Source organism: Bufo gargarizans, chromosome 3, assembly GCF_014858855.1.
Source record: "Bufo gargarizans isolate SCDJY-AF-19 chromosome 3, ASM1485885v1, whole genome shotgun sequence".
In the NCBI taxonomy this organism is placed as follows: Eukaryota; Metazoa; Chordata; class Amphibia; order Anura; family Bufonidae; genus Bufo; species Bufo gargarizans.
Window position 1 is genome coordinate 362,113,989 of NC_058082.1, and position 144,179 is coordinate 362,258,167.

The 144,179-nt window shown below is 43.3% G+C and overlaps 1 protein-coding gene across 1 annotated transcript; it reads right to left on the minus strand.

The window, feature by feature from the left end:
• Nucleotides 1–25,655: 25,655 nt before the first annotated feature.
• FOXO6 (forkhead box O6) lies at nt 25,656–105,757 on the minus strand. The gene is made up of 2 exons (XM_044288290.1): nt 103,851–105,757; nt 25,656–30,357 (listed from the first exon to the last, which is right to left on the minus strand). The coding sequence occupies exons 1-2, from the start codon at nt 104,157–104,159 to the stop codon at nt 28,975–28,977; spliced, it is 1,692 nt and encodes a 563-aa protein (XP_044144225.1). The 5' UTR covers nt 104,160–105,757; the 3' UTR covers nt 25,656–28,974.
• Nucleotides 105,758–144,179: the final 38,422 nt, after the last annotated feature.

The window sequence follows — 144,179 nt, forward strand, 5'->3', positions numbered from 1 at the left end:
GCACATTTTACTGGCACATGATTGGGGCACTTCTTACTGGCACATTATTGGTGGGCACTATAGGTGCATCTACTGAGGCTACAAAGAAGGGGTATTTTATATGGGGGGCTCTGTACAGCAGCATTTTATACTGGGACACATTATGGTGGGTACTATGGGGAAGGGGGGAGAGGAGTACTATGGGATTATCTACAGGGGGCACTAAGAAGGGGTATTTTATACTTGCAAATTAAGAGGGACTCTGAGGGCATCTACTGGGGCACTATATATGGGGCATTTTATACTGGTACATTATGGGGAGCACTAGGAGAAAGGGGGAGAGGAGCACTATGGGGCATTTACTGGGGGCACTATATAGAGGTATTTTATACTGGCACATTATGGGGGCACTATGGGGACATTAGCTCAACTGGGGGCATTACAAGGAGTTATTTTTTGCACTGTCTATTATAAGGAGAATTTTTACTACTGGGGGGCTGCATTATGGTGGGCTTTATTACTCCCCCATGGTATGAGCCCCCTAGTAGGAGCACCAGCCTCTCTCTGCTCTGCTATCCCTCTGCCCCTTCTCCAAATCCTTATTATGAAATTTTTCTCATTAGGATAAAACACATCAGCTCCACCGAGCCCCCGGCCAAAGTGTTTGAAGTGGTGTCCGAGATCCCCAAGGGCCAAGCCAAGTAATTGTAAGTTTTCATGTGAAATATGTTTGTTATACACATTTAGCATACACTGTGCCACACAATATACAGTATACCTCTACACTGTGTAGTCTTGTGGCGGAGGACTGAAAACAATCTGGAAGCCTCCCGAGACCAGGCTCTGGATCCGCCACTGGTCCCCCCATTCCAGTTATTACTTTAGTTGCCCTCCTCTGAACCCTCTCCAGCTCTGCTATGTCTGCCTTGTTCACAGGAGCCCAGAACTGTACACAGTACTCCATGTGTGGTCTGACTAATGATTTGTAAAGTGGCAGGACTATGTTCTCATCACGGGCATCTATGCCCCTTTTGATGCAACCCATTATCTTATTGGCCGCGGCAGCTGCCTGACATGGGTTTTTACAGCTTAGTTTGCATTTCACAAAAATTCCTAGGTCCCTTTCCATGTCAGTGTTACCCAGTGTTTTACCATTTAGTATGTACAGGTGATTTGCATTATTCCCCACGTCACGGTCTCTCAGCATGGCAAGGGTCCTACCACTACGCTAACTATGGTGTGAACACGGTCTGAAGGTGATGAAATCCAGCTCACAGCCAAGCTTCCACACAACCGCATAGCAGGACAACAAATGCAATGTGAATAAAGCAAGACTGTAAGCCACACCCATATCAGACCGTGTGATGGAGGCTACCAGGTGCAAAAGAATGTTTAAATGCCAGATGAAGGCACATTCAATACATATAAAACAAAATCACATGCATGATGGGCTCCGATATGTTCCTGACAGGAATATATTGGCAAAAGTCTCAGCTTTTAATATCTGCTTGTATGACTAGCTAGTATAGCAGTTCCCCCATATTTGCCACTATATTTCTGCGATTTTGGGCTCTTGTTACTGGCACATTAGGGGGTTCTTGTTACTGGCACATTAGAAGGGCTCTTGTTACTGGCACATTAGAAGGGCTCATGTTACTGGCACATTAGGGGTGCCTCTTGTTACTAGCACATTATGGGGGCTCTTGTTACTGGCACATTAGGGGTTCTCTTGTTACTGGCACATTAGGGGGGGCTCATGTTACTGGCACATTAGGGGGGCTCTTGTTACTGGCACATGATGGGGGGCTCTTGTTACTGGCATGTGATTGTGGGCTCTTATTACTGGCACATGAATGGGGGGCTCTTGTTAATGGCACATGATTGGGGAGCTCTTGTTAATGGCACATTAGGGAAGCCTCTTGTTACTGGCACATTAGGGGAGCTTCTTGTTACTGGTACATTAGGGGGGCTCTTGCTACTGGCACATTAGGGGTTATCTTGTTACTGGCACATTAGGGGGGCTCTTGTTACTGGCATATTAGAAGGGCTCTTGTTACTGGCAGATTAGAGAGGCTCGTGTTACTGGCACGTTAGGGGAGCCTCTTGTTACTGGCACATTAGGGGTTCTCTTGTTACTGGCATATTAGGGGGGCTCTTGTTACTGGCACATTAGGGGGGCCTCTTGTTACTGGCACATTTGGGGTTCTCTTGTTACTGGCACATAAAAGGGGCTCTTGTTACTGGCACATTAGGGGGGCATCTTGTTACTGGCCCTTTAGGGGTTCTCTTGTTACTGGCACATTAGGGGGGCTCTTGTTACTGGCACATTAGGGCTTCTCTTGTTACTGGCACATTAGGGGGCTCTTGTTACTGGTACATTAGGGGGGCCTCTTGTTACTGGCACATTAGGGGTTCTCGTGTTACTGGCACATTAGGGTTTCTCTTGTTACTGGCACATTAGGGCCTCTCTTGTTACTGGCACATTAGGGGGGCTCTTGTTACTGGTACATTAGGGGGGCCTCTTGTTACTGGCACATTAGGGGTCCTCGTGTTACTGGCACATTAGGGGGGCTCTTGTTACTGGCACAGTAGGGGGGCTCTTGTTACTGGCACATTAGGGGGGCTCTTGTTACTAGCACATTAGAAGGGCTCTTGTTACTGGCACATTAGGGGGCTCTTGTTACTGGCACATTTGAAGGGCTCTTGTTACTGGCACTTTAGAGGGGCTCTTGTTACTGGCACATTAGGGGTGCCTCTTGTTACTGGCACATTAGGGGGGCTCTTGTTACTGGCACATTAGGGGGGATCTTGTAACTGGCACATTAGAAGGCTCTTGTTACTGGCACATGATTGTGGGCCTCTTGTTACTGGCACATGATGGGAGCCTCTTGTTACTGGCACATTATGGGGGCTCTTGTTACTGGCACATTAGGGGTTCTCTTGTTACTAGCACATTAGGGGGGCTCTTGTTACTGGCACATTAGAAGGGCTCTTGTTACTGGCAAATTAGGGGGGCTCTTGTTACTGGCACATGATTGGGGGGCTCTTGTTACTGGCACATGATTGGGGGCTCTTGTTACTGGCACATGATTGGGGGCTCTTGTTACTAGCACATGTTTTGGGGGCTCTTGTTACTGGCACATGATTGGGGGGGCTCTTGTTACTGACACATGATTGGGGGAGCTCTTGTTACTGGCACATGATTGGGGGTTCTTGTTACTGGCACATTAGGGGGTCTCTTGTTACTGGCACATTAGAGGGGCTCTTGTTACTGGCAAATTAGGGGGCCTCTTGTTACTGGCAAATTAGGGGGCCTCTTGTTACTGGCACATTAGGGGGGCTTCTTGTTACTGGTACATTAGGGGGGCTCTTGCTACTGGCACATTAGGGGTTATCTTGTTACTGGCACATTAGGGGGGCTCTTGTTACTGGCATATTAGAAGGGCTCTTGTTACTGGCAGATTAGAGAGGCTCGTGTTACTGGCACGTTAGGGGAGCCTCTTGTTACTGGCACATTAGGGGTTCTCTTGTTACTGGCATATTAGGGGGGCTCTTGTTACTGGCACATTAGGGGGGCCTCTTGTTACTGGCACATTAGGGCTTCTCTTGTTACTGGCACATTAGGGGGCTCTTGTTACTGGTACATTAGGGGGCCTCTTGTTACTGGCACATTAGGGGTTCTCGTGTTACTGGCACATTAGGGTTTCTCTTGTTACTGGCACATTAGGGCTTCTCTTGTTACAGGCACATTAGGGGGGCTCTTGTTACTGGTACATTAGGGGGGCCTCTTGTTACTGGCACATTAGGGGTCCTCGTGTTACTGGCACATTAGGGGGGCTCTTGTTACTGGCACATTAGGGGGGCTCTTGTTACTGGCACATTAGGGGGGCTCTTGGTACTGGCACATTAGAAGGGCTCTTGTTACTGGCACATTAGGGGGCTCTTGTTACTGGCACATTTGAAGGGCTCTTGTTACTGGCACTTTAGAGGGGCTCTTGTTACTGGCACATTAGGGGTGCCTCTTGTTACTGGCACATTAGGGGGGCTCTTGTTACTGGCACATTAGGGGGGATCTTGTAACTGGCACATTAGAAGGGCTTTTGTTACTGGCACATGATTGTGGGCCTCTTGTTACTGGCACATGATGGGAGCCTCTTGTTACTGGCACATTATGGGGGCTCTTGTTACTGGCACATTAGGGGTTCTCTTGTTACTGGCACATTAGGGGGGCTCTTGTTACTGGCACATTAGAAGGGCTCTTGTTACTGGCAAATTAGGGGGGCTCTTGTTACTGGCACATGATTGGGGGGCTCTTGTTACTGGCACATGATTGGGGGGCTCTTGTTACTAGCACATGTTTTGGGGGCTTTTGTTACTGGCACATGATTGGGGGGGCTCTTGTTACTGACACATGATTGGGGGAGCTCTTGTTACTGGCACATGATTGGGGGGTTCTTGTTACTGGCACATTAGGGGGTCTCTTGTTACTGGCACATTAGAGGGGCTCTTGTTACTGGCAAATTAGGGGGCCTCTTGTTACTGGCAAATTAGGGGGCCTCTTGTTACTGGCACATTAGGGGGCCTCTTGTTACTGGCACATTAGGGGGCCTATTGTTACTGGCACATTAGGGGGGCCTCTTGTTACTGGCACATTAGGGGGGGCTCTTGTTACTGTAACATTGGGGGGACCTCTTGCTACTGGCACATTAGGGGGGTTCTTGTTACTGGCACATTAGGGGGCTCTTGTTACTGGCACATGATTGGGGGCTCTTGTTACTGGCACATTAGGGGTTCTCTTGTTACTGGCACATTAGGGGGGCTCTTGTACTGGCACATTAGGGGTTCTCTTGTTACTGGCACATTAGGGGGGCTCTTGTTACTGGCACATTAGAAAGGCTTTTGTTACTGGCACATTAGGGGGGCTCTTGTTACTGGCACATTAGGGGGGCTCTTGTTACTGGCGCATTGGGGGGGCTCTTGGTACTGGCACATGATGGGGGCTCTTGTTACTGGCACGTGATGGGGGGGCTCTTGTTACTGGCACGTGATGGGGGGCTCTTGTTACTGGCACGTGATTGGGGGGCTCTTGTTACTGGCACATGATGGGGGCTCTTGTTACTGGCATGTGATTGGGGACTCTTTTTACTGGCACATGATTGGAGGGCTCTTGTTACTGGCACATGATTGGAGGGCTCTTGTTACTGGCACATTTGTGGGGCTCTTGTTACTGGCACATTGGGGGGGATCTTGTTATTGGCACATAATGGGGGCTCTTGTTACTGGCACGTGATGGGAGCACTTATTACTGGCACGTGATGGGGTGCTCTTGTTACTGGCACATGATTGGGGGGAATCTCTGGAGGCACATTTTACTGGCACATGATTGGGTCACTTCTTACTGGCACATTATTGGTGGGCACTATAGGTGCATCTACTGAGGCTGCAAAGAAGGGGGTTTTTATATGGGGGGCTCTGTACAGTAGCATTTTATACTGGGACACATTATGGTGCGTACTATGGGGAAGGGGAGAGAAGTACTATGGGATCATCTACGGGGGGCACTAAGAAGGGCTATTTTATACTTGCAAATTATGAGGGACACGGAGGGCATCTACTGGGGCACTATATATGGGGCATTTTATACTGGTACATTATGGGGGGCACTAGGAGAAAGGGGGAGAGGAGCACTATTGGGCATTTACTGGGGGCACTATATAGGGGTATTCTATACTGGCACATTATGGGGGCACTATGGGGACATTAGCTCAACTGGGAGCATTACAAGGAGTTATTTTTTGCACTGTCTATTATAAGGAGAATTATTACTACTGGGGGCTGCATTATGGTGGGCTTTATTACTCCCCCATGGTATGAGCCCCTAGTAGCAGCACCAGCCTCTCCCTGCTCTGCTATCCCTCTGCCCCTTCTCCAAATCCTTATTATGAAATCTTTCTCATTAGGATAAAACACATCAGCTCCACCGAGCCCCCGGCCAAAGTGTTTGAAGTGGTGTCCGAGATCCCCAAGGGCCAAGCCAAGTAATTGTAAGTTTTCATGTGAAATATGTTTGTTATACACATTTAGCATACACTGTACCACACAATATACAGTATACCGCTACACTGTGTAGTCTTGTGGCGGCGGACTGAAAAAAATCTGGAAGCCTCCCAAGACCAGGCTCTGGATCCGCCACTGGTCCCCCCATTCCAGTTATTACTTTAGTTGCCCTCCTCTGAACACTCTCCAGCTCTTCTATGTCTGCCTTGTTCACAGGAGCCCAGAACTGTACACAGTACTCCATGTGTGGTCTGACTAGTGATTTGTAAAGTGGCAGGACTATGTTCTCATCACGGGCATCTATGCCCCTTTTGATGCAACCCATTATCTTATTGGCCTAGGCAGCAGCTGCCTGACATGGGTTTTTACAGCTTAGTTTGCTTTTCACAAAAATTCCTAGGTCCTTTTCCATGTCAGTGTTACCCAGTGTTTTACCATTTAGTATGTACAGGTGATTTGCATTATTCCTTCCTTACATAACCTTACATTTGTCAGTGTTAAACCTCATCTGCCACTTCTCTGCCAAAGCCTCCAATCTATCCAGATCCCTTCTGTAGCAGCATACTGTCCTCTTCTGTGTTAATTACTTTACACAGGTTAGTGTCATCTGCAAAAATTGATATTTTACTGTGCGAGCCTTCTACAAGATTAATTAATATTAAATATAATAAATATAATTAATAAATATATTGAAGAGAATAGGGCCCAATACTGACCCCTGAGGTACTCCACTAGCGACAGTGACCCAATCTGAGTGTGTACCGTTAATCACCACCCTCTGTTTTCTATCACTCAGCCAGTTACTTACCCACATACAGACATTTTCTCCCAGACCAAGCAGTCTCATTTTATATACTAACCTTGTATGTGGTACAGTGTCAAATGCTTTGGAGAAGTCCATATATATCCATCAATTGATTCGCCGCTGTCAAGTCTAGAACTTACCTCCTTATAGAAACTGATTAAATTAGTTTGACATGACCGATCCCTCATTAGGCCATGCTGATATGGTGTTATTTGCTTATTTTCATTGAGGTACTCCAAGATAGCATCTCTTAGAAAACCTTCAAACAGTTTACCCACAACAGATGTTAAACTTACCGGCTTATAGTTTCCGGGCTCTTTTTTTGGACCCTTTTTGAATATTGGCACCACTGGAGAATCCCTGTCAGTAAATATTCCTAAAATCCTTAAATATTAGAAATAAGGGTCTGGCAATTACATTACTTAATAGTGTCTTAGGATCTGGTCCTGGTCTATTATAATCTGAAAACGCTGCTGTACTTCTTCCTGAGTCAGACAGGGCACTTTTATTGGGGAATTAACTTTTACATTCTGCATTTCATATGACAGTTAATTTTCCTCAGTGAATATAGTGGAGAAAAAAATATTTAATAGCTTTGCTTTCTCCTCATCGCTCTCTGCAACTCCACCCTCATCACTGTGTAGAAGACCGACACCTTCAGATTTATACTTTCTACTATTTATATAACTGAAGAACATTTTAGGGTTAGTTTTGCTCTCTTTGGCAATTAATCTCTCGGTCTCTAGTTTGGCTGCTTTTTTTTGATTTTTACATATTTAATTTTTTTTCTTATAGTTTTTCAGTGCTTCCTCGCCCCCTCCTGTTTTAGTGATTTAAATGCTTTTTTTGTCATTTATTGTTTTCTTTACAGTACTATTTATCCACATTGGTTTCTTCGTGTTCCTTAACATTTTACTCCCATAGGGTATATACCTCTCACAATTGAAGTTTGGTATTTTTGTTCCTCCCTGAAGAAACACTCTTTTGAATGATAATTGGAAGGTTATTACTTTATGGTCACTATTTCCCAGGTGTCTCCCAACCTGTACATCTGTTGTTCTGTCAGGTCTATTGGTTGATACTAAGTCCAGAATGGCCATCCCTCTAGTCGGGTCCTGAACCAGTTGGGAAAGGTAATTGTCTTTGGTTATTGCCAAGAACCTGTTTTCTTTATGTGATATATCTGATTGAGACTATTGGTGGAAACAGTCCCACTGATATTTCAAGGTTAACAAAACTCTGAGTGGCCCACAATATAAGAATTGTGGGGAAATATCCTTATTTAAAAATTAGCTTTTATACGATATACATTAAAATATACACCTAAGGATGTATCACAAAACAAAACATGTAATCAAGGGGTTCTATGGTGTCGACCCCACTGCTGGCAGAAAAGAAAAGGTACTCGTTTACACTAATGCACCTGTGAGTGCACTAAAGTGTTACCCAGCTAACACACACAAACGACAATGTATTGAGGTTCAATGGTAGGTACCCCACTTCTGGTTGAACAAGAATAAATGTTACTGCTGCGCCACTATGGACGCAAGCAGTCTTACCTTACCCACCAGGTAACAAGGATCAGCGCAGCAATGGACCAGGCCTGATGGAGGGGAGTGTAGACAGGAGATGTAGTCATGAAAATATCAGTTCTGTGCCCTATAACACCCTATATTCTTGGTAGGAGTGGGGGCCTATTTTCATGCTACCTGTCTATACAGAGCACTCGCCCTAAGAAGGGCGACCCCGTCCGGATGCCTGTCCCTAGTTCGGACCTGAACCCTATAATACAAAGCAAAACAAAAAATAGATACTGTAGTGACTACAAGCCTCCCGACGTGGCACGTTTCTGTCGTGTCGACTCCTCAGGGGGATTTAGAACAAGTAGAGACAAAAAAGCAAAAAACCGGGCTATGACCACAGGTAACAGGTGAGTATACACTGCGGTTATGCGGTTAAATGAAATACTAGACTAACACAATATTGATAGAGGTCAAAGTCTAGGGGCAGGCATCCGTGGTGCTGGATCGCCATGCTGCAGAGAAATAGATGCTTCTCCGCTTCTTAGTGTGCGAGGATATGGTGGTCCTCAGTACGGTGGTGTCCCTATCATTAAGGGGGTTCCTCAACCTATACCAGCCACCCTGACACATACCTTAGTGGGATTTAAATACATCCCCAGCGCGCCTCTTCTTGTGAGACCGCCCTGTCAGCACCTGCGTCGGCGTGTGACGTCACGCGCATGCGCCACGACGCACAACACGCCGCTGCCTATGCCACATGATTACGGCGGCCAATCAGATCCGGAGGCGGAACGGGATGGCGGTTACCTAGGAGAGTATGTCAACAGGAAGTAACCTCACAGTACGTCCCCTGATGGAGGCGTCCGTGACAGCGCTGCGATATAAAGTCGCAACAAAGTAAGACCGATATTTCTTGCACAATACCAGTGACATGAATACAACACAGAGAACTGGACACGAAACAAAGCATTTTATAAGTATTTTGGAGTGGAAAAACGTCTCATATATTAGCATATTATCCAAGGGGAGAAAATGCCATCAATGATGTAGGCACAGACTCCAGTGGAGGAGAATATAGATTGCCATCACCACTGTGGGAATAATCATTATTGTTGGAAAGAATATTCCACACATTTATATAAAGCACCCAAAATCCAGCCTTTCATTTAGGCCTAAGGGTGCAGATGTTTTGAGTTGGAAAATCCATCGAGATTCCTGTTGCAGCAGGCACCTGTCCCAGTTGCCCCCTCTCACAGGCGGTTTGACCAGGTCAAAACCCAAAAATTTCAAGGAGGCTTTACCATTGTGTACAGTATGTACATGTTTCGAGATTGGGGTATCTCGTTTATGAGCGATATCCCCCAAATGCTCCCCTATCCGCCTCCTGAATTCACGTATTGTTTTACCAACATATTCAATCCCACATTCACACCGGATCCGATAGATGACCCCTCTAGATTTGCAATTAATGAAATGTGGGATTGAATATGTTTTGTTGGTGACATTGCTCACAAACGTCTTGGTAATGTCCCTATCATTAAGGGGGTATAGGTTGAGGAACCCCCTTAATGATAGGGACACCACCGTACTGAGGACCACCATATCCTCGCACACTAAGAAGCGGAGAAGCATCTATTTCTCTGCAGCATGGCGATCCAGCACCACGGATGCCTGCCCCTAGACTTTGACCTCTATCAATATTGTGTTAGTCTAGTATTTCATTTAACCGCATAACCGCAGTGTATACTCACCTGTTACCTGTGGTCATAGCCCGGTTTTTTGCTTTTTTGTCTCTACTTGTTCTAAATCCCCCTGAGGAGTCGACACGACAGAAACGTGCCACGTCGGGAGGCTTGTAGTCACTACAGTATCTATTTTTTGTTTTGCTTTGTATTATAGGGTTCAGGTCCGAACTAGGGACAGGCATCCGGACGGGGTCGCCCTTCTTAGGGCGAGTGCTCTGTATAGACAGGTAGCATGAAAATAGGCCCCCACTCCTACCAAGAATATAGGGTGTTATAGGGCACAGAACTGATATTTTCATGACTACATCTCCTGTCTACACTCCCCTCCATCAGGCCTGGTCCATTGCTGCGCTGATCCTTGTTACCTGGTGGGTAAGGTAAGACTGCTTGCGTCCATAGTGGCGCAGCAGTAACATTTATTCTTGTTCAACCAGAAGTGGGGTACCTACCATTGAACCTCAATACATTGTCGTTTGTGTGTGTTAGCTGGGTAACACTTTAGTGCACTCACAGGTGCATTAGTGTAAACGAGTACCTTTTATTTTCTGCCAGCAGTGGGGTCGACACCATAGAACCCCTTGATTACATGTTTTGTTTTGTGATACATCCTTAGGTGTATATTTTAATGTATATCGTATAAAAGCTAATTTTTAAATAAGGATATTTCCCCACAATTCTTATATTGTGGGCCACTCAGAACTTTATGTGATATACAAGTTTCAGCTTCCCAGTCTATATCTGGGTAGTTGAATTACCCCATAATAACCGCCTCATTAAGATTTGCCGCCTCGTCTATCTCATTTAGTAGTAGATTTTCTGTGGACTATGGTATATTAGGTGGTTTATAATAAACTCCTATTAGTAATTTATTATTGTTTTTGCCTCCATGTATTTCTACCCACAGGGACTCCACATGTTAATTTCCCTCACTTATATCTTCTCGGAATGTGGGCTTTAGACAGGACTTTTCATAAAGGCAGACCCCTCCCCCTCTACGGTTTTGGTGATCCTTTCTAAATAGACTGTAACCCTGTACATTAACTGCCCAGTCATTGCTATCGTCCAGCCATGTCTCAGTTATTCCCACTATGTCATAGTCCTCCTCATATATGACTAATTCCAGTTCCCTAGTTTTATTAGTCAGGCTTCTGGCATTAGTATACATACATTTAAGAGGTTTATGTATATTTTTTACCCTACATTCCTCCTCCAGTCCCATTACCTTGCCCCCGGTCTCTATCTGCACTATCTTCCCATTCTATAACGTAATTACCCTACCCCCCAGTCCCTAAATTAAACACTCCAACCTTCTAGTGATCTTCTCCCCCAACACAGCTGCCCCTTCCCCATTGAGATGCATCCCATCCCTACGATAGAGCCTGTAGCCAAGAGAGAAGGTGGCACAGTTCTTCAGGAACCCAAAACCCTCCTTCCTACACCAGTTCTTGAGCCACTTGTCAACCTCCCTAATCTCCTGCTACCTTTCTTGTGTGGCTCGTGGTATCGGTAGTATTTCAGAAAATACTACCTTTGAGGTCCTTGCCCTAAGCTTTTGACCTAAAGCCCTAAAGTCATTTTTAAGGATGCTCCACCTGCCTCTAACTTTGTCATTGGTTGAGTCAACAGAACCAGGGATTCCAAACCAGTCTCCCAAGCTGGTATTTGCCCGGCCTTAAGCTGTTTATCTTCTTCAATATGACGAGTGCAGGTACATTTTGGCCAGGAAACTGTACATGCACTTCAGCCACTTTTACCCTGCAAAACACACCCTCCTTGAACTGCAAAGGCAGAATACTGTTGCCCAACATAGCCTCATATGCAACGTTCCCACACATTTGAACTCCACCCTCCACATGTTGGACTGACTATATGATGCGGGCGGACAGGAGTACTCCCCTGTATAACTTTGATGTTAGTCAGTGGCAGCTCATGCGCGACACCTGCCATTTGCTCAGGCCCTTTAAGTTTTTATTTGTCAGTCGCCAGGACTATAGGATGAACGATGGCTTTCCACTCCTTCATGTCCTGAGGCAGATGCTGATCAATCTTGCTGGTCAGGGGACAGGAGACGTGGCATCTACATATCGCGGCCACTGGAGCCCTGTGGGCGCTGGACTGGTGGAGGAGGACGCGGAGAAGGACATTCACGCACAAGTCATTATCACCATTCAGCAGAGGGATGACTACTGGCTCTCATCCAAGTTAGACCCTTGCTACAGGTCCAAAATGGAGGCCTTTTTTCCACCTGCTGAGACGAAGGAACCAGAAATCCTATGTAGTCAGTTGGCCACTGCCTATGTGCGCCATCGCCCTTCCTCACAAAGGTCTGACTGGGGGGCCAGAAGCAGCACCAGCTCTATCAGCAACAACTTAAGCCTAGAGTCTCTACTGAAGAAACCACCCAGCAGCAGGACTTGGAGCAGAACCAGAACCAGCAAGTGGTGGCATAATTGGACTTCATCCTGCCACCCCTGATCCAAGATCCCCTGGACTACTGGGCAGCCAAACTTGATTTATGGCCGCAACTGGCCAAGCTTGCCCTGGCCAAGCTTTCCTACCCTGCCAGTAGTGTGGTATCAGAGCGGGTGTTTAGTGCAGCGGGGGCATAGTTACCCCAAAGAGAACTCGCCTTTCCACCAAAAATGTTGAGAGACTTTCCTTTGTAAAGTGAATCAGGCGTAAATCAGCCAGGATTTCCACACGCCAGTGCCTGATGCATCAGACTAGATCATTCTGGGTGCCACACCAAAACATTGTGAAAAAAAGCCTATTTCTTCTGACCACCTGCTTCAGCCACTATTCTGATGCTGCCACCCGCATGCTGCCACACACCTGCTGCCATCTTCTCCTACTGCAACTATATTTGTGCTGTCACCACTCTGTGACTGGGCCAATATGTTGACGCCTCATGCAGTTGCCACCCTCATCACTCTGTGACAGGGCCACTATATGACAGGGCCACTATGTTGACTCCTCTCACTGTTGCCACCCTCACCACTCTGTGACGGGGCCACTAGTGTGCCTTGTTGGACTTGTTGACATCACCATTTATTCACCCATTAGAACGGGAAAATGAAAAACACAACAGATCCGGTCTTTGGAGTATCCATAAGGCCTCTATCACACGGTCACTATTTTGCATCAGGATTTGCTCATGATTTGGAAGCCAAAAGCTGGAGTGGGTACAAAACTCAGAAGACATGCAAATATTCCAATCACCTGTCATCTCTGTTTTGGATCCACTGTTGTTGTTGTTGTTTTTTTTGTGGCCTCAGCAATATTGATCTTGGCCAAATGCTGTGAAGGAGGATGCTCAAAAGACAGGATCCATTTTTTGGGGTTGTTCGTGTGACGGATCAAAAGAAAAATAAACAGTGACGCCAACACAAACTTACTGCTTACACCCTCTCCACTGTGTCATGGGCCCACTACTTACAGTCAGGTCCATAAATATTGGGACGTCAACACAATTGTAGCATTTTTGGCTCTATACACCACCACAATGGATTTGAAATGAAACGAACATGATGTGCTTTAACTGCAGACTGTCAGCTTTTATTTGAGGGTATTTACATCCAAATCAGGTAAACGGTGTAGGAATTATAACAGTTTGCATATGTGCCTCCCACTTGTTAAGGAACCAAAAGTAATGGGACAATTGGCCTCTCAGCTGTTCCATGGCCAGGTGTGTGTTATTCCCTCATTATCCCAATTACAATGAGCAGATAAAAGGTCCAGAGTTCATTTCAGGTGTGCTATTTGCATTTGGAATCTGTTGCTGTCAACTCTCAAGATGAGATCTAAAGAGCTGTCAGTATAAGCGAAGCAAGTCATCATTAGGCTGAAAAAAAAAAACATCAGAGAGATAGCAAAAACATTAGGCATGGCCAAAACAACTGTTTGGAAAATTCAAAAAAAAAAACGGAACGCACCGGTGAGCTCAGCAACACCAAAAGACCCGGAAGACCACGGAAATCAACTGTGGTGGATGACCGAAGAATTCTTTCCCTGGTAAAGAAATCACCCTTCACAACAGTTGGCCAGATCAATAACACTCTCCAGGAGGTAGGTGTATGTGTGTCAAAGTCAACAATCAAGAGAAGACTTCACCAGTGAATACAGAGGGTTCACCCCAAGATGTAAACCATTGGGGAGCCTCAAACACAGGAAGGCCAGATTAGAGTTTGCCAAACGACATCCTATGGACAGATAAGACCAAGATCAACTTGTACCAGAGTGATGGAAAGAGAAGAGTATGGAGAAGGAAAGGAACTGTTAATGATCCTAAGCATACCACCTCATCAGTGAAGCATGGCAGTGGTAATGTCATGGCGTGGACATGTATGGCTGCCAATGGAACTGGTTCTCTTGTATTTATTGATGATGTGACTGCTGACAAAAGCAGCAGGATGAATTCTGAAGTGTTTTGGGCAATATTATCTGCTCATATTCAGCCAAATGCTTCAGAACTCATTGGACGGCGCTTCACAGTGCAGATGGACAATGACCCAAAGCATACTGTAAAAGCAACCAAAGAGTTTTTTAAGGGAAAGAAGTGGAATGTTATGCAATGGCCAAGTCAATCACCTGACCTGAATCTGATTAAGCATGCATTTCACTTGCTGAAGACAAAAGGGAAAATGCCCCAAGAACAAGCAGGAACTGAATACAGTTGCCATAGAGGCCTGGCAGAGCATCACCAGGGATGAAACCCAGCGTCTGTGATGTCTATGCGTTCCAGACTTCAGGATGTAATTGACTGCAAAGGATTTGCAACCAAGTATTAAAAAGTGAAAGTTTGATTTATGATTATTATTCTCTCCCATTACTTTTGGTTCTTTAACAAATGGGAGGCACATATGCAAACTGTTGTAATTCCTACACTGTTCACCTGATTTGGATGTAAATACCCTCAAATTAAAGCTGACAGTCTGCAGTTAAAGCATATCTTGTTAGTTTCATCATTTCAACTCTATTGTGGTGGTGTATAGGGCCAATAATGTTAGAATTGTGTAGATATCCCTATATTTATGGACCTGGCTGTATATCAGCATGTAACAGGTAGAAAATCTATGTGAAATCAGCAGACGGTGTAAAAGGAGAGCACTCTTTCACTCTATAGTAAAATCTTGGGCCCCTGCATGGTTAAGTCCTTTATATCTGATGCTAACATTGACCTGTAAGACTGAGTTCACACTTCAGTTATTTGGTCAGTTTTGGGCCTGTAACTGACCAAATAAATGAAGTGTGAACCGATTCTAAGAGTGAAGTCTGTCACCTGCCTGTCATACTGATGCACAGTAACTGTTTCACTACCACAGAGGACTACCTATGCATGTTTCTGCAATGCACAGTAATATACACCAATATACAGGCTCCCTGGAGCCGGGAAATAGCTGGATCAAATCAAAGTTTTTGGGAGAATTCAGCAAAGCGTTTGAATAGAATTTTAGAAAAATTTTCTCATTTCTAATTATAAGAACTCAGGAGTAGTTATGAGCAGCATAGGCAATATTTGTTTTTCGTGATATTTCGCAAAATTTTGTGCCTAATATTCGCCATAAATTAGCAAATTCTAGAATTCGTGATCTCCAGTCATTATTTTCTTGATTGCAAATATCGGCAATGTAATATGCGCGTATTCCGAGCGCAATACAGGCGTGGTTTACTTTTGCAACATTTTTCAAGCGTCTAGAAGGTTCCTGAGACTGGAGAAAATGGTTGGCAGCAACTTTCATGACTGTAAGGAAGAACTCCTGATCACTGTGAGTAATTTTACATTACAGCGCTGTTTTCACTAATCCCTATCACAGCACAGTAATTCCTATCACACTACCTAACATCCTACACTGGAACCATCAGCTACAGTATATCACTATCTAACCTACACTGACTATCTCCCAATAACTATCTGTAATATATATATATATATACACTCGCCTAAAGAATTACTAGGAACACCTGTTCTATTTCTCATTAATGCGATTATCTAGTCAACCAATCACATGGCAGTTGCTTCAATGCATGTAGGGTTGTGGTCCTGGTCAAGACAATCTCCTGAACTCCAAACTGAATGTCAGAATGGGAAAGAAAGATGATTTAAGCAATTTTGAGCGTGGAATGGTTGTTGGTGCCAGACGGGCTGGTCTGAGTATTTCCCAATCTGCTCAGTTACTGGGATTTTCACACACAACCATTTCTAGGGTTTATAAAGAATGGTGTGAAAAGGGAAAAACATCCAGTATGCGGCAGTCCTGTGGGCGAAAATGCCTTGTTGATGCTAGAGGTCAGAGGAGAATGGGCCGACTGATTCAAGCTGATAGAAGAGCAACGTTGACTGAAATAACCACTCGTTACAACCGAGGTATGCAGCAAAGCATTTGTGAAGCCACAACACGCACAACCTTGAGGCAGATGGGCTACAACAGTAGAAGACCCCACCGGGTACCACTCATCTCCACTACAAATAGGAAAAAGAGGCTACAATTTGCACAAGCTCACCAAAATTGGACTGTTGAAGACTGGTAAAATGTTGCCTGGTCTGATGAGTCTCGATTTCTGTTGAGACATTCAAATGGTAGAGTCCGAATTTGGCGTAAACAGAATGAGAACATGTATCCATCATGCCTCGTTACCACTGTGCAGGCTGCTGGTGGTGGTGTAATGGTGTGGGGGATGTTTTCTGGGCACACTTTAGACCCCTTAGTGCCAATTGGCCATCGTTTAAATGCCACGGGCTACCTGAGCATTGTTTCTGACCATGTCCATCCCTTCATGACCACCATGTACCCTTCCTCTGATGGTTACTTCCAGCAGGATAATGCACCATGTCACAAAGCTCGAATCATTTCAAATTGGTTTCTTGAACATGACAATGAGTTCACTGTACTAAAATGGCCCCCACAGTCACCAGATCTCAACCCAATAGAGCATCTTTGGGATGTGGTGGAACGGGAGCTTCGTGCCCTGGATGTGCATCCCTCAAATCTCCATCAACTGCAAGATGCTATCCTATCAATATGGGCCAACATTTCTAAAGAATGCTATCAGCACCTTGTTGAATCAATGCCAAGTAGAATTAAGGCAGTTCTGAAGGCAAAAGGGGGTCCAACACCGTATTAGTATGGTGTTCCTAATAATTCTTTAGGTGAGTGTATATGAGCTAACTAACTATCTAATGTAATTGAATAAGGATCCAGATGACTCAGCAAAGCACAGAGCACATCAATGACACTGCTCTCTCTCTCTCTCTCTCTCAGAACTGCAAAAAACTGCAGAAAATGGCTGCTGGGGAGGTTCTTATATAGTAAGGGGTAGGCAACTTTCCTATTGGTTGCTAGGGATGTTGCTAAGCTCATACAAAGATATTGCAGCCTTCTCATTGGCCCACAAGCAAGAAGCAGGAGGGTACTGATGAAAAAAATCTAGAATATTTGCGATTACGAATATATAGCACTATATTCTAGATCTTTGCGAATTCTCGAAGTGCCAATATTCGCGATAAAAATTTGCAATTAGAATAATCGCGATCAACACTACTCAGGAGGCATTTTTGCACTGGAAAATATTATAAGGGAGGATTTTTTGGGGATTAGCGGTCATTATAACGGGGTACTTTTGCACTGGCACGCATTAGGGGGCAGTGTTCAGAAGGTGGGAGGATGATGGAAAAGTAGGAAACTAAAATGTTTGTCAGACTCTGCAGAGACAAGAGATGGCTAAAAAAATCATCATGAAAGTCTGGTCTGAATGGAGAAGATGAAGAAAGAGAACATCTACATCAGAGGAGACATCACTGGATGTAAAAGGTATGTGGCACTGTATTACCCTGTATATTTTGTCACCCTGTATGTAGTGTTTTTCAAGTATGTCTTTAACAGTAGGACTGGAGGAAACGGGTTAGGTTGAGAATTTGGCATAGTAGAGAAGGAGGGTGGGATTGCAGTTTCAATGTTCGCCCCAGGCATCAGAAAAGCTAGGTTCACCTCTGTCCCCTACCGCAAAGAGGGTAGGGGGGCCCAAATTAAACTCTTGCACCAGGGCCCATGAACCTTTAGCTATACCCCTGATTAGAGATAGATAAATAGAAGAAATTCCACGGCACATCCAAAGAGTAAAATAAATGAAGTGACTTTATTCACCAGGCATGCAATGTTTTGATCCGCTTCCTAGGATCTTTCTCAAGCAATGGCAAAGTAACATTGTGCTGTGTGCATATTTATACAGGTTCATATAATCAATAAATCAATAATCAAATCAATCCAGTAATTAATCAATTGTGCAAAAATACAATAAATATTGCCTAAAACATAATGTTTATAATCATTTGCAATAACCATTATTCATGATATAATAAAGTGACAATAGTGCAATGATTCAACTTGCTTAAAAAATCAATATGAACATACATTTATATAACATATAGTAATTCTCATGATTAAAATCCAATTCATGTGTGCTGTGATAATCAAATACCTTATTGCAGGTGTGTGGTTAAAAGCAAATGTGATCCGCGTGGATGTCGGCGTATTCGTTTTCTTACTGCGCATGTCAAAGGACCTGTATAAGACTTCAGGTCACATGATCACACACTCCGTCACGTGATCGGGACTCCAATGCCACGTGATGTCCTCTTTATTATCGCTATTTACTACTGATCCATCACGTTATGATATTGAGATTGTGTGCTCGTATTGTCGAGCATCGTCTCTCTACTAATGTTTTCGACATGACATTAGGCGGCAGTCCCGCAATGTTACTTATCTACCTCCCTATATGGGACTTGAACTAATATCTAGAATATTGTATGCCTATCATATATACTAAATTGACCCCCCTGCTATTCCCGATCATTACAGACATTATATTGTTTTTTTTTGCTGTCTCTGACTATTTTAATTATTTTGAATACTCTGGATCCTGAACTTTAACCTGATTGGACTATGGACTCAGTCGGATGTTGCGCCTCCCAGTGGGATGTATGGATTAGGTTGATGGTTTTTAATGTGTCGCTTGCAGTTAACGCCTCTGAGCTGGTGGAACGCAGCACACATCATATTATGCGGTCTCGCGATAATAAAGAGGACATCACTTGACATGGGAGCTCCGATCACGTGACCAAGTGTGTGATCATGTGACCTGAAGTCTTATACAGGTCCTTTGGCATGCGCAGTAAGAAAATAAATACGCCGACATCCACGGGGACCACATCCCCCCTCTCCCTTGGATCCCCCTTTCTTTCCCAGATTGCTTTTAACCACACACCTGCAATAAGGTATTTGATTATCACAGCACACATGAATTGGATTTTAATCATGAGAATTACTATATGTTATATGAATGTATGTTCATATTGATGATTTTTTAAGCAAGTTGAATCATTGCACTATTGTCACTTTATTATATCATGAATAATGGTTATTGCAAATCACTATATACATTATGTTTTAGGCGATATTTATTGTATTTTTGCACAATTGATTAATTACTGGATTGATTTGATTATTGATTATATGAACCTGTATAAATATGCACACAGCACAATGTTACTTTGCCATTGCTTGAGAAAGATCCCAGGAAGCGGATCGAAACGTTGCATGCCTAGTGAATAAAGTAACTTCATTTATTTTACTCTTTGGATGTGCCGTGGAATTTCTTCCATTTATTCATTTGGAGCAGGATTGTCTCCTCAGCCACTGGCACTCTATCTATATGCAAGAAAGTGCAGTGCTGCCCAACTCAATTTTTTTTCTAGATAGATAGATGTGCATTGTACAGCCACTTTATTACAGACGTCCATGTAGTAGCTGATAGCTGATCTTGGGGTATTTTCACAGGATCCAATGAGTGGGAAGTTTTCATTTTACATAAAATGCCACAAACTATATATGAACACTATACAAATATACATAAAGTAAAATGTGCATAAAATACAATACAGTCTCGGTCCCTCTATAAGCTGTTGGTGGGGAGCTCACGCACCACTGCTAATTAAATACATTTCACAGCAGTGTTAGGAGTAATAGATAAAGTGTCTTATTAGTACAGACTTACCCGTAGTGCTGTTCTTAATTAATTTGCCATTAGATCGATATGGCCATATATGTATCCAAATGTGGCCGTTGTAGAGTTTTCAATTTGTCACTTATTGAGTCCTTAGGACACACGATAGTAATCAAGTAAGTTTGCAGTCACCGTTTGATATGTTTGGCAGGCAGTACAGTTGCTGTATGTAATATTCAACTGTGATGTCAGTTGCTTGGCGCTTCTTTTAATGGTGGCTTATACATACGTGACTTTGCCTCGGTTTCTCACGTCTTGTAGAGCGCTTGTTACCTCACTGATACGTGCGCTAGTGCTGGCACTTGTCTCTGGCGCATGCAGGTTGGTGTCTTCACAACGCTATCTTTATTCTTTGGCTACCGGATTATATCCTAGTATAGAAATTTATGGTCCTAGATGAGCTTCACAATTCCACAAGAGCTTCACATTGAAAAATAATGTGAACCCTGCAGAGATAAAACTGCATGCAATCTAATGTGACAGGACCCAACATTTGCAATGTGGAAATGTGAGGCCCCTGCTGGATACATTTTCATGTCCTTGAGTCACAGCTCTTAATAGTTCATCCATTGATAGCAGGCTTTGGTTCTAAGGTATTGAATGTGGTCATACTTTATTGTATGCTGAAATGTTCTAGGCATTATATAGCCTTCCACACAAATAAAGAGTATATGTGCACCTGATTTTATCACTGGGATGATCTATTATAGAATGTCTGATAAAGTTTACCTACAGCTACTACCATGTGGTTTTACATGTATGTTAGACATATAGATTTAAACTGAGGGGGTCATTTATTATACTAAAATCTGCCTATATTAGACATATTTCAGGTGCAGATGGCGGTGCAACGGTTAGTTATGGCGCAATCTGCAACTTCTCCCTGCTCATGCCAGGCCTAAAAAAGTGGGCGTGGCATGGGCACAGAAAGGCTGGTAGGCCCGACTCATTCATCATTTTCTATACCTGTTTTAGGTGTACAAAATGGTCTAAATGTAAGCCAGCTAGAAAGCTGGCTTACATTTAGAAGCTGTGCTGGATGTGCCAAAGTTATGTACAGGCCAGTACCTCTTCATAACTTCGACGATCCACCGCCAGTGCAGGGGCTTTATTAAGACCGGCGTCTAAAATGCCAGTTTTAATAAATGACCCCCTGAGTCTTTATAACTGTAATGCATGGGGATGGGTATTACAAGGAATGGTGAATGCTTTTTTTCCCCGTTTAGGATCCTTATATTTCTTGCTTTATGACGGGTACATAATGGGTCCCTAGCACATATTTCGAATAGTCTTTTAAATACAGCATGTACTTTATTGAAATACCTATTCTTAATAGGGTTGCCAGCGTTATTAAAAAAAAGGTGTCGGGGGGGGGGACACACCCTATTTTTATTAGTAGTAGTGATGTACATTCACCTGTATGTGTTGATGTCGCTACAAATGAAATTATGTGAATGCATGGACAATTTGTTTAAAGCCAAGCTTTCCATATACTTAAACATGCAAAGTCACCTAAATTAAGACATACAATATTTAAAACAATTTTATTCCTGAAAATATTCTGTACAGTCAGTATACACAGGTTTATGTTACATCTGGAGAGTCACACACTACAACAACACACTCAAAAACATTACAATCGCTTTACACTGCAGTGAGGAGGACAAGGGGGGATCCATATGGGCAAGGTGAAGCAATGTATAGTGTTACTGAGCATGGGTACACTGCATGGTGAACTGATATCTGGATACTCATAACCAATATACAATGCAGCAGTTGTTCATGATCAGAGTCTAGATATTCAGCATAATTATATAAGGAGGAGTGATCATTTACAGAAGACATTATTGTAACTGTGAGATACTACATGGCATTTCCAGGTGCAGTAAGGCACTTTCGGAGTTAGCCTTGTAGGTTCCCCCCTTCCCTAATAGACACAAATCTCATAATCCACCTTCCTTTTGTTCCAGAGGAAGGCATTGGTACCCATGGCCTTTTTAGCTTATGCCCCTCTTACAGTATTTTAGCCTACACTATGCTGCATGGCACATAAATGCACCATTGCCATAATGACAATACCTCAATTATTATTACAGAGGTCATAAAAATTAACAGTCCTAAAAATCTGAACTTAAAATGTTCTGTTCATACAAAACAAAAACAGCAAGATACAAATAAAATAAAATTATTCCTAATATATTTTCTGTATGTACATGGATTTGTATATATTAAATTCTGTATATCAAATAAAATGCAACAAAAACATAAAAATAAAAAGTAACATGTAAACAGCCACAATATTTAGAAATAGGATCACATTTGTATTAACCAAGAGTTGGATACAATAGTTTCCATTGGACAGGAGGACCTTTTTAATAAGTATGACTGGAAGCAGTTTAACCATTGATGTACTGTATATATCTTATTGAATTTTGCTTACCATAGGAATTCAGCATAGATGGCAAAACGTTAAAGGCTAGACCATATACCATATCTGTGTCAAAGCTTACATTAAGAACAGAGAGGAGAAGGCCATGGCAATGCAGTCTCATTAAGCATACACATAGAAAAGCATGAGAACAGGACACGTACCAAGAGAAGTTTGACTATATTCAACCAAGGAAGTAAGAACACCTAATTGACCAGAATTGGGCAAATCAATCACAAATACAATTATTAACCCCTTCACATCAATTTTAATGTTCTCTGATTCCGTATGCATGGTTTGCTGACGTGTGTGTACTTTCATCGTTTCAGCATTAAATTCTCATGGATTTATTTGAATTAGATTTTTTTTCTTATTAGTACAATTCGCAATTTAAATTCGGAAAGTGTTCCATTTCTTGTGTTGCACCTTGGGGGTGGGGGATTGAACCCAGCAGTTCCTTAATATGTGTCCAGGAAAATAACACTAATAATATCACTAACAAATATATTAACAATTTATATCTTGAAATATATTTAAAATAAATATTGTTTTAATTGTGTAACTCTCTGGGAGTTGCTGTGAAAGTCTAGAATTAAGGTACACTGTCCAACCCTTTACTCTTCACAGGTAGGAAGGAATTTCAAGAGATACGGGTTGTTAGATTGTCTGCTCCGATCCTGTAATAAAACGATCCTAGCTTATATTAGTAGATTTATGTACTACATGTGCGAAGTGATCAGATACTGCTGCCTTGTAGGAACAGAACTTTAAAGTGCATGGCATGTAAGGTATGGCATTTCATTTACATTGCAATAGTTTGCCTAATTTATAAAGACAAGTTAGTGAAAGTAGTGCTGTTTCCCAATGAGTACAGATCCTCCTGTGAACTGGAACTAAAAAGATTTCCATAGATAAAATCATTTTCTTTGGACCAACATTTCTTAAGATTCCTTAGAGAAACCTCTGACTTTCTATAAAAAAACGTTGAAAAGAGCACACTATGTACTTTATAATTTAATTTTGGCTCAGTGGATGCGATAGATGCAAATTACAGCTGTGTGAAACCAAGGGTAAATAACAGCTACGTGGTGGTATTTTAGTCCTTTTGAAAACAGTGGCAGATTCACTAATCCTGCAGGCAGTGTAAACTTAGGCAGTCTAAGTCCACATTCACACAACCGTATTTTTGGTCTGCATGTGATCCGCTTTTTTGTGCAGGTAGGATGCGGACCCCATTATCGTCTTGGGTCTGAAAAAATGTGGACAGCACACCGTGTGCTGTCCGCATCCGTATGTCCATTCTGCAGCCCCACAAAAAAGAGAGAGCATGACCTATTCTTGTCCGTTTTGCAGACAAGGATAGGCACTGTTACAGTGGATCCACAAAAAAAATAAAAAATGATGCAAAACAGACGTCACACAGACGTCATCTGTATTTTTTGTGGACCATAAAATACATACAGTTGTGTGAATGCACCCTAAAGGTGTGCAAGATTTATCACAGTTGCTCAGGCTGGATGATAAATTTGGTACATGGCTGAAAACCTTTGTCTAATTTTATACCAACTATTGGTTGGCTTATTATGTGCCAAAATTTTGGTATTCCCTTCCCACTAAGGCACACCTTCTTGTCAAGTTAGGCACAGTGGATTTTTCTGAGACTAGAAGCGACAAACATAATTTTGTTCTAGAAAAACCCACAGCAGCAGAATGTGTGATTTTGGCCTAAAAAGATAATTAAACTCAATTCATATAATTTTTTTTGCATACAGTCGACAGTATATGTCTGGAACCGAAATATGTATGATATACAGGTGTCTACAGACTTCAGTGTGACAGACATATACTGAAAGTTTCTCTCTTGGCCTACTACAGGTGAAACTCGAAAAATTTGAATATTGTGCAAAAGTTAATTTATTTCAGTAATGCAACTCAAAAGGAATTGCATTAATACAACTTAAAATTAGAATATTGTGAAAAGGTTCAATATTCTAGGCTCAAAGTGTCACACTCTAGTCAGCTAATGAATCCATACCCCCTGAGCAAAGGGTACCTCAAAATTGTGACTTTGGGGTTTCATAAGTTATAAATTCACCTTTTATGTTGCATTATTGAAATAAATGAACTTTGCACGTTAGTCTAATTTTTCAAGTTTCACCTGTATAAGGCTGAGTTCACACGGGCGAGATTTCCGCGCGGGTGCAATGCGTGAGGTGAACGCATTGCACCCGCACTAAATCCGGACCCATTCATTTCTATGGGGCTGTGCACATGAGCGGTGATTTTCATGCATCACTTGTGCGTTGCGGGAAAATCGCAGCAAGCTCTATATTGTGCGTTTTACACACAACGCAGGCCCCATAGACGTGAATGGGGCTGCGTGAAAATCGCAAGCAAGTGCAGATGCGGTGCGATTTTCACGCACGGCTGCTAGGAGACGATCGGGATGGGGACCCAATCTTTATTATTTTCCCTTATAACATGGTTATAAGGGAAAATAATAGCATTCTGAATACAGAATGCCTACTAAAATAGGGCTGGAGGGGGTAAAAAGAAAATTAACATTTTTTAACTCCGGCATCTCTTCTGTCTTCATCTGTGAGGTAAAGGACCTGTGATGACGTCACTGCACTCATCACATGGTCCATCGCATGATCCATCTCCATGGTTATGGACCATGTGATGAGTGCAGTGACGTCATCAAAGGTCCTATTCCTCAAAGAAGAAGACATAAGAGATGCCGGCTGCACGAACAAGTGGATTAAGGCGAGTTAAATTTGTTTTACTTTTTTTTTTAACCCCTCCAGCCCTATTTTAGTAAGTTTTCTGTATTCCGAATGCTATTATTTTCCCTTATAACCATGTTATAAGGGAAAATAATAATGATCGGGTCTGGGTACCACATTCATTTTTTTATCAAGCGCGTGCAAAACACATTGTACCCGCGCGATAAAAACTGAACAACGGAACGCAATCGCAGTCAAAACTGACTGCAATTGGGTACCTACTCACGCGGGTTTGCCGCAATACACCCAGGACGCATCCTGAACAAATCCATCACGGCCATGTGAACCCAGCCTAAGGATGCCAGTTTTTGACTCTACAGAAAATGTGTGCTACGAGATTTAAAAAGTACAGGACACCACAAAATAGTATGGTGGAGGTTTATCAAGACTGCTGTTTCCATACGCAAGCCTTAATCCCCTGTGCAGCAGAGTGAGATGCGCCTACGATAATTTTTTAAGAGGCAGATGCTTCTTAATAAATTAGACAAATTTGCCAGAAAATCTAATCTACCCCAGCTTATTTATTACCAAGCCCAGTTTCCAACATGTTATAGCACTTCTGGCATGTAACAAAGTCTCTGCCTAACTTTTAGCACTACAAAAGTGGCGTTTTACTCCTATATATGTCAGATGTGTCCAGTGTATGGGAATACATTAGCACGGTATGTTTGGATCTATCTGAAAAGACAGATCTGTCAAAAATGCAAAGGTTTGGACACTTTTTGTTCATTTGTTTCAAATGATTACTGTTGGGTTGGCAGGAAGAAGCTTGATATATTCAGAAGGCAAAGGGTACGTTTAAAAGTGTTTCAACCTAAATTTTTATATTTAAAGGGAATCTGTCACCAGTTTTATGGTGCTCAAAGGGTAGCTGACATTAGTGACAGATCCCTTTAGCAAAATGTGGGGTCACTTTCTTTAATTGTCCCAGCCGTGTTACTAAACCCTTATATTGAACAGGTCCAGAGCATGCTGATGAGTCCTGAATATTCATGAGCTCCTGGCTGTCTCCGTCAGGTGCTCATGAATATGGGGACTCAATGACATGCTCTGAAACTGTTAGAACCTAGCAGCATTAAATTGGTGACAGATTCCCTTTATAAATGGTGTAGAAAAGTAGAACATGTTGCAGGGAGATCATAATGTCGAACTCTTATTAATTTATTCCCAATACTTAATCACAAAATGCCTTGTTACCCTTTATACATATGTGGCATGAGTTTTAACTGCATCACCAAACGTGATCTTGGCATAAAAAAAAAAAAAAAACATTTTTTGTGCCATTTTATGTATGTGCAGAATCTTCAACATTTTGTACATTGTCACTGGGTGTTTTTGTAAAGCTACGTCATGGAGCTTCTCACCTACAGCTTTGTCAAGAGCATATAAAACATGTCCCTTATGTTTTTGTACTTTCTTGGGGGTTAACCTTTGGCACAATTCTTAATCAAAAATTATCTGCTATGATATATGAAGGATATCAGTATGCCCAACGTGTCATGGAAAATGACCATCTGTAATCCACCTGGTGACTATGAGCAATGTGGGTTTATTTATACTAGATTTCATAAATCTCCTCATCTGTATACTTGTAAATCTATTTTAGATGAGTATATAAAATAGCTATAATAACCATTACAATAGATGTAGCACCATAACAGAAATTTATGTGCAACTTTATTCAATGAAAATGCCCTTTTACTGCTATTCTGAAGGTGGACGCTCCCATCAATCTCGATTGTGCTTTGTGGAAGAAAAAAGTGCTAGTTTCAGTAACTGTCCTCTTTTAGTATAAGGAAAGAAGATGCTGTTAATAAATACCAATTCATATATAACAAATCATGTAGTGCTATTAAGGTCAGTGATTCTTAATGTCATATGTTCACCTTGCAATTTTTCCTCTTAACAGTTGTCATTCATTATTTTCATACAGAAAAAGGGGTTATGGTATTAGGCTGGTTCCAAAGGCTGTAATGTTATGGCCGCAGTACTCAGAACTTCCATGAGGTTCTTCTAAACTGACTATGATCACCATAAGGTTCTATGGATCTAGGTTGAATTTAGTTGAGCCATGGGAGGTCTGGACAGTGTGGTTGCAATACGGATGTTACACTTGGTCACATTATGGCTGAAACTGTACTATTGGTCAGAATTTTCATAAAATAAATGTACTATGAAACTGACCAACCACTGTTTGGTTTTGTATCTGTCATTTGTTTTTAATTTATCATGTCAATTATCCTGAGTTTGTCTTTATGGTATTTTTTTTAAATACATTTCCACTGTATGAATATACCCTTAAAACACAAATTCATACAGATCGGTATAGGGTAGACCTATTAAGAACATTGTTATGTACTTGATAACCCCTGCCCTAGGATTCCTTAAATCCAGTCCTCAAGGAACCCAAACAGATCATGTTTTAAAACAGACTCTATAAAGTGAACACCTTAGCAATTACTCATCTAATAACCCTAATTTTTAAAAAGTGCAATATTAAGGAAATCCTCAAAACCTGACTTGCTGAGTTTCTGTGAGTACTGGAATTAAGAAATGCTGTTCCAGATACTTTATGATTGGTTTTAAGCTAGTGTTCTGGCAAATGACACAGAATCAGGTCACACACATAAAGATTTTCTGCCATAAAACTGTGGACACAGCAATAATTCATGAGTTTTTAGATAGTGGTATATAAACACTGAGTAGCTGTCATATGATAAAGTAATCCAAGCTTTTATCACCAACCCTCGGTCCTGTATAATGCTCTTTGGCAGATGCCCATCTTTACTATTTTCCCATAAATGCACCCACTTTTTCTGTCTCTGATGACATTTGAATTCATCACACCACCAGACGTTGGCTATACACATAGATGGAACACACTTCACATGAGAATTGTTGTAGTTCATATGCTTGCACAGAATCTTTCTATGTTTTGTTACCTCCTTTTTGAGACTTGAGAATGAAGAATAGTATATAAAATCAGATAGCATGTAATAGTACCATACAGAAGTAGTCTAGTGCTCAGAATGGCTTACAAACTTTAGAGGGACCCAGATAATGTCAATCTCATTCAATATGTAACGAGATACAACTCAATGTTATTTAATGACGTGTCTTATACAAAGTGATATACTGGAATTTAAACTCTGCTATTCTGACATTACAAAATAAATACACTGTAATGAATACGCTGAACATAGTGCACAGGAACTGAGATTTGTTTCCTCGGGAAAAGAAACACTTCACAATTTATCATCCATTAGGTTGGACCTTTGCAGTGGGAACAAACGTCTCAAATTCACTTCCGAAAAACGTCAAAACAAAGACAACTTTTTCACAAACTTTTAGTTTTGTGGGAGATAGCATTTTGGAACAAAATGCAATTGGAATTATTGTCAAAATGTGATTTAAACCATAATTTTGTCCCACAAAACAGTTCTAAAAACCTAACCATTTATTAGAAAGGCCCAATTAAACCAATATAATATATCAACCAAACATTTTTACTTATGTCAGATAAATATCTGTCTGATTGCCATGAAGGAAATGCCTCTAACCTAACATTGCAAACTGGTTTCACTGCAACCTAACCTTGTACCCAGCTCTGATTTGCAGGCTGTGCTGTGGCAGCCATATTAAACCCTCCTTGCGGTGGCAGAGCAGAGTCAAAGTTGAAGTCCATCTCATCATTGTCCATGAAATCGTTGAGAATGATGGATTCCACATCACATTCTAAAGTACCATTGAACATATCTAAGTCTAAGTCTGTTGGGAATCTGTCCTGATTGTACACTTGAGGATGATGATGATGGTGGTGGTGGTGATGGTGATATGTGCCTTGGTATGGCCCTTCCAGCAGGCTTCCATGTCCACCTTGACTACTGAAGTAAGGGTGATGTGGAACAGATGACAAGCCACAGGATTCAGAATTTATCAGTCCACTTGAGCTAGCTAAGGCACTGTTGTTAACAGAGCAGTGATGGTTGAGCGTGGGTGGGTGGTACAGGTTGTGGCTTTTTATTAGACTAGCAGAGTAGGGCACTTGTCCTGAGTCACAATTGTTTAGCATGCCTGTGTTCTGCCTATGGTTGCGCTGTGGCACTAGCATAGTGGATAAACCTGGTTCACTTTGCACAACTCCTTCTTTATGTCCATAGGACATGGCAGTGAGAAGATCCTGGAGGGATGAATTCCTGTATGTACTGCCTGGAGAGAAAGCAGCTTGTTTGTTCTCTTGGATTGTCTGCATGGGTAACCGTCTCATCATTCCCATAGCTGGTTGACTATAAACAGTGCCACAAAAAGCATTAGAGTTGTTGCCTAAAGTTGGGCACTTTGTTGTAAATGAGAATCCAGGGTTGCGTTGACGTAGAGCAGCAGCAGCATTCACACTATAACCATCCTGGAGCTCATCCAGTAAATTATCTGAAAGTCCCTCACCCATACTTATAGTACCACTTAGTTCTGTAAGCCGTGGCATTTCAACTGAACAGCGGGCATTAGGAGATAGGGCACTAGATGGGCTGGGGTACATGAGAGGGGAGGAAGGTGTCACATCATCATCATCCAGATCGTCTGGCTCATCATTTCCCAAAATCGGTGAGAGTCTTCCACTCATATTCGCTGCCACAGGGTTGGCTCTACTGTGAAATTCAGCCCAAACATCAAAGTCATCACTGGTGTGGGAAGATGGACTTTCAGACCACTTTGCTTGTTGAGAAGAAGGACTACCTTCTACAGTTGGCTCTGGTGCAGTCTGTACCTGCTGTTGCTGCTTCTTCTTCCCAGCTTTGCTCTTTATCCTTAAAAATTTTCCACTTGTGCTGTCCATAGAGGCCGCTCTCCTTCGTGGAGTCTTCCCAGTCTTTCCACCTTCGGGGTTTAGCATCCACCAAGAACTCTTTCCTGTTCCTTCATTTTGAACACGGATAAAACGTGTATGTAGAGAAAGATTATGTCTGATGGAATTCTAAAAGTAAAAAAAAAAAAAAAAAAGGTTTGAGAAAAGTGGGAACGTGTACCAACTTTACAATTTACCCATCAATGACCAGTGATCCCAATCCATTATCTGACCAACATAAAAATTGAACACTTTACTCTAGCCAAATAATATAATGAAATAACCTACACAAAAATAATCATTTGAGGTAAATTAAGTTGAAAATGGCAATACTCAAGTTCAATCTGCTCCTAAGAATATGGCATAGATAATTAACTACAAGATGCAGGTAATAACAGCATGAATAAAGGGAGGTATGTTCAAGCAGTAATTCCCTGGGGATAGTTTTATAAAACCGTCATACATATTGCATCTAAATGTCTATAATATACTGTTCTCTTTGCTGACAAAAAAGTATAACTAGTAGACGTGGATAAACGTGTAGGGAACGCCAGGGGTAATGTGAAAGGTATGCTGTGGCTGACATCCAGTTGGAAAAGACATTCAGGAGGAGTACTGTGAACTATTGCCCATCGGTCAGCTGCTTTCAGCCAATCAGCAATGCTGTTCTCTTCATTACTAATTGGCTGACAGCAGATGATCGCCACGATTCTATTTACAATGCCCCTACTAAATATCCTTTTCAGAAGGCTACCTGACACAATATACGGCCTACAGTGTAAAGATTTTGGAAGCTGCTGTGCATAAAAATCTTTGAAGTGGACACAGCCCAAAATCTGCACTGGGACTCCTTTATTGTCAGAGTCATATACTGCATAAATATATACCAAAAGTACACACTTTTTAGCATAAGGGCAAATATCAGTTCAAGTCTATGGGCATAATGATGTGCCGCAGGTCAGGAGATGTTTGCAGTCTATATAATAAACCTTCACGCCAAACACTGTGTGAACTTAAGATGGTCATAGGCTATAGATGACCATCAGCTGAACCTGCTGATTTCTGTGGGACCAGCCTGCCATCTAATGTTTATGGAGGTTCTGACTCTCTCTAGATGGCTGATGCCAGGGAAAAGAAGTGTTGAGCATGCTGGATTTCAAGTCTTCTCAAGGGAGGTAAGCCGTTGCCAGAGGAGTCTGGCAGCGGCTTATCACCTCTCTCAATAGAGAAAACAGCCAACTGTTCACATTTATCAGAGAAATATGGAGGAACAAGTGTTCGGCCAGCAGCTACAGGTGTATGGCAACCTATAGGCTATCGTATGCCTATCTGTATTGACTAGGGTATTTTACACACAGGCAATGAACCAGTGACCTGTATTTGTACCTAAAAACTACAGAACAGTGGGACATCAGATGGACATGTATCTATATAACCTATGTAAACCATATGTTTACATAGGTTCAATTAACCTGTAAATTATGTTATGACGCAGAGGTACACTTTAACACGGCATGTCTTTTATCATCTTTGGAGCAAAATTTGCAGATGGTGATCCAGACATAATTAGTCGCTAATGAGCTTTATTTGTGTTATATTATCAGGATTGGCGTCTTACACTAGGACATTGTGCGTAAGCACAGAATCTGTCTTATGACTAATTTATATTAAACATCTATGAATTTGAACGTCATGCTTCAGAAATTAATATTATTTAAAAGATGCAAACATTTGAAGTCTTTAAAGGAGTTTTCCGTCTTTGCTATATTGATGACCATTCTCAGGCGGTCATACAAGCGCTGCCTTCTCTGTTTACCTGCTAGCCATTGACATTGCAGCTGCGAGCAGTGCAATTACAGGTCAGCTGCTCCATTTAGCCTGTTTGCCATGCAGCGGCGGGACCCCTGGCCCATCTCCATTACAGTCAACTGGGCTGGGCCCAACTTCCAGCAGCACGCTAGTGTAAAAGTCGCCGAAACAGGGTATCTCAGCCATTCATGGATAATATCAGAATACCCATAGTATACGGTGGCCAGAGATGACCGGGGTTATGGAAACAGTCAAGCTGTTTCAATAGTGCCCATATACGTGTATGGAAGTTACAGAAACAGCATAGCACAGCACAGCCAGATCAACCAGTTTCGTATGCCATTGCATACAACAGGATTCTGATCTCAGCTATGAATGACTGAGATTGGAATCCCCCCTTTTAAAAGGGGTTGTCCAGGATTTTGACACTGATAGTCTACCCTCAGGCTTAGATTGGCAGGGGTGTGACACCCTGCACCCCTGCCAATCAACTTGACTTCACTTCAGTTGAGCAGGGCTACAGTTACGAGTTCCATCCACTAGACAATGGGCAAAGCTGTGTAGTTCAGGTGCTGAATTCCAGTGCGGGAGCTATAATGAAACTGTTGATAGGTGGGGTAGCCCATCAATATCAAAATTCTGGACAACCCCTTTAAGTTTATAATGCAAGGCTCACAGTAGTGGATACAGTGCTCACTGTAGTGCCCGAAGTGTTCACCTAAAAAAAGTAGCATAATACAGTAGTTCCACTTTGACTCCTGTCCATGATTTGCCTCTGGTATTAAGGTTCTGAGCTACTGCCTATAGACAAGAGCCACCGGCCTTTTCATACTACATTTCTGTATAAAACCTTGTTTTTTGTTTTTAGGAGACATTGAGGATTTTTTAAAGACCTGTGAGATATGTTTTAAATATGTGTTTTTTTTACTGAATGGGTCAGGACTCATCTTAGGTTAATTTTCATATGTATCAAATCGTTTTTTTTACACAATAAAAGCACACAGAGCTATGGGGACTGGATATTGCGGATGTGTAAGCGGCCATCTAGCAACCCATATCCTCAGCTCTATACACAAAATCCCGGTGACAGGTTCCCTTTAAGTCAATGTACACATAGGCATATGGTAGGGCATACTTTCATAGAACCTCAGCTGCTTGTATATAAAGGTGAAACCAAATGATAACATCTCCAGGTTTCATGGTGACACATCAACAGGTCATTTTTCACTTTGCCGGAACTTAGTTCATTTTACTCCAATACAAGCCATTAATGCAGGTTTGTGACTGCTGCCATTCCACGGGGGCTAAAGGAAGTAGTGTACTTCACTTCAGGTCCACAAACCTGGCAAAATGATAACCTATAATAACATCATCCTTTCTACATTTAGTCTTTTCAGATGCTTTTCCTCCCTGCTCTGTTCTTCTCAGGGTACTTCCCATCCCCCACGTCCACATGCCCAGTGTGTCTTTTGTATAGAGCAGCAAAGACATTAGAGGGCCTCTAATACAGACTGTATTTTACAGGCAATTTCGTAATGAGTAACTAGAAATACTAAATGTTCTGCAGCAATCTCTGAATGAAATATTACCAGACTATTAAAAAGATGGAAAGAAAATGGTTTGCTCTTCAACATAATAATCATTTATAATGCAGGTGCCTGTGATGAGTAAATTCACTTCTAAAAAGCAACATGCAACATAGAGGTGCTTTCACACACAGCAGATTTTGTGGCAAAAATTTCTGCTGCTGAAAATCGGTTTTACGCATCTAAATTAATTGTTTTGGTGGCAAACACATGGAATTATGCAATGGAACTAATTGTCACAGAAATTTCTGACACCCCAAGGTCTAATTCACATACTGTAATTTTGTTGTTTTTCCTGCAAACTTTTGGCATCGAGGATCACATTGAGCTGCATTTACAACAATAACTACAAGTTGTGGACTATCACAAGAGTGTATTTAAACACTACAAGGGGCGTACATAGATCTCTTCAGGCTTCCTTGTTAAACTAAGTATCAGTCAGTTTCCTAGTGAGCATGCATCAAACATTCCTAGGGAGAGTTACATTGGGAGAGTCACTTGTAGAAAAGGATTTGAGGGAACTTGTAGATCATAGGCTAAATACCAGCATTCAATGTCAATCAGACACTTTTAAGCCAGGCAAGATAGTGTAATGTATTGAAAGAGCCATGGACTCACAGAGAGGGACATAATATTACCCCTACACAAAGCTTTAGTACGTTCTTATCTGGAATATGCAGTTCAGTTCTGGGCACTAGGACAATATGAAAAGGATGCCCTGGAACTGGAAAAAGTTAAAAGAAGAGTGACCAAACTGATAAGTGAAATCTTAGCTTAAAAGAATTAAAATTTAGTCTTGAAAAGAGGTGTCTAAGGGAGGACGGGATTCACTTATATAAATATAAAATAGCCTGCACAAAAATACACTGAAAAGCTGTTCCATGTAAAATTCCCACAAAAGATAAGTGGGCACTGCCTCCGTCTGGAGAAGAAAAAGTTCCTTCTTTAGAGACGACAAGGCTTCTCGTAAGAACTGTGATTCTGTGGAATACTGTACCTCAGGAAGTGGTAACGGCAGGAACAGTGGAGGGTTTAAAAAAAGGCTTAGATGAATTCTTAGAATTAAACAACATTACTGCTTATAAAAGTGGGTAGGATTCTAGCTTCTCACTTCCCTTCCCCTAATTCTCATCTCTTAGCTGAACTTGATGGCCTTATGTCTTTTTTCAACCATAATATGTACTGTAACTATGATGCACTGAGACTCGCCTGCCCCTCGGTCCCTGAAAATTTGATAAAGTTGCATGGTCTGTCTGGAAGGTATGCTACTGCACACTACAACAATCTTAGCTACTATAAATGGCAATATGTAAAACCACATATCGGTCTTCACATTAACATTTATGCATTATGCATACATGCATTCTTGAGGTAGGTCAACATTTTCTTACCTACAGACCTCTTGTGAGATTTCTTAACTCGGAAACGTAATTATTAAATCAAACCAGGAGCTGAATGAGCTACATAGCAGGCGTTTGACAGTCACCAGTTTCCGCGGTCTGAGACAACTCAGATCACAGACATTTGATCCCTAAGATGCAGTGGTAAACTGCAGCCCGCTCCCTGTGACCAAGCAACCCCTCCGGAAACAAGATCATGGAAGCCATTCGGTTCCCAAAAATTTAAGTGAGATTAAAAAGTTATACATACCCAAAAAGGAATCAATGAAAACTACAGACTGCCCCGCAAAAAATAGCAATCTGACATCTTCTCTATTGATTCACATATGTCAGAATAATATATCACTATATAATATTTAATTATAAACTCATTCCCTTCCCCCAGTTCTCAGAATAGGGAATGGTTTCGGTTTGATTTATAATTTATATTTATCCTACATTTATTTTAAATACTGAATTACTTTACAATTCATGCATACTAGTATTACAGACAGGGCTGTTACAACACTGGGCATGGGTGCCACCTTACTCACCCTCCCATCCTGCCCAGACACACTGTCCTTCCTCTTCCTCACCCACAGCAGACCCAGCTGCTGGAATCTAATTCTTATCCCTGCAGTCCATAGCCTGCGCTTCTCTGTCAAGCCTGTTCTTTGCACCCGTAGGGCACATGCACTTCCTGGCTCTCAAAGGTCCAGCGTGTGCATGCCCTAATTCTTCCCCAGCCTATAGCTGGCTGTTTCAGGGTATATATGGCACTTTCCCCAGAAGGAGGGTGCCTGAACTTTAGGTTGTCTAGCTCACTAGTTCCAAATGAAGCTGCGCTGTTCGTGTTTAAGTGCCCGTGTACTGACCTCTGCTACATGACCCTAACCCTGCCTGTTTACCATACTGACCCTTCCCTGTCTACCCTGACCTCAGGATATTTTCACGGATTTGCATGAACTTTGCATGCCCAGACCTCTGCCTGTTTCCCTACATGTATTGCTTGTTCTCTCAGTGCCACGGACCAGTGACTCTGATCCCCATGGGTCAGCAGCCAACTACACAGGGACTATTCCAGGAGGTAGCGGCCTGGTGGCTTCCCTACAGTTAAGTCCAGATCCCTGTAGAGGAGTAAAGGCTGAAAACCAAGAGACTGCCAGGATACTCCCCTTTGGACTAGCCCAAAGTCAAATCAATTGGTTGGCACGGTGGTTCTACACCCACTGTCTGTAACAAGAGCTATGATTGTTTTCACAGAATATTTCACCTATGAAACTGGTTGACCTGTTGCATGTAAGCTTGGTAGCTGAAGGCATCTGTGTTGGTCCATGTTCATATGTGCCCACACTGCTGAATAAAATTGTTTTAATATATGTAAATGAACCTCTAGGAGCAACAGAGGCATTGCCATTACACCTAGAGCCTCCACTTTCTCTACAACTGTTGCGGCCTTTGCACTTTTATTGACAGGACCAGGCAGTAAAAACATAATCATGCCACAGAGACCATAGTTTTCTACAGGCACAATTAGGTTTTGGCACCTTCTATTACGTTCCATATTTTGGAGATATTCTTATCTACAAATGCTTCATCTAGATTGCTACAAGGAGATAACATAGCACTGCATGGAGCCACATACAGCTCACATAGTGTTTATTTCCTTTTTCATGGAAAAACATGATATTCACACTGAAAGACCAGTCTATCTACTGTGAATACTGTGTCTATAATGAGCCTCTGCTCCACATCCAGTGACTTATGAAGAGCAGACCCTACAGTTATTTAGCGAGTGTGCATCTAGATATAGCATGTATTAGCATTTTTCGAATTAAAGATAACTCTAAAATACCCTATTAGGGACTAGAGAGGAGTTCTCCTGTTCAACATACTCAGTTAAAAATGTTTCAATCACTAAGGAGGAACGAAAATTTCTGTGCATCATGCAGTCTATTGATTTCAATAGGCACCATGTAATGTTTCATTCTCCTTGCTTCTGGTTTCCCCCTATATTATAGTTGATTACTAGGAGTCTTATTATCAGGGCTTTCTACGATCATTTATGGGGAAGGGGGGAGAACCCTTCTTACAAAAACTTTTCACCCGAAGTGCGCCTATAGTTAAAAAGTCTCCTTTCAAAAATGTGAGTTTTTTTTAATTCTTGCTGTACTGATCATAAACATTCTTTATGAAGGTGTGTGACTATGAAACGGACAAAAATAAAAATGTAAGTGAACAACTCGATGCAGGTTTACATTTGAAAATTTGGCCACTTTTCTATTGAAACAATCTGAAGACATTTCGGCCCAAGTTATTCTTTCATTCAAAGAATTAAGTGTTCTCAGCAAGAACATTTAAGAAAATTAAATAAAATGAGCCAACGTGAAATCTAAAGGAGTCTCTAGGCGCACAATGAGCAAATGACCTCCATACTTTCATACCATATATTACTGCCAACCAACCTCCCGATCAAAAGAATACTGCAACAAAGGCAAAAGTTAAGCTAAAAATGGAAAGTTCCAAAGGAAAGAACAGATTTGTAAAGGATTCTATATGTGGCTTATATTCCTTTCACTGCAAGATACCTCGAATTCTGTGATCATGCCTCAACAAAACGTATGTCATGAGTGAAACAGGTCTTCAATTTGAAGGACACTTGTAACCAAGGCCAATGCGCAAGAACATAATGAGCAAAAAAATAGTCCTTCTAAGCAGTGGGAATATGTAGAATGGTTTGATGAATAATCTTTACTCCTTTGCCAATTCTTGGGTGGTTTTCTTATTGAAGGAGGCACATAAAGACTGGTTTACAGCTATAGGCTATAAAATGTCTTAAATTCTTAGGATTTTTATATTGATTGCCTATCCTCAGGTTAGGCCATCAGTATCTGATTGAATGGTGTCCGTTATCCCACCCCCCTATGATCAGCTGTTCTGAAGCATCTCCAGCACTGGATGTAATCAATGGAACTGCACAACTCTGTTCATTGGGTAGTGGACGGAGCTGGTTACTGCAGCACTGTTGCCCTCATTTCAATGGGAGCAGCACTGCTTTAACCAGCTCCAACAACTACACAAGGGACTGATGTGCATTTCTGTCACAGGAACTACAAGCAAACAGTTAATAGGTTGGGGTGCGGAATGTCGCACCTCCATCAATCAGATATTGATGGTCTATCCTGAAGATAGGCGATCAAGATAAAATTGCTGGACAACCCCTTTAAAAAAGTCAAGGACATTATGCAATTCAAGCATAATGCTAGGGCTACATGGCAACAATGCTGGGGTCACGGTCATGGAAAGATGAGAGTTGCACTGCAACCTCAATCACTTCTAGGATGCTGTGAAGCTGCACTGCTATACAACAATATTTAGTCATGCCCCGCTTGTCACGCCCAAAATTACTATGTAGCCCCAGCCTAATTCTTCAGGATGTTTCAAGATAAATTTAAACCTTACATGCTCTCCATCTAAACATCTACATATAATTCAAATATTGCATGAGAGTCTTATTGAGCAGCGTTCAATATTCTGTTATAAACAATTCTAATCTTATTCAAGATAGGCCATCCCCCATATGAAGCAACACAGCCTTGATGCAAATGCGGTTCTATGATATAGTTCATACCCCAAGGTGATAGTGAGGAGAGTTTGGATGATTTGAGGTGTGCTCATAAGGAGTCTCAGCCACAAACATGGACATATGGTATAATGCAACGGTAAGATAGCGGACTTGTAGAACTCAAACTAATTGCTATGTGCTAGACTCAGCCTTGTATACTGATGACGAGCAGCTAACAGCTAATAATGAACATTTAATGTAGAGTATTTCTACACAGTGAAGATGAGAATTTTCTCTCTCCCACTATGCCTCCTCCTCCCTCCAAAGCACAGCGTTGCGTGTTTGGTCTGTTTGGGTCACTGAATGTCACCGCCTCACCCCACGCTGTCTGAATGCACCGGCTGAGCACGTCATTTTCTGTGCCCGAAAGTCATGGCATAAAACGAAATAAAGGGATAAAAGAGAGACAAAGAACTGGATAAGGATATAAAACAAAAATTCAAAAAAATAAATAAATAAAAGTCTATTAAACATTCAGTCATAGATGGACGTTCTTTTCAGAGGAGACATCTTCCTATTGTTAACAACAATATATTTCTCTGACACATCTTACTCTTTCATCCTGGCTCATGTGAGGGTTGGCGATAGCTCTCCAGGACAAAAAAATATACATTACATAAATTAGCATCTAGCATCTTTACCGAGGCTCAGTGTAAATACAAACATTAGAATTAGAATATGGAAGCATGTATCTTATAGCAGAAAGTCATCTTTAGAGTACCTGTTGGTTACAATACAACTGGTAGTTTAGCTTTTTCTTCCAATATGAAATATAAAAGCACCAATTTACTATCACAATTTGTGGCTGGAATAAAGGGCAAGTAGGCAGAATTTTGACTCTGAAATGTAACCATGGAAACATATAAAGAAGTGAATGATAAAAGGTTTTGGTTTTAATCGGAAATACGTTTGTGTGCATGAGCCCTTAGGCTGGGGCTACATGGCAATCTTGGTGGCAGCACCTGTTGCACGACTAAAGACCACTGTGTAGCAGAACCTGCATTAAGCTAAATGAGGTTGAATTCAGTGTAAAAAATACAGCAGCATTGGATTTTTTGGGCAGTTCTGGGGTTGTGGTCATAACAATCCAATTCTATAGCTGCATTGCTACATAGTGATTTGTGGTTGTGTGATGAGTGTCATCGCCAAGATAACTGCATAGCTGGAGCCTAAAATTAAATGAGTTAGGGTACATTCACACAACGGTAAAAAACAACTGTGTGACACCCATTTTTTAACAACCATTAAGGTCTTTATTCACATAACAGCCATCCAAATATAGGACATGTCCTATTTTGGGCTATTTTCATGGCCAGATGGACCCCAATAGGCCATTTTTAAAGGCTGTTTAAACAGAAGTGCATCCATCTGACAGCTATTAAAAACAGGTACACTAGGACCTGTGCTGAAGGACCTTTTAGTGGTGTGGGTATAGGTGGCAACAGGACCTGACACTCCCATTGTCGTGACATCAAATGATCATCAGGACGACACTGAGTATACTGCGGTGAGGTGAGTATTTTTTTTTTAATTTGTCAGTACTAACTGGAGAGGGGGAAGCACTATATATACTGTAATGGGGGTCCATTACATATTCTGGGGAAACACCGGTGGGGGGGCGTTATATACAGAATGCATTGTGATGGTGGCACTATAATGGGGTATAATATATACTGAGTGTACTGTATGAGTTGGGGGTAAAAAAAAAACAAAAAAAACAAAGAAATTCATCAGTTTGTAACTGTTAGATAGCCAAGAAATGAATGCACACATGGATTTAAAATGGCCATAAAAAACTGACAGTTTATCCATTTTTAATGTCCATTTTCTTTCCACTGTCATGTGACTGTACCCTTAGACCATGTTTAGGGTGCATTCACTCGACCGTAGTTTTAGTCCGCATCCGATACTATTTTTTTATGGATAGGATGTGGACCTATTCATTTCAATGGGTGTGGAAAAAATGTGTCCATTTCGTAGCCACGCAAAAAAGATAGAACATGTCCTATTCTTGTCTGTTTCGCGGACAAGGATAGGCATTGTTACAATTAATCCGCAAAAAACAGATGCAACACGGACGTCAAATGGATGTCATTCGCATTTTTTGTGGATCTGCAAAATACATACGGTCATATAAATGTGGGGAATAAGTGTTTACCCATTAAAAAAAAGGTACTACATAGCAAATCCAGAACTACATATTTGATTACCCATTAAAAAAGGTACTACATAGCAAATCCAGAACTACATATTTGATTACCCATTAAAAAAGGTACTACATAGCAAATCCAGAACGACATATTTGATTACCCATTAAAAAAGGTACTACATAGCAAATCCAGAACGACATATTTGATTACCCATTAAAAAAGGTACTACATAGCAAATCCAGATCTACATATTTAAGGAACCCAATAACCTCTGCCTTCTCTGCATATCAGACTTCCATGGGAAAGCGAGGCCCAATAGTATTGTCACAACTGCAGGTTATTAGTCTGCTTCTGACAGTAGGACCCTTTGTTGTTCGGCCTTCCTGCCATATTTCATTTGCTGATTTGGACTTGCTACTGTTGCTATAAGTGTGTTTCAACTCTGTTTGGCTGCTTGACAGCTCCAGATCGTCAGCTTCCTCTCTAGATCCCCCATCCATGATTCTGATAGTTGCACCAGTGCCACTTGCCCTTGCAGCTCCAGACCTGCTCATGGCACAGAGTTGCTGTATATTGTATTGCCATTATCAGAGTTAGATATGACACTTGTCTGAGTAGTCACTGAGACTGTGGAATATGATGGACATGGAATACGTGTTGTAGTTCAGTCAGCATTACATTGGCTATGTCTAGTAATGTCTTGTAGACTTCAGAAAAGTGGTCAAACATCTCATATGGCAAGGGATTTTGTATTGTCTGAGATGTAAGAGTATAGAAAGAATTTAAAGGGGTTCTGCAGTTTTTTAAACTGATTAACTAAAAAACAACAACTGCAGAACCCCTTTAAGAAACACAAATCCAAGTGTACGGAAGATGCTTAATTTACCATTGTCCCTAGAGAATGCTGGTGACATTAGGAAGAATAAAGCTGGACCTATGAAAACAAGCTGTGGCTTGCTGGGCCATGGGCGTAGCAGGAGAATCTCCTCCCAGCCATTCTCTTGGGATCAACATTCTTCTTCAAGTAGATATAGTGGAATGTAAACAGCTTGTCCAACACATATACCTGGTAATTTAAATGCCATCTATTAAATAATATATTCTTTTTTAGAAAGTATTTGTCAAGTAGTGATAAACTAACTTTACTCCACTCCAAAGTCATTAGGGCAGATTTACTATTCCTAATATACAGACCGTGCAAAGTGGTCTAAAGATGTGCCAGATTTATCAATGTGGATGCTGCTCGGTGCATCTTTAGACACTGTTGTGTGTAACTTTGCAACACCTGTTGGTGGTTGTGGTACAACTGTAGCGTATTTCGGCACACCTTAAGCCATGCTCTACGTGCCACATATTTAACATAATCTCATAAAATGGACCATAGTCATCTAATAATTATGGCTGACCTTGCCATTAGTCAATGACCCACGTGGCAGAAAGCTGTAATCCTACTGCACCTGAATACTATAGTAAAAGATGTGAAGTAATCCAAAATACGTGACCAGAAGTGACGTGACGTCTGGCTACATGTACAGGAGCTTACAGGCTGAGGACCAGAAGATAACTGGACTATTTTTTTTTCACTAAAGACAGTTAAAAAAGGATGAAAGGCTGGACAGCCCGTTTAAGCTTTCTAGGACTGCTTATATGGGAAAACTACATTTTAATATGAAGTCCATAGGAAGATATCAGGGAAGAGGAGGACTGTCCCTTGGCATCTGTCATTAGGGGGAAACAATAAATGGACAGGCCAGGTTTCTTATTTTTTATATATTTTTCATTAGGTTTTTTCAACATCCAAAACCAGGTAAAGATAACATACCACCCTCCCCCTATCCCCCTTCCCGATCTCTGATAGTATGCGCACAGTAGTCCATAGTAACATAGTTTATAAGGCCAAAAAAAGACATTTGTCCATCCAGTTCCGCCTGTTATCCTGCAAGTTGATCCATGATAAATAAAAAGTCCTCATTCGCCGATCTTCCTAGTCCATGATATGCTCCATGACTTCTTTTAAAATCTCGGTGTTTGTAGCAACCTAACTCAGCTACCCTCACTACCTCCCAGACAGGCCAAGTTTCAATTTGCCTGGACCTATTGCTGTCAATGTATCACATTTATAACATCAGGTAAAATCACTGTCAGGAGAAAGACCTTTCAGATGACAATAGTCTCATGTCTGTGGCCAGCCTTACTATTTGGCCACTATATCTCTTTTAAAATAAAGCACAAGGCACTTGAATACTGGTATGAAGGTATACTTTCTTTCTTGCTTCCATTGTTTAAAGAGCATCTGTCGTCAGATTTGTACCTATGACACTGGCTGACCTGTTCCATGTGCACTTGGCAGCTGAAGGCATCTGTGTTGGTCTCATGTTCATATGTGTCCGCACTGCTGAGAAAAATTTAGTTTTAATGTATGTGAATGAGCCTCTATGACAGTGGGGGCGAGCCGTTACTACTAGAATGTCAGCTCTCTCTGCAACTACCGCGCTCTCTGCATGTTGATTGACAAGGCCAGGCAGTGAATACGTCATTCGGCCTGGCCCTGTCATAGTGCAGGGGTGCGGCAGTTGCAGAGAGAGTAGAGCTTTTAGGTGTAACCGTTGCTCCTAGAGGCTCATTTGCATATATTTTTCTCAGCAATGCGGGCACATATGTTCATTAGACCAACACGGATGTCTTCAGCTGCCAAGCGCACCTGCAACAGGTCAGGCAGTTTCATACTGTAGGCACAAATCTGCTGACAGGTGCCCTTTAAATGTCTTTAGTACTGTTGTGCCTTTATATACCCGACAGTACAGACATAGCTCGACAATCATCAGATTACTTTCAGACCAACTGCTGTGTGCTGACTCAAAAGCTCTTATGAACAGAAACCTTCAGTAGGTGATAAAGACTTCCCAGAAAAAGGTGTCAAGACAGCTTTGTATGTGGCAGACAATAGATACGTAAATACGTAAAAATAGAGAAGCCAAGCTTGAATAGATGCGGGGAGTTAGACATCTATTGTCTGCCACATACAATGCTGTCTTGACACCATTTTCTGGGAAGTCTTTATCACCTACTGACTCCAATTAGGATAATGGAATCAACACCTTTGACCCCATGCTGGGTATAATGACCTCTGACCCCATGCTGGGTATAATTACCAGATGTGGATTCAGTTACATATTTATTCCAAGAGAATTCTTGTACAGTCACTCAGAATTGAGAAAGCTCGTTAGAAGAGAGAGTGAAACGTTTTCAAGAAATCTACAGTAAGTCCAGTAGCCTTGATTTATTCTTTACAGATATAGAGAAGTAAGGGCCCCATAGCAAGGATCAAACCAGGTCCACTCCCACTGGACAGAAGGGTTTCTGCCTAAACCCTTTTCAATCACCCTTGGGCCATTTTTTCCACTGCTTCATTTGCTAAAACTTGTTCCTTTAGAGGGTAGAGTCCTGACCAAGTTTCCCAACTATGACTGGGCCCCCTCTTGCCCTGGGCCCCATAGCAGTTGCCTGGTCTGCTGCTATGGTAGTCATGCCCTTGCTCACACCATCTTTAGGATTAGTAAATCTGACCCAATGTTTCTCTTCATTTGTTGTGTCTCAACCAGATATTTGGGGACTGTAGTCAAGGAGCTCATATCTGTTTAGTCAGACTATAGTATTTGGAAGCAACTGAGAGTGTAAAGGGTTACCTTTGTCACACCTATAGTTTAAATGAATTATACAAAAAAAATGTCAATAGAAATATATGCCATTTTCTGGGGAAAACCTGCCTTAGGCTATTTTCCCACTTGGGGCAGAGGAATCCGGCAGGCAGTTCCATCGTCGAAACTGCCTGCCGGATCCGCCGATCTGGATGTGACTGAAAGCCTTTGTGAGATGCATCCAGATGCGGATCCGTCTCACAAATGCATTGCGAGAACGGATCCGTCTCTCCGCTTGTCATGCGGACAGACGGATCTGTCTTGTATGTAGGACCGATCCGGCATTCTGAATGCCAGATCCGGCCCTAATACAATCATATGGGGAAAAATACCGGATCAGGCAAGTCTTCAGTTTTTTTCGCCGGAGATAAAACCGTAGCATGCTACGGTTTTATCTTTTGCCTGATCAGTCAAAATTACTGAACTGAAGACATCCTTATGCCGGAAAAGAAAAACACTAGTGTGAAAGTACCCTTAACATATGTAAAGTATAGGCCCAAACCTAAGTCACAACTTTTTCCTAAACACATACAGTCATGTGAAAAAATTAGGACACCCTTTGAAAGCATGTGGTTTTTTGTAACATTTTTAATAAAAGGTTATTTCATCTCCGTTTCAACAATACAGAGAGATTAAAGTAATCCGACTAAACAAAGAAAACTGAAGAAAAGTCTTTTCAAGATCTTCTGTAAATGTCATTCTACAAAAATGCCTATTCTAACTGAGGAAAAAGATAGGACACCCTTGCCCCTAATAGCGAGTGTTACCTCCTTTGGCTGAAATAACTGCAGTGAGACGGTTCTTGTAGCCATCTACCAGTCTTCGACATCGGTCTGAGGAAATTTTACCCCACTCCTCAATGCAGAACTTTTTCAGCTGTGAGATGTTTGAGGGGTTTCTTGCACGTACAGCCCTTTTCAAGTCACCCCACAGCATCTCAATGGGATTCAAATCTGGACTTTGACTTGGCCATTCCAGGACTCTCCATTTCTTCTTTTTCAGCCAATCTTTGGTTGATTTACTAGTATGTTTTGGGTCATTGTCATGTTGCATGGTCCAGTTCCGCTTCAGCTTTAATTTTCTAACTGATGGTCTCACATGTTCTTCAAGCACCTTCTGATACACAGTAGAATTCATCGTGGATTCTATGATGGTGAGCTGACCAGGTCCTGCTGCAGCAAAGCAGCCCCAAACCATGACACTTCCACCTCCATGCTTCACAGTTGGTATGAGGTTCTTTTCTTGGAATGCTGTGTTTGGTTTACGCCAAACATGTCCTCTGCTGTTGTGTCCAAATAATTCAATTTTGGACTCATCTGTCCAAAGAACATTATTCCAGAAGTCCTGGTCTTTGTCAACTTTATCTCTGGCAAATGTCAGTCTGGCCTCGATGTTTCTCTTGGAAAGCAAAGGTTTCCTCCTTGCACACCTCCCATGCAAGTTAAACTTGTACAGTCTCTTTCTGATTGTAGAGGCATGTACTTCTACATCAACAGTAGCCAGAGCCTGCTGTAGTTCTCGAGATGACACTTTAGGGTTTTTGGAGACCTCTTTTAGCATCTTGCGGTCTGCTCTTGGGGTGAACTTGCTGGGGCGACCAGTCCTGGGCATGTTGGCAGTTGTTTTGAAAGCCCTCCACTTGTAGACTATCTTCCGGACTGGCTGATTTCAAAATCTTTTGAGATCTTTTTAAATCCCTTCCCAGACTCATAGGCTGCTACAATCTTTTTTCTGAAGTCCTCTGACAGCTCTTTTGCTCTCACCATGGTGCTCACTCTCACTTCAACAGTCAGGAGCACACCAAACTAAATGTCTGAGGTTTAAATAGGGCAAGCCTCATTCAACATGCAGAGTAACGATCTACTAATTATGTGCACCTGGTGTGATATACCTGTGTGAGATCTGAGCCAATTTAAGAGGGAATACATGTGAGGGTGTCCTATCTTTTTCCTCAGTTAGAATAGGCATTTTTGTAGAATGACATTTACAGAAGATCTTGAAAAGACTTTTCTTCAGTTTTCTTTGTTTAGTTGGATTACTTTAATCTCTCTGTATTGTTGAAACGGAGATGAAATAACCTTTTATTAAAAATGTTACAAAAAAACCACATGCTTTCAAAGGGTGTCCTAATTTTTTCACATGACTGTAGATACATGATGTGAAATGATGGCTTACTACAATATGCCATGTACACAGCTAACATTATAACATAAAATGCTCATCTTGTGGAAAGAAAAAAATGATACCTACAGTATATAGCCAACACCCCTAATTAGTGATCTCAACCATTTCAACTATACCCAAAGCGAATGCGTGCATAAAAAGAAGCATACAGCCACACTGTCTCCCGAGGCAAATATCAGTGCAATGGGCCATACTAAAGAGCTCAGTGAATTTCAACTTGGCACCATCATAGAATGGCACTTTTTAAACAAATCAGTTTGTCAAATTTCTGTCCAACTAAAGCTGTCCTGGTCAACGGTGAGTTCTATTACTGTAGAATGCAATGGAACAGGGTCAACAGTGGCTTTGTCATGAAGCAGACCACACAAGCTCACAAAAGCATGAATGCTGAAAGCTTTATGACACAAATCAAGAGCAAACAATGTTAACCTCTTAATGACCAGGACTGGTTGGGTCTTCAAGTAGTTCAAGACCAAATATCTACCAGCTATTAACTAAACGTGTAGGCAAGTTTGGAATATACTCGTGTTCCAAAAAGCATACAGGTTTTTGGTTCTGACCATGGGTCACCTACAAGGTTTCTTTCTATGATCCCTTACATCTGATTTCAGGACTGGCCTCATGCACACGACTGTTGTTTTGGTCCGCTTTTGTAGCTCGGGTGCGCACCCATTTACTTCAGTGGGGCCGCAAAAGATGCGGACAGCACTTGTCCTATAATAGGCATTTCTACAATGGTTCCATTCTGCAAATTGCGGAAGGCACACGATCGGCTTCTGTGTTTTGCGGATCCGCAATTTGCAGACAGCAAAAAACGGAACGGTTGTGTGCATAAGGGGTAAGGCTGAAGCTGCTATAACAGGGATCAGCAATCTCCGGCACTCCAGCTGTTCTAAAACTACAACTCCCAGAATCCCCCTTTCACTTCTATGGGAGTTACAAGAACGGCCAAATCAGTGTGCATGGTGGGAATTGTAGTTTCCCAGCAGCTGGAGTGCCAAAGGTTGCTGATCCCTGTGCTATAAGATCTACTGAGGATGCGTGGCTCAGGCACTGTGGGCAGTGTAGTCTCTGCAGTTCTGAAACTCGCAGGGACTGGTAGTTCATTTGTTTGCATCTCACCACTGCGCCCGCTACATTGGGCCATCAAAGCAAGATCATAATACAAAAAATGGAGCTCATTTAGGTATATACACTTACCTAAAGAATTATTAGTAACACCTGTTCTATTTCTCATTAATGCGATTATCTAGTCAACCAATCACATGGCAGTTGCTTCAATGCATGTAGGGTTGTGGTCCTGGTCAAGACAATCTCCTGAACTCCAAACTGAATGTCAGAATGGGAAAGAAAGGTGGGCTACAACAGCAGAAGACCTCACCGGGTACCACTCATCTCCACTACAAATAGGAAAAAGAGGCTACAATTTGCACGAGCTCACCAAAATTGGACTGTTGAAGACTGAAAAAATGTTGCCTGGTCTGATGAGTCTCGATTTCTGTTGAGACATTCAAATGGTAGAGTCCGAATTTGGCGTAAACAGAATGAGAACATGTATCCATCATGCCTTGTTACCACTGTGTAGGCTGGTGGTGGTGGTGTAATGGTGTGGGGGTTGTTTTCTGGGCACACTTTAGGCCCCTTAGTGCCAATTGGCCATCGTTTAAATGCCACGGGCTACCTGAGCATTGTTTTTGACCATGTCCATCCCTTCATCACCACCATGTACCCGTCCTCTGATGGCTACTTCCAGCAGGATAATGCACCATGTCACAAAGCTCGAATCATTTCAAATTGGTTTCTTGAACATGACAATTAGTTCACTGTACTAAAATGGCCCCCACAGTCACCAGATCTCAACCCAATAGAGCATCTGGAGCTTCGTGCCCTGGATGTGCATCCCTCAAATCTCCATCAACTGCAAGATGCTATCCTATCAATATGGGCCAACATTTCTAAAGAATGCTATCAGCACCTTGTTGAATCAATGCCACGTAGAATTAAGGCAGTTTGATTGGGGGTCATTCATATTGGGGTCTGAGCTGAGGTTTTATTGGGGTCTCATTAACATTGGGGCTTATTGGGTCTGATTGGTGGTCTGACCTGAGGTGCAATAAAAAAAAAAAATTCCGGAGCAGCTTGGAGAAAAAAGGCCTCACAGTCTCCCACACTCCTTCTGTTGGGCCAAGCCACCCAGCACCCCTGAGGCCAAGCCAGCCAGCACCCCTGAGTCTTCAGAACTGTAAGTAAATTATATATAAGGGGAGCTTATAATAAGAAAGAGACTAATTACGCCTGAACCGACATATAGCGCAAATTCCAGTTTTTGGTTACATTTTATGTTGGCGGTGACAGTGGAACTTGGGCGAGTTCACACACTTTTTTTTCCCCAGGACTTGTTGTAACTGTGTGATGACTTGTTTATTGTGAGATAAATTATGTTTTTTCAACATTTTGGGGTTATATAATTTATTGATTAGGTTTATTTTTTTGGTGGGGCAGGGAATGTAAAAAAAAAAAAGCTATTCCTCAATAGTTTATTGTGTTTTTTTTATTTTATTTTAGGGTTTATTTTATGGGTCGGTAAAAATACATTGACACCAAATAAGTACAGTGTTTCTTTGCATTTCAGTACTTTTGCACAATAAAAAATGTTTTAAGGATAAAGCCTAGTTTACACTTCAGTTATTTGATCAGTTACTTCAATCAGTGATTATGAGCCAAAACCAGGTGAGGGTCAGAAACCCAGAACAGGAGCAGATCTTTCCCTTAGGCCTCATGCACACGACTGTTTTTTGGGTCCGCATCCAAGCCACAGTTTTTGTGGCTCGGTTGCGGACTCATTCACTTCAATGGGGTCGCAAAAGATGCGGACACCACTCCGTGTGCTGTCCGTATCCGTTGCTCCGTTACGTAGCCCCGCAAAAAAAAAAAAAATATAACATGTCCTATTCTTGTCCGTTTTGCAGACAAGAATAGGCATTTCTACAATGGGCCGCCCGTTCCGCAAATTGAGGAAGGCACACGGACGGCTTCCGTTTTTTGGGGATCCGCGGACCGCAAAAAATGGAACGGTCGTGTGCATGAGGCCTTATACTTTATCTTTGTGTAGCCTGCACTTCTGGTTTAAGCTCACAATCACTGATGGAAATAACTGAAGTGCGAGCTAGTCTTACGGCTACATTAACATGGCCGTATGAATGAGTCTGCATCTAAAATTGCAGAACGGACGCGGACCCATTCATTTCAATGCAAAAAATTTAGGGCATGTCCTATTCTTGTCCGGAAAAAAATAGGCATTTTCTATGGTAGTGGCAGCCATTTGCGGCCAGTATCCGTGTTTTGCGGATCTGCAAAACACTACTATCGTGTGAATGTAGCCTAAGAGTCATTTCTATATCACCGCAATCCAAGCCATAAGGGTACTTTCACACTAGCATTTTTATTTTCCGGAATAGAGTTCCGTCACAGGGGCTCTATACCGGAAAAGCACTGATCAGTTTTATCCCCATGCATTCTGAATGGAGAGCAATCCGTTCAGGATGCATCAGGAGGTCTTCAGTTCAGTCGTTTTGACTGATCAGGCAAAAGAGAAAGGCCCCTTTCACACGGGCGAGTATTCCGTGCGGATGCGATGCGTGAGTTGAACGCATTGCACCCACACTGAATCCCGACCCATTCATTTCTATGGGGCTGTTCACATGAGCGGTGAATTTCACACATCACTTGTGCGTTGCGTGAAAATCGCAGCATGCTCTATATTCAGTGTTTTTCACGTAACGCAGGCCTCATAGAAATGAATGGGGTTGCATGAAAATCGCAAGCATCCGCAAGCAAGGGCGGATGCGGTGCAATTTTCACGCACGGTTGCGAGGAGACCATCGGGATGGAGACCCGATCATTATTATTTTCCCTTATAACACGGTTATACGGGAAAATAATAGCATTCTGAATGCAGAATACATAGCAAAATAGCGCTGGAGGGGTTAAAAAATAAATAAAAAATAATTTAACTCACCTTAATCCACTTGATCGCGCAGCCGGCATCTCCTTCTGTCTTCATCTTAGCTGTGTGCAGTAACAGGACCTGTGGTGACGTCACTCCGGTCATCACATGATCCATCACCATGGTAAAAGATCATGTGATGACCGCAGTGACGTCACCACAGGTCCTTTTCCTGCACTCAGCTAAGATGAAGACAGAAGGAGATGCCGGCTGCGCGATCAAGTGGATTAAGGTGAGTTAAATTATTTTTATTTATTTTTTTACCCCTTCAGCGCTATTTTACTATGCATTCTGTATTCAGAATGCTATTATTTTCCCTTATAACCACGTTATAAGGGAAAATAATACAATCTACAGAACACTGATCCCAAGCCCGAACTTCTATGAAGAAGTTCGGGTTTGGGTACCAAACATGCGCGATTTTTCTCACGCTAGTGCAAAACGCATTACAATGTTTTTACACTTGCGCAGAAAAATCGTGCATGTTCCCGCAACGCCCGTGTGAAAGAGGCCAAAACCGTAGCATGCTACGGTTTTATCTCCGGCCAAAAAAACGGAAGACATGCCTGAATGCCGGACCCATAAGAATGTCCTTCCGGCCTGCGCAGACCGGTAAAAATGTGAAAAAAGATACAAGACGGATCCGTCTGTCCAGAGAGACGGATCTATCTTTGCAATGCATTTGTGAGACGACGGAACGACTGTCAGTGTAGCCATACAGGAACTTTTTTTTTTTTTCAGGATGGGATACATATAATTTAGTCACTAATTTTTATCCACTTTTTGAGTGGACTGGAATAAAACAGCAAATCTAAGGCTACTTTCACACTAGCGTTCGGGCGGATCCGTTCTGAACGGATCCGCTCATATTAATGCAGACGGAGGCTCCGTTCAGTACGGATCCGTCTGCATTAATAACTTTAAAAAAATTCGCAAGTGCGCAAGTGCGAAAGTAGCCTGCGCGGATCCGTTCAGACTTTCAATGTAAAGTCAATGGGGGACGGATCCGCTTGAAGATTGAGCCACATTGTGGCATCTTCAAACGGATCCGTCCCCATTGACTTACATTGAAAGTCTGGACGGATCCGCACGGATCCGCACGCCTCCGAACGGCCAGGCGGACACCCGAACGCTGCAAGCAGCGTTCAGCTGTCCGCCTGTCCGTGCGGAGGCGAGCGGAGCGGAGGCTGAACGCCGCCAGACTGATGCAGTCTGAGCGGATCCGCCTCCATTCAGACTGCATCAGGGCTGGACGGCTGCGTTCGGGTCCGCTCGTGAGCTCCTTCAAACGGAGCTCACGAACGGAAACCCGAACGCTAGTGTGAAAGTAGCCTAAGCCATGGGTTACGTCCATAAATTATTTTATCTTTATTCTACAGGTCATTACCATTGCAGCAGTACCAAATATGTAGCATTTGTAAAGGTGAAGCATTTTTAGAAAAATAAATATTTGTTAATATTAGTTAACATAATTATTTTAGTGGAGAGGGACACTAAGGCCCCTTGCAGATGAGCAAACTTGTTGATGTTCTATCCAGAAAAGTGGACAAATTTTCAAACTGACCGCACATGGATTCAGTCATTTGAATGAGTGAGTTTTTCAAGAAAAATGGACAAAGAACATGTTTTTCCTCTAAAGTCTGTAGGAAAATCAGCCGTGTGTGTGTTCTGATTCAGTTGAATAGGTCAGTGTTCAGTCCAGGTGCTGTCTGCTCTAAACTCGGAGAGCACACAGTTGGAAATATCCCTTGTGTTAAAGCAGCTTTAGGCCTCGTTCACATTCCCGAGTCTGTGAAGATGTCCATGAGGGATCTCTGTTTAGTCGGTGTGTCTGCTTTTTGCGATCCATGTGTCATCCATATTATACGGACACTGCTCAGCTGAAAATTTGCAGAGCCTCTCCTACCCATGGTCAGTGAAAAACGGACAAAATATGCCATCCATGTTGTGTCAGTGATTTTTCACGGACCCAAATACTTCAATGGGAATGTTTTTGCCGTATCACGGACTAAAGAAGTGCGTGTCTCAGATTTTTTTTTCACTGACCTACGGTCTGTAAAAGTATACTCATGCGTGAATAAACATATTAAAATCAATGAGTACATGTGCTGTCCGTGGAAAATGCACACGAGTGAAAAACAGAAATGTGAACGAGGCCTGAGGGCGCCTTCATAGGCTGCGGATTGTGTTGCAGACATTTTCAAGACTGAAAATCTGTTCCATTCACCTGAAGGCTTGCGGAAATCCATGCGCTTGCCACTCCATTCATATGAATGCAACAGATTTTCAGTAGCGGACATTTCTGCAGAAAAAATGCACAAAAAAACTAATGCTTTTTTCCAAAAAAGGGAAAACACAGCAGACAAATTACCTTAATATAACTATTTTGCAATTGATGTGTCAGTTCTGCTGTGTTCTCTCTTTTCTGGAAGAAAACGTACCATAAATGCAGGTATGGTGCTGCAAAAACCGCATGCATCTATTTGCTGCACCAGAAATGCAGCACAACAGAGACGTGTATCTGGTCCCTAAGAATTTCAAAGCATTAATAAGGATCTGTCAGCATGAAATGCAATGCCATCTGCAGGCTGCATGTTATAGAGCAGAGGGAGGTGAGCAGATTGATCTATAGTTTTATGGGAAAACATTCGGTAACACGTATAATTTACAGATTTGAATCCCTGATTTGTCTGAGTACACCCGGGAGGTGTTATCAGTGGACAGCTATCCATTTATACAGACAAACGTGTGCTGCCCGTTGCCGTATTGCGGACCGCATTTGCAGATCAACAATACACGGGCACCGGTCAGTGGCCATTCCGCATCACGGATGCGGACCCATTCACTTCAATGGGTCCGCAAATCCAGAGATGCGGAATGGTGTGGAACGGAACCCTATGGGAGCACTACGGAGTGCTTCCGTGGGGTTTCGTCCTGTATTTGCGTTCCGCAAAATGAGAGAACATGTCCTATCTTTTTGCGGAATGGCCAGATCGCGTTCCCATTAAAGTGAATGGGTCAGCGATCCGCTGCCCCATGGACGGTGTTTGTGCATTCCGGCCCGCAATATGCGGGACACAGCACGACCACGGGGCGCACACGTTCGTGTGCAGGAGGCCTAAGGCTAGGTCTACACAACGACATGTGACACATAGGGCACAACTACACTGCAACATGTGTCGCGAGACATCTATGGTGTCGCACAGCGACATGCTGCGACTGCGACAGTTGCAGTAAAATCCATCTTGAATGGGTTTTTTGCAACTGTCGATTCGCAGTCGCAGTGCGACATCATAGACTACCATTATAAAAATTGTCGCGTGACATTGGTGCTCCAAAATGTTGTGCGACAAATTTCGTCGTGTAGACCTAGCTTTAGGGCTTGTTCACACGAACGTGTGATGCCCGTTGCTGTATTGCGGACCATATTTCTGCAATACCCCGGCCATTCCGCATTTCAATGGGTCCGCAAATCCAGAGATGCGGAACACTATGGAGTGCTTTCTGGGGTTCTGTTCCATGCTTCCGCAGCGCAAAAGGATTGAACTTGCTCTATCTTTTTGCAGAACGGAAGGATCTCGGAGCCATTCAAGTGAATGGGTCTGCGATCCCAATGCGCCTGCCCCACGGACGGTGCCCGTGCATTGCGGAGCACAATTTGCTGTCCACAGCACGGGCTTTACACGTTCGTGTGAATGAGCCCTAAGGGTGCATTCACACAACCGTATTTTTGGTCCATGTCCATTCATTTTTATGGGGCTGCATAAAAAAACAGACGTTCTATTCTTGTCAGTTTTGTGGATAAGCACAAGGATTTTTTGAATGGGGTGCGCAAAAAGTGTGGGATGCACACTGGCAGCATCACTAGTTTGCGGATCCGCGATTTGCAGCCCACAAAATGGGACATGGCCGCTGATGGAAATCACTGCTCAAACACTGACCAAATCAACGAAATGTGAAGTAGGCCACGTTGCCTGCAGATTGCACTGTATTTCCCGGTGTGTCTGACATAGCCTTAAAGCCAGATATCAATAGCAGACCTGGGGGTATTTGTTAGCCCATGGGAACCCTAACAATGTGGGGTGCGGAAGAGCTGACAGAGCGGATGAAGTGCTGAGATCACAATTGTCTCTGATACCGGCAGTTGTGGCAGGAGCCAATACTTCTGTGCTCCTCTAATGATCTTGTCTGTACACTGGTCAGTACCTGAGAGGTCACAGGTTAACTACTAATTGCCTGTGATGGGCATACCAGTCTATGAGATAAATAGTTATGAGATAGATAGTTATGAGATAGATAGATAGATAATAATTTATTATTAATAAAAATGCCGGTCTTACTAAGTAACCCCATTAGTTTGTAAGGCTGAAAAAAGACATACATCCATCCAGTTATGCTGCAAGTTGATCCAGAGGATGTCAAAAAATTCCATGAGGTGGAAGCCAATTTTCCTCATTTTAGGGCGTCAATGACCCTTCTCCAGAAATCTATTAACTAGTAAAAATATTACACTCCAGAACCACATCCAGGCCCCTCTTGAATTCCTTTATTGTACTCGCCATCACCACCTCCTCAGGCAGAGAGTTCCATAGTCTCACTGCTCTTACCGTAAAGAATCCTCTTCTATGTTTGTGTACAAACCTTCTTTCCTCCAGACGCAGAGGATGTCCCCTCATCACAGTCCTGGGGATAAATAGATGATGGGAGAGATCTCTGTACTGACCCCTGATATATTTATACATAGTAATTAGATCTCCCCTCTGTCATCTTTTTTTTCTAAAGTGAATAACCCTAAGGCTACTTTCACACTTGCGGTAGCCTTTTCCGGCGGGGTAACAGCCTGCTGGATCCAAGCTACCACAAGTCCATCGTGTCTGCTCTGGCACTATTCACTATAACGGGGAGGGTCGGAGGTCCGGCTGCAGCACAGCAAACATGCCGAGAGGCGGCCGGACAAAAAAACGCAGCATGTTGTAGTTTTATTCCAACTGCCTCTCGGTAGACTTGTGGTAGCACGGATACGGCAGGCTGTTCCCCCACCGAAACAGGCTACCACAAGTGTGAAAGTAGCCTAATTTTGATAATATTTCTCGGTATTGTAGTCTACCCATTTCAGTTATTACTTTAGTTGCCCTCCTCTGAACCCTTTCCAGCTCTGCTATGTCTGCCTTGTTCACAGGAGCCCAGAACTGTACACAGTACTCCGTGTGTGGTCTGACTACTGATTTGTAAAGTGGTAGGACTATGTTCTCATCACGGGTATCTATGCCCCTTTTGATGCAACACATTATCTTATTGGCCTTGGCAGCAGCTGCCTGACACAGGTTTTCTCCCAGTCCGAGCATTCTCATTTTATATACTAACCTTTTTTGTGGTACAGTATCAAATGCTTTGGAGAAGTCCCTATTATACAACATCCATTGACTCACCCCAGCAAAGTCTAGAACTAACCTCCTTCAAGAAACTGATTAAAGTAGTTTGACAGTACCGATCCCTCATAAAGCCTTGCTGATATGGTGATATATGCTCATTTTCATCGACATACCCCAAGATAGCATCTCTTAGAAAACCTTCAAACAGTTTACCCATCACAGATGGACTTACCGGCCTATAGTTTCCAGACTCTGTTTTTGACCCCTTATTGAATATTGGCGCCACATTTGTTAAGCACGAATCCTGTGGAATGCTCCCTGTCATTATAGAGTCCTAAAATATCATAAATAAGGGTCTGTCTATAGCATTACTTAATTTAGGATACGGGGGTGTATGCCATCTAGATCTTGTGATTTGTTTATTTTAATCTTTTTAAAATGCCGCTGTACTTCTTCCTGGGTCAGTCAGGCCAATTTTAAAAGGGAATTAACTTTTAGACTCTGCATTTCATCTGACTGATCATTTTTCATCACTCTTTGTAAATGGCTAACAATTTCAGGTTTAAACTTTTTACTATATTTAAATGAAGAACATTTTAGGGTTCGTTTTACTTTTATTGGCAATGAGTCTCTCTGTCTCCAGCTTGGCTGTTTTTATTCCTTTATAGTTTTTCAATGTTTCCTCACTACCTTCCTGTTTTAGTGATTTAATGCTTTTTTTTTTTTTTTTTTTTGCCATTTATTACTCCCTTTACATTACTATTTATCCACATTGGTTTTTTTCTTGTTCCTCATGCTTTTATTGCCATAAAACATGTACCTCTCACAATGAGAGTTTAGGATGGTTTTAAAAATATCCCATTTTGTAGCTGCATTTTTATTTTTGAGGACATTGTCCCGGTTAGTGAGGCCAATTGCCCCCTTTAGCTGTTCATATTTTGTTTTTTGGAAGTTTGCGGGTTTTGTGCTTTCCCTGAATAAACACTCTTTTGAATGACAATTGGAAGGTTATTATTTTATGTTCACCATTTCCCAGGTGTACCCCAACCTGCACATCTGTTGTTTGTTCAGGTCTATTGGTTAGTACTAAGTTCAGTATGTCCGTCCCCGTAGTCGGGTCCTGAACCAGTTGGGAAAGGTAATAGTCTTTGGTTATTGCCAAGAACCTGTTTCCTATAGAATATTAGGTGGCTTAGAACAAACCTCTATCAGTATTTTATTATTGTTTTTGCCTCCATGTATAGTGACTCCACATGTTCATTTCCCTCACTTATATCTTCCCGGAGTCAAACACCTCCTTTTCTCCGGTTTTCAAGTTCTTTTGTAAACAGACTGTAATGCTGTATGCTAACCGCCCATTCATAGCTATCATCCAGCCATGTCTCCTCACACATCACTAATTCCAATCCACCAGTTTCATTAGTCAGGCTTCTGGCATTAGTATACATACATTTAGGATGTTTTTGTATATTTATTACCCTATACTTTTCCATATGAAGTGTTCTGGTCCCTCCCTCAATTTCACCCCCAGTTCCATTACCTCGCCCCAGGTCTCTATCTGCACTATCTTCTCCTCCTATAATGTAATTACCCCCAGTTTAAACTTTCCTTCAACTTTCTCCACTGAGGTGCAGCCCATCCCTACGATAGAGCCTGTAGCTGACAGAGAAGTCATCCCAGTTCTCCAGGAACCCCAAACGCTTCTTCAAACACAAGTTCTTGAGCCACTTATTTGCTTCTCTAATCTCCCACTGCCTTTCTGGTGTGGCTAGTGGTACAGGTTGCATTTCAGAAGATACTACCTTTGAGGTCCTTGCCCTGAGCATGTGACCTAAGTTCCTTAAATCATTTTAAGGATCCTCCACCAACCTCTAACTTTGTCATTGGTTACCCCAGTAATCTATCAACTTGATGATGTGTTTAACACACCATATGACAATCCTGGTATTTATGACAGATAGTCTCCCACTACCACCACCTGTCTGGCCTGTCCTCCTCTCCTGGTCCCTTGCTTACTGAAGCTGACATTCCCCTGACTGGCAGAAGATGTGTCTTACTGCAGAAGTGCCATCCCTGAACTGACAACCCCCTCATCTGCCAACCTTGCAAACTTGTTGGGGTGTGTCAGATCTGGGCTAGCCTCCCTCTACCTTGTTTTATGTTATCCAGCTAGCTACCTCACTTTCCTGATCCTCCATACTACCACCCTCCCCCTCATCTATCTCATAGAGTGTCTGTTTAGTGAACAGCAAACGCTTTTCCATATTGCCAAGGTATCTCAGTGTTGAAATTCACTTGCTTAGACACAGGATCTGTGATTCCAAACGTGCAATTTGCTCACATTTTGCACAATATGCACCCTCAAGCGACTGGTCCAGGACTGCATACATTTCACAAGATGTGCTCTGGACTGCCTTGCCAATTAGATAGATAGAGGGATAGATAGATAGAGGGAGGGATAGATAAAACTTCTGCTCAGTGCCAGATCTATCAGCTCCAGAGTGTGGGCCCTTCTGGAGGCAGTCAGTCACACGACACTGGTACTAGAGGAGACACGGCAGAAGGGAGGGGGTTTCTCAGTGCAGGGACATAGACAAATCTTTGAAATTAGGCAAGAGGCTAATTAAGAATGTACATGAAGGAATTTTTTATGTCTGAAAAAGGATAATAAAATTACTAGTTTATAGAGTACCTACAATAAATCAGAAAAGCATTATAAAAGTAAAAAAAATCTGATTTTATATGATTTCATAATATGAAGTATCAAAAACCATGCAGTGATAGGAAGGACATACTGTAGCACAGTTAATGATATAACAAACGTTCAAGAAGGTAAGTACAAAAAGGAGGTGTCAGAAGATTTGAATGACATGAAATAAACGGAAAATAAAGTGCCAATAAAAGAGATAAAGAATAAGATAAAGACTATAAAGGGATAACAGAAAATGACATATAAAAATAAAAAAATTGTGAAAAAGTTAACTTTAAAAAGAAAGAAGAACAAAATGTGAAGGAAAGGTAGTGTTTTCTTGCTTCAGAGTATACTAATTGCATAATACCAAATAATAATCCCATTTTTTTTGTCGGGGAATGAATCTACTGTTCCTTTAAATCAATTGGAAAGGCAGGGAATTCCCTCTAAGAGTGTGTGTGGGGATGGGAGGGGGGGGGCACACATGTCGCCGTGGTTACGGTAGCCCCAGACGGTTGCCATGACGGCCGGCGACAGGAGTGTTACCATAGAAACGTAACTGGGTGTTTGTGGGGACAGAGTGAGAGAGAAAGTGCTTTGGTGATATATACTGATACTGTGTATCACCTCATATTGCTTCTAAAAAAAGAGATGTACCGTATAAGTAACACTTATAATGAGTAAACCATATACTGCTTACATTAATGAAAAGCTAGCTAGTGATACAGGAGCAGAATAACCTAATCCACTTATCTGACCCTGAAAAACCTTATTTACTACAGATTTAATTTAATAAGGAGAAAATAAAATTGCATCTTTTTAGTCTCAGAATCACATTTCCCCAAAAAATGAAGCTTAATTGTAACCCTTTCCATTATGTCAACCCATGGTAATCATGGAAATAATTAAACCAAGGCATTTAGAGCATCATACATATATAGGGCATGGAGTTTGCAAATCAGTCCTCAGCATTACTTACTAATAGAAAGGTATAGCTTATTCCTCCCACGGGCTATACATTTACATGAACAAAAGAACTGAAAATTACTCTAACAGGTGGGAAAGACGTGCAACCATGAAAAGAATAGGAATGACTCAAATACTATAATATACAAACACAAAAACAAAGAGAGGCATACTATGGCGCAGTAAGTAAGCACAACAGAGCTGTGTTTGCATTATATAATATAGTGCAAATTGAGGATTCTACTCTGTGTGGCATGGAGGTGGTAATACCCATCATTTTTAAAGGGAACCTGTCACCGGGATTTTGTGTATAGAGCTGAGGACATGGGCTGCTTGATGGCCCCTAGCACATCCGCAATATCCATCCCCATAGCTCTGTGTGCTTTTATTGTGTCAAAAAAAAAACTATTTGATACATATGCAAATTACCCTGAGATGAGTCCTGTCCCTGACTCATCTCACATACAGGACTCATCTCAGGTTAATTAGCATATCTATCAAATCGTTTTTTTTACACAATAAAAGCACACAGAGCTATGGGGACTGGGTATTGCAGATCTGCTAGTGGTCATCTAGCAACCCATGTATGCACAAAATCCCGGTGACAGGTTCCCTTTAAGTTGGATGACAAAGGGGTGCACCAACTTTAGTTCCCTTCTTGCTTTTACCCCATTTAGAATTGATTCTTAACATTTAGGCTCTGAGTCGGTCTGGATGAGCCCTGCAATGCTGGAGCTGTCATCTAATTTATGACAAGGCACAGGCCTTATCATAAATTAAATGCCTCCTGTGGTGGTCCACGCTCCAGACTGAGATATACTTCAGCTCATAGCTGATGTAGACATTAGTCATTATTTAAACCAGTTTCAGGAGTAAATAATGATAAATGTGCTGAGACCGATGGGCCCCACTCCCTTTTTGGAAACTGGCGAGGGCGACGTAAAAATGCCAGTTGCGACTAAAAAGTGGCAATGGCATTTAAAAAGTCACAATACCAGGTTTTGCAACTTTTCATGCCATAAAACTGGCCTAAGGAGAAAAATATTTTTTCCTCTGCAGCAGTCACTGTAAGGAGAATTAGTTGATCCTCCCTGCCTTGCCTTAGGTATGGTCCCACCACAAGAACTCATCTCAGGGGTGGACTGTGAGCTTAAACTGGTCCTGAAAATAAACCTAAAAGTGGCCCAAGTTGTAGGTGGGTCCAAACTAACAGAAGAGCAACATAACTAGGTAGGACCAACAAAAATAGGTAGGAACAACAGCTGCAGGAGGGGCAAGCAATACCATAGTACAACACAAAATACCACCCCAGAAGAACCAAGTACCTGAGTGCATCACAAAATACTGCTGCCCCACTGCAGTATTAAATTGTCTCACTGTCCTGAGGCTGGCGATACAGTTGAACTCAGGAGGGCACCTGGGTCCACCAGCCAGGTGCATAAGTACCTGAGGCCCCTAGCATTAATTAACACTGAGAGCATCAGATCATTATGTACCCAGCCAACAGCCGTGATGGGGGCTCTGGTGGCCCCTTGGGCATCGGCCCACCGGGACATTTCCCTGGAGGGTCTATGGCCAGTCTGCTCCTGCATCTAATTGTACATATGAATTTCACAATCACAATTAGGGCCAGATTTGCCTGTGCCTGGGGGCACCCTGACGGAAGAGGAGGATTACCCAGGGACAGTGCACTGGCATATTATAGATTATTCATGTGAAGTACCGTAGCTCTGGGTTCTTAGTCAGTATACATTTATTTTAGATGAAATGTACATGTTTATTTGCACATATGGCTTTTAGTGGGAATTAACAAGAGTGGGGCTAAAACACTCAACATTTTTTTGCCTTGAGGCTCCTGAGATGTAAATCCAGTACTGGTGATAGTCAAGGTTGAATAAATTGCACAACTGAATCAAACCATTAAGATCAAAGCACCGACTATAATCATGTAGGGATTTCTCTCTCATTAATTTGAGTATCCCCAAGTACTGCTTGTTTGTCCTTCATTTAGGCATTATAAATTCAGGATATTAAAGAAACAATGCACTGCCTAAATACACCAATTTACACAATATAAGATAGACATAAGAAGAGAATGCTAAAATAGTGCAGGGTGCCATATAGTCTGAAGATGTTCAGGGACTGAAATGCTTTGCCGTTTTAAAATCCAATTTAGTTTAAGATACATTATTGCAAATAGATTTCTAATAATAAAATTTTAAATGACCACCACTTTTCTAATCAGCGGAAGGGGGTGGGACCGGGGCGTGACCAAACTATCTGATGGACTTAAAAGGGTTGTCCCATCATGGACAATGGGGGCATATTGCTAGGATATGCCCCCATTGTCTTATAGGTGTGGGACCTATAGCTGGGACCCGCACCTTAATAGAGAATGGAGCCCCAAAAGTGAAGGAGGGCGCACATTCATTCATTCTGGAGGGCGCACATTCATTTTCTATGGGGCCGGCGAAAATAGCCGAGCGCTGGCTCGTGTTTTGCGGACCGCAAAATACATACGGTCGTGTGCATTAAAAAAAATAAACGTAACTAGCAATATGCAACTACATAGGTTAATATGAAGAACAATAACACATTTTTAGGGATAGCTTGTAAAGTGCACAGTTAATGGGGATGTGTCATCAGAAAATTACCTATTCTTTAAATCAATTTTTATGTAAAACATATTTTTGGTGATAGTATTTTTCATTTTCCATGTCAATACCTATATTTTAAAAAATCCTATAAACCTGCAGTCTTTACTCTGGCCACTAATCGTAATAAGACACTTCTTGGTCTCTTCAGATCACTTCTTAGCAGTTTTCTTATTATTACAGGCGGGATTACAATAACAGGTTTTCAGATAGATAGAGATAACACAGGATCCACCATTCAAAATAGGTGACATCGCTGCTTATCTACAACTTCCTTCTACAATGACCTCTGCACGGGTCACAGAGCATGCCTAGAAAACTCTCCCATATAAGTCAATGAGTCTCAACCAATCTATTATGCCTGTGGCCTATTATAACTGCTGTAAAGCAGATGCAGTACCCCATAATAGGGTACTTGCAAACGGTTATTGTTCTTTAATGTTACTTAATATACACCTGGCCAGCAGCTGCCCTCCTGAATTCAACTGTATTATCCTCAGTATGATTATAGAGCAGTATTTTATGCTGCACTGTGGTATTTGGTCTGATAGAGCGGTAGTTTGTGCTGAACTACGGTATTGCTGGTAACAGCTACTTCTGTTGGCCTTGCCAACTTGTGTTGCCTTGCCTTCTTTCAATTTGGGGGTCACTATCAGTTTTTTTTTCTAGGGCCACTTTAATTTCCCAGTCCGCCTCTGAAAACAATCCCCATCTTGGCCTATATTCATACATTGCTATCTGGGAAGATTTGCACTGAGAATTGTTTGGAACTGTGTTTTGATACTGTTGGAAGTACTACAACTCACATTCTGCACTTTAGTAAAAAGCAAGTTGTCTATTTTCTACAAGTGGCCTGGTTACTGACTCCAGCACCATACACTCACCTAAAGAATTATTAGGAACACCATACTAATACGGTGTTAGACCCCCTTTTGCCTTCAGAACTGCCTTAATTCTACGTGGCATTGATCCCACAAGGTGCTGATAGCATTCTTTAGAAATGTTGGCCCATATTGATAGAATAGCATCTTGCAGTTGATGGAGATTTGAGGGATGCACATCTAGGGCACGAAGCTCCCGTTCCACCACATCCCAAAGATGCTCTATTGGGTTGAGATCTGGTGACTGTGGGGGCCATTTTAGGACAGTGAACTCATTGTCATGTTCAAGAAACCAATTTGAAATGATTCGAGCTTTGTGACATGGTGCATTATCCTGCTGGAAGTAGCCATCAGAGGATGGGTACATGGTGGTCATGAAGGGATGGACATGGTCAGAAACAATGCTCAAGTAGCCCGTGGCATTTAAACGATGGCCAATTGGCACTAAGGGGCCTAAAGTGTGCCCAGAAAACATCCCCCACACCATTACACCACCACCACCAGCTTGCACAGTGGTAACAAGGCATGATGGATACATGATCACATTCTGTTTATGCCAAATTCGGACCCTACCATTTGAATGTCAACAGAAATCGAGACTCATCAGACCAGGCAACATTTTTTCAGTCTTCAACAGTCCAATTTTGGTGAGCTCGTGCAAATTGTAGCCTCTTTTTCCTATTTGTAGTGGAGATGAGTGGTACCCGGTGGGGTCTTCTGCTGTTGTAGTCCACCTTTCTTTCCCATTCTGACATTCAGTTTGGAGTTCAGGAGATTGTCTTGACCAGGACCACAACCCTACATGCATTGAAGCAACTGCCATGTGATTGGTTGACTAGATAATTGTTTTCATGAGAAATAGAACAGGTGTTCCTAATAATTCTTTAGGTGAGTGTATGTCGGCCACAGCATCTACATCACCTGCCTTGCACACTTACAACACCATAGGCACCCAACTACCATCAGATAGGAGCCTTAACATCAGAGTGTGCCCGGAGAGAAAAAAGGGTGCATCCTCCTATCACTGCCCTGGCCCAAGGGAGCATCGGTGTGGATTGCCACTGGGAATATTTATTGCAGCCAGTGTTACTGCCACTCTCATCCTCAGCTCCACTACTTCCTGGACTTGTGGCATAAATTACTGGCATCCTGTGTGTCCTACCAAGCAAGTGACCGTACTACTGGGTTTGAAGCCTTAAAGAGACTATAGTGCACAGAAATCCATAATACCATCACCCTGGGAACATGTAGAGGTAAAACAGGGAGAAAGAATCTGCAGCCTGTCAGCAGTCCCCCACCTCATTCAGGCTAGCTGACATCACAGCCTGCTGAAGGGGGTAGGGCTGCTTTAACCCTTTGTATTTCAAGCTGTATAGATGGTGGTTTGAGCATTGACAATTTAAGCTTTTAAACAGGACCAAGATCACAGTGCTAGGTGAGTTACATGAAGAGATACAGCTATTAAAAATCTGGTCAGGAGTGAAAGCTGCAGGTATATACAGCTTTCACTGTGGCCCATGTCTAAGGGATGTATCTTGCACTGCATTAAGGCTAGTGACATAATCTTGATCTTATTTAAAAGATTATCAGCTTTAAAACAAGACCAAAATTGTGACTGCAGCCCAATGATAGCCTATGAAATAGCCCTAAGAAATGCCTCCCCTCCCCCTTCTGCAGCCACACAGTCCAGAACAGTGTGCGTTTAAGGCTACTTTCACACTGCTGTTTTGGTTTCAGTTTGTGAGATCCATTTCAGGGCTCTCACAAGAGGTCCAAAACGGATCAGTTTTGCCCTAATGCATTCTGAATGGAAATGGATCCGCTCAGAATGTATCAGTTTGGCTCCGTTCCGCTTTGGAGGCGGACACCAAAACGCTGCTTGCAGTGTTTTGGTGTCCGTCTGACGAAACTGAGCCAAACGGATCTGTCCTGACACACAATTTAAGTCAATGGGGACGGATTTTCACTGACACAATAGAAAACAGATCCGTCCCCCATTGACTTTCAATGGTGTTCAAGATGGATCAGTTTTGGCAATGTTAAAGATAACACAAACGGATCCGTTCTGAATGGATGCATGCGGTTGTATTATTTGAACGGCTCCGTCTGTGCAGATCCATGACGGATCCGCACCGAACGGCAGTGTGTCCTTCCCTGCTTGCAAAAAAACTGTTTATGATCATCAGTTGGGGGGTTGAACGTGGGACCAACACAGCTTCAGCTGCCAAGTGCACATGCAACAGGTCAGCCAGTTTCATAGGTACAAATCTGTTGACAGATGCTCTTTTAAGATATTTGCTGCTGGATAAATAGATATGGTACAAATAATTTTTGATACTGTTAGTTATTTCCTTGAGAAGTGTGGTAGTATACATGATACAAAATATATTTTAGGTATATATCCTTTAAGACCAGCTCCGTATTAGTACAGCGCTGGCGGCGTCTTTAAAGATGTTTCATTCAGCAGACACCTGTGGCTCATGGCATTACTGCTGGTCACAGATATTTAACACTTCAAATGCCATGGTCAAACCTGGCCATGGCATTTGAGCGCGTGCAAACCCGGAACCACACTTCCGGGTATGCTCCCTCCGGAGGCAACTGGAGAAGCCGAACCTTGTATGCAGCAGCCCCTGTCATAGAGAATGACAAGGAGGCTGCTGCATAGTGTTTCCCATAGAACCTCTGTCTGTAGCAGGGCTCCCTAGGAAACTAATACATTTCTCATAGACTCCAATGCTAATACAATAGAGTCAATGAGAAAAGCAATCTAATGATTGTTTGTTATAGTTCCATATGGGAACTATAAAAAAGTTAAATATAAAAATATAAAGTTTTTAAAAATAAAAGAAAATCAAATTACCCCCTTTCCCCAAAATAAAAATATGAAAAAAACTAAACATCATGTGTGTCGACACGTGCAAAAACATTCATACTATAAAAAAAACGACAAAACAGAAAAAAAAAAAATGTAAAAATGGCTGATTCGCCGTTTTTGGTCGCTTAATTTTCCACAAAAAATTAAATAAAGTCATACACACCCCAGAATGGTATCAATGTAAAATACAGAAAGCCCTGCAAAAATGAATGTTCACACAGCTCCGTACACATAGCTCCACAAAGGTTATAGGAGTCTATTTCTATTTATCAGTACCAAAACACAAGAAAAACTTAATATGGGTACGTTCACACTTGCGTTAAACTTTTCCGACATAGAGTTCCGTCATAGGGGCTCAATACCGGAAAAGAACTGATCAATTTAATCCTAATGTATTCTGAATGGAGAGCAATCCGTTCAATATGCATCAGGATGTCTTCAGTTCAGTCACTGTACGGTTTTTGGACGGAGAAACTACTGCAGTATGCTGCGGTATTTTCTCCGTCCAAAATTTAGGAACACTTGCCGGAATGCCGGATTATGCCGGCATTATTTTCCATTTAAATGCATTAATGCCGGATCCGGCCCCAAGTGTTCTGGAAAAATGGATCTGGTTTTGCGGTCTGCGCATGCGCAGACCTTTAAAAATTTGAAAAAGATAAACACTGGATCCGTTTTTCCGGATGACTACCGGAGAGACAGATCCGGTATTGCAATGCATTTGTGAGACTGATCCACAGCACAAATGGCATCTGTTTGCATACGGAACTGACTACTGGAAATCAACAACGCAAGTGTGAAGTACCCTAATTCTGCCAATAGGAATTCCAATGTATATACAGTTCTACAGTTTTCTATTCACAAAACATCTTTTCAGTTGACCTTTATAAAAAAAATATATGGATCGGACCCCATAGTGGCGGCAGCGGGCCACCAAGAACATTGTTGCGAACAGGGCTATTTGTGCTCCATATTAAAGAAACAGAACCCATCTCTAAATAAATATTTTAGAAAAAGGAGATTTTTGTATAACTTACCAGTTAAATCTCTTTCTCGCTCTTCCTTGGGGGACACAGACCTTGGGTATAGCTCAGCTCCCTAGGAGGCGTGACACTAAGTAAAACTGTTAAGCCCCTCCTCCATCAGCTATACCCTCAGCCTGGAGATAGAGGCTACCAGTTGCGTGTCCAAGTAGTGAAAGGATAACAACCAATAACGGAAACAACCAGCCAGCAACCCAACGGGGCGCCAGACCATAACCCTGTAACAAAACACAGAAGGGTGGGTGCTGTGTCCCCCAAGGAAGAGCGAGAAAGAGATTTAACTGGTAAGTTATACAAAAATCTCCTTTTCTCGCCCATTTTCCTTGGGGGACACAGACCTTGGGACGTTCAAGAGCAGTCCAAGAAGGGAGGGACCACAAACCCAAGGCGGACCACCACCGGAGCATCAGGAAACCGCTGCCTGCAAAACCAGGCGGCCCAAAGCAGCATCCGCTGATGCATGCGTATGCACTCTATAGAACCTTGTGAAAGTGTGCAGAGAGGACCAAGTGGCTGCTTTGCACAACTGTTCAGCCAAGGCCCGATGCCTCTGCGCCCAGGAAGCTCCGACTGCTCTGGTGGAATGAGCAGTGACGCTGAAAGGCGGAGCTCTACCCTTGGCTCGATAAGCCTCAGACACCGCCAGTTTAATGAAACGGGCAATAGCCACCTTGGAGACCGCCAAACCCTTGCGCGAACCCTCCGGAACCACAAACAGGGAGTCCGTGCGCCGAAAGGATCCGGTGACCTCCAGATAAATCTTCAACGCCCTGACCACATCCAGACGGTGCAGTTCCCGTTCTCTGGGGTGGGAAGGAGAGGGACAGAGCGACGGAAGGACGATGTCCTCATTGATGTGAAAGGCGGAGACCACCTTTGGCGGGAAGGACGGGACAGGCCGAAGCACAACCTTATCCTGGTGGAAGATCAGGAAAGGTTCGGAGCAAGAAAGAGCCGCCAACTCCGACACCCGTCGGAGAGATGTGATGGCCACAAGAAAAATGACCTTGCAGGACAGAAGGCGAAGGGAGACCTCCCGTAAAGGCTCGAAGGGGGCTGATTGGAGCGCCGAGAGCACCACATTCAGGTCCCAGGATGGAACTGGAGGGCGGTACGGCGGAACAGAGTGAGCCACCCCTTGTAAGAAGGTCTTAATTGGCCCCAGAGGGGCCAGGGGACGCTGGAGAAGAATAGACAGCGCCGAAATCTGTCCCTTCAGAGAACTGAGGCTCAGCCCCAGGTCCAGACCCGACTGGAGGAAGGACAGGATCGTGGGAAGAGAAAACCGGAGAGGTGGGATGCTCCGGGACTCACAGAACCCCAGATAGGACCTCCAAACCCGATAGTAGATCCTAGAGGACACGGGCTTACGAGCACGGATCATGGTGCGGACTACGTCCGCGGAGAAACCCCGTCGCGTTAAGACGGCGGTCTCAATAGCCACGCCGTCAAACGTAGCGAGCCTAAATGCTCGTGGAAGATCGGTCCCTGAGAGAGAAGGTCTTCCCTGGAGGGCAGTGGCCACGGTGCGTCTGCCAACAGCAACATTAGGTCGGCGTACCAAGACCGGCGGGGCCAATCCGGGGCGATCAGAATCGCGGGAACGCCCTCTGCCGCGATCCTCCGAAGAACCCGTGGCAGGAGGGGGAAAGGAGGAAAGACGTACAGAAGGGAGAATTCGCGCCACGGAAGAACGAGCGCGTCGGCGCCGTACGCCTTCGGGTCCCGTGCCCTGGCCAGGTATCGGGGGACCTTGTGGTTGAATTTGGAAGCCATGAGGTCCACGTCGGGGCGACCCCAGCGAAGACAAAGGGCTTCGAACACCTCTGGGTGCAGGGACCATTCTCCCGGGTCGATGGTGGACCGGCTCAGGAAATCCGCCGCCCAGTTGTCCACCCCCGGGATGTAAATCGCGGATAAGGCCGGCACATGCGCCTCCGCCCAGAGGAGAATGAGGGTCACCTCTTGCATCGCTGCAGCGCTGCGAGTGCCTCCCTGATGGTTTATGTATGCCACAGCCGTGGCATTGTCCGATTGGATCCGAACAGGGTGGCCCCTCAGTAGATGGGTCCAGTGTCTGAGGGACAGAAGAATCGCCCTCAGTTCCAGAATATTGATTGGAAGTCCGGACTCCGATAGAGACCAAACGCCCTGGACGGACCGGGGAGGGAAAACCCCCCCCCACCCCCGTAAGCTGGCATCGGTGGTAATCACCAGCCAGTTCAGTGGGAGGAAGGACCTCCCCCGTAGGGGGATATGCAACCACCAGCTGAGGGAAGCCCGAGCCAGGGGAGGCAGAAGAAAGGTCCTGTCCAGACTCCTCGGTGATTTGTCCCAGGCCGACAGAATTGCCCTCTGAAAGGTGCGGGATCGGAATTGTGCGAACGGCACCGCTTCGAAACAGGCAACCATCTTCCCCAACAACCGCATGCTGGTTCTGAGGGAAGGGCGGTGATGACGGAGGAGACTGCGAACAGACCCGCAAAGGGCCAGACGCTTGTCCGACGGGAGGCGGACCTCCGCCAACTCCGTATCCAGGAGCATCCCCAGGAAGATCAGCCGTCTGGAGGGGGTAAGAGAAGACTTGGGGTGGTTGATGATCCAACCGAACCGCGTCAGGGTCTCCAGAGTGAGTCCCACACTGCCGGATGCCTGAGAGAAGGAGGGTGCCTTGACCAAGATGTCGTCCAAGTAAGGGAGAAGAAAAACACTTCTTGAACGCAGAAGGGCCAAGACAGGGGCCAGGACCTTGGTGAATACTCGAGGAGCCGTCGCCAGACCAAAGGGAAGGGCGACGAATTGGAAGTGATCGTCCCCCACCGCGAAGCGCAGGAAGCGGTGATGACATGGAGCAACCGGAACGTGGAGATATGCATCCTGAACGTCGATTGAGGCCATGAAATCCCCTCTTTCCAGGGAGGCCACTGCGGACCTGAGAGACTCCATCCGGAATCTCTGCAGTCGGAGAAAACGGTTCAGGCGCTTTAGGTCCAAGATCGGTCGCACTGAGCCTTCCTTCTTGGGAACCACAAAGAGGTTCGAGTAGAACCCCCTGAACCTTTCCGTCGGAGGCACGGGGGCGACGACACCCTTGTCCATTAGAGAGCGAATGGCCGTGAAGAAGGCGGCCGCTCGAAACGGTCTGGCGGAATGGACGCAAATTCGATCTTGTATCCGCAAGATACAATCTCGAGCGCCCATGCGTCTGAGATGTGGGCCCGCCATACGTTCCTGAACAGTAGAAGGCGGCCCCCCACCCGGGTGGGTGGGGGCGCACCTTCAGGCAGAGGGCTGCTGGCCTGAGGGAGCCCGTGTGGGCTGGGGCTTGCGCCAGGTAGATTGCGTCCGAAAAAACGGCTTCTTGCGTCTATCCTGGGCTGGGCCAGAGGAAGAAGAACCGGCCGCGGGTCTAGACCCGGTGGGCTTGCGAAAGGACCGAAAACGGGACGAACCAGCGCGACCGCGGGGGGCGCCCCTCGGCCTGGACTGGGGGAGGAGAGTACTCTTCCCACCCGTGGCCTCAGATATAAGTTCGTCCAGACGGGTTCCGAACAAGCGGGAACCCGAGAATGGTAGGCCAGCCAAAGAGCGTTTGGAAGCGGCGTCCGCCGCCCAAACCTTCAGCCAGAGTTCCCTCCTGACAGAAACTGCCAGGGCAGAGGAACGGGCAATGAGGGCACCCGCATCAAGAGAGGCCTCACAGACAAATTTTCCGGCCTGGACAATTAGTTGGGCTAAGGAACGGAGGTCCTGTAGAGGGGCGTCCGACCCTAACTCCCGTTCCAGTTGCAAACCCCATTCAGAGACCGCTTTACCAGCCCAGGCGGAGGCAAAGACCGGTCTAAGGGCCGAACCAGAGGCAGTAAATATGGCCTTGGAGAGGGATTCCGTACGACGGTCCTCAGCAGACTGGAGGGAAGATCCGTCTTGTACAGGAATAGTAGTGCTTTTGGACAGGCGAGCCACGGGAGGATCAACCTTAGGCGGGGACGTCCACGTGGTCACAGAATCCGCTGGAAAGGGATAACAAATGTCCAGCTTTTTGGGTGTAACAAAGCGGACGTTAGGCCGGGTCCAAGCCTTGGACACCACAGAAGAAAAATCTGCGTGGATGGGAAAGACCTTGGAGGTCTGTCTGGGGCGAAGAAAGGACACGCCGGCCTGTTCAGAGTTGGGGGGGTCATCGTGTATGTGAAAGGTATCACGGATGCTAGTGATAAGATGCCCCACCGCGGACGCCAATTTGGACGGAAGCTCTGAGTCCATGTCCACGTCCGAATCCGCCAGTTCTCCCTCAGAAAGCGTATCCCTTTGAGAGGATAGACTTGACTGAGCTCGCACGCATGGCGGAGAGAGCGAAGCATCTGGAGAAGATGTGCGCTCAACCCTTGAACGTTTCTGAATATGCCGGGCCCTGGAAGATTCGCTGGGAGGCAGGGAATCAGTGGGGGCGGCAGAAACGGTAGTCCCAGCGGGTGCGACAGGGATTGTGGCAGCCTGCGGGAGAGGCGGTCTATCCACGAGACGGCCCACTACGTGTGTAAGGCTTTCCACCGCCTGAGACAGAGACCTAGCCCAGTCAGGGGGTTCAGAGGCACCGGGGGGCGCAGCGGAGAGCGGGCCCTGCACCGGGGCCTGACATGCAAGGCAATGCGCTCAGATTGCCCACACGAAAAAAGTTCCTTACAGGCGGTACAGGCATGGTACCAGGGTTTGGGGGCACCCGTGGGATCTGACATGCTGAAAAAGTGGTCGTACCAATACAGAGACCACAAGGGATATAGCAACTATGACCAGGAGGGTTAGGAGAGGGTTAACTGTCCTACCAGTGCCTCAGAAGAACGTCAGGAGTAGAGAGGATCAGCAGCAGCTGCAGCAGCAGCAGCAGCAGGGAGCAGCAAACAGCAGAGAGCCTGCAGATAGCGCCCACAGAAGCCGAGCGATACACCAGGTGCTCAGAGTCCCCCACGTGTCCCAGCTTCCTGTCTAGGAGTGAGGAAACGCGGGAAGAATTCAGCAGAAGCGCGGGGAACAAGCTCCGCCCCCTCCAGCGCTTGAAATGTCTCCTGTGAAGGAGAACCTAACTCCGCCCCCAAAATGGCGCGCGCGCGCGTAAGCCACGCCCCCTGCTGCCGAAAAAACTCGCAGGGCTAAGAAGAAGCAGGATGCCATGAAATAAAGGGCCCGCAGGCCCCAAGAGTGCGGCGATTATTCCCAGGTGGGTGACCTTCTGCCACCATCGTCCCCTGCCCCGCCGATGCCGGTATGGTCATGTCGGGCATAAGCCCCGCCCCCCGTTCGGAACGGAGCGGGCGGCGGCGGGAGGGAGAGAGGGAGAGATCAGCCGTCTTGAAGAGTAGCCTGAAAATGGGGGAAAACGGCGTGAGATACACGGAGGGGAGCTGGGGAGGGTCTGCTGGAGCGCTCAGAATGAGCGACCACGGGTGCCCCCCTTACCCAGAGGGGTACATGCTTGCCGATAGGGACGGGTATGGGCTGGAAAAGCCATCTCACCTGTCTTCACCCTCAGTTCCTTCCAGCAGGGTCGCCCCTTCAGCTACTGGCACCGCAGTGGCAGGAAGCTGGGAGAGGGGCTTTGCGTGCGGGCGACCCCCTAGCTGGCGGGATGTAGGGGAGCCATTGCTGCCCAGATCCTCCTATTGCTTCTGTGGGGGAGGCAGCAGTGCAGATAAGTTGGCACTGGCGCAGCTCACCCCGGGAGAGCAGAGAGGCCCAATGCGTCTCTGGTATCTCTAGGAAAACACAAAAATAAAATAAAATTACAACAAGGAGAAAACAGCCCTGCAGTAGCAGGGAGTGTCTTGCCTCCTTGGACACTAAGCTAAAACTGGTAGCCTCTATCTCCAGGCTGAGGGTATAGCTGATGGAGGAGGGGCTTAACAGTTTTACTTAGTGTCACGCCTCCTAGGGAGCTGAGCTATACCCAAGGTCTGTGTCCCCCAAGGAAAATGGGCGAGAAAATGACAATTTTATTCATATTCACACTATTTTCTGAATAAAAATATATTAATTTTTTTTTAATAATTGGTCCAAAAATAAACTTGAAACATCCTCTGTCTAGGTTTGTTAGAAATAAAATTGATCTGGTTATTCAATTAAAGGGTGTGTCTCATGACCCATATGTGAAGAGAATGGCTGGCATGTGATACCACACTTGCCTGTCTGGGCAGTACCAGCTTATAGCTGCCTGGGAGTTTCTGAAGCTTGTTTGCAGAAAGACAATACTGATCACAGTAGATAGTAGTCACTTTCTTGAGCTGTGTTGTACAAGATGACAAGGTTTAGGGTACTTTCACACTTGCGGCAGAGTGATCCGGCAAGTAGTTCCGTCGCCAAAGCGTTTGCCAACTGATGGCATTTGAAAGACTGATCAGGATCCTGATACGTCTTACAAATGCATTGAAATGCCGAATCTGTCTTTCCGGCAAGTCTTCAGTTATTTTGGCAGGAGATAAAACTGTAGCATGCTGCGGTTTTATCTCTGTCTTGATCAGTCAAAAAAAAAAATGAACTGAATACATCCTGAACAGATTGCTCTCCTTTCAGAATGCATGGTGATACAATTGATTAGTTATTTTCTGGTATAGAGCCCCTAGGAAGGAAAAGAAAAAGCTAGTGTGAAAGTACCCTTAAAAAACAAAAACATGATTTGCTGATATTGTGTCAAGAGATGTTGATCAAATACTGTGTATGTGGCCACCCAGTGGTTGTGTTGTGAGATGCAGCCTGTGAAGGGTTTTGCTAGCATGTTCTGATGTTGCACTGAATTTACCTCATGAAAAATTGCAGTTCTTAACCAAAATTAAGCACATCTGTGGAGTGACACTCGTCTCTCTCTTCTTAATCTTCACCAATTTACACAAATTGTAAGTTCGAAGACCGTTATTTCCTCCCATAAGGAAGCAAGTAGTGCTGACCAGTGACAACTTAGTGACACCAGTTAAATTTCAATTTGAGGGGTATAGAGTGAGGGAGCAGAACACCTCTATCTAGAACACCTCTGGGATCACAGCCACCATGGACCCGATTAGGATAATTTAGTGGCTAAGACTATTTTGTGCTTTTTAATTGGAAGAGCCATTGAATTGTAATGCAGAATTCCGCACTTCAGGAAGGTACAGCAAGGCTTATCATTTCGAAGATATATTGTATTCTCGCGCAGTGATCAGACAAGACAGGAGCTATATTTGGAAGGAGTCTGTAAAGCAAAATCCTGCTTATCGTTTTAGAGTGTTTGCATCACTGCGAATGTGGGCTGTATGTTTGTTAACTATTATAGATACCATCATTCTGTAATGTACTGTTTTATCTGTTCATCAATGTACACCATCACTATACAGAACAGTCTGTTCATCTGTATGATCCCCTTTACTCTTTAACTTCTCAATCCTTTTATGGTGTGACCGTAAAAATTATGTCGGCAGTAAATAGAAATATGCGCAGGGAGCGTCTGCTCTCCTCGGGTGACCTCAAGTTCCTGGAGCCACTGGAGGGAGAAAGAATCAATACTAAGCAGACAGAAGGGAGAGGCAGAGATAAGGAGAAGGGACTTTCCTTTGACTCAAGGTTCCCTTGTTAATTCACCATTTTTATGTTCTCCCTATAAGTACATCTGTATATATACTGCCTAACTCCTCCCACCTCTCTGTTTAACTGCCCCAGAGGATATCACCTAATGCCTCTTATGTCTCTGACCCTTACCCCATATCTTTTCTCCATGATTAAAGCTTGCTGTATAGAGATACACTTATGTCAAGGACTGATAAAATGCACAAACGCACCGTTCAGCCATAACAGTAAAACCAGGGGGAAGTGAATAGCTTTATCTCATGATAATGTCACCTGTCAAGGGGGGTATATTAGGCAGCATGTGAACAGACAGCTATTGAGGTTGACGTGATAGGTCCCTTTTTAAATGGCTGATTACTGGGAACAACTGTTTATACAAAGACTTGTTCCTGATAATAGGCCTGTGTAAATGTGCCACTGATCACCCGATGAACAAGCAAATACTCAGTAATCAGGTGAAAGCATCGTTGATGCAGCACCCTATACCATCATTTCTGCTGCTGTTGCTAACATTTTTGTGCCAGATACCAGAGGACGCATTCAGGTAAGTGCTAGGCAATTAATTGAATCCATTTGGCCTTTCAGCACCCGGTCATATCAATTTTTCACCTGGAGCCTGTGTCCTCTTTTCAGTCCCTGCCACCTGCCGATAATACTGGTGCAGGCAGCAAGGACTGAGGAGACCTTGCACAGACTGCACTAATACAGTACTCCAGATCAATGTGGGAGTCATTGTAACAACCTGAATGAAGATAACTCCAATTCCAGCCTTTCAACTTCCTAGATGCCACAGTCAATAACGACTGCGGCATCTAGGCAGTTACACAGAGGTATGGGGCTCCCTGTCACCATCGTCCCCCAATGAATGCAATTGTGGCGTGCCAATGTGTTGCTATGGCAGCTGGGAGCCTTAGAAAGGCCATGAGGTATGCCATAACTGTATGCCTATTAGACTGTGCCACAGGCACAGCCTAATAGACAGCCTGTCACTGTTACAGTGATAGACTGTAATGCATTGGTATAAAGGTAAACTAGTGCATTATAAAAGCATGCACACATCTACGATATCGCTGTGTTCTCCACAACTCTTATAATAAAGATAATGTTATTTAAACCACCCCATGAGCAACATAAAAGAACGCAAAAATATAACAAAATCGTCTTTTACCTAAGATGTGCTATTATTGTGCAAAACTATAAAACTAAACTATACAAATATGTATAGAATAACAGTAACACGCAAGTTATGCTGCACTGTGAATATCGAAAATTTGAAATGCAAAAAACAATGGGGCATCAGTTTTTTCCATTTGCACCTTCCAAAAAATAATAAATGTTAAACGATAAGTTGTATGTACCCCAAATGGTGTGACAAAAAAAAAATACAATTTGTCACACAAAAAACACACACATGGCTACATCGACAGAAAAATAAAAAATATATCATCAGAAAAAAAAATAGATGGATCCAGCAGTCTTGATATACCGGTATCTCCCTTAACCACTTCAACCTCGCTAGCTGAAACCCCCTTAATGACCAGGCCACTTTTTACACTTCTGCACTACACTACTTTCACCATTTATTGCTCGGTCATGCAACTTACCACCCAAATGAATTTTACCTCCTTTTCTTCTCACTAATAGAGCTTTCATTTGGTGGTATTTCATTGCTGCAGACATTTTTACTTTTTTTTTGTTATTAATCGAAATTTAATGATTTTTTTGCAAAAAAATTTAATTTTTCACATTCAGTTGTAAAATTTAGCAAAAAAAACGACATCCATATATAAATTTTTCGCTAAATTTATTGCTCTACATGTCTTTGATAAAAAAAAAAAGGTTTGGGTAAAAAAAAAAAATGGTTTGGGTAAAAGTTAGAGCGTTTACAAACTATGGTCCAAAAATGTGAATTTCCGCTTTTTGAAGCAGCTCGGACTTTCTGAGCACCTGTCATGTTTCCTGAGGTTCTACAATGCCCAGACAGTAGAAACCCCCCACAAATGACCCCATTTCGGAAAGAAGACACCCTAAGGTATTCACTGATGGGCATAGTGAGTTCATAGAACTTTTTATTTTTTGTCACAAGTTAGCGGAAAATGACGATTTATTTTTTTCTTTCATATTCCACTAACTTGTGACAAAAAATAAAAACTTCCATGAACTCACTATGCCCATCACAAAATACCTTGGGGTGTCTTCTTTCCAAAATGGGGTCACTTGTGGGGTAGTTATACTGCCCTGGCATTTTAGGGGCCCAGATGCGTGAGTAGTTTGAAATCAAAATCTGTAAAAAATGACTGGTGAAATCCGAAAGGTGCTCTTTGGAATGTGTGCCCCTTTGCCCACCTAGGCTGCAAAAAAGTGTCACACATCTGGTATCGCCGTACTCAGGAGAAGTTGGGGAATGTGTTTTGGGGTATCATTTTACATATACCCATGCTGGGTGAGAGAAATATCTTGGCAAAAGACAACTTTTCCCATTTTTTTTTATACAAAGTTGGCATTTGACCAAGATATTTATCTCACCCAGCATGGGTATATGTAAAATGACACCCCAAAACACATTGCCCAACTTCTCCTGAGTACGGCGATACCACATGTGTGACACTTTTTTTGCAGCCTAGATGCGCAAATGCCCAAATTCATTTTAGGAGGGCATTTTTAGACATTTGGATCCCAGACTTCTTCTCACGCTTTCGGGCCCCTAAAATGCCAGGGCAGTATAAATACCCCACATGTGAACCCATTTTGGAAAGAAGACACCCCAAGCTATTCAATGAGGGGCATGGCGAGTTCATAGAAATTTTTTTTTGGGGCACAAGTTAGCGGTTAGCGGAAATTGATTTTTTTTTGTATTTTCTCACAAAGTTTCCCTTTCCGCTAACTTGGGACAAAAATTTTATTCTTTCATGGACTCAATATGCCCCTCACGGAATACCTTGGGGTGTCTTCTTTCCGAAATGGGGTCACATGTGGGGTATTTATACTGCCCTGGCATTTTAGGGGCCCTAAAGCGCGAGAAGAAGTCTGGAATATAAATGTCTAAAAAAATTTACGCATTTGGATTCCGTGAGGAGTATGGTGAGTTCATGTGAGATTTTATTTTTTGACACAAGTTAGTGGAATATGAGACTTTGTAAGAAAAAACAAAAACAAAAAAAAAACAATTTCCGCTAACTTGGGCAAAAAAAATTCTGAATGGAGCCTTACAGGGGGGTGATCAATGACAGGGGGGTGATCACCTATATAGACTCCCTGATCACCCCCCTGTCATTGATCACCCCCCTGTAAGGCTCCATTCAGACGTCCGTATCATTTTTACGGATCCACGGATACGATCCGCAAAACACATACGGACGTCTGAATGGAGCCTTACAGGGGGGTGATCAGGGAGTGTATATGAGGTGATCACCCCCCTGTCATTGATCACCCCCCTGTAAGGCTCCATTCAGACGTCCGTATGTGTTTTGCGGATCCGATCCATGTATCCGTAAAAATCATACGGACGTCTGAATGGAGCCTTACAGGGGGGTGATCAATGACAGGGGGTGAATATGAGGTGATCACCCCCCTGTCATTGATCACCCCCCTGTAAGGCTCCATTCAGACATCCGTATGTGTTTTGCGGATCCGATCCATGTATCCGTAAAAATCATACGGACGTCTGAATGGAGCCTTACAGGGGGGTGATCAATGACAGGGGGTGATCAGGGAGTGTATATGAGGTGATCACCCCCCTGTAAGGCTCCATTCAGACGTCCATATGTGTTTTGCAGATCCGATCCATGTATCCGTGGATCCGTAAAAATCATACGGACAACTGAATGGAGCCTTACAGGGGGGTGATCACCCATATAGACTCCCTGATCACCCCCCTGTAAGGCTCCATTCAGACGTCCGTATGATTTTTACAGATCCACGGATACATGGATCGGATCCGCAAAACACATATGGACGTCTGAATGGAGCCTTACAGGGGGGTGATCAATGACAGGGGATGATCAGGGAGTGTATATGAGGTGATCACCCCCTGTCATTGATCACCCCCCTGTAAGGCTCCATTCAGACGTCCGTATGTGTTTTGCGGATCCGATCCATGTATCCGTAAAAATCATACGGACGTCTGAATGGAGCCTTACAGGGGGGTGATCAATGACAGGGGGGTGATCAGGGAATCTATATGGGTGATCACCTCCCTGTCATTGATCACCCCCCTGTAAGGCTCCATTCAGACGTCCGTACGTGTTTTCCGGATCAGATCCATGTATCCGTAAAAATCATATGGACGTCTGAATGGAGCCTTACAGGGGGGTGATCAATGACAGGGGCGTGATCAGGGAATCTATATGGGTGATCACCCGCCTGTCATTGATCACCCCCCCTGTAAGGCTCCATTCAGACGTCCGTATGTGTTTTGCGGATCCGATCCATGTATCCGTAAAAATCATACGGACGTCTGAATGGAGCCTTACAGGGGGGTGATCAATGACAGGGGGGTGATCAGGGAGTCTATATGGGGTGATCATGGGTTCATAAGGGGTTAATAAGTGACAGGGGGGGGTGTAGTGTAGCGCGCGTTCACAGGAAATCACAGCTCTCGTAGGATGACGCGTATATGCGTCACTCTGCACAGAGCTGCCGCCTCCGGACCGCAAATCTGCGTTAGGCGGTTAATGTGTTTGCAAGAAAAATATATGGCATTAATATAGCCTTTATTGTTAGTCTGTTTCATTTATTGTTGGCCAAGTCTTTTGTGCAGTCCACACAGATGTCCTGTCCATAAAATGGCTGCTGATGGAGGGTCATGTGACCAAACACATTATTCAGTCTCCTCCATTCAAATACACTACACTTGCTATCTGTACTTGCACTGTTGGGAGTTTAGTGCAGGTGGAGTGTTTTAGAATGGAGGAGGCTACGTGATGTCCCTGGTTACATGACCTTTTTTCAGTCAGTAGCCTGCCCACTTTCTCCATCCTCAGGCACAGTGCCCCAGCGAAATAACGGATCACAGAGCCGGGAATTGCTGCGTGCATGGGCAAGCCTTGCAGCAGGCTTCTGAAAAGTGTGTCCGCAGACCCAGGCTCCATTCCACAACTTGGTAAATGAAGTGCAATTCTAAAATTGCCGTCACTGTCTATCGCCCTTTCCTTGGGGAACTATCACTTCCAGGATGACAGCTGTAGACCTTCAGGACCTGCTAGGAGTTGAGGTATTGAGTTACAGTTTATTCCATAATTGCGATTCTGTACTCAGGAGTATGGGGGTCCAGTCCCTGCTGATTCCCACCAATACTTCTGTGGAGATGTGGCTTCATGCAAATGCAGCCACCTTCATGCAACTGTAGGCATTTATGGCATATTTTCTGCATATGCTACAAATGTATAAGTAGGGTATAAAACTTTAACAATGGTCGGTACATTTTTTTTATACTGCCCAAGGTACTTAAAGGGGTTGTCCAATCGATTCATTATTTGGACTGGCTTCCTCTTGGGCTACAGCTAGTGACGTATTGTGGCTGCATCAGCAACAACCTGTATACCACTGCAGCCAATCACTGACCTCAGTGGTCTCAGGTGGTATAATGCTGAGACCAGTGATTGGTGGTCGTGGTATCTGGGACATCATCTTCAGTTTTTAGTGTATTTTAGAGAGGTTTACATGCATTAAATTATATTTGTTACAATAAATGACTGTGAACTTTAAAGGTATGATCTAGTCTTTACATATTAATGGTCTATCAGTAGGACAGCTTATGAATATTAGTTTGGTGGGGCTCTTACTCTTGGCACCCTTGCCAATCGGCTGCTTGAAGGGGTTATGGCACTGCAGCATTGGCTTCACTGTTTACCAGACACAGCTCAGTTTCAGTAGTGACGGTGCCTAGCACTGCAATTCAGTACCGTCTCATGCAAGTTACCGGGACGGAGCTGTAATTCCACGTATAGCCATGACTATATATATTCTTGCTGCTGTCATTGCACCTTCTCACATAAAGATATTTCCCATTCACCACATAGCAAGTGGATCTGTCTGCTTTAAAATGCCAGGCCTGAATTTCAGGCCCAGCCAAGCCTATACATCTGGCTAACCTACCAAATGTATGGGACAAATGAAGAAAGTATCAGACTGCAAGACTATACGAATATATATGTTACCATGGAGATTTTTTACCTGCATAAGCGCTGGAGAAAAAATTATAGAATTTTTATTAGCATAACAGGCCGAACTGGATGGACAAATGTCTTTTTTCGGGGTTATGTACTAGGTTACCTATTAAAGGGGTTGTCCAGGTTCAGAGCTGAACCTGGACATCCCTCCATTTTCACCCCGGCAGCCCCCCTGACATGAGCATCGGAGCAGTTCATACTCCGATGCTCTCCTTTGCCCTGCGCTAAATCGCGCAGGGCAAAGGCATTTTTCTGAGTTCCGGTGACATACCGGGCTCTCTATGGGGCTGACAGGCAGCCCGGTGACGTCACCGGCACTGATGGGCGGGATTTGGCTCTGCCCTAGCCAGTAAAACGGCTAGGGCAGAGCTAAAGCCCGCCCCTCAGAGCCGGTGACGTCACCGAACACACTGCTGGGCGGAAGTTACCGCCCGGCCGTGTGTTATTGAAAACACAAGAGCCTGTGCCCTGCGCGATCTAGCGCAGGGCACGGGAGCGCATCGGAGCATGAGATGCTCCGATGCCAGGCTCAGGAAGGCTGCCGGGGTGAAAATAAGGGTATGTCCGGGTTCAGCTCTGAACCCGGACAACCCCTTTAAGACGTTTCTTAATTTTTGCTTTAGATTTATTGAGACAGCAAAAAAATTATTGTGGAGGTAGACACCCTTTACAGTCTTCTCATTCAGCCAGTGGTATAACTAGAACGGTCTGCCTTCCCCCACACCCAGCATCCCCCTCCGCCTGTGCAACCACCACTCATGCGGCTAGTCAAGATAACTCTCTTAGACCAGGCCAGGCTGCCTCTCCGTCCTTTTTCTGTTGAGGGGGCCCTAACAATAAAATCTTTCAGTCTTCCTATCGAGTGGGCCCCTTCTAAGTTCGAGCTTCGAGCCCTGTAGCAGCCGCATCCCCTGCTTCCACTATAGCTACGCCCCTGCATTTAACATATAGCTAGGGATGTATTGTAACTGCAACGGCTATATTCCCCGATCCTATTACTGGATATAACTGCTTATAATTAATCTCTCTGTACATAAATCTACTCAAGTGACACTTTACATCTAATATATTTTAGAACAAACTCAACAGTTTTAAAATGATGCTGCTATCTCCCTTGTAATTTTTCCCATTACTCTCCACACACTCTGCACAGACAGTCTCCGTTCTGCCGTCCAATAAATTCCTCCATACAAAAACTCCCATACTTTATCTAGCAGGCAGCCAGTTACGCTAGGACTTGGGAGTGAGTGGGAGTGGGGTTTTACGGGGTTCATCTGAGGACAGGACCTGACTTCCTGATGCAAGGCATGTGGAGGGGATGAAGTCCCTGTAGTTTCACTGCATATATAGAGGAAGTACAGGGTCATATAGGGACACAAAGAAGGAAACACATAGACTGCAAGGAGACAAAGAAAATCAGAGCAAAAGTGACAGAACTTAAAAGGAACAACATAAAAGGTGCAGACAAATAATTACAGTGAAAAGGACAAAAAGCAGCAGCAAAAAAAATAAAAACCATGAGCAGCAAAGATGAAGCACGAAAGAGTGAGAAAGGGATGAAAGAAATGCATCGAAAAGTCTATGAGACAGACAAAAAAACACAGAATGTATGGCTTGCACCTCTGGAATTTACCCGTGTTCTGTACTGCCTTGTTATATAGCTCTTCAGTATAATGTGCAGATATTTTAGAGAACAATATTGTATTGGGGATAATGTAAGTTAAGGTAGAAGCAGCACAAAGAAATTCAAGGGGGAGCTACGCTTAATGTAATACACCCATGTGTTGCATACGCAGTATGCAATTCTACCTGTAAGTTACAGCATTCACACACAGGGACCAATTACAGCAAAACCAGCTTACCTGGCATCTGTGTGACCCTTGCCTTTATCATTTCACGTTCTCCCCCTCCCCCACTTTTTCAGTTACTGATTGTATTTCCAGGTTTTAAATAAAACCAGAAACAGAATACCTAATGCCATAAGGTCCCGCAAGACTAAATTCACAATGATTACCTTTTAAAGATTTGCAGCTATAGTCCGACTCCTGAAGAAGTTGGTAGATTATACACTTGGGCATATGTATCAATGTGTTACATTTCATAAAATGGTTTGTGCACATCGGGAAATTGATGTTTTTGCACAATTCTTAAACTTTTGGGAATCTACTTAAAAAATTTAAAAGAGGAAGAATTAGAAAACTACGATAATGTAAGGAAGTGTAGGCAAAATTTACATCAAAAGGATTTCAGAACCTGCCGCTTTAGAAGCAGCATGCCCATAGCGTTAATAAATGTGAACAGCAGAGTTGTACCATATTTACCCCAACTGCAAAAAATGAGGCGATATATTGAAAATACCCACATCTGTGTAGCTATTTTTATGGTATTACATTAGGGGTGCTCAGCTTCTTTTATTCTCTTCCACGTTTCTTTTGTTTCATAAGTGTGCTATATTTTGAACCATATGATGAAAACCCAGAGAACATACGCTACAAACTTTAGCCTAAACTTTGCCTAATGTCCACTAATGCTGTATTGGTGTAATCACCTTTGCTGGCCTAGGCCCACCATGACATCTTTATTGATTTGTACATCATAGGTTAGCTTATTATGAGTCCCTTCTGCCCATTACACCATAGTGAAGCAGCCCACTGTTTGCCTTTTGATGGTTGAGGGAGCAGAAGGGCATAGAAGCTAATAGGCAACAGTTTTGTCTATATAATGACTGGGGAATTGGATAATTTAGGGAGTCACAATTTTTCCAGCATTTACTAAGTGATGGCCTATGCTCAGGAAAGGCCATCTCTAGCCGATCAGCGTTGGGTTTACCACTCCGCACCCCTGCCGATCAGCTGTTCAGGTGTAGCTCCATCAGCAGACGTCGTTACCTTGTAGTAGAGGGAGCATCTTATTACAGTGCTGCTTCTATTGACTTTAGTGGGAAGTAGTAATAAGCTCTGTCCGCTACAAGGTTGACGGTGCTGTGTAGTTCCACCACTGACTTTCTGGAGAAACACTCAAACAGCTGATTGGCAGGGATGCGGGACTCCAGCCAATCAGCTAGCAATTGCCTATTCTGAAGTTCTGCCATCCCTTAGTAAAGGATGGACAACACATTTAAGTAATATCATAGTTGTCAGTAAAAAAGTTAGATTTTCTAAATGTGAACATCCTTTTTAAACAGTTCTTTAATCGTTTGAAGGGTTTTCTATACACATTTTAACAGTCATGATGAGGAACATCATCATGAGTGGAAGGTCATAGCCTGAATATAGCCTTTTCTGCCCTCTGGAATGGACTGGCCATAACCAGATTATGGATAATGTGTGGAACATTCAACAAAGGCGGAACACTCTTTGAAGATTCCAATGTTTTATCTATAAACAGCCGTGTACTGGTACATCCATGGTATATTTTCTGGCAGATGGAGAAAAATCCTAACCTACTGTACATGAATCAGTAATCTCTCTAGCCTTGAAAGAGTTACAGAGGGCAGGTGACAACTTCTACTTGATATACAGGGTTAATCAGAGAAACTATCGAGAGACCTATTTTCGTGGGCACACCCCTCCGTTGCTAATGATGCAATGTTACAGCATCTCTGCCCTTCGGGAGACTAGCATTCATGCTGCCTCCCTCCTTAGGGACTCAAAGTCCCACAGGAAATTTGTCGGGGATTTCATATGTCATTACCCTATAGAAAGACTTCAATCTCAGGTAGTAACAAAGCCATATGGGCAATGGGCTACAGTGACCTGTATTATTCTGTATTCTCCTACTACCCAAAAATCTGGTTTGCGTATCCCCATAACAATTCTGTAAAATATGCATAATAAATGCATAAAATCAGACACACAAGTACACTTCATAAACAGCAATATAATTGGCCACATTGAAGAGCTTGGTGACTTGGCTCTGTCACAAAGTGCCACCTTTCCAATATGTTAATCTGTCAAATCTCTGTGCTACCCTGGTCAATTAGAAGTGCTGCTATTGTGAAATAAAAATATCAGCAACAACTTAACACAATCCACATAACAGGGCTGCTGAGCACTACACAACACAACACATAAAAAATAGTTCCAAATTGTCTCTGGAACCCACAGAAACTAAATTGTAAAAGGTAGCCTGTCAGCAGTGTCATGTTGCCCAAACCATGGGAGGTATGAAATACCAACAGGCTTTGTCATGATAAAAAAAAACTATATTTTTATCTTGAAACAATGCAGCAATTCAGAGAACACAAATTTTAAAACAGTTGGACATGGGCACAACTGTCCACGGGTGACTCCCATCTCCTTTCACCCAGCTTAGCTTGATTGACAGGTCTTGTGTAGGCTTGTGTTTCTATGGCCAAGCAACCCTTAAGTCTAAGGTCACCATGAATGATGCCAAGCATCAGCTGGACTGATATCATACTTTAACTTTTGGTAGTCAGAAACACAAAATAACTTCAGGAAAATTCTTCCTCTTCAATTCCCCAGCTCCACCTGTACAGTTTGGTGGAAGAGAAATAATAGTCTTGGATTATTTCTGACATGTTGCTCTTGGCTACTTCATTTTTTTTGAAACTTGAAGAGGTCTGTTCTTTTTGGGTATGACTATGTCTAGTGCAAAAATCAAGGTGTGACCTGTACAGAACCCTAAATGCAGTACGACTAACTTCAGGATAAATTGGAACCCTCTGAGGCAGGCCTTATCATCCAATATCAGTAGCACATCTCGTTAAAGGGGTTGTACCAAGATCCAGTATCTTTAAGATATTGTAAATGCACAGTAACCGTGCATTCAGTCTCCTCCTCTAGCTCCTTCTGCCCCAAATTGGCATCCCTTTGGCTTTGTTGCATCTGCCTGGGTAAGATGTTGAACTGTGCATGCTCACCCAGTGCAGCGAGAAGAGCAAGAATGCGCATGCGCCATCTTAATACGCAAGGAGACGAGACTATGCTCTGTGAGCGAGTTTGATCTGTGCATGCTCAGCTCCTTAGCTAGAGAACTACAACAGACCATGGCCATAGACAATGATTAAAAAACAAACCCAGAGGATTGAGCTTCTCCTAGGATAAGAACTTGTTACCCCTTCATTTTTGAAAATTGGTTATAATTACAAAAATTCACGATTTTTAACACTGAATTTGAGGCAATGTGCTATGCATGTAATCTTGTTCTTTAAAAGGGCTTTCCAGAATTTCTGTCTTGATGGCCTATCCTCAGGATAGGCCATTAAAGAGGACCTTTCATGGGTCCAGACATTATAAACTAAGTATCAGGGTGTGTAGGGCATACAACAGGGATCTAATAGCGCTTACTATTCTCCCTCCCTGTATGCTAATTTTCGCATCGGTACAGGGAGGAGGAGACTGCCCTGTTTCTCAATGGGTGTCTCTCTATCCCTGGCTGTGAGCTTTCCAATCGCAGCGAAGAGCACCACAGCCAGGGAGAAGAAAAAAGCTCACCTTCTCCCTGGCTGTGACACTCTCCGCTGATATTGGAAAGCTCACAGCCAGGGAGAAGGAGACGCCCATTGAGAAACAGGGCAGTCTCCTCCTCCCTGTACCGATGCGAAAATTAGCATACAGAGTGGGAGAATTTAACTGGGGCCACAGTGGGCGAACGGAGCAGCGCCCAGAAAAAATTGTAAGCGCTATTAGATTTCTACATACCCTGATACTTAGTTTATAAAGTCTTGAGCCATGAAAGGTCCTCTTTAATATTAGATTGGTGGGGGGCTGACTCCTGGGACCCCCGCCAATTAGCTGTATGAAGAGGCAGCAGCGCTCCTCTGTCTAGACTTTGTGACGTCACATTCATCAGTTACATGGCCTAGAAGACGGAGCTCAGTCACTTCCAAGTGAATGGGTATTGCAATGGGTAATACAATACCAAGCACAGCCGCTATCCAATAGATAGTGCTGTGCTTGGTAAACTGAGAGAAGGCCATAGTGCTCACTGGAGCTTTGTCAAACAGCTGATTATCATGCCGCTGGGTGTCAGACCCTCGCTGACCTCATATTGATGACATGTCTTGAGGATAGGCCATCAATATGAAAATCCTGGAGAACCCCTTTAATGTTCTTACGGATAAATGGACAAATATCCCTGAAGCCAACTTTCAAACTCCAACAGAAATCTGAAAAAATGGAGGCTGCTACAGCAGTAAAGTGGGGTCCACTTCCATGGTTTATTTCTCAGGTGCCATATTACCTACTGCAGCTAGTAATCTGTAATGATAAATGGAACACACAATATGGTAAAAGGTAGGCATGATTAGGCAAGGCAAAGGAACAGTTAGCTTTAAAATGATGCACTGCGCCCCTTTCAAGTGTATCCTAAATAACAGTTTAGCACCATACTCTCTCATAAGCCACAGGCCACTTTGGGTCTGAGGCCTACAAGACTCCAAGAACTAAATGGAGACATCTTGAAGGCGCCTATGTGTAGCTGTTCTCTACACTATAGGGACACCATATGTTGGAACACTGGCCTCTGTATTTATTCTGTAACTATTTGGTGGGTAGTATGTGGTCCTGGTGTGCAGGTATTATTTTGTGACAGTATGGTAGTATTATTCAGTCATTATAAAAGTCATCCCACTATGTTCCTGTACAGATTTCAATGTGCCCCCTATGTACATATCTCACTGCTCTAGTGTGCAACCTGCCCGGCCTGTCCTAATGCTGGAAGAGAACATGTGCTGACTTGCACTACTGTTAGTAAGTGTTCTTTCCTGGCACAGCAGAGCTTGGAGAGACTTTATAGTACAGCAGATTTCACTGAGCAGAGGACGTGGCTCTTGTTGTTTGGGGAGAAAGGAATCCCAATCTCTTCTCTAGAAAATGGCAATAGGAACATTTTTCCCTGATCACCGGAAGCCATATCCTCAGCTTAGCCTGCTGTAATAGGAGCGGAATTCAGCTAAAGCCCCCCCTTTGTCCACCCCCTTGAGAAAATCTTCCATACATCCCGTATGTAGGTTATACCATTGGGAGGTGTATATGGGTGAGGAGCAGGCAACTAGCCAACAGGTGAAAGAATGACTTTATGCAAAAAATAACTCTATCACTTTAAGCTTGTAGCTGTAAAAAGGCTGAATACTTACAAAAACTAAAAGACTGAAATGATGTACATAAGCATCTACAATGAAATCCACATCCTACAGATTTCATCACAGTCTGACATTACAACCAATTCACATTTGAAGGTCAAAATAATCAAACGTGAATACCAGGTCTATGTGCAAAGATCAGTACATGGATGTCACTCACAGTAAACAGACCAGTTACAGTTCTACATTTTCTAACCCCTCTCTTTTCACTATTGCTTTTAGTTTCCTATTATCCATTCCTCTTTTGAAATTATTTTTTGTTTCCATAGAATTCTGCATTTTTTTTTAGCAGATCTGTACATATAATAATATGAATCAAAAGACTTCTGGATATGAAAAGTCATTTTCATACTTATTCATGGTTAATGACCAGTGTAGAAATGTTGGTTGAGCACAATCACGGTCCATTTGGTTTCTTGGGGGATGGTCATGTGGCAGATTTTGGACAAAAATGTTCCATGAACGTATTCAGAGTATGGATGAGCGAATTGATTTGTTTACCTGAAAATGTTTTAACCTGTGAGGGAGCGTCCCCACAGCTCTAGACGCTCCCTCTGTCAGAAGATTAACATGACCACATATGAGCTGTTACTAGAGTATCAATGCATGCGTGGGTCACATGCCTTCAAATCCGCATTAATGAATTTGCATGTGGCGCATGAACAATGTTTGATTCGTTTTTGTAGGCACATCATATGCGCCGATATTAGCAGTAATGACGCATGCATGAGATTATAAGGCCGCCCATGTTAATCTGCCAATACAGTAAGGAATCATGTGTAAATCAATGAACAAATTGATTTGTACAATTCAATTTATTCTTACCCAATTCAGAGGTTTTGTGCTCCCATCTTTCCCTACCAAAAGATTAGAATGTAAGTCAGCTCCTGGGAAAAATTCTTAAAAACATTCTACTTAACTGTTGGTAATTTAAAGGGGTTGTCCAATTTTTATTGATGACCTATCCTTAGAATAGGTCATCAATATCAGATCGGCGGGAGTCCGACACCCAGCACCCCAGCCAATCAGCTCTTTGAAGAGAAGATGCGCGCCATACCAGTGCTGCCTCCTCTTCATTGTTTACCTGCCTGCCGTCACATCCGCAGCGGTTAACAGGTGTAATTACACCCAAGCCACCCCATTCATTTCAACGGGACGGATCGCTCCTATAGAAGTGTATAGGAACGAGTATAAGACTATACGAGTATAAGACTGGTGTTTCAACCTTATTTCTTTGTAATTGACTCTTTATGTCTCTTCTGTTTTTAAAATGTTTATGGTCCGGTAGTAATGTGCTGAACAGTTGATGACCTCCTGGTCCCACCCAAAAGTAACGGCTCAGAGGAAACACTTAAAAAAATCTGGAAATGAAGACTAGGAGAGTCCTTGGGGGAAATTAAGAAGTGTTGTATGCCATTTTTTTTTTTTTGGGCACAAAAATTAACAATTTTTGTAGTTTTGCATCTTTCTTTCCACATTTGAAAAGTGGGTGGGAAAATAAGCAGATTTAAGAAATGGTAATTTTCCAAAAGATCTGACAAAGGGGGAGATTTATCAATGATTTTAGTGGCGTAAGAAAGTTGGAAATTATGGTGCCTGCCATATTTGTCCATAATTTGTAATATTTTCAACTTTCAGTACTTATTTCAAGGGGCAAGAAAAGGAGTGGGGCTTAGCAGGGGGCAGGGCGAAGGGTGTACCACAGCACATCGCATTTACTATAATGTACACCATAAGTTGTAGCTGGAATAGATTTCATTCTCTGGCGCACAGAAAGCCAGAACTGTGGCTTGTGCATCTTAAAGGGATTCTGTCACCTACATAACTTGATTTAAACTGATTATATAGCTCTGTGGGAGGCAGATCCATAACACTGATGGTACCCGGGTTTAGTTTTTCAGAGCCTCCAGTGTCAAAAATGAAGTTTTAAATATATGCAAATTACCTATCGCAAGTGCCCAGTGCTCCCCGCCTTACTTGCGCTTGACTCCTCCCCTCTGTATCGTCCGGCTAGCCCTGTATCCTTGCTGCATTATTCTCATCTCCATTCATAATCCAGCGCCTGTGCACTTCACTGCCGGGCCCATTACATAACCAGCGCATGCGCACTGCATATCAGTATGCCTCTGTACTGTGCATGCCCAGACCCAGTGGTGAAGGAGCTGGATTATGAATGCATATAAGAATGACGCCACAAGGTTACAGGGCTGACCATACGATACAGGGGGAGGAGTTAAGCGCAAGTAAGGCAGGGAGCACTGGGCACTTGCAATAGGTAATTTGAATATCTTAAAAACTTCATTTTTGGCACTTTGGAGGCTCTGAAAAACTAAACCTGGGTACCATCAGTGTTATGAATCTGCCTCCCACGGAGCTCTATAATCAGTTTAAATCATGTTATGTAGGTGATCGACTCTCTTTAATGAACTTGGTGCATCATACTCCAGTGTACTCTTTGCTAAGTAGGAAACGCCAGTCTTTGTTAATCTCCTTTAAAAAGGTATCAATTTCATTCCAGTAGGGGAAAGGACCAAAAACGGAAGTGCCTTCTCTACACTTTACCTATATCAATGTGTGCCTTTTGATACATTGGACACAAATTCTGCCAACAAAAAATACCCTTATAATAAACCTTCCCATGTATGTATGAAGCCAACCAAAGGACTGCGCCAAGATTGGAATGCCAGGCTTCACTGGCAGCAATACTTATAACATCCTGCAGTTGCTGTGCAGTGGATGGAGATACTTTTGGCATAATCAGAAGTCCCATGAAAGTAAGGGTGGAGGTCCCATACTGTCAAGTAGTAAAGCAGGCAAAGGATACCCTGGGGTAAGTCTGGGGACAGCCCTCTGTTTAGACCAGGGATGCTCAACTTGCGGCCCTCTGGCTGTTGCAAAACTACAATTCCCAGCATACCCTAATAGCTGTAGACTGTCCAGGCATACTGGGAGTTATAGTTTTGCAACAGCTGAAGGGCCGCAGGTTGGGCATCTCTGGTAAAGATCAATGGGAAAAGAGACTGTAAAGGGAAGTTCAATTTCCGATCTGTCATTTGCAAGAATTCTAACCATAAGTTTGTGGTACATGAAGCTGGTCTCATGACAAGGGATCACACAAAAAAAAACATACATACAAAGAAAAATCCCCCTAAAATGTGACCTTTATTGAAACAGTAAAATACTCCTAAGAGAGTTTAGCCAAAAAATATCCCAGTAACTCCAATGTGTCCCTACCTAAAGTGTCCCTACCTGTAGAGTCTATTGGCCATAGACTCTACAGGGAAATTTCTTGGTGGGCAGATGCCCAGGGGGCCGCCGGCCATGTGCAATGATCTGTTGCTCCCTGAGCTAATTAACGCTGGGGGCGTCAGGTAGTTATGTACCTGACCAGCAACCACAGGTGCCCGCCTGATTCCAGAATTCAACTGATTGCCATCCTGAGGAAACTGGAGTAGGAAAACAGCACGTGGCAGCTGGAGCTGGCCACCACAGAGTGGCAGCTTCTAAGGAGGTATTTTGTTCTCCTGAGGCATTATGTTGTGCTGCATTTTAGTTTTTTATGCTGCTGGGCCAGGGTATTTTGTTGCATTCAGGTATTTGGCTCTGCTTGGGCAGTGTTTTATGCCTCAATATGGTATTGCTGACCTGCCTACTTGTATTAGACCGTCCTTCTGTTAATTTAGACCCGCTTACCACATAGGGTCACTTGTAGTTTTATTTCCCAGTCCACCCTTGCCTAAAGTAGAACTCCTGCACTGATGAGGACAAACCCACTGTCTTACAATCTGCCCCTAGAACTCTCTCTCCTAGGAGCATTTTAATGTTTCAATATAGTTAAAATTTTGGGGGATGTTTCTTTTTGTGATTTATTGGTTGATTATTCCCTCTGTCTGCATTGAGGCTTACTGATAACCCAATAACGACGTCCGTGAAACTGCCTAGGGTTTTTGACCACATAATAAAAAATCTGAAAACCGACAACATCCCCAATGGCCAAAAAAGCTGTAAGATGCCTGAATGATTTTAAATAGGAAAAGAGCCATAAGACTAGGACTGCCTTGTGCATCAAATAGACATGTGTTATTAAAGGTCATAGGAAACTATTACCAGGATAGCTTTCTATCAATCCCTATTTTTTAAAGCTGATTTGTCATCCTAATATGTTGCCCTTTGTGCCATTTGGTTAACAGTCACTAATAAAGAAGTCAGTGGGCTAGTAAAATTTGTATTTTCATGACTCCTTGGCCATGAATGACCGGTGTGTATACAAGCATATACATAGTGGCCATTAATGGATGAGGAAGGCAGGGAGAGGGCTATCCTCATAATTGTAGCAGTCTCGTATTCACAGTATTCTTTCTTAGCAGGTATTAATCAAGTGACACCAGCTTGGTGATGGAGTAAACTGAAAAATCTCCCTCTGTGATAGCAGTACTGCATGACATAGTTGGTACGGTCCTTCCTTCTGCATCTGAGCCAGGAGATCCTAAAGGTAGCCATTATACTGTCTAAAGCAGGGATGTCAAACTCGTGGCCCTCCAGCTGTTGCAAAACTACAACTCCCATCATGCCTGGGCATACTACAGCTATCAGGGAATGATGGGAGTTGTAGTTTTGCAACATCTGGAGGGCCATGAGTTTGACATCCATGGTCTAAAGGAACAGTCACCTACTCTGACTCTTGTACTGTCCTACTCAGTGGCACAGTAGTTCTAAAGTCATGGAATATTCAGTCAGAAGCTTCTGTTGGATGCTAAAATGTTTTTAATGGGAAGAATAAATGGCTTACATAAAACATGTGCTTGTCAGTAAACAATACTGCACGTTATTGGAATCTATGGGGCCTTTCAAAAAAATTCAAAACTACATTTCAGCTTTATATATGAAAATTACCGTAATCACATATTCGCGTGCACATTTTCTTGAATCTAATGCCAAAATGTATACTGTTTGGCTATAATAGAGAAACCACAACATGAAAGTGGACCTCAATAAATCAAGTTTAACACATATTAAGATTCTGTCTTCTGAATGTCAGAAGTAAAGAGCCTATTCACTTTGGAAGTCAGGATAGATTTTCAGTTCCAAAGTATAGCAAGCAGCTAGGTATGGGCCCCACAGTAATCTCAAATCATAGAGAAAAATGTCGGATCCACCCACTGAACAGGTGAAACCAGAGAAGCCGGATCTGGATTAATTCTAGAGCCAAAAAAACCAAACCTAGTTACTACCCTTACTGACAAGACGAGAACGGAGAATAAAAAAAGCAAGAGAAAGAAGAGAAGTAAGTTGAGGAGAATGGGAGAGAAGCCAATTTGCCTTCTCATAGGGAAGGTTTACAGTCACCAAAAACAGGAAGAATTCAATTAGTCAGAGTCACGCGGAGAAAAACCCAGCAATAATACATTTGGACAGATGTGCATGCAACGCAAATCCTGGCCAATTATGTCAGAATGATGTGAACAATTTTATAACTGGGCATTGTGGGATCTCATCTGAGCCTTTTACAATGATGTAAAATACAGGTCATCTACTGCATCCACCTATAAAATGAAAGTCTATATATTCACTAAAAATCGATATATTCACTGTCATATTAATGTTGTCTTCTCACTTCTTTTTAATTAAACAGCTTGAAAACCATAAAAGTAAAACATTCTGTTTATGGTAAATAAAGCTCATTCAGTTTTCCTGATTTGTAAAAATAAATTCCAGTAGCCTACCTTGTACACTTTGTACCAAACTTCATAGGGCATTTCTGCACAATATGTGAACTGAAAAATATTCTGTAACCATCAGTTAGAAATCCACAGGATAGAGGGTAAGTGTTTGATCGCTGGGGATCAGACTGCTGGGACCTCCAGCGATCATGAGAACAAGGGGTGTGCAAGTGTCGGTCAACTGTCCTATGAGAACAGAGTGGAGATGAGCAGGTGTATCTTCTTCTCCATTCACTTCCATGGGACTGCCAGGTACAGTGGTCTCACCAGCTCCATAAAAGTGGATACACAGGTGCATTACCACTCAATTCTCATGGGGCAGTTCACTTGCGGAACCCTGTTCTCATGATCACTTGGGGTCCCAGGGGTCAGACCACCCAGCAGTCAAACACATCTCATATCCTGTAGTTAGGAGATACGTGTTATTAGGGGCACAACCTCTTTAAAGTTTAACTGTTGTTTTAATATTGTATAGGGACATCCCAACTTTAAAATGTACTGATGGCTATGTGTAACATACACTGGAAAGCCTCTTCTCTCCCTACCCTATTTCTGACCTGTCCTTCACTATCCAAATTGTTGCCAGCACTGATCAGTGGCAGCTCTGCTCATTTCCATCTTCCCTTCCCTATTTGGGAGTGCAGCAAGTAGCGTTTACCGGTACTTATTAGACTTACTGTAGGCGCTGTAATTCCACTCTTTTTAGCATGTCTCTGGTAAGTGCTGGAAAGTCAGGGAGAGGAGCAGGGCTGCATCAAACAGTGTTGCAGTATGTTTCTCTATACCTACTGTCTGAACTAATCAATGCACTCCTGAGTAGTGCAGAGCAGATAGAAATGAGCTGCCAGTGCTGGTCACAAAGGCAGGGACAGGTCAGAAATATTGTAAGGCACATATCAGGAGGCAGGGGCTAGGGTAGGAAGAGGACAGAAGGGATGGGTCATAAATATCACAGGGCACATGTAGGGAGGCAGGGCTTGGAGCAGAGAAAGAAGAGGTAGGCTGAGAAGCCTGCCTCTGTCTGTTACACATAGCCATCTTCAATGTATAGTAAATGCTGAAGACGGACTCTTCTTAGCAACATTCCGTTTTAGAGTGTTGCTATGGGAACACTTTACATGCTCTTTTAAAATAAAATAAAAACACACATTTCCCTTATAAAGTATATAAAAAAAATAATTAAAATTACTGTCCGAAAATGTTAATGCCAACAACACTTCTTTGCACTGCTTAGAGAGTTTTGTCATGATATACAGAATATTGTCAGATTCCTAGTAACAGAACTATCTGAGCAGTTTCAACGGGGTCTTAGTGTAGAGCTCTGTTATTCTGGAAAGCAGTGTTAGTTCAGGAGTGCTACAATGTCTATTTTACCGCAGTTAAACTCTTATTTTCCACAGGTGTAGGTCTCGTACAGTAGTACAAAGTAATATTTCTCAGTTTTGGGTGTATAAATAACAACTGTAGCAGCTCCAAACTGTGTAATCAATAACACACTGACATGTCATGAAAATGATGTGTCTACAGCACAATATAATCCCATCAGTCTCTTTTCTGTAGGAGAAGTATGGGGCCATTATTTTCAAACCCCTGGACATTATTTAACTTTGATAGAATGTAGAAATAGTAATTCATAGGTCCTAATCAACATTTCCATGAGTGGAACCTAAAAATTACAGAAACCTTGGCAATTATGGATCTGAAAAGACCTTTGTGACCTTTCATGACACTGGAATAGCGGTGTAGAACTGAAAGACTTTAATTGTGTATACAGTGAGTACCCAATGGACCTGAAGTATCACAGCTTGAGTAGGCAAAAAGTGGAGCAGTTACCAATAGCAACTAATCAGATCCCTTCTTTCCTTTACTTACCGGCAAACTGGAAAAATAAAAGTTAATGTATGATTAGTATATGTGATTACATATAGAATAAGCAAAATCAAAGCCGCCAGAATGTCTTCTGTGGACAAAGCTCAGTTCACATGACATCTGTGACGTGCAATTAACATTTGTGTAACAGGAGCGTTTCCTGAGGTATACACCCACCAAACATGATGTGAACAGAACCTAAGGTCAGATAATAGTACTCAAAACTTTAAGCTCAGTTGGTACTAATGGTTAATATTTGCATGGGATCCATGCAACTGTTTAGGTAAGGATCATCCTGCCCTACAAATTTGGAAAAGCAGATTTCCATTATTATCTTTTTCTGAATAAAGAAACATTTTAGTATAACGTCTCTTCAACGATTCACTGGTCAACTCTACTTTAATGAGCATCAGAGATTCTGTTGTGTGTAAGGACCTCCGATGATACTGACGAATCGGTAAGACATGTTGGGTTAACCAACAGTTTTGATCTCTATGGTGAGTGCTGTAGCCTCTTCCTAGGTCAGTGAAGTCACGTTCATTGTTTACATGGCCTATGAGTAGCTCAGTTTTCATTCATATGAATGAGTCTGGGCTGCAATACCAAGCAAAGCTGTTATACAATGTGCAGCTCTGTCCTTGATAAGCTTTGATGAGGCCTTCTCACTAATCACATAGCAATTGTCTCAAATCATACAAAGTGAACACCTGAAATATTAAATGGTGGATTCAGTACAGTAACAGTACAACAAAGTAATCTGATCACTTTCGTTGATGCAGGTCATCAAGACAACCAAGCTGGAAGCCCCAGCAGTAGTCTGCCATAATGTGTCTGTCCCATCTGCCTTGACACCTTTCCATCTTCACCTTGATATGCAAAATAACTGTGGAGCCCCAATTATGGGTCTTCAACACAGAGAAAGACAGATATCCTTCAAAGAAAGGAAAACTGAGCAAAGGGGTGTGTCCATTACAGAGATCACCAGATCCACCATATTAAGTGGCCTTTAAGTCAAGATCCCGCTCTTTTACAAGCTGTTTACTTTAGCTGGTCTCCTTAAGATCAGCTATTGTTTTATTTCAGTAATCTTCACCTTTATGGAAGTTCTCCATGTATAGGTGGCTATGCAGAAAGTGTACCTTTAAGCTCAGGCTCAGTTCACATTATGTTCATGCTGAGACTGAGTTTACATCTGTGTTGGCATTTCCTTTGAGTGGAATGAATAACATATACAAACGGAACACCTTCTGTTTTTATCTATCATTCATTGACTTCAATGTTAAAGGAATTTGTCACCAGTTTTATGTTGCTAGGTTCTCACAGCTCCAGCCAACAAGTCCTAATATTCATGAGCTCCTGGTCTTCTCCACCCCCCTGCCACTGACTGACAGCTTTTTTTTCCAACTGAAGTAGCAGCAGATGGGTGGAGAAAGCCAGGAGCTCATGAATATTCAGGACTCGTCAGCATGCACTAATGCTGTTCAATACAAGATTTTTAGCAAATTGGCTGGGTCAATTAGAGCAAGTTGCCCAGCATCTTGCTAACAGGATCTGTCACTAAAACTAGTGACAGAATTAAAGTGTACTTAAACTTTTGAAAAGCTTATTTAACAACTATTCTAAATGCCATAAAGTAAATTTTTGTTTTACTTACAAAATAGGTACATGAAGTTCAGGTGCCTGTAGCGCTTTGGAATCTGTACACTCATACATGGCTGACAGGTCATTGGTGTATGGGTGGATGAATTCCACTGTGGGGCTGCAGTAAACTGTACTGGGAGAGCACATATCACTACTTAGCACATCCAAGACAAGCTGGCACAGGCCTATGTGAGGCTTTAGCAGAGCACAGCTCCTGCCTGCACCTGCTGAAGCCTCTAAAAGATCTAAGTTGGTGTAGGAGACCTTGTACCGATATACCACACACCACTCACTCCAGTTGTGGAAAGTGGGTGTGGTTAGCTATGTTAATTAGTTTTGCTCCAGATTTATTACTGTAACTTTTTAAGTTGCAAAAAAGTCACAAACTCACTCAAAATAATCTGAGCCCTTTTACTTCAATGTGTGGAGCCTAAAAATTACAGACAAGCAATGATTAAACTGAAAAGATATTTGTGACCTGGGATAGCGGTTTAGAAACTGAAAAACTTTGGGGGTCATTTATAACCCCTATAGCTGGTGGTCGATACCCCCAAATTTATGAAGAGGCGACATAGCCAGCCTAATATAGGCATATATTTTGGATAGTAAATGACCCCCTTTAATTGGCTATACAATGAGTACACAATGGACCTGAAGTATATCAGAAGCTACATTAATTAGTTTTACTCCATATTTATTGCTGTAACTTTATTTATTTATTTTAAGTCCCAAACTTTCTGCAGTAGGGGGGTGGTAAAGAAAACTGGGGGTAGCATTTCTAGATAAAAATGTACAGCTTAAAGATATGCCAAATGTAATAAATAGCACGCAACATTTGACAGATTTGGTGCAAAGTATTCCAATGCAGGCTCAAGTAAAACTGACTTCAAATATTACCGTCATGATAGTGCCCCTCCCCTCACATTCTGCTGGTGAGCAGCAAGGACGCTACTGGGAATTTAGAGCAGAACAGAGTATAGTAAATCTGACCACATCCAACATATACAGATTAAGAAAATGATAGAAACCATTGTTCACCATTTGCATTTATTTCCAAACTCTCTGTCATCCCCAACGCACAATCATGGGGTAAAAAAGTCACTTTCTTTACTTGCAGATAACTAATATAAAATGCATATTAAAGAGGACCGGTCACCTTTCCTGACAAGACAGTTTTAGTAAATACTTGTATTAACATAAATTAAATCAGGAGCATCTTTTCTTAGAAGTCTGGGACTGGGTTAATTCCATTCCAGTTATTTCTCCTAGGAATTTATGAATACGTTGACAACTGGGTGTTACTATTCCTCCTCTGAAAGGGGCGTCCCTGCACAGTGAGCACTTATTTGACAGTGTCTGACTGTTTTAGGCACACACCTAGAAGTTTTCAATGTAATCGTACATTTATTGGCGGTATAAAAGAGGCATGCTACAATGTATAGTTCTAAGAAAAGATGCTCCAGAGTTGTATTTTTTTTATTTTTTGCATATGCAAGTATTTCATGAAAACAAACATGTCAGTAGAGCCAACAGGTCCACTTAAATCAGGGCTAGATGGTATCTAAATGGGGATCTTGAAGAGGACCTGTCACTAGATCATAAGTTTAAAACTATGTACATCACCACAATGATGCTGATTCACCAAGCATTGTGGTAATGGTCCTGTCTGGGTATGACCCCCCCCCCACATACACACAGACAGGGGGCAGCAATCACTGTGTTTCTCCGGGGTGGTCTCATCTTTCTAACTCTGTCCAGTCATGGGTGGGAAACTTCCATTGGCTGAGCGGTCATGTTCTGTGTGTAAAGAGGGACTGAAAACAGAGACCACTAGGGGACTCAGGAATTATCTAAGCATGGGATTGGTGAGGTGAATATGACAAAAAAAAAATTCAACATTCTGAGCCTGTGTGTAAAAAAATATTTGCCAAGGACTTCACACTCTCCCTGCTGCTCTGTGCACACAGCAGCAGAGAGATTACCATGCCAGCCAGGGCTTCAGTAGCGTCCTGGCTGCCATGGTAACTGATCGGAGCCCCAGGATTACACTGCTGGGGCTCTGATCAGAAGCTGCCACTGCCACCAATGAGGAGGAGGGGACCCTGTGGCCACTGCCACCAATGATTATAATACTGGGGGGGTTGAGGGGGGCGGGCGCACTGCTCCACCAATGATAATGAACTCTTAATACAGGAGGCGGGTACTGGCAGCAGATCAGTGGCAGTTAACCCCTCAGGTGCTGAACCTGAGGGGTTAACTGCCGCTGATCACAGCTCCCTGTCAGCACCTGCCTCCTATATTAAAAGCGCCCAGAGATGTCCCAGCACTTACTATTATTCCTGGGTGCTGCTTCGTTCGCCTGCTGTGCGCCTGTGCCCCATTTCCATCTCCTGCAGTCCTGCTCCATATGCTAATTACTATCAGAGTGATGGGGAGGAGACAGCAGCTTCTCTCATGGGTGTTTCTTCTCCCTGCGATTGGACAGCGCTACAGCCAGGGGAGAAGGAACGCCCACTAGAGCATATGGAGCAGGACTGCAGGAGGCAGTAATGGGGCACAGGCGCACAGCGGGCGAACGGAGCGGCGCCCAGGAATAATAGTAAGTGCTGGGACATCTCTGGGCACTGCTCTGTGTAGCCTGCTGCTTAAAGTTCGGACCCATGAAATGTACTATCATTGGTGGCGCAGTGCGCCCTCCCCTCCTCCGCCCCTCTCTCCTCTCCCCATTTGTGGCAGTGGCAGCAGCAGCACAGGGGGGAGGGAGAGACTGCTTCCTTCTCCCCTGTGCTGCTGAGGGAACATGAGTGCGCAGTATCGAAAAAAATTGAAATCCCGGTATCGTATCGATATCGGGACAAATGTATCGGTTGGGTATTGAAATTTCGATACCCGCAACAACCCTAGTCTACAGAATTATAGCTAGTAGAAGTCCATACTTGGGATGGCCGCGTTAAGGTGACATTAGCTTCACAGGCCTCCTGGCATTTGACGTAGTTGATCACAGGCAATCCAAGAAAACCTAGATTGCTCTTTTCTATTGAGTTGATAATCAACTGTCACTTATACTACTACTAAAGTTGTTATATCTGTTTCTGAGAAAGCTGGATGATAACCAAAATTGGCACCATTACACATCTCAAAGGGGTTGTCAGGAAAGGAAATATGCCTAGGCACAATTTCAGTGGGGCATAGTGGATTCATACATATCGTGCTGTAGTAATTTCTCATTTCTGAACACCTATGTGTACTGACAATGCTCCTAAGTATACAAATATATCTATATAAAATCTATAAAACAGTGACATGGAGCTGAATCCTGCCTTTTCATCTCAATAACACAGTAGGTCTACTGAACATTTACTTCTACACTTACCACTCTTATAATTATAGTATCTTTATTATGTAGGCTCTTGGGGATTATCAGTATTTCTATACATCCATCTGTCATTTACAAGAATGATTGTCACTAATTCTCTCTGCCTAGGATCTGCCTCCAATAAGCTGGTTAAAGAATATTAAGCAACAATAAATCCTAACAAGACTGATCTACTTACGAGTGACAAACTCCTGTGCACTCTGTCACCCTACGGAGAAAATAAGACAATCTCCAGAAATGAACAAGTCAACTCCTTCAACACAAAACGTGTACGAGTGGTTACCATGTGAATATTTTCAAATCATGGTGGCCACTTCAGTCAAGCTACTGGAAATGTAGCCTATTACCTGGCACATAAGGGTTACGCAAGTGCATTTAACATCTCTTCTAAAAGGAATGACCCACAACATTCATAGGACAAACTATTCAATTATTACTGTGTAATGAATGCCCAAGTCCGCTACACGTTCTTTTGGTCACTATCGCCTGTCTTGAGCCATTTCAAAAGGACTTCTACATTCCTGTATTGACTTGGAAAAGCTTGATATTATTTCTATGTTTGATTCTATTTAGCACAATGAGTTAAAAAAAAAACATTATATGCATATATGATGACCACATATCAGCTTTTATAACCAGGGGCATAAAAAAAACTTTGCGGTGAGTCAGCCTCCCTTGTATACAACTGCAAAATTTATGATCAAGAGACATCAAATAAAAGTAATGAAAGAATAATATGGATTAATAATCAGCATTCATGAGATTAAAACTCCCTAAAGATATGAATAAAACAACTGTGGACTTGTGATATAAATACCAAATCCAGGAATAGTCCAGCTTGGAAATTCAGCAACCTGCCATACACAAGGGGCTTCTGCAGATGATGCTGGTAAAACACCAGGGACACAGCTAAGATCTGAGAAGAAGTCAAGAGCTCCACAAAGTGTGAAATACTGAATTTTACAATTAAAAATGGAGCTAACTGCCTACGGTTTGATGGATTATCACCAAACTGTAATATAGCTATTTTATTTGGAGAAGTCGCCTATAGTAGGTTTGTTGGAAGTTGACCATAGCCTGGAGGAATTGTCCCTGACCTTACCATAGTTCAGAAATGGTGACTAAATGAATTGCCATGGTCATATTACTTGAAATATGTTATCACCTACCAATAGATCATTTCAGTCATCCTGACATAGCTTCCTATTCCCCAACACTACATTTCACAAAAAAAAACGTTACGCAAAAGGACTAGCCAAAGGAGTTACGTTTCAATGTCCAGCATAATGTAAAGAGCTCATATGAACTGTACGTATGTTATACTGACCAACAAACCTTTAACCATCATACACATACTTTTCTCAATTCCATTAATGCCCAGTGATTTCTCTCTTCTAAGCTTTGATCGTATCTACTGGACTATGAAATGCTCTTCTTCTCTACTTTCCATACTCAAATATGAATTACATTTAGAAGCCATATCCTGCTCTAATTGTATTAAAAATAAGTTATATGAAAAAAAATCTACTGTTTCAGAAAAGAGAAACTAATCTGATAATTTCCTGCATTATGCACTCTAACATGGAGCTGTAATTTTTACCAATTTCTTTTTAACATTTGTCAAAAACTGTGCTTGGTGGCCAACTGGGAACTTCATCTGCTGGATACTGCTAATGGGTTGAAACTGCTTTAAGTACAGTTTAAGCGAAAGAAGCTGGATCCAAGTCTACATTCCATGCTAAATGCATAGATCAAGGGTCATAACTATTATACTCAACTGTTTTTATAACTGTTCATTAGGAATGAAAAAAAATTGCCAGTCCCAAAGAACCTCTGAGAACATCAATCCGCTGCGTTTAAACACAACTGGTGGTAGGTGCAGAGCCTGCAATGGAGGCCATTAGAAGTTCAGCAGCAATGCGCCAACATTCATTCAAGGTATTACCCCCTAATACACACTGCAAAGATATTACAGCATTCTTAAAGGGTGGCCTCTGTGATCTTCAACAGCTGTAGACCAAATGGAACTTACACCATCATTGTACTTTTGCTTCCTAACATACTGCAGGAGTGGAGAAAGGTGGTGGTGGTTTCACAAATAGCGCTTTTTTTTTTTTTTTGGGGGGGGGGGGCAGGGGGGAAACACCACTCTAGTTTTGTGGTAGTATTATGAGCCATAAGTTGTTCCAGCATGAAGAAGTCCTTCCTTTATATTTCCCATTCCTTTTGAACCCACTTCTGGTTTTCGCTCAAAAAACTAAAATTTTTCAAAAAACAAAACAAAAACCTTATATCTGAAACCATCCTTCTACCTAATTGTTGCTATGTTTCCATGTCAACCTATAATATGGGAAATGAAACTCAGCAACCAAAGCTTTCTAAGTTATATTGTACTGTATTTAGTCCAGCTAGACTACACATCTTTTTGCCTTCTATTCAATAAAAAAAATGAACACTGTTGTTGTTCAGCTAAAGAAGAAATTCTAAAAGATGTAATCCATGAAAACAATGCTTTTACCAGATGATATCCAGGTGTACAGAATTCTCAGAATCTCCCCATATGATGTAGACTATATACACATGACTCTCTATTTCACTACTAGTAGTAGTCGTTTAACTACTTTTTTCAAGTCATATATTATCATCCTATAACTTCCATAAAATAAATGGTCCTAAGATTGAGCAATCAGCTGCGCCTTGGGGTATTAAATGAGACTATACACCCCAAATATGCGTCAGCGCTATTCACTTACCTGGGAAGTAACTCACCTTGAATTATTCATACATCCATGGCCATCCAGATATCTATATAGTGTAAATGTAGACCATAACATATCTAAAATGCATCATATAACATGCCATCTCTGAAAATATTTCTGACAAAAACTTGTCCATCAAATTTCAGCTTACATGGCTGATAGCTATACCACGTTGATATCTAGAGAAATATACTTCTCATATTAACAGATTCAGTAGTAAGACTATCTCAGTTCCATATTCTTCCTTTACACTGTTGCCTATTACTTGTTGCCCTTCACATAGTCTTCACACAACCGGACCAGATATAATTCAGCCAAACATCAGATACCCATGTACTACCAGTTAGAAATTCCCATTTAAAATGCACTTACCTTACCCATATTAGATACAACTATGAATTGGCATCTAGAATATTAAGGTTTACAACCCTTGCCGACCACCCTTATAAACCCAAAACAGAATTCTCACCTTCCAACCTGCAGAGCTGTTGCTATCACCTTTATCTTTGAAGTAAGGTACAAATCGCACCATCCAGTCATAGATTTGAGAAAGGGTTAGACGTCTCTCTGGTGAGCTCTCTATGGCCTTGGTGATGAGGTCAGCATAAGACAAGTTACCCCAGGCATTCCTGCGTGAACTCTTGGCTTTTCGCATCTGCCCTGGGTCGAGGCCAGGGGGAGGCAAGGGCAAATCCGAGGATTCAGGAAGTGGTGGCCAGGTGCAAGAACGAGGGCGACCCTGAGGCTCCACATCTGATTCAGCTTCCAACTTCTCCATCACTGCCTCTCAAAAATACCCCTCTGTCTTCAAGAAAAATAGTACTTAAATCCGCATTTGAAAATAGTCATCCAGCAAAAAGTCTTGAGGACAAAGGGGGCGTTAATTATTAAGCCAAAGATATGTAAGTTTAGGGCAGGACTATAGGTCTATGGCAGACGGTATCTAAGATCACCTGCAGACAAGCCAGTGAATGATTAAAAAAGAAATGTGCATGTAAATTTGCAAATCAGTCTGAACCTGGAAAAAATCTAAACCAGAGCTAATATTAAGGAAGGGGGCTAATTGCAAAAATGTGAATTATTTAGAAAGACAGGTTTGTAATTTGCAGAAAAAATGAGATTTTAGTGCTTAGTCTTAAAATATGGCCACGCATAGGAATAGTCACACAGAAATTCAATCATGTGTTTGCAACAAGGACTCACATATAAGTAAGAACTCGAAAGTCAGAACCTATAGCGCCTGCCAAATGCTTAGCCAATTGTAATAATTACAGAAAACTAATTTCAGTAGAATGGCAGACCGCATAAAGCAGGTAGCAAAGGGCTAATAGTAATCCTCCGATAAAAAGCTACACACAAATGAATGTGAACTTGAGAAAAATACATATTTTGGATGCCAGCAGGTTACAGCATTCTGCTCTATTGTGCATTAATGATGTGATTTCTTCTACAGATATCAGCCAATCATTCCCTAGTGGGGATATTTGGGGTTAAATACAGAGCATCAATTTTGCCAAAAATGTAAATTCCAGTTATGATCTATTTCAAGGTTTCTGTGCATTGAAAAGAAAGGGAGGTGTGTTTGACATCTGTCCAGAGAGGTGTCTTTTGCAGCAACAGATGTTCTATAGATGAAGATAATAAAAAGAAAATCCTATTAAAATTCAAAGCCAACAATTCTTTCAACCCCAAAATTTGATGGGCGGAGGCTGGGTAGAGCGGGAGCACAAAGTCTCCCCTTTTTAATTTACAAGTCACCTTTTAATAAGAATATCATTGCTCCTCTTCACAGTTCTTGATTCCGGGGTGGTTCCAGATGACACCTTTGTGATATTGGGTATCACTTGCCCTAGTCAGCTAGTAATGCACAGCCCCCTTCTCAAAATGCTCACTTGTGCCCCCCTACTACAATCCAGTGCCACACGTGGGGACATGCTGCGGTTTTGGAAAAAGGCGCTGAAAGACACATTGTCATCAGAGATGGCCAGTGAGGAATTAATGGGGTACGTCTTCCCCCCCAATTCTTGAGCTAGAAGTCCACAGAAAAGGCAGGGGGATCTGCAGGGGATCCCTCACTGGCAGAGGAGGAATAGTAGCAGGCTGGGTGTGAGAGGAGGAGGAGGGGGGGTTCACACCTGCTTGCCAGTGCTGGTAAGGAAGACGTTCCTCTCTTCTCTCTCTTTGGGAGTCTCTCTCGCTCTCCGGGTCTTTCTTCTCCTGGGACAGAGCAGGATTAGACCATGTGTTGGGATCGGCTTGCTCTGCACTCTTCACCTTAAGCATTTAGAGAGAGGGAGCGAGACAGAGAGAAATAAATAAATAAGATGCAGCCTTTGCTCCTCCTCTCCTGTCTCCTCCTCCTCTCCCTGCTTTTACATGAGAGTCTGGCTGGGATTTGTACAAGGCTGAGAAATGTGTCATCTATAGGCGCTCAGAAGAAGGCACGGATCCATGTCACACAGAAACTTCACATTGCACGGGGACAAGATAACAATGCAGCATCTGAAATACAAAGAAGAAAAGAAGTGAAAATCCCCTGTCTAGATACCAATCGTGTGGCTTCAATGTTCTCTATAATGATGGGAAGAAGGGAGTATCTCAGCAGGAATATCACCTTTTAGGGTCACGCCGTCCCCCCATAACGAGCGGAATAGTATAGAGTCAATGGGAATATCCTACCCAAGGAGAAATAACTAGTCAATGTGACCCGTTACGCCAGCCAGGACACCGGTGTGAGCCGCGCCACTTTCACGGTCGGCTTCTGCGTTGGATTTCTGAAAAGTCACGACGCACACAGAATGCAGAGCTAGCTTCCAAAGTGACTAAGCCATTATGACACGCTAAAAATTATTCATTACCGTGAAAACGTATCGCACTATATCATTTACTCCAAATGCTGAAATTTGAGAGGCACTTACACCCATTTATGAAGCGCGACACCAATTTATGAAGGGTGACATGCATACCCGGTGACACCAATTTATGAAGGGTGACATATGAATACCCGGTGACACCAATTTATGAAGGGTGACATATGCATACCCCGTGACACCAAATTATGAAGGGTGACATATAAATACCCGGTGACAATGCTGCATAGATAGCTACATTATCTACATGCATCCACTTCTAGTAGCTATCATCCGGCATGCATCAGGCAGTCTGCATTTCTATGCACGTTTTTGGTTATTACACACCTTATGCACAAAGACATATATACATAAACGAGCGAGAGAGTAAAATGGTCAATGCCTAGGAATACGCGTGCGTTCTGTGCAGTCTATAGGAGGACTCGCTTCCAGAAAAGCCGGGCACTGGCTTCCCTGACAGACACCCCGCATTACCGCGCTACCTTCACTGAACTGACAAAGGGCGGGGCTTACGGACCTAGACGTCTAGAGCCTTCATTTCTCGCCGCCACTAATGGCCCCGCCCCGCCCGTCCACGTGGGTGTGAAGACAAGACGTTAGGTCACCGCCCACAAAGCTGATTGGCTCTCTGCTTAATGAGACTCGAGTAAGTGGAGGACGCGCGCTAAGCCACGCCTCTCCGTGCACTGATGGGCTGTGATGTAGAAGCATTCCACCTGCTGAGATTGGTGGGTCGTTCGGGAGCCGGTAGGAGAAGGGGCGTGTCCAGGAAATCCCTCCGTGTGGCGTCACCATACTGTTGTAAGTAGTTGCCAAGGGCAACGGTCATGGATGTGGCGTGATGTACACTGCTGCGTCCAGGGACGTCTCCTGGTTTCCTGTCAGTCCTTCTGCTAATGCTATTTACTGCAGAATTTCCGCCGAAAACTGCACGACTGCCGCGTTAAATGACAGCCCACGTCTAGCTCGCGCCATGTTACTATATGTAGTGCATGAATGGATGTGCAGAGCTGTATGCTGTGTCATAATGGAGGCGCTAGTGCCATGCTGATACATTGCCTTGACCTCTGCTGGCAAGTCTTTGTATTGGGCGAGGGGGCACAGCCACCGTTGGGAGTGCCAGCTGCAAACCTTTACCAGCTGGGCATAGGGGCACCCCACTGCAGAGCCTTGATAGTAAGAATATCATACACTTGGACAGTTCCTGATCCATTCACCCAGTAATGCCAATGTAAGAGGGTCCTTTCCTGTGCCAGGTATCTGAGACACCGATAGGAATAGAATGATTGCGTCTGCACATTTTTTATTGAGATTTTTATTTTATTTAGAGAAACACAAGTGGTTTTTAGGTAAAAAAAAACCATGGTAACATAGGCACCACCCTCAGACCAATCAATACGTAAGCATTATAAAAATAATAGGAGTAAGAGACCCACAAGCCTTCATTATCTGGGAAATACTGGCCACGGCGTTTATTAAAGGGGTTCTCTAGGAATAATGTAAAATCAGCAGCCTCCGTTCACTTGAATGGACTTAGCCGCGCCCAGGCCAGTGATACTAGTTGTGATGTCACTGGGCCTGCGGTAAACAGTGATCGGCGCGGGTCCAGATGCTGATCATCTATCCAGAGGATAGATCTTCAGTTTAAACAAACTGCAGGACCAGGCAATTTTTTGCAAATCTGACATGTGTCACTTTATGTGGTGATAACTTTAATACGCTTTTAGGCTACTTTCACACTGGCGTTTTGGTTTCCGTTTGTGAGATCCGTTCAGGGCTCTCCCACGCGGTCCAAAACGGATCAGTTTTGCCCTAATGCATTCTGAATGGATAAGGATCTGCTCAGAATGCATCAGATTGCCTCCGATCAGTCTTAATTCCGCTCTGGAGGCGGACACCAAAACGCTGCTTGCAGCGTTTTGGTGTCCGTCTGATGAAACTGAACCAAACGGATCCGTTCTGACACACAATGTAAGTCAATGGGGACAGATCCGTTTTTTATGAGACAATCTGGCACAATAGAAAACGGATCCGTCCTCCATTGACTTTCAGTGGAGTTCCTGTCGGATCCGTCTTGGCTATGTTACAGATAAGGCTACTTTCACACTTGCGCTCGGAGCTGATCTGTCTGATATCTGCACAGACGGATCCGCTCCTATAATACAAACAATGGCATCCGTTCAGAACGGACCCGTCTGATTTATATTTCAGAAAAAAAGTCTAATTGTTAGTCAGACGCATCCGTCCTGACTTTACATTGAAAGTCAATGGGGGACGGATCTGTTTGAAATTGCACCATATTGTGTCAACGTCAAACGGATCCGTGCCCATTGCCTTACATTGTAAGTCTGGACAGATCCGTTTGCCTCCGCACAAGCCAGGCGGACACGAAAACGCTGCAAGCAGCGTTCGGGTGTCCGCCTACTGAGCGGAACGGAGGCCAAACGCTGCCAGACTGATGCATTCTGAGCGGATCCGCATCCACTCCGAATGCATTAGGGCAGTACGGATACGTTCGGGGCCGCTTGTGAGAGCCTTCAAACGGAACTCACAAGCGGAACCCCGAACGCAAGTGTGAAAGTAGCCTTAGGCCTATTGCACACGGCCGTTTTTTTTTCCCGTTTACTGGCCGTTTTTTGCGTTCCGTATACGGTCCGTATACAGAACCATTCATTTCAATGGTTCCGCCAAAAAAAACGGAATGTACTCCGTATGCATTCCGTATTTCCGTTTTTCCGTTCCGTTTTAACATAGAACATGTCCTATTATTGCCCGCAAATCACGGTCCGTGGCTCCATTCAAGTCAATGGATCCGCAAAAAAAACTGAACACATACGGAAATGCATCCGTATGTCTTCCGTTTCCGTTCCGTTTTTTGCTGAACCATCTATTGAAAATGTTATGCCCAGCCCAATTTTATCTATGTAATTACTGTATACTGTATATGACATACGGAAAAACGGAACAGAAACGGAAACACAACGGAAAGAAAAAACGGAACAACGGATCCATGAAAAACGGACCGCAAAACACTGAAAAAGCCATACGGCCGTGTGCAATAGGCCTTATACAAACGGATCCATTCTGAATGGATGCAGACAGTTGTATTATTGTAACCGATCCGTCTGTGCAGATCCATGACGGATCCGCCCAAAACACGAGTGTGAAAGTAGCCTAACTTATCCAGGCCATTCTGAGTTTGTTTTCTCGTCACATATTGTACTTCATGACAATGGTAAATTTGAGTCAAAATATTTCATTTTTATTTATAAAAAAAAACAAATTTACCAAAAATGTTGAGAAATTAGCAAATTTCTATTTCTCCACTTTTATAATATATAGTAATACCTCCAAAAGTAGTTATTATTTTACATTCCCCATATGTCTACTTCATGTTTGGATCATTTTGGGAATGATATTTTATTTTTTGAGGATGTTACAAGGCTTAGAAGTTTAGAAGCAAATCTTGAAATTTTTCTGAAAATTTCCACAACCCACTTTTAAGGACCAGTTCAGGTCTGAAGTCACTTTGTGAGGCTTACATAATAGAAACCACCCAAAAATGACCCCATTTTAGAAACTACACCCCTCAAGGTATTCAAAACTGATTTTACAAACTTTGTTAACCCTTTAGGTGTTCCACAAGAATGAATGGGAAATGGAGATGAAATCTCAGAATTTCACTTTTTTGGCAGATTTTTCCATTTTAATCCATTTTTTTTACAGTAACAAAGCAAAGGTTAACAGCCAAACAAAATGCTATATTTATGGCCCTGATTCTGTAGTTTACTAAACTCACGGTTAGCAGATGCCTCCCGGGGCCCGCAGTGCAGTGAAGAGGAGAACAGCACTAGATTCTCCGGGGCACACTCTATTACAGGGTACACTGGCCAGCTGGTGATCGAGGTGCCCTTGATGGTGATTGGGTTTCTGAGTGCTTGTGCGGCTGGTCCCCTGACTTAGGTAATGTCGTGACGCCAGCACCTTGGTGGTGCAAAATTCTAAGAGTGGTTGTAGTATGGAGATAGAAGAATGAGGCAGGTTTGAATCCAACTACAAACTATACTGTAACCAGGATCTTGATAACAGTTTACATCCAATTATAAAACAGTCTCTTATAAACATGCAGGTTGGATGTGACAGCCTGAGACATAACTACATGTACAGTCTATCGTAGATAGTTATGTACTCACTGATATTCAGCTCTTTGCCTGGTTGCGTTTCTCCAGACTCTAACTCCTACTCCTACATTTTTCCAACTCACTAACTAGGCCTGAACTGTGCTATATATATTGTGGTGCTACCCCCATCTAGTGGTGGAATGTGTGGAATGCACCTGACAGCCTGGTAACAGGAATTTCACATAAGAATAAAATACAGCATGATACAACATATGACATAATAATGCCCACGTACACTAGTGGGACGCTGCATAAACAGACCCTTTGGTCTCTCATTTAGGGAGGCTGTACCCAGGGCCGGTGAAAGGATTTTTGCCGCCCTAGGCAAGATAAAAATTGCCGCCCGCCCCCCTTATCAGATGATCTGCCCATATCATGACATCACATATGTTCCACCCCTTTCTCAGCATTTAAATGAATTGCTATGTTTCCCTTAGGGTTAATCAAGCTTCTTGTAGCTGTCTCCCTGACGGCCGCTAGAGGTGCTTCCACGATTCTCACTGTGAAAATTACAGTGGGAAGACGCGGAACATAGTTTTGAATGCGTGCGCATTCACAGCTGAGAGGAGGATCGGGGAGAAGAGTTCCCAGCGCCTGCGCTGGAGAAAGGTAAGTGGCTGAAGGGGTTTTAACCCCTTCAGCCCAGTGGGAGGGGGACACGAGGGTGCCCCACTCCTAACAACTATATAGTGCCAGTAAAATGAGTTTGTTTTCCTGGCACTATACTGCTCCTTTACCACCAGTACTGCACAGTGTCTGTTCTCTGCAGGAACAGGCTGTAGACACCAGTACCACTACATTAACTGTACTGGTTCTGGGACTATAGTGTCCTTTTAATGTGAGGTAAATTAGTTTCCAATGTAGTATTAATAACTAAATAATGAAATAATAAACATATTGCATTGTTTACTTACCACCAGGACAATAAGATGATCTGGTCTCTGGCTCTTGGTCTGGCTCTGGGGACTCCCTTGTCACTCTCTTCTCCCCCCTCCCTCCCTTGTCACTCTCTTCTCCCCCCTCCCTCCCTTGTCACTCTCTTCTCCCCCCTCCCTCCCTTGTCACTCTCTTCTCCCCCTCCCTCCCTTATCACTCTCTTCTTATCCCCCCTCCCTTGTCACTCTCTTCTCCCCCCTCCCTCCCTTGTCACTCTCTTCTCCCCCCTCCCTCCCTTGTCACTCTCATTTACTCCCCCCCCTCCCTTGTCACTCTCATTTACTCCCCCCCCTCCCTTGTCACTCTCATTTACTCCCCCCCCCACTCCCTTGTCACTCTCTTCTCCCCCCCACTCCCTTGTCACTCTCATTTACTCCCCCTCCATCCCTTGTCTCTCTCATTTACTCCCCCCTCCCTTGTCACTCTCATTTACTCCCCCCACTCCCTTGTCACTCTCATTTACCCCCCCCCCACTCCCTTGTCACTCTCATTTACTCCCCCCTCCCTTGTCACTCTCATTTACCACCCTTCCTCCCTTGTCACTCTCTTCTCCCCCTCCCTCCCTTGTCACTCTCATTTACTCCCCCTCTGTCCCTTGTCACTTTCATTTACTCCCCCCCCTTGTCACTCTCATTTACTCTCCGCCTCCCTTGTCACTCTCATTTACTCTCTCCCTCCCTTGTCACTCTCATTTACTCCCCCCTTGTCACTCTCATTCCCACCTCTAGTGTAGCGTGGCCGAGCTCTGTGAGCACTTCCTGTCAGTCCGGCCGGGTACAGGAAACAAAAGCTCCTGTACCGTGGACCGAACAGAGCTCGGCCACGCTACACTAGAGGCGCTTCCCTCCTGTCAGTCCCTCTCTTCAGGCTGTGCCCGGGCGGTGCACAATCATAAATGCACCAGTCCGGGCAGTGCGGCAGTCGCCTGGTGCGGGGGAGGGCCCGCCGCTGTACTTAAAAAAAAAAACGTGCGGCAACGCTTTTTTTTTTTTTTAAACCGCGCGGCTGCCTAGGTCGCCTTACAGGTGGTGCCGGCCCTGGCTGTACCAGTGCTGTGCCTAGGGTGTTTGGCACCCGGGGCAGGTCCTTTTTCTGGCACCCCAATACTTAAAAAAAAATTGTACCCCCTCACATTTGTATTGCCCTCATTGAACAACAGTCACAGTAGTTTTATCCAGATATGTGCCCCTTTACGGTAGTTATGCCCACACTGTGCCCCATCACAGTATTTATGCCCCCATTGTGCAACTTTCACAGTAGTTATGCCCACATTGTGCCCCCTTAACCACTTCAACCCCGCTAGCTGAAACCCCCTTAATGACCAGGCCACTTTTTACACTTCTGCACTACACTACTTTCACCGTTTATTGCTTGGTCATGCAACTTACCACCCAAATGAATTTTACCTCCTTTTCTTCTCACTAATAGAGCTTTCATTTGGTGGTATTTCATTGCTGCTGACATTTTTACATTTTTTGTTATTAATCGAAACTTAACGATTTTTTTGCAAAAAAATGAAATTTTTCACTTTCAGTTGTAAAATTTTGCAAAAAAAAAAATGACATCCATATATAAATTTTTCGCTAAATTTATTGTTCTACATGTCTTTGATAAAAAAAAAGTTTGGGTAAAAAAATAAATAAATGGTTTGGGTAAAAGTTATAGCGATTACAAACTATGGTACAAAAATTTGAATTTCCGCTTTTTGAAGCAGCTCTGACTTTCTGAGCACCTGTCATGTTTCCTGAGGTTCTACAATGCCCAGACAGTAGAAAACCCCCAAAAATGACCCCATTTCGGAAAGTAGACACCCTAAGGTATTCGCTGATGGGCATAGTGAGTTCATAGAACTTTTTATTTTTTGTCACAAGTTAGCGGAAAATGATGATTTTTTTTTTTTTTTTTTTTTCTTACAAAGTCTCATATTCCACTAACTTGTGACAAAAAATAAAAACTTCCATGAACTCACTATGCCCATCACAAAATACCTTGGGGTGTCTTCTTTCCAAAATGGGGTCACTTGTGGCGAAGTTATACTGCCCTGGCATTCTAGGGGCCCAGATGCGTGAGAAGAAGTTTGCAATCAAAATCTGTAAAAAATGACCGGTGAAATCCGAAAGGTGCACTTTGGAATGTGTGCCCCTTTGCCCACCTAGGCTGCAAAAAAGTGTCACACATCTGGTATCGCCGTACTCAGAAGAAGTTGGGGAATGTGTTGTGGGGTGTCATTTTACATATACCCATGCTGGGTGAGAGAAATATCTTGGCAAAAGACAACATTTCCCATTTTTTTATACAAAGTTGGCATTTGACCAAGATATTTATCTCACCCAGCATGGGTATATGTAAAATGACACTCCAAAACACATTGCCCAACTTCTCCTGAGTACGGCGATACCAGATGTGTGACACTTTTCTGCAGCCTAGGTGGGCAAAGGGGCACACATTCCAAAGAGCACCTTTAGGATTTCACCGGCCATTTTTTACAGATTTTGATTTCAAACTACTTCGCACACATTAGGGCCCCTAAATTGCCAGGGCAGTATAACTACGCCACAAGTGACCCCATTTTGGAAAGAAGACACCCCAAGGTATTCCGTGAGGAGCATGGCGAGTTCCTAGATTTTTTTTTTTGGTCACAAGTTAGCAGAAAATGATGATTTTTTTAATTTATTTTTTATTTTTTTCTAACAATCATCATTTTCTGCTAACTTGTGACCAAAAAAAAATAATCTAGGAACTCGCCATGCTCCTCACGGAATACCTTGGGGTGTCTTCTTTCCAAAATGGGGTCACTTGTGGGGTAGATATACTGCACTGGCATTCTAGGGGCCCTAATGTGTGGTAAGTAGTTTGAAATCAAAATGTGTAAAAAATGACCTGTGAAATCCTAAAGGTGCTCTTTGGAATGTGTGCCCCTTTGCCCACCTAGGCGGCAAAAAAGTGTCACACATGTGGTATCACCGTACTCAGGAGAAGTTGGGGAATGTGTTTTGGGGTGTCATTTTACATATACCCATGCTGGGTGGGAGAAATATCTTGGCAAAAGACAACATTTCCCATTTTTTTTATACAAAGTTGGCATTTGACCAAGATATTGAGCCGTGATTCGTGTTTCCTGTCCGTCAAAAAAATAAGACCTGTCTTATTTTTTTGACGGACAACGGTTCACGGACCCATTCAAGTCAATGGGTCCGTGAAAGAACAAGGATGCTCACAAGATTGGCATCCGTGTCCGTAGGTTACTTTCATACAGACTCCTACTGGTAAGTGACAGGTCTGTGCGGTGCATTGCCTAATGATCTGTCACTTACCAGTAGGAGGAGCTCCCGGCCGGACACAGACATCGCAGCTCGCAGGTAAGTATGATGCTTGTACAAATTGCTAAGTAACCATGGCAACTGGGACTGCAGTAGCGTCCTGGTTGCCATGGTTACCGATCGGAGCCCCAGCGATTAAACTGGGATTCCGATCGGTATGCTCCACTGCCACCAATGATAGGGGGGAGATTTTAATTAGGAGGGGGAGGGAGGGGAGAGGGCCCACTGGCCACCAACGAGTTAACTACAGGGGAGGGAGGGGGGGCCCACTGGCCACCAACGAGTTAACTACAGGGGAGGGAGGGGGGGCTGGCTACCAACGAGTTAACTACAGGGGAGGGAGGGGGGGCCGGCCGCACTGGCCACCAATGAGTTAACTACAGGGGGGGAGGGGGGTGCCGGCCGCACTGGCCACCAATGAGTTTAAAACGGGGGGGGGGGGGGTCAGCAGGGGGCAGTCATGTACACAGTTTTTAGTATATTCTAACCTGAAGCGTCCCCATCACCATGGGAACGCCTCTGTGTTAGAATATACTGTCGGATCTGAGTTTCACGATGTAGCTCATATCCGACAGTATATTCTAACATAGAGGCGTTCCCATGGTGATGGGGACGCTTCAAGTTAAAATGTTCGGGTGTCCGCTTGTGAGTTCCGTTTGAAGGGGCTCACAAGCGGCCCCGAACGCATCCGTCCAGCCCTAATGCATTCTGAGTGGACGCGGATCCGCTCAGAATGCATCAGTCTGGCAGCGTTCAGCCTCCGCTCCGCTCAGCAGTCGGACACCTGAATGCTGCTTGCAGCGTTCGGGTGTCCGCCTGGCCGTGCGGAGGCAAGCTGATCCGTCCAGACTTACAATGTAAGTCAATGGGGACGGATCCGTTTGAAGATGACACACTATGGCTCAATTTTCAAACGGATCCGTCCCCCATTGACTTTCAATGTAAAGTCTGGACGGATCTGTCTGAGGCTACTTTCACACTTAGAATTTTTTTAACAATATAATGCAGACGGATCCGTTCTGAACGGAGCCACCGTCTGCATTATATGAGCGGATCCGTCTCAGACGGATCCGCTCTGAACGCAAGTGTGAAAGTAAAGGGACTCCTGACTTTACATTGAAAGTCAATGGGGACGGATCAGTTTGCAATTGCACCATATTGTGTCAACGTCAAACGGATCCGTCCCCATTGACTTGCATTGTAATTCAGGACTGATCCGTTTGGCTCTGCATGGCCAGGCGGACACCAAAACAACTTTTTTTTCATGTCCGTGGATCCTCCAAAAATCAAGGAAGACCCACGGACGAAAAAACGGTCACGGATTACGGACCTACGGACCCCGTTTTTGCGGACCGTGAAAAAATACTGTTGTGTGCATGAGGCCTTAATAGAACAAAAACACAGTAACTACTCACCTTGTCGCATTCCTGAAGCTCAGATGCCTCTCTCCCCTGCAGGCACAGACTGCTCTGCAGCACCATGTGGGAGGAGCACAAGCAGATTGCCAGGCTGCAGGCTCCTCCCACACAGGCCGGCAGCGACATCTGGGCCAGCAGTCTGAGTGACAGGACCCAGCCCCCCTGCACTCCAGCAATCTGTATTGATGGAAGCGCTCATTGCTTCTGGCTCTGGGAACGCACATGTCCCGCTCGTGTATTACTGCAGATAGTGCTCTAAAATCTGAGTGACAGATTCCCTTTAAAAAGAAATACATTTCCTCAAGAATATCCACACAGAACTTCCTTTTCTGTCCAGGGCAGATGCAGCAGAAAATCTACAGCCTATAAGTTTGTAAGGCTGGGTTCACACGTGACTGATTAGCTGTGGAAATCCAGCAAACACTGAAAGTCCAGCAAAAACCGCTGCAGATTTTTCACTGCATTTCTGTCACGTGTCACCCTGGCCCTAGGGTGGCTGCACATAGTGCGGATTTGTCTGCACCAAACACCACATGTAAAACCGCACTACAGGGAGTGCAGAATTATTAGGCAAGTTGTATTTTTGAGGATTAATTTTATTATTGAACAACAACCATGTTCTCAATGAACCCAAAAAAATCATTAATATCAAAGCTGAATATTTTTGAAAGTAGTTTTTAGTTTGTTTTTAGTTTTAGCTATTTTAGGGGGATATCTGTGTGTGCAGGTGACTATTACTGTGCATAATTATTAGGCAACTTAACAAAAAACAAATATATACCCATTTCAATTATTTATTTTTGCCAGTGAAACCAATATAACATCTCAACATTCACAAATATACATTTCTGACATTCAAAAACAAAACAAAAACAAATCAGTGACCAATATAGCCACCTTTCTTTGCAAGGACACTCAAAAGCCTGCCATCCATGGATTCTGTCAGTGTTTTGATCTGTTCACCATCAACATTGCGTGCAGCAGCAACCACAGCCTCCCAGACACTGTTCAGAGAGGTGTACTGTTTTCCCTCCTTGTAAATCTCACATTTGATGATGGACCACAGGTTCTCAATGGGGTTCAGATCAAGTGAACAAGGAGGCCATGTCATTAGATTTTCTTCTTTTATACCCTTTCTTGCCAGCCACGCTGTGGAGTACTTGGACGCGTGTGATGGAGCATTGTCCTGCATGAAAATCATGTTTTTCTTACCTTGCAGACTTCTTCCTGTACCACTGCTTGAAGAAGGTGTCTTCCAGAAACTGGCAGTAGGACTGGGAGTTGAGCTTGACTCCATCCTCAACCCAAAAAGGCCCCACAAGCTCATCTTTGATGATACCAGCCCAAACCAGTACTCCACCTCCACCTTGCTGGCGTCTGAGTCGGACTGGAGCTCTCTGCCCTTTACCAATCCAGCCATCTGGCCCATCAAGACTCACTCTCATTTCATCAGTCCATAAAACCTTAGAAAAATCAGTCTTGAGATATTTCTTGGCCCAGTCTTGACGTTTCAGCTTGTGTGTCTTGTTCAGTGGTGGTCGTCTTTCAGCCTTTCTTACCTTGGCCATGTCTCTGAGTATTGCACACCTTGTGCTTTTGGGCACTCCAGTGATGTTGCAGCTCTGAAATATGGCCAAACTGGTGGCAAGTGGCATCTTGGCAGCTGCACGCTTGACTTTTCTCAGTTCATGGGCAGTTATTTTGCGCCTTGGTTTTTCCACACGCTTCTTGCGACCCTGTTGACTATTTTGAATGAAACGTTTGATTGTTCGATGATCACGCTTCAGAAGCTTTGCAATTTTAAGAGTGCTGCATCCCTCTGCAAGATATCTCACTATTTTTGACTTTTCTGAGCCTGTCAAGTCCTTCTTTTGACCCATTTTGCCAAAGGAAAGGAAGTTGCCTAATAATTATGCACACCTAATATAGGGTGTTGATGTCATTAGACCACACCCCTTCTCATTACAGAGATGCACATCACCTAATATGCTTAATTGGTAGTAGGCTTTCGAGCCTATACAGCTTGGAGTAAGACAACATGCATAAAGAGGATGATGTGGTCAAAATACTCATTTGCCTAATAATTCTGCACGTAGTGTATTTACCACATAATTATCGCAATTCAGCCCCATTGAAGTCCGTGAGGAAAACCACTCTACAGAAGGTGCGGAATTGCGCAAACAAATGACATTCTGAAGTTTTTAAAATCCGCACAACAGGTCAATTTCTTCACCTAAAAATAAAAGCAATAGACGCCAATTTTTGGTGTATATCTGTTGCAGATTCGGACGCAAAGTGAACTTGTGGCAGAATCTGGGACTTTTCCCCACTCACGCCAGGTCTAAAAAAGGGGGCCTGGTGTGGGTGGAGAACGGGGGGTGGGCCGGCCAGCCTGTTTCATTTATCATATTTTCTATGCATGATTTAAGCGTAGAAAATGATCTTAGTCTGGCGGTAGATGCGCCTATGTTATGTAGAAGCCGCTACCTCTACATAACGTCAGGTGCGTCATGTGCCAGCGCAAGGGGTATTAAGGCTGGCGTCTAAAACTCTGATCTTAATTAAAAAAAAAACTCAAAAGTGAACATGAGAATTGTCAAATCTCAGTCACTTTGCTGGTGCTGTATTGCGCTGCAGAAAAACCGCATGCAGTCTGCACCTTGTGAGGAAATATTGCACATTTTCTGCAGCAGTTCCATGACAGAAAATCTGCAGCATTACTGCAACGTGTGAATGTATCTGACATCAGCATGGAGAGGCACAGGTAGCATGCTAAGAGGTACAGTCACCAAATTTCATGCACAAGTCCCATTTGGATGGAGGAAAGAAATGATATTGACTAGGACGGAGTGCAGCTGTAGCACCTAGCAGCAATCACAGCAGTGTCTGCCTTCTCCCCCACTGATCCCCATTTTATTTTCAGGGGTCACAGCTTTTTTCCCTAAACTACTGTGAGGGGCACATAATCTGGCATAACCACTGTGAGGGGCACATATCTGACATAACTACTGTGAGGGGCACATATCTGGCATAACTACTGTGAGGGGAACATATCTGGTTATAACTACTGTGAGGGAGGCATTAGTACTGTGAGGGACCACAATGTGGGTATTAGGACTGTGTGGTAGTAGTTAGGGGAAATGCCCTAGATTACCCTGCTATACATTGGCATGGCTCAGTCTTACAGGCCAGCACAGCGCCCCCTGCTGGTGATTTCACTGGGGCAGTCACCATCCCTTCCTTATGTGATTATTCTTTTTCTCTATCACCACAGGAACCTTGTTCTGGATCCAGTGGACATAACACCGATGCCAGCAGTACCCTGGATGAGGTAGGACCAGATTTTATTAGGACTGGGTGAGTGTAGCCATGCATTGGGCTTAGGGCTCTTTCACACGAGCGGATGCCGTGCGGGTAATCCACTGCGTGAAAGCGAGCCAAGCCCCGCTCTAGACAGCAGAGACACGGAGCAGTAATATGATTGATAATGCTCCGTGACTGTGATCTTTTTGCTACAAAATCACGGTGACAACTTTATCTCACTGTGATTTTGTAGTAAAAAAGATCACAGAGAGGCACGAAGCATTATCAATCATGTTACTGCTCTGTGTCTCTGCTGTCCGAAACTGGGCTTGGCTCTCTTTCATGCAGCGTATTACCCGCACGGCATCCACTTGTGTGAAAGAGTTCTTAGTGTAAAGAAAATCTGCCGCCTCTTTGTAAAAATGGGGGGAGGGGGGGCCCGATCCAAAGTGTGCACTGGGGCCCATAACATTCTAGTTACGCCACTTGCTTTGGCTTTGATGTTCCTGCAGAGAAACCTTCTACCCTAAGGGTACATTCACACAAACCTAGGCCAACCACAAACTGCAGATCTCAATGCATGGGCACCAGCCTTGTAAATCCTGTATTGCGGCTCGGACCCATTCACTTGAATGGGTCCACTATCCGCACTATACGGCAAAATATAGCCTGATTGGCGCTTGTAGATCCTGCATCAGTCTCGGCTGAGAAAGTCTGATGGAAGACTAGCACACTGTGGCTGATACACCACGTCTTTGTCCTCTCTCTGTCTGGTAGGGACTCTGTGGTAGTTTTTGTTTCATTTTATGTAGTTTATGAATAGAGGAGTAACTGCTGACACTAATATAACCATCATACAGTGATAAATACCAGTTCGACATGCAATCCATATAAGTGAGTACAGGACAGTACTATCCAGTGACTTACAAATCCATCCAGCACAGACCACCATGAAGAACTCTTCCAGCCACAACCTCTTCATGTCTGCAGACTGCTATCCATAGTGTCCCAAACAGTGATAATGCCCCTTGTGTCTATCTGGAAGTTTATCCCCCCTTTGAGTAGTAATGTCTACCTTTGTGCCACTATATAGTATTGTGCCCCCATACAATAGTAATGTCCCTCATTTTGGTCCCATACAATAATAATGCCTTCATTGTGCTCCTATACAATAGTAATGCCCCGCTATTTTGGTCTGATACAATAGTAATGTCCCTCATTGTACCTCCATACAATGATAATTTCCTCCCCATTTTGGTCCAATAGTAAGCCCTGCATCGTGCCCCCATACAATAGAATTGTCCTCCTTTGTGCCAGTATCTAATAGCATTGTGCCCCCATGCAGTAGTAGTGTCCCCCAATGTGCCCCCATACAATAATAACGTCCTCCTTTGTGCCAGTATTTAATAGCATTGTGCCCCCATGCAGTAGTAGTGTCCTCCCTGTATTTTCCTACATTCAGTACTAATTTCCCTTTTTCCCCTGCACTTTGTGTCACCTTTTGTCCCTCTTCATGCCCGTTCTGTACAAATAGAAAACTAAAAGTCACCTAACCCCATTCCCACGACGAGCAGCTGAACAACAGGTCCACTGCCTACACCCTGCTGTCCTTGGCCTGGTGCTTTTGCTGAAGTACAGTTATGCCTGATGTCCTGAGCATGATCCTGACTTCTGGCTGGCAACAAGCCTAAAGTAGAGCAGGATATCAAAAGCTCTTTGTGATCTGCATCCTGAGGATGTGGATGCAGTTGAAAGTGGTGATTGCTTTGGGATCTGGGTGGGCCTTCTTCCCCCAACAGCAATCGTTATGCCACTGTTTATATATTAAAATTTATTTTATTCTTAAAAATGATTTGTGTTATTTTATTTTAGCTTTATTCTTTTTTTTCTTTTTTTTTTCCATATACAGTTAGGTCCATATATATTTGGACACTGACACAATATATATATTTTTTTTTTTACCTGTTCACTAAAACATATTCAAGTTATACTTATATCATGGACATAAAGTTCAGACTTTCAGCTTTCAATTGAGGGTATCCACATTAAAATTGGATGAAGGGTTTAGGAGTTTCAGCTCCTTTACATGTGGCACCCTGTTTTTAAAGGGACCAAAAGTAATTGGACAAGTGACTCAAAGGCTGTTTCATGGGCAGTTGTGAGCAATTCTTTCATTATTTCATTCTCAATTAAGCACATAAAAGGCCTGGAGTTGATATGAGGTGTGGTGCTTGCATTTTGAAGATTATGCTGAGAAGTAAATATGCGGTCAAAGGAGCTCTCCATGCAGGTGAAACAAGCCATCCTTCATCTGCAAAAACAGAAAGAAAAAAATATCCAAAAAATTGCTACACTATTAGGAGTGGCAAAATCTACAGTTTGGTACATCGTAAGAAGGAACTGGTGACCTCAACAATGCAAAAAGACCTGGACGCCCACAGCAGACAACAGTAGTGGAAGAACCTAGAATAATTACCATGGTGAAGAGAAACCCCTTCACAACAGCCAACCAAGTGAACAACCACTCTACAGGATATAGGCGTATCAATATCCAAATCTACCATAAAGAGAAGACTACATGAAAGTAATTACAGAGGGTTCACTGCAGGGTGCAAGCCACTCATAAGCCTCAAGAATAAGAAGGACAGATTTGACTAAAAAACATCTTAAAAAAACAGCATATTTGGACAGATGAAAGCAAGATCAACATCTACCAGAATGATGGAAAGAAAAAAGTATGGAGAAGGCATGGTATAGCTCATGATCCAAAGCATACCACATCCTCTCTAAAACACGGCGGAGTCAGTGTGATGGCTTGGGCATGCATGGCTGCCCGTGGTACTGGGTCCCTAGTGTTTATTGATGATATGACACAGGACAGAAGCAGCCGGGTAAATTCTGGGGTTTTTAGAGACATACTGTGTGCTCAAATCCAGCCAAACTGATTGGTCGGCGTTTCATAATACAGATGGACAATGACCTAAAACATAAAGCCAAAGTAACCCAGAAGTTTATTAAAGCAAAGAAGTGGAATATTCTTGAAAGGCCAAGTCAGTCACTTGATCTGAACGCAATAGAGCATGCATTTCACTTGTTAAAGACTAGGCCCACAAGCAAACAGCAACTGAAAAATGCTGCAGTAAAGGCCTGGCAGAGCATTAAAAGGGAGAAAACACAGCGTCTGAAGATGTCCATGAGCTCAAGACTTCAGGCAGTCATTACCAACAAAGGGTTTTCAACCAAGTATTAGAAATTTAACATTTTATTTACAATTATTTAATTTGTCCAGATACGTTTGAGTCCCTGAAATGAAGGGATTGAGTTTAAAAAGTGCTTAAGTTCCTCTCATTTTTATGCAATCATTTTGTTCAACTCACTGACTTAAAGCTAAAAGTCTGAACTTCAACTGCATCTGAATTGTTTTTGTATCTTCTGTGATCCTGTGCATAGAAATATGCACTGGTCTATTTTAGGGCCTACACATGAGACGACCTTTATTGGGTTAAGAGCAGTAAATACTGTGATGCCACACCTGCCGAGGTCACCTTTGTACATACTGGTGCAGTAACGGACAGTTGTCCATGATGTGCCTTTTCATCAATGTGTGGCAAGAGGATTAACTTATTTTTTACTTAATGTTTATTGGATTTTATAATATTGATACAACAGATACAATCAAAACCATATTACAAAGAAGTAACATGACCATGAACAGAAACTACTCAGCAAAGTTACAGCCATATTGACAATGATCTGCTTTCCAACAAGTGGAACTTAAAGAGGACCTTTCATCTAGCAAAACATTGTAAACTAAGTATCATGATATATACAGCGGCGCCCAGGGATCTCACTGCACCTACTATTATCCCTGGGCGCCGCTCCGTTCTGCCGCTATGTCCTCCGGTATGTTCGGTCACTTGGTTATAGTAGGAGGAGACTTCCCTTGTTCTCCTGGGTGTCTCCTTCTCCTAGGCTGTAGCTGTGGCCAGTCGCAGCGCAGAGCTCACAGCCTGGGAGAAAAAAAACTCCCAGTCTGTGAGCTCTGCGCTGCAATTGGCCAGCGCTACAGCCTGGGAGAAGGAGACGCCCAGGAGAACAAGGGCAGTCTCCTCCTACTATAACCAAGTCCCCCAAGTCTCCGCCTACTATAACCCAGTGACCGAACATACCGGAGGGCATAGCGGGAGAACGGAGCGGCGCCCAGGGATAATAGTTAGTGCAGTGAGATCCCTGGGCGCCGCTGTACAGATCATGACACTTAATTCACAATTTTTTGCCAGATGAAAGGTCCTCTTTAAACTATAGGAGAATCTTCAGGCAAGGAGAAAAACAGTAGAAGAAAGTAGAGACGGGAAATGACATAGGTGTCTCCCAAAAGATAATAAGACGATGTACAAGAGGCATTATTGTGGAAAAAAAAACATTTCTCAGCTTTTATTTACATTTGAGTAAAAAATACAAGATGTTCCGCACTATGGAAAATCTCAGCGGACGTGATCGGAAGCCAAAAATGACACCTGTGCTGGCCAGGAGGATAGTTAAGGAGGTAAAAAAGAATCCAAGGATCACCACCAAGGTCATCCTGGTGAATTTGGGCTCTGCTGATGGCAATGTCTCAAGGCAGACAGTCCAACGGACACTGCACAATGCAGACCAAGGAGGACGCCACTTCTCCAGATAAGGCACACAAAAGCTTGCTTGGCCTTTGCAAAAGCTCATCTGGACAAAGAAGATGACTTCTGGTCTTCTGTGTTATGGTCAGATGAAACAAAAATTCAATTGTTTGGTCACAATGATATTTCCTTCATTTGGCGTAAAAAAGGAGAAGCCTTCAACCCAAAGAACACCATCCCGACTGTCAATTATGGTGGTGGGAACCTAATATTTTGGGGGTGTTTTTCAGCCAATGGACCAGGGAACCTAATTACAGTAAACAGCACCATGAAAAAAGAGCAATACATGAGGATTCTCAACGACAACATCAGGCAGTCTGCAGAGAAACTTGGCCTTGGGCACCAGTGGACATTTCAGCATGACAATGACCCAAAACACACAGCAAAAGTGGTGAAGAAATGGTTAGCAGACAACAAGATTAATGTTTTGGAGTGGCCCAGCCAGAGTCCAGACTTGAATCCAATTGAGAATCTGTGGAGGGAACTAAAGATCAGGGTGATGGCAAGAAGACCCTCCAACCTGAAATATGTGGAGCTCATTGCTAAAGATGAATGGGCAAAAATACCTGTGGAGACATGCAAAAAGCTGGTCTGCAATTATAGGAAGCGTTTGATTGCTGTAATAGCCAATAAAGGCTTTTCTATTGATTATTGAGAAGAGTAGGAATAATTTTGGACTAGACACTTTTTGCTCAAATGTAAATAAAAGCTGAGAAACGTTTTTGTTCCACAATAATGCCTCTTGTACATCATCTTATTATCTTTTGGGAGACACCTATGTCATTTCCCATCAAAAAATTACTTGCTGGTTGAAAAAAAGTCACTTTAAGTCAAAATTTGCCAGGGGTATGAATAATTAGGGGCAGCACTGTATATTGCACACTATTACATTTCTCCTCCAGTGTAGGCAATTCAGTGGACTTCCAATTCTTTGCCACCAACGTTCCTGTTACTGTAAGTACCGTATGTGGGATATAATAGTTGCATCTGCAATGGACATTTTCTCTAACCCCACAGATAGTAAAGCCACATCAGGGGGTCTGACCCCCAATTACCTACCTGCCACAATAGTTTAGCTATGTCATCCCCGAATTTCCCCAAACCCATGCAGTGCCACCAGATATGCAATGATGTCCTAATGTGTCTAGCGCTTTGCCAGCAAAGTGGAGGGTATATTTTGGGCTACCTATATGGCGTGTAGTAGCATCTATATAATAGCTTCCTGGAAGCTTCCAAATGGTTAATACATTTAGATGTGACAACACTAAGTGTAAATATATAGCACCCCGAGCCATCCACCCAGAGAGATCCATTCCAGGAATTGGGGACTGCAAAACACAAATTAATTCCCATCTGGAGAGTTAGCGAAGGGGCAAAGTGTTTTTTTGTTTTTTTTTGCTCAAGGAGGCACTCCATAAATAGACCTTCATCTCAGTTCCATTAGCTAAGTGCGTTTTCATATTCTCCCACTGTTTAAAAGGGTCTCCTATCTATAGGCTTTTAAGTGGGTCTAATAAAGTTGCTCTATCCACAATACTAAGGGGCATCCCCAGCCACCATAACTAAGGGCTAATGCACATGACCGTTGTCTGGGTCTGCATCCGAGCCGCATTTTTTGTGGCTCGTATGTGGATCCATTCACTTCCACGGGGCCGCAAAAGATGTGGACAGCAATTCGTGTACTGTTCGCATCCGTTTCTCCGTTCCGTGGCCCTGCTAAAAATATAGAATATGTCCTATTTTTGTCAGTTTTGCGGACAAGAATAGGCATTTCAATTTATGGGTAGCCCGTTCCATTCCGCAAATTATGGAACACACGGGAGGCATCTGTGTTTTGCGGATCTGTAATTTACGGACCTCAAAACACGGTGCTGTCGTGTGCATGAGCCCTAATAGGGAGAAATAAAATACAAGCAAGTACTCTCAGTCTACAGTTGGTCCCAATGAAATTAAGTAGAATTGTATTGAATGTTTAATAACTTAGAGTGGGATGGAGATGAGAAGACTACAGAAATATTATAAAACATGTTCACAGCTGCAATACGTCCCATCCATGAGATAGGATAAGTGAAGGATTTAACATCTTTGAGTAGTTGCTTAATTAGGGATTGATAGTTCACTTATTGCAGTTTGGAAGATATGGAACTCCCTCAGCTGTCCAACGAAAGGCGAATTGTGTGCCTGAACCTCAGTTGGTATTTCCATTTCTAAGATCAGGGACTTTGTGGTATTAGGTTTGTAATAGCTGACTGCACTAAATCGTGTAAGCAGGTCAACCACATGTGGTGAAAAGGTTTCAGGTTTACTGAGACAGATAAGAAATCGTTGGCAAAAAGGCCTACACGGTGATCAACAGATCCATTTCTAATGCCCTCAATATTAGGGGATGATCTAAGTTATTGCATTAGCGGCTCCATAATCATAGCAAAAATGACAGGAGACAATGGGCATCCCTGTCGAACCCCATTAGTAATACCAAAGAGGCTAGCGAGAGACCCTAAGGTAAAAACGTTCACCGAAGGGTGAGTATATAAAGCCATAACAGAGGGAAGAATATCAGAAATAAAGCCAAGTTTTCTGAGAACCTCCGCCAGGTATCTCCAGTGAATCCTATGGAACGCCTTCTCTGCATCCAGTGAGAGAAACAGAGAAGGTGTCTGTCGTCCAGCCACTACTAAGAGTACAGTATATTGAGAAATCTACAGGTTCCATTGGATGTCTGATGTCCTTTAATAAAGCCAACCTAGTTATTGTGTATCAACATATGGAGAATGTCATCTCCCATATCTTCGCATATATCTTTAGGTTGATATTCAAGAGTGAAATTGGTCTAGAGTTAGCCGGCGTATCAGAGGATTTCAAATAGCATATGATGCTAGGGAGACTCGTCCCTGTCGCAGCCTGCTAATGGGTACATCCCCCCACCCCCCTGGTCGCAGGATGTTTTGAATCTGCGCAACGGGTAGATGCAGCGGCAGCTGTACCGGGATCAGGAGCGACGTGGGTGCCGCTCCTGACTTATTCAGAAGCCAAAGGAGAAATTCAATAAAGAAGATTGACAGTCCCTTTCTGGAGTTTTCAAACCGTCCGACACTTCCTGTGTGTGACTGTAATCCACCCATTGGGAATGAGTTTGGGAGAATGTCTCTTGACAGAACTTGTAGGGTCTTCTTCAGTTGCGGCAAATTTGTAATACAGATCTTGGGGACGTGAGCACGTGTTTATCCCCTCCTTTGGTAACAATCAACTTTACAGTGAAGCCCCATTTGTAAGGGATTTGGTGTTCCCGTAGCACTTTCGTGACCGCACTGTATTCCCATCTTTTTGCCAGGGTAGCTGCGGAAAGATCTGAGGATGTCCTTAAATCTATTCTGTAGTACCAGGCAGTTGCATATTGATTCCAGGAGCTTTTCCTTTATGTGGAAACAATGTATGTGGGCTATAACATCCCTAGGCATAGCAGCTGAGAGCAATTTTGGTTTGGTAAATGATGGTCTCTATCTATGAGAAAATCTGTAGAACTTGCTTGAGGTAGTAAGATGGCAAATAAATCCGTCAGCAATTCTTTCAAATGTTCTTATGTCACTGATTCTGACACTCCTCTAAAAATGACATTATTGCGCCTTGATCGATCTTCTATGACCGCAATCTTGCTTTTAGGCGCAGAAACTTCATCCTCAATAGTATTAGCCACATCAACAATCTTATTATGGGCAGTAGTGAGCCCCACCATTTTAGATTCTAGATGACCAGTGCAGTTGCCCAGAGAAGCAATTTCCTGCTATATTTCAGAGATGGATAACCTGAAGTCCTGCTGTATTAAGAAGAGCTTTAAGTCATTCAACAAGTGCCTGGCATAAGATGCGGTGTGCTTCTAATAGGCAAGGCCTCATCATTGACAGCCACCTCTGATAGTGTCCTGCCAGGGGAAGGACTGACAGAAGAAAGGGACCCCTTTGCTCTCTGTAACTGCGCTGCTGCCGAGAAATAGTAACTGGCTGGAGAGGTGTGCTATTAGCATGAGGCAGAGCAGCATCATCTTGGGAGGACTCCAAGACTCCAAAGAACTCTTTCCCCCCCCTTCTTTTATCCATCATGGGATGGAGGATCAGGGACGCTGGATCGCTGGAGCTCTAGATGTTGGAGAGCAGCAAGTACGGGTGTTTTTTTGCAGCTTCTGTGTCGTATCGCTTCTGAGCTGTGGATTCACACAGGCGCCGCCAGCCTGCCCCACAGAGGTTTATGACTGACCCTAGGAAAGATATATAACATGACTGAACATAGCTACATGTATACATTCTGCTGTCCTGTATCCTAAATAAGGTAAACTATTAGGATTAGGGCTTTGGAGATGTTTGCTGGGATAAAATAATTGCTTGAGTCAGAGCTGTGCTGGATCTGTTTGGACCTATGCCATGGTTATGCCATGAATGTGTATGGCACTCCTTGAACCTTTCTAAATAGCAGCAGTTCCTAATCCTCCAGATAGGCCAGGGTCTAATTACGAAAGGCTTACCTACGGCAGCCATGTACCCTTCACCATTTGTACAGGCACAGCAGCTTGTCTGTGTGAGCAGCGGTGCCTCGTACTTCACTTCAGTCTCATTCACGAGAGCACCTTCTGCTGATTGATGGAGTTCTTGGATGTCAGACCTCCGCAATCAAACATTGATGACCTATCCTTAGGTCTTGGTAGACCCTGTTTAAGAAGTATTCTAGAAAGTGCACTCAGAACAGCTTCTATGGAGACCAGCAGTCTTTGGTTTTTACAAAAGTTTTGTCATGTTGCACAACAGAACTGCAAGTGTAAGGGCAAAGTAGTAATGTGACGAAGAATATGTAGTGGTGGGTCAGTGGCTAGATACAGCCCATAGGCTTCTTTCACACGTCCGTGATGACATCTGTGACAAGATAGTAGCTTTGTGAAGATTTCCATAAAGAATCAGTTTGGTCTGTGTCAGCCATATTCCACAGACACTGCTAAGATAAAAATAAATTTTTAGAGCATCTCCTTGCAACAATTTATTAAAAGATGGACCAAACATCGATGGCATCCGTATTGTGTCCATGTGTTTCACAGACACATAGAGGGAAATTTACTGAAGCTTTTATGCAGTGTAAAAAAAAGTCGCAAATTATGGCACCTGCTATGGTTGTGCAACTTTTCACTTGTCACTTTTTAAAAGGTGGTGGGGCTTAGGAGGGGCATGGCCACTGGAGTTACTGCCATAAATAATAGTTCAAACCTTCACCAGCTCATAACTGGCATAGATTTAAAAAATCTGGCACACAGACTGCCTGGAAATGCGCCAAATTTATTAAGAGGCCTGTGCCTCAGAGTAAAGTCTGTTGGCACAGAATGCGCAAATTTTATTAAAAGACTCGTGTTGGTAATGCCAGTCTTCATATGTCTCCCCCATAGACTATAATGTGTATGGGGAATCCATAATCATGGAAAAAAATAAGGCATGCTCCTATGGTGTCACCACAGACTTACAGTCTGTGGAAAAGGATTGATGTGAAAATACCCACATTAAAGTCAATGTGGACATGTGCTGTCTGTGGAGATCACGAATAACACACCTCCGTGATTCACTGACGCGTTAAAGAGGCCTTATACACTATAACACCTACAACCTTCATCACCCTTCATATTTCCAATTAGTACGCATTTCAAAGCAACCTTTGAAAGTTCCCTTCATAATAAATGACTTGCTATGTGTTTTCTGCATTCATGCCTCGGTATGCATAACCAGCCAGAGATATTAGTGAATGAGCTGCTGCTGAGCAATCTGCAGTGCCTTGAAAAAGTATTCATGGCCCTTTCCACATTTTTTCGGCAGGCGGTGACAGGGAGAAGCACCGCAGGTGTGCGGGGACCAGGAGCGACGCAGGGAGCCAGGTAAGTAGAATCAGTGTAAGGGGCCCGGCATATGGGGGAGCATTTGTTAGTGTCGGATAACTGCTTGAAATGTATTTTATTGGGATTTTATGTGATAGATGAAAGTAGTAAGTATGTGTGAAGTGGGAAGAAAATGATACATGGTTTTCAAACTTTTTAATAAATAAAAATCTGAAAAAATGAGGGAGCCTAATTACATCGGGGAGTACAGCGCTGGCCTGGTAGGTATATTGTCATCATTATCAATGTGATAGGTTGTAAGGCTGGGCTCACATCACGTTTTTCCCATCCATTTAACATATACAAACAACCAATACGTTAAATGGATGCCTCATACAGTGGCATCCTTTCACCATAGAGTTCCATTGTAAAAAAAAAAAAAAAAGTATAAGTTTTTTTTTTTACCGGACTGCAGAATACAAGAATGTTGTGTGCTGCGTTCTTTTGGCCTTTTTTTTTTCTACTGTATACGTCAAACAGAGGCATAAATCGTGATGTGAACTCACCCTAAGCTAGCTGAATGACACATTAGTTAAAAGCTGTATATGGAGACTTATTGGCAATGCTCCAAGGGAAAAATATACCAAGAGGTATCTCCCAGGGAAAGAGAACCATCTCACTAGCGTCACCTTTTGGAAATGGCTGACTTTTTAACAAGCCTTGGGACATTACAAGGAGAAATAGCCAAGCTAATTATCCATCTGTAGACCATTTCAGAGTGCTTGCCCCTGATCTGTATGGAGTAGGATTGTGGCTGGCTGAGTGTGAAGCCTTAAATGCAGCTTAGACTTAGGATCTTCTATCTTCATTCAGCAGGACCTGCGCTGACGTCACCTCACTCACCACGTGGTGAGTGCGATTACGTCATCAAAGGTCCTTTTGCAGGTCCTGAAAGAACAAGAAAAGTAAAGACCATACCGGCTGCGCGAACAAGAGGATGAGGTGAGAATTTTTTAACCCCTCAAGCCACATTTTAGAAAGCATTCTGTATTAAGAATGCTATTATTTTCCCTTATAACCACGTTATAAGGGAAAATAATAAAATTAATAGAACACCTAACGCAAACCTGAATTTCAGTGAAGAAGTCTGGGTTCGGGTCTGGGTACCACACCTCCGTTTTTTCTCATGCGCGTGCAAAACGCATTGCACTCACGCGGAAAAAACTGAACATCGGAACGCAATCGCAGTCAAAACTGACTGCAATTGCGTCCCTACTCTCGCAGGTTTCCCGCAATGCACACGCGACGCATACGGAACAAATCCGGGATGCCCGTGTGAAAGAGGCCTTAGTGGTAATGCTCCATGGGAGAATAATATACAAAGCAGTATCACCCAGGAAAAGAGAACCATCTCGCTAGTGCCACCTTGAATGCAGCATAGGCAGGGTACTGTCTGCAGTAAAGAAGAGATCATGTCTTACCTACCAGATTTCACGCCGCTTCTACGGTTTTCCCAGCTGGGCTCTGTTTACCTGGCTGCAGCGGTGACTTACATTGGCGACTTGTGACCGTTTCAGCCAGTCACTGGCCTTAGTAGTGCAGAGAATTGACATTTTCTTGTCATGCCCTGCTCAGGTTATGTGCGGAGGTCTGCCAGGTTAGCAGCATGTGTGTAGTCTTGTTTTTGTTTTGGAGTTGAGCTGTATCCGCCTCCCTTCAGGTGCACTGGGTGGGTTCGTTTGTATGAGTTTAAATTACGCCCCTTCCCAGTGTCCTGTGCGGGTTATAGTTTCTATCTTGCTCAGTGGAAGGAAGGAAGAAAATAAGGATTTGCTGTATCTTCTCTGTGACAAAATAAGTTGGTTTTGTTTCTTGTGTAAGTTCTGTCTAGGCTGTTAGAGAAACGCCAGCCTCCTCCAGGTCTGAGGAAGCAAGGTGTCTCTTCCCCCCTGTCACCATCTTAGGGATTTTAGGGAATCTTCAGCCTTAGGCACGGGGGCACGTTTATTCCCACCTCTAGGGTCTGAACGTGGGCACAGAAGTCTAGGGAGAGCTGGTATGGATTTGTAAGGAGGTGACCTTTTATCCCCAGCTTCTGGCCTAGACACTTGTTTGTGGCTTTCTGTTGTATCTTGTATCCTGTCCAGCGTGACATTTCTTTTTACTGTGGTCTGGATGCACTGTGTATAAGTGTTCCTGCACAGTACAATATGTTGTAGACTGTGTTGTAGGAAGCGTTTTAACATGAAACTTATTATCAGTGATGGTTAATGAAACCCAGTAATTTTTTGATAGAACAGCTCTTCCAGGATACATAAACACTATTGGGTCATCAAACTGATGTAAAGCAGAACTGGCTTAGTTACTTTCATTTTCCAAAGGAGCTGTCCAAAATGAAAGGTGGAACCTGATTGGTTGCTATGGGTAACTAAGCCAGCTCTACTTTACACCAGTTTGCTAAATGACCCACTATTAGGCTAGTTTCACACTAGCGTTCTGGCCGGGAACAGCCTACGGGAGCTCTCTGGATCCGGCATTTCTGGGTTGCAGTCAGATCTCTGCCGATCCCAATTATACCGTAGTTAAAGTGGTTCACCGGGAATTAAAAAAATACTTAAATATTACTTTATTATAAATATATTCCCAAATACCTTTCATTAGTTATAATGGCTCGTATTGTCTAGTGAGCAATGATTAGGAGAAACAAAATGTCCGCTGTCCTATTAGTGCACACAAAGCCTGTCCTAATCACACAGCAGGACAGGTTATGCTACTTTCACACCAGCGTTTTCAATTCCGCTATTAAGATCCGTCATAGGATCTCAATAGCGGAAGAAAACGCTTCAGTTTTGTCCCCATTCATTGTCAATGGGGACAAAACTGAACTGAACGAAACAGAATGCACCAAAATGCATTCCGTTCCATTTGGTTGCGTCCTCATCGTGGACAGAGAAACGCTTCCGCGATGTGGTGCGGAGCAAGACAGATCCGTCCTGACATACAGTGTAACTCAATGGGGACGGATCAATTTTTTCTCACACAATAGAAAACGGATCCGTCCCTCATTGACTTTCTGTTCAAGACGGATCCGTCATGGCTATAGAAGACATAATACAACCGGATCCGTTCATGACAAACAGAGCAGAGAGGACGATGAGGCAGCTCTTTAGCTCAGCGTTGTAAAGTAACTTGTCCTCTTGTGTGATTATGTGATTAGGACAGGTTTTGTGTGTATTAATAGAACAGTGGCCATTTTTTTCCCCTGATGATTGCTCCCCAGACAAAACGAGCCATTATAACTAATGTAAGGTATTTGGGAATATATTTATAATGAAGTAATATTTAAGTATTTTCATTTTCTTAATTCCCGGAGAACCCCTTTAGGGTCCATTCACACGTCCGTTGTTTCTTTCCTGATCTGTTCCGTTTTTTCAGGAACAGATCTGGACCAGATCTGGACCCATTCATTTTCAATGGGTCCTGAAAAAAATCTGACATTGTGCTGTCCGTTTTTTTTCAGGACCCATTGAAAATAAATGGGTCCAGATCTGGTCCAGATCTGTTCCTGAAAAAACGGAACAGATCAGGAAAGAAAAAACGGACGTGTGAATGGACCCTTAACAGGGTCAACGGGCACTCGGGCAGCGTCCGGCAATTCCAGATCCAGGGAGCTCTGGCAGGCTGTTCCCTGATCTCTGAACACTAGTGTGAAACCAGCCTTAGGCTACCTAAACACATGCAGATTATGTGTGTGTTTTGTGCGGAAAAACTGCAGTGTAAGACAATATCCCGAAAGAATAAGATTTGATAAATCTCATGTACACTTTCCATATTGTTTCCATGCGGAGATTGACCTGCTTTGTGGATTTTGAATTCCGCAGGATGTCAATTGTTTCTACGGATTTCATTGTTTGCGATGCAACACATGCAAATTTTGGTGAGGAAATGGAGAGCAATCCGTATCCGTGTGCTGCAGCCTTAGGCCTCTTTCACACGGGCGAGTTTTGCGCGCGGATGCAATGCGTTATGTGAACGCATTGCACCCGCACTGAATCCGGACCCATTCATTTTAATAGGGCTGTGCACACGAGCGGTGATTTTTACGCATCACTTGTGCGTTGCGTGAAAATCGCAGCATGCTCTATATTGTGCATTTTTCACGCAACGCAAGCCCCATAGAAGTGAATGGGGCTGCGTGAAAACATGTTTTTAGTTGTGATTTTCTGCACTTTTTAGCTGCGTTCTTTGCAGCTTTGTTATTTTGCCTCTATAGTTAGGTTATTTATTTATTTTTTACAGCCTTTTTTTCTTTTTTTTACATCTGTTTCACTATAGGGAAAAAGGCATAAAAAAAAACCCGCAGTTCGCACAGCCATTTAGAAAAAAAACACCACAAAAGCCACAGCAAAAAGTGCAGGTACCATAAAACAACATGAGCATATTCTGTTGTTTTTGTTTTTTTACTGGCAAAAACACCAGTCCAGAATTGATGCATGTAAGGACCCTAAGGCTTAGAAGGCCTTATAGTATGAATTCTTATCGGGTATCAGTAAACAGAAGGACTTAGTGCTGGAGAAGCAGATTTTTATTTTCTCGTTAATGATGCCGCTAAGATCTTAATCCAGTAAATCATAATGCATTTCATGGTTCTGTCATTGCAAATCACAGCGGATCCCTTCCCACCAGTCTATTTTAAATGCATTTTATGGCATGTTAGCGATAAAAATGCATGAAATATGTTAAGTGCAATTGTGTGCACTGCTTCTTCCGCATTGATAGGGTCTTATCTAATAAAACAGCCATTATGTGATTGGGTCTATTCCTTAAAGACCGCTTTACATGATGGCTCTCATACTTACATATAACCTCACTATCACAGATGCGGAGTGGCGAATTCTCTCCTTCCCTGACCCGCTGCTGAATGGATGCGTCCTGACAGCCTGTGGTAGGGTTGTGGTTGTGGCACGCTCTGATACATCCATCAATAGCACAGTGAGGGCCTCTCATCCATATATGTGGATTTTTCCCTAAGGCTTATTTCAAACGAGCGATACGGATTGTGTCAGGATCTGTTAAAGGGTTTCTACCACTTCAGTATGACCAAATTAGCTTTGAGACACTAGCGATCTGCTAGTGTCTGATCTCCATAACCATGCAAGTCTTAGACCTTTGTGTGGAGCCGTTTCATTAAAAAACTAACTTTTATTCCTATGCAAATGAGCCTCTAGGTGCTATGGGGGCGTCTTTTCAGCACCTAGAGGCTCGGTCTACTCACACTGTATGCCCGCCCATCTCGTCTTGAATGCCTGCCTCCATCACAGCCATCGGACGAATTCACGCGCCTGCGCCGTTCACTTCTGTCATCGGCGCAGGCGCAGTGAGTAAATGATACGCTCCTGGAGCCGGATTCCTCACTGCGCCTGCGCCGACTACGTCACAGTGAGGAAGTCGGCATCAGGAGAGCGGCCTTCACTCACTGCGCCTGTGCCGAAGACAGAAATGAACGGCGCAGGCGCGTGAATTCGTCCGATGGCTGTGATGGAGGCAGGTATTCAAGACGAGATGGGCGGGCATACAGTGTGAGTAGACCGAGCCTCTAGGTGCTGAAAAGACGCCCCCATAGCACCTAGAGGCTCATTTGTATAGGAATAAAAGTTAGTTTTTTAATGAAACGGCTCCACACAAAAGGTCTAAGAATTGCATGGTTATGGAGATCAGACACTAGCAGATCGCTAGTGTCTGAAAGCTAAACGATGGTTTTGCAAGCAAGTTGAATCCGTTCTGTCCGCGATCGCGTTTAGTGTTTCCGTTTTTTCTGTCCGAATTGCATGCGTTTTTCAGTTGCAAGAAGAATAACACTCAACATCTCCTAGCAACCATCGTGAAAAAAACACTATGGAGGAGATTTATCAAAACTGATATAAAGGAAAACTGGTTTAGTTGCCCATAGCAACCAGATTCCACCTTTCATTTTTCAGAGCCAGTTTTCCTTTACAGCAGTTTTGATAAATGTTCCCCATTTCATCCGGATGCAATCCGTTTTTCTTGCAAGCCCCTGTGGAGCCAGAGCTGTGTGAAAAATGCACAATACAGAACATTCTGTGATCTTTCCTGAATGCAGATGCATTTTCCTGTACACAGACCTATTGTAATGAATAGGTCATGGATGCTATACGTTCACTACACGCATCGCATTCGGACAGAAAATTTGCTTGTCTGAAAGAGCCCAAAGTCCTTAGTTTACCGTATTTTTCGCCATATAAGACGCACTTTTTCCCCCCAAAAGTGGGGGGGAAATAGCAGTGCATCTTATACGGCGAATGCTGCTGATTTTGCCGAGTTTTCAATCATACACCTGCCGCGATGCCGCGCGGCGGGTGTATCAGCAGTGAGGGAGGAGGGGCTGGGGGCCGGCATCTGCTTTTATAATGACAGCGGGGCCCGTGCAGTGGCTGTATTCTACTACTCGGGCCCCGCTCACTGTATAATCGTATCTCTAATAGTAAATTGTTATGTACATAATCGCATATTGAGCGCTGTGTATTACTTACAACTACAAGCGCTCGCCGCTCGGTAGATAGCAGAGAGGAGGGAGGAGGCAGGCTGGGAGGACGGGCGCTGGCAGTGTGAGTCATACGTCACGCGCCTGCGCCGCCCACTTTATGAATGAAGCAGACGGCGTGGGCGCATGACGTATGACTCACGCTGCCAGCGCCTGTCCTCCCGGCCTCCCTCCTCCCTCCTCTCTGCTACCTACCGAGCGCTTGTAGTTGTAAGTAATACACAGCGCTCATTATGCGATTATGTACATAACAATTAACTATTAGAGATACGATTATACAGTGAGCGGGGCCCGTGTAGTAGAATACAGTCACTGCATGGGCCCCGCTGTCATTATAAAACCAGATGCTGTCCCCCAGCCCTGTATTGAGGGTCATTCACTACAGGGACACTTATGGAGGGGATATGTGGATGACACATAGCATACGATGCTATATATGTGTCATCCACAGATCCCCCTCATAACTGTCATACACAGATCCTCATAACAGTGCCATCCAGAGAGCCCCATAAGTGTCACCCACAGATCCCCCATAAGTGTCACCCACAGATCCCCCATAAGTGTCACCCACAGATCCCCCATAAGTGTCACCCACAGATCCCCCATAACAGTGCGTCACCCACAGATCCCCCATAACAGTGCCATCCACAGACCACAATTAGTTCAAAACCCACCAAAAGCACACCTTTTGGTTCAAAATTTTTTTTCTTCTTATTTTCCTCCTCAAAAACCTAGGTGCGTCTTATGGGCCGGTGCGTCTTATATGGCGAAAAATACGGTATATTTTCTACTCCTTTTGACGCCCATTTCTGCCTTTTAGGCTTCATGCACACGACAGTTGTTTTTCTCGGCCTCCGTTCCGTTTTTTTTTTTGCGGATAGGATGGGGATCAATTCATTTCAATGGGTCAGCAAAAAAATGCTGATAGTTCATCCGTTTGTGTTCCGCATCCGTTGTCCGTGTTTCCCTTCTGCAAAAAAAATAGTGCATGTCCTACTTTTTCACATTTGCGGACAAGGATAGGCATTTTTTACAAGGGATCTGTGGAAAAAAACGGATCCTCAAAAAAAAAAAACAATGCTGCATCCCTTTTTTGGGGCGGACGCACAATTTGCGGACGCAAAAAACAACTGTCGTGTGCATGTAGTCTTACTTAAAAAAAAAAAAACTGCACCAAAAACTGCAATTTAAAGGGGTTGGCCGGGTTCAGAGCTTCTTCACCCAGGCAGCCCCTCGGCATCTCCCAGGACAAGGGCTGTTTTGTTTATATTTTTACACTGCTAGGTTGAGGTTGTTCCCGGTAACGTCACTGGCACTAATGGGCATGCTTTACCGCTGCTGTAGCCTGTTTTACAGGCTAGGGCAGTGCTAAAGCATGCCCAGTAGTGCCAGCAACGTCACCGGGTCACTGCTAGGCGGGGGCCTCTGCCTAGCATTCCCATAGTAAGACGTGGTACATCACTGGATCTGCTTAAAAAGTTTTTGCCCTGTGCGATCAGCGCAGGGCATGGGAGAGCATCGGAGCATGAAATGCTCTGATACTCAACTCAGAGGAGCTGCCTGGGTGAAGAAGGGGATATGTCCGGGTTCAGCTCTTAAGACAACCCCTTTAAGCCTTAAAAGAAATGTACAAGCACACATTTCTTTCTTAGCGGCATTTATATTATTAGTACATTTTCTAAAAATATAGAAATCATTTTGAAAGCATCACCGAATCGATCCTTGAGGTAGAACTATTGTGCTTTGAGCTCTTACCTTTATTGTTATTAGGAGTTTAATACATTTCTTTGTTTTTGGACCATTTTCCACAGTGTGAGACCAGCCTCAGGTCGTACGCACACAGCCATTTTTGTGATCCATGTGAAACCTATTGTATTGAGCCATACATAATGCAGTATTTTCATGTGACCACGTAATGTTGATTTTTTTTCATGATTCCACATAAAATTGCAGCATGCTGTACTGAAGACAGTATGTCATTTTATTGTTTCAGATAGAATACGGTGCACTACAGGATTCACACTATTGTATCATACATACAGATCACCTGCATGTGTTTTTGTGTGCATTAAAGGGGTATTTAAAAACTCATCCACTTTGTTGCAGATTCGCCATCATGGATTTTCTTGTGGTAAATCCTCAGTATAGTATAGTACCAATAAAAATCCAATTCTACAGTAGACTTTCCTAGAGTATTTCAAGTACCATGTGGAGGCTTAAAGGGGTTCTCCAAGAGTATTAAATGTCCCCCCATGTGTTGGGCACCCCACATGGAACATGCTTATCCCGGTCCCCACTCCTGGTGCTGCTCCTGGTCCCTGCACCGCCACTGCTGCTGCTTCTCCCTGCACATGGATGAAAACATCCAGTGTCTGGGCGAGAGCAGCCAATGGCAGGCGGAGACGGGAACGAGCCTCCCCACCATCACCGGTGACGCTAGGAAGGCTCGTCCCCGTCCCCGCCTGCCATTGGCTGCTCCCCCTGACACTGGATGTTTTTATCCGTGTGCAGGGAGAAGCAGCGGTGGACCAGGAGCGGCGCCGGGAGCAGGACAGGGGTTAGTACATTCCAGGTGGGGTGCCCGGCACATGAGGGGACATTTTATACTCTTGGAGAACCCCTTTAAGCCTCCACATGGTACTTGAAGTCTACTGTAGAATTTTCCATGGATTTTTATTGGTACTGTACCATACTTAGGATTTACCACAAGAAAATCCATGATGGCGAATCTTCAACAAAGTGGATGAGTTTTTAAAATCTCTTATCCACCCTCTGCAGAAAGTTTCCAAAACATATGCAGAAAGCGAAATCCACAGCAATATCCTCCTCTGACTCTTACAGATTTTGTTGCTTATATTCCACTACAAAACACGTTGCTAAGGGCCTATTCATAGGACTATATCCATTTTGCATTCCTCATATTGCGTATTCGCGAAATACGGATGTGATCCACATGCATCCCGCACTTTTTGCCTGCCCTGTTTCGAAAAATTGCCTGTTCTTGTTTGCAAAACAGACAAGAACAGAACCTGTTCAATAATTTGCGGCTCAGCCACATGGATGTGTGCTGTGCGTGTTTTTTGTGGCCCCATAAAAAATGGACAAAATAAGGCATATTGGATGCAGACCAAAAATACGGTTGTGTGAATAGGCCCTTATGGATGTAGTCCCAGAGTACAGCCAAATTTAGCATAAACGCTGTGGATTTTGTCAAAGTGGAATTGCATGCGGAAAATTTTCAGTGTTTACAGTAGCACTGACATGGATGAGTTTTTTTAAGAAATCTCATCCACACACTGTGGAGAGAACCTGCACATTACTTGACATTTGGTGCAAATATTTAAAGGGCCAACCACATAAAAAAACATATGCACAGTACTATATCTATTAAACAATAAATCCTTTATTAGACATAAAATATTAAAATCACAACAGCAGCAGCAATCATGCAAAAGAATTAAGAACTACATTGATAGTACAATCCTAATCAATAACATATAACCTCAGCAAATAGTATGCAATCTATGAAGGCCCATCTATGTCTACCAAGAGGCTATACTGTCCATGTGTGCAACAAACGACCAGCAATATCCGGGGGAAAAAATAGTAACCAATGTATGCAGACCAATGTACCTCTAACCCCAACACGCGTTTCACATCTCTCTTCCTCAGGAGATATTTAAAGTGGTTGTCTCACTTCAGCAAATGGCATGTATCATGTAGATAACGTTAATACAAGCCACTTACTAATGTATTGTGATTATCCATATTGCTTCCTTTGCTGGCTGGATACATTTTTCCATCACATTATACACTGCTCGTTTGCATGGTCATGACCTCCCTGCAAATGTCACGGATGGTGTAACAGAAAACAAGAAGTTACAAAGAAGGATCCGACTGGCTTGATCCGAAACTAAGGAACAAAAGGGTGACCCCTATTTAAGCCCTGAAACTCTCCCTGTCTTCTCAGCCCATGCAAAGATCTCTATGATAGAAAATTGCATGCCCTCGTGCCTCGACTGTATGACACCTGAACACCCTATAATAGTGAGGGGACACGACCACCGACTCCCTACACTTAATACGGAGGGAGTCAGGGTCACCTAGGATCAAGCAAACAGGAAAACACAAATCAATGAACAGACTTATCTGTAGAAGGCTCAGTTGTAGCATCCAGCATGTACACACTCCAGGAAGTTGTATAAACCGCAAAGTGATGCAGTATGGGAAGGGATTTAAAGGGATGCAATCAGTGCAACTACATGACAGCTGAGAGAGGCTAACGAGATGAGAAAACGAAAGCAAAACAAAAGAACCTCAAGCAGGAGGTTCTGAAGAACGTCTGTCAGAGCTTCTCAGCTGTCTGGCGGTGACAGCAATCCAGCAACAGTGGCCATGCTCACACACTATAGGAAAAAGTGTTGCCTATACGCACGTTTTCCGATATTGTGTGAGCACAACCACCACTGCTGGATTGCAGGGTGGTCATAACTCCAGCATATAACGTAATGGAAAATTAATCCAGCCAGCAAGGGAGGCAATATGGACAATCACAATACATTAGTAAGTGCCTTGTATTGACTTTCTGTACTAACTCAGGCACACGACCGTTAAATATTTTGCGGTCCACCAATTGCGGATCCTTAAAACACGGATACCAGCTGTGGGAATGGAACAGTTGGCCCCTAATAGAACAGTCCTATCTTTGTCTGTAAAGAGGACATGTTCAATTTTTTTTAAGAACGGTCATGCGGACATGAAATGCACACAGAGTCATTTCCATTTTTTTTTTGTGGCCCCATTGAAATGAATGGTTGCGCATACGGGCCAAAGGCATGCTGCTGTTTGCTTTCTTTCCTGGGATGCGGAGCAAGACGGATCGGTCATGACTCACAATGCAAGTCAATGGGGACGGATCCGTTTTCTCTGACACAATCTGACACATTAGAAAACCGACCCGTCCTCCATTGACTTTCAGTGGTGTTCAAGACTGATCCGTATTGGCAATGTTAAGGATAATACAACCGGATACTTCAAAACGGATGCAGACGGTTGTTTCATCAGTAACGGAAGCATTTTTGCTGAACCCTGCCGGATCCAGCAAGCGCTAGTGTGAAAGTAGCCTTAGAAATCCAGATTCCTTGAGCTACCAGTACTGTGCTGGGCCCAGAACTGTTAGCAGAGGACCACACCTTCAGCTACTGGTGCTCAGTTACAGTCTCCTTACGTTTTAGACATGTTTGAGTCATTGGTTGTCAGACAAGTTGATGTCCAGAAGGTGCCAGTGCGTAAAACTGTAATTCACACTACACACCTGGCTCGTGATAAATTCTAATCTCCAGGGCACAAGGATAAACTGAAATCTACCTAACACAAAGGTAAATTGTAATCCACCGGGTATAGGGATCAGTCCTGTAAACTCCAGCTAATATGAGCCTGACAGACCCGCAAAAATATATGCTTTTAAAGTTTCTGCAGTGTGTAAAAAGCAGGACTACTTAAGGGGTTAGCCCACAAAAAGTATATACAGTTAGGTCCATATATATTTGGACAGAGACAACATTTTTCTAATTTTTGTTCTGTACTTGTACAACAATTCAGATGCAGTTGAAGTTCAGACTTTCAGCTTTAATTCAGTGAGTGGAACAAAATGATTGCATAAAAATGAAAGGAACTAAACCATTTTTTAAACTCAATCCCTTCATTTCAGGGGCTCAAAAGTAATTGGACAAATTAAATAATTGTAAATAAAATGTAAAATTTCTAATACTTGGTTGAAAACCCTTTGTTGGCACTGACTGCCTGAGTTTTGAGCTCATAGTCATCACCAGACGCTGTGTTTCCTCCTTTTAATGCTCTGCCAGGCCTTTACTGCAGTGGTTTTCAGTTGTTGTTTGTTTGTGGGTCATCTGGATTTTACTTACTGAGCTGTTAACATCACCACATCAGTCTCCACGATTTACATTAAAATATACTAGTATTACTGCCCTGTGTCTTGTAATTTGTCTATAAAATCGCTTTTATTAATATGCTAATTACCTCAATAAGGAGCCTAAGGGGCTGTCCCTCCGGCCGTTGGAGCCCAGCTGCGCCCATTACTTCGGAGCCCAGCACCGCCCCATTGCTAATTTATTCACTCCTCTTCGCCGACATAATGTTTGTGCAGCGTCCATAATCTCCTGCATGCACCCTGGATACACGTGTCAGCACCCGCGCGGTATCCTGGCATCAGCCTCACAGAACTCATTGCGCATGTGCCAGCTTCGCTCAACCCGGAAAGGAAGACTTGGCGGACGGAGGAGCAGGAGGGGGTCGAGCGAAGCTGGCCCATGGTCATTGTCCATTGTCCATCTGTATTTTGAAACGCCGACCAATCAGTTTGGCTGGATTTGAGCACACAATATGTCTCTGAAAACCCCAGAATTCATCCGGCTGCTTCTGTCCTGTGTCATATCATCAATAAACACTAGGGACCCAGTGCCACTGGCAGCCATGCATGCCCAAGCCATCACACTGCCTCCGCCGTGTTTTACAGATGATGTGGTATGCTTTGGATCATGCACTGTACCATGCCTTCGCCATACTTTTTTCTTTCCATCATTCTGGTAGATGTTGATCTTGGTTTCATCTGTGCAAATGTGCTGTTTTTTTTAAGATGTTTTCTAGCAAAGTCCAATCTAGCCTTCTTATTCTTGAGGCTTATGAGTGGCTTGCACCCTGCAGTGAACCCTCTGTATTTACTTTCATGCAGTCTTCTCTTTATGGTAGATTTGGATATTGATACGCCTATATCCTGGAGAGTGTTGTTCACTTGGTTGGCTGTTGTGAAGGGGTTTCTCTTCACCATGCTAATTATTCAGCGATCTTCCACCACTGTTGACTTCCGTGGGCGTCCAGGTCTTTTTGCATTGTTGAGGTCACCAGTGCTTTTTTTCTTTCTTTCTTTATTTCTCAGGATGTACCAAACTGTAGATTTTGCCACTCCTAATAGTGTAGCAATTTCTCGGATGTTTTTTTTCTGTTTTCACAGATGAAGGACGGCTTGTTTCACCTGCATGAAGAGCTCCTTTGAACACATCTTTACTTCTCAGCAAAATCTTCAAAATGCAAGCACCACACCTCAAATCAACTCCAGGCCTTTTATGTGCTTAATTGAGACTGAAATAATGAAGGAATTGCTCACACCAGCCCATGAAACAGCCTTTGAGTCAATTGTCCAAATACTTTTGGTCCCTTTTAAAAACAAGGTGTCACATGTAAAGATGCCAAAACTCCTAAACCCTTCATTTAATTTTAATGTGGATACCCTCAAATGAAAGCTAAAAGTCTGGACTTTATGTCCATTATATAACTATAACTTGAATATATTTTAGTAAACCGTAAAAACACAATTTGTGTCAGTGTCCAAATATATATGGACCTAATGGTATACATGAAATAAAAATATATATATATATTTTTTTTCATGTACATCACATTTTTCTTCTCTGGTTGCGCCCCCTACTGTTTATTCTCCTTGTCTATTTTCTTCTGCATTTTTTGGTGGACTAACATGTGCAGTAGCTTCCCTGCTGTTTGCCTCTCAGTGCTGTTATAGTGATCTCATAGTGAAGCTGGAGAAGTGGCCCACACACTTTCAGAGGCGGATTGGGAACTCAAAAGGGCACTGGAAAAAAATCTAAAAGTGGCCTCA

Coding starts and splice junctions, on each gene's coding strand:
- FOXO6 (XM_044288290.1), bottom strand. CDS start 104,159: ATGGAGAAGTTGGAAGCTGAATCAGATGTGGAGCCTCAGGGTCGCCCT. Junction 30,358..103,850: donor ACAGCTCTGCAGGTTGGAAG/GTGAGAATTCTG, acceptor TTTTACTTTTAG/AATTCCATCAGACATAATCT.